This window comes from Lampetra fluviatilis, chromosome 56, assembly GCF_964198595.1.
Source record: "Lampetra fluviatilis chromosome 56, kcLamFluv1.1, whole genome shotgun sequence".
NCBI classification, from domain to species: Eukaryota; Metazoa; Chordata; class Hyperoartia; order Petromyzontiformes; family Petromyzontidae; genus Lampetra; species Lampetra fluviatilis.
The window spans coordinates 8,795,017-8,939,195 of record NC_136330.1 but is presented as its reverse complement, the minus strand read 5'-3'; the positions used below and the strand labels follow the sequence as shown (position 1 = coordinate 8,939,195).

Here is a 144,179-nt window from a genome sequence, read left to right as displayed (position 1 = left end):
CACTGGGACACGCGCTGCGACACGCTCTGGGACACGCACTGGGACACGCACTGGGACACGCTCTGGGACACGCACTGGGAGACGCGCTGCGACACGCGCTGCGACACGCGCTGGGACACGCACTGGGACACGCGCTGGGACACGCACTGGGACACGCGCTGGGACACGCACTGGGACACGCGCTGGGACACGCGCTGGGACACGCGCTGGGACACGCACTGGGACACGCACTGGGACACGCGCTGGGACACGCGCTGGGACACGCGCTGGGACACGCGCTGGGACACGCACTGGGACACGCGCTGGGACACGCGCTGGGACACGCGCTGGGACACGCGCTGGGACACGCGCTGGGACACGCGCTGGGACACGCGCTGGGACACGTGCTGGGACACGCGCTGGGACACGCACTGGGACACGCTCAGGGACACGCGCTGGGACACGTGCTGGGACACGCACTGGGACACGCGCTGGGACACGCGCTGGGACACGCACGGGGACACGCGCTGGGACACGCGCTGGGACACGCACGGGGACACGCACGGGGACACGCGCGGGGACACGCACGGGGACACGCGCGGGGACACGCTCAGGGACACGCGCTGCGACACGCACTGGGACACGCGCTGGGACACGCTCAGGGACACGCGCTGGGACACGCGCTGGGACACGCACTGGGACACGCGCTGGGACACGCGCTGGGACACGCACGGGGACACGCGCTGGGACACGCTCGGGGACACGCGCTGGGACACGCACTGGGACACGCGCTGGGACACGCGCTGGGACACGCACGGGGACACGCGCTGGGACACGCTCGGGGACACGCTCGGGGACACGCTCGGGGACACGCACGGGGACACGCACTGGGACACGCACGGGGACACGCGCTGGGACACGCACGGGGACACGCTCGGGGACACGCTCGGGGACACGCACGGGGACACGCACGGGGACACGCGCTGGGACACGCACGGGGACACGCTCGGGGACACGCACGGGGACACGCACGGGGACACGCGCTGGGACACGCACGGGGACACGCTCGGGGACACGCGCTGGGACACGCACGGGGACACGCTCGGGGACACGCGCTGGGACACGCACGGGGACACGCTCGGGGACACGCACGGGGACACGCACTGGGACACGCACGGGGACACGCGCTGGGACACGCACGGGGACACGCTCGGGGACACGCTCGGGGACACGCTCGGGGACACGCACGGGGACACGCACTGGGACACGCGCTGGGACACGCGCTGGGACACGCACGGGGACACGCGCTGGGACACGCTCGGGGACACGCGCTGGGACACGCTCGGGGACACGCGCGGGGACACGCGCTGGGACACGCGCTGGGACACGCGCTGGGACACGCGCTGGGACACGCGCTGGGACACGCGCTGGGACACGCACTGGGACACGCACGGGGACACGCGCGGGGACACGCGCGGGGACACGCTCGGGGACACGCGCGGGGACACGCACTGGGACACGCTCAGGGACACGCGCTGCGACACGCGCGGGGACACGCACGGGGACACGCGCTGGGACACTCGCTGGGACACGCGCTGGGACACGCGCTGGGACACGCACTGGGACACGCACGGGGACACGCGCTGGGACACGCACTGGGACACGCACGGGGACACGCTCAGGGACACGTGCTGGGACACGCGCTGGGACACGCGCTGGGACACGCTCTGGGACACGCGCTGGGACACGCACTGGGACACGCTCAGGGACACGCGCTGCGACACGCGCGGGGACACGCACGGGGACACTCGCTGGGACACGCGCTGGGACACGCACGGGGACACTCGCTGGGACACGCGCTGGGACACGCGCTGGGACACGCACGGGGACACTCGCTGGGACACGCGCTGGGACACGCGCTGGGACACTCGCTGGGACACGCGCTGGGACACGCACGGGGACACTCGCTGGGACACGCGCTGGGACACGCTCTGGGACACGCGCTGGGACACGCACGGGGACACGCGCGGGGACACGCGCTGGGACACGCGCTGGGACACGCGCTGGGACACGCACGGGGACACTCGCTGGGACACGCGCTGGGACACGCGCTGGGACACTCGCTGGGACACGCGCTGGGACACGCACGGGGACACTCGCTGGGACACGCGCTGGGACACGCTCTGGGACACGCTCAGGGACACGCGCTGGGACACGCACTGGGACACGCTCAGGGACACGCGCTGGGACACGCGCTGCGACACGCACTGGGACACGCGCTGGGACACGCGCTGGGACACTCGCTGGGACACGCGCTGGGACACGCACTGGGACACGCGCTGGGACACGCACTGGGACACGCGCTGGGACACGCGCTGGGACACGCTCTGGGACACGCGCTGCGACACGCGCTGGGACACGCGCTGGGACACGCACTGGGACACGCGCTGGGACACGCGCTGGGACACGCGCTGGGACACGCGCTGGGACACGCGCTGGGACACGCGCTGGGACTCGCTCAGGGACACGCACTGGGACACGCACTGGGACACGCGCTGGGACACGCACTGGGACACGCGCTGCGACACGCGCTGGGACACGCGCTGGGACACGCGCTGGGACACGCGCTGGGACACGCGCTGGGACTCGCTCAGGGACACGCACTGGGACACGCACTGGGACACGCGCTGGGACACGCACTGGGACACGCGCTGGGACTCGCTCAGGGACACGCACTGGGACACGCACTGGGACACGCGCTGGGACACGCACTGGGACACGCGCTGGGACTCGCTCAGGGACACGCGCTGGGACACGCGCTGGGACACGCGCTGGGACACGCGCTGGGACACGCGCTGGGACACGCGCTGGGACTCGCTCAGGGACACGCACTGGGACACGCGCTGGGACACGCGCTGGGACACGCGCTGGGACACGCGCTGGGACACGCTCAGGGACACGCGCTGGGACACGCGCTGGGACACGCGCTGCGTCACGCGCTGGGACACGCACTGGGACACGCGCTGGGACACGCGCTGGGACACGCGCTGCGACACGCGCTGGGACACGCACTGGGACACGCACTGGGACACGCACTGGGACACGCGCTGGGACACGCGCTGGGACACGCGCTGCGACACGCGCTGGGACACGCGCTGGGACACGCGCTGGGACACGCGCTGGGACACGCGCTGGGACACGCGCTGGGACACGCTCAGGGACACGCGCTGGGACACGCGCTGGGAGACGCGCTGGGACACGCTCAGGGACACGCGCTGGGACACGCACTGGGACACGCTCTGGGACACGCGCTGGGACACGCGCTGGGACACGCGCTGGGACACGCGCTGGGACACGCTCTGGGACACGCGCTGGGACACGCGCTGGGACACGCGCTGGGACACGCGCTGGGACACGCGCTGGGACACGCGCTGGGACACGCGCTGGGACACGCTCAGGGACACGCTCAGGGACACGCGCTGGGACACGCGCTGGGACACGCGCTGGGACACGCGCTGGGACACGCTCTGGGACACGCGCTGGGACACGCGCTGGGACACGCGCTGGGACACGCTCTGGGACACGCTCAGGGACACGCGCTGGGACACGCACTGGGACACGCTCTGGGACACGCGCTGGGACACGCGCTGGGACACGCGCTGGGACACGCGCTGGGACACGCTCAGGGACACGCGCTGGGACACGCGCTGGGACACGCGCTGGGACACGCGCTGGGACACGCACTGGGACACGCTCAGGGACACGCGCTGGGACACGCGCTGGGACACGCGCTGGGACACGCGCTGGGACACGCTCAGGGACACGCGCTGGGACACGCGCTGGGACACGCGCTGGGACACGCTCTGGGACACGCTCAGGGACACGCGCTGGGACACGCTCTGGGACACGCTCAGGGACACGCGCTGGGACACGCACTGGGACACGCTCTGGGACACGCGCTGGGACACGCGCTGGGACACGCGCTGGGACACGCGCTGGGACACGCGCTGGGACACGCGCTGGGACACGCTCTGGGACACGCGCTGGGACACGCGCTGGGACACGCGCTGGGACACGCGCTGGGACACGCGCTGGGACACGCGCTGGGACACGCGCTGGGACACGCTCAGGGACACGCGCTGGGACACGCGCTGGGACACGCTCAGGGACACGCGCTGGGACACGCGCTGGGACACGCGCTGGGACACGCTCTGGGACACGCGCTGGGACACGCGCTGGGACACGCGCTGGGACACGCTCAGGGACACGCGCTGGGACACGCGCTGGGACACGCTCAGGGACACGCGCTGGGACACGCGCTGGGACACGCGCTGGGACACGCTCTGGGACACGCGCTGGGACACGCGCTGGGACACGCGCTGGGACACGCGCTGGGACACGCGCTGGGACACGCGCTGGGACACGCGCTGGGACACGCGCTGGGACACGCGCTGGGACACGCGCTGGGACACGCGCTGGGACACGCGCTGGGACACGCTCAGGGACACGCGCTGGGACACGCGCTGGGACACGCGCTGGGACACACGCGCGGCGACACGCGCGCTGACAGCACTTGCCCCAACAGTCTGTTACAGGCTACACGTGGGGGGATCTTTGTCTGTGTGTGCGCAGTGACCACCGGCACGTGAGCTTGGCTCTGGATGCCATGCGCAACGTGGCTCGCCTCATCAACGAGCGCAAGCGGCGGCTGGAGAACGTCGAGAGGATCGCGCGCTGGCAGAGCGCCATCCAGGACTGGGAGGTGAGCGCCAGGGGGTGGCAGGAGGTGGCAGTGCAAGTGACGGTGCAGGGGGTGGTGCAGGGGGTGGTGCAGGGGGTGGCAGGAGGTTGCAGTGCAGGTGACGGTGCAGGGGGTGGTGCAGGGGGTGGTGCAGGGGGTGGCAGGAGGTGGCAGTGCAGGTGGCGGTGCAGGGGGTGGTGCAGGGGGTGGTGCAGGGGGTGGCAGGAGGTGGCAGTGCAGGTGGCGGTGCAGGGGGTGGTGCAGGGGGTGGTGCAGGGGGTGGCGCAGGGGGTGGCAGGAGGTGGCAGTGCAGGTGGCGGTGCAGGGGGTGGTGCAGGGGGTGGTGCAGGGGGTGGTGCAGGGGGTGGTGCAGGGGGTGGTGCAGGGGGTGGCAGGAGGTGGCAGTGCAGGTGGCGGTGCAGGGGGTGGTGCAGGGGGTGGTGCAGGGGGTGGTGCAGGGGGTGGCAGTGCAGGTGGCGGTGCAGGTGGCGGTGCAGGGGGTGGTGCAGGGGGTTGCAGGAGGTGGCAGTGCAGGTGGAGCCGCTGCAGCGGCCCCACTGCCACCCTGGTTCATACAGCGGTGGGCTTGTGACGGTGAACACACTACACGTGAACAGGAGACACACTACACGTGAACAGGAGACACACTACACGTGAACAGGAGACACACTACACGTGGACGGTTAACATTTTTCGTGTGATCATCGCCCACTCATACTGGCAGCACGCTGATGCCGCAGGTCACCACCAGTGCAAGTGAGCCCCGGTCTTTTGAGCGTTCACCTGATCGCACAAAGTGGAGTCGATCGATGTAACGTCACAGTCCTCCACGCTGCGAGGAGAACGCAGCCCCCAAACACTCGGGGAGACTGTGGGAACCAGAGTTGGGTCAGTGCGGGTCAACAAGCGGGAGCTAAGCAGGACGCGATGGTGGGGCTGTCCGCACGTGTCCCCACGTGTCCGCACGTGTCCCCACGTGTCCGCACGTGTTCCCACGTGTCCCCGCGTGTCCCCGCGAGTGCAGGGCGAGGACGTGCTGGCGCGCAGCTCGGAGCTGCTGCACTCGGGCGAGGTGAGCCTGACGGTGCACGGCGGTGCGGGGCGGCCCCAGCACAGGGTGGCCTTCCTCTTTGACCACCAGCTCGTGCTCTGCAAAAAGGTAACGCGCACCCACACACGCACACACGCGCACACACGCGCACACACACACGCGCACCCACACACGCGCACACACGCGTACACACACGCACGCACACATGCGCACACGCACACACGCGCACACACCCGTACACACACGCACGCACACACGCACACCCACACACGCACACGCACGCACGCGTACACACACACACGCACACACGCGCACACACGCGTAACCACACGCACGCACACACGCACACGCACGCGTACACACACGCACGCACGCGCACACACGCGCACACACACACGCGCACCCACACACGCGCACACACGCGTACACACACGCACGCACACACGCGCACACGCACACACGCGCACACACGCGTACACACACGCACGCACACACGCACACCCACACACGCACACATGCGCACACACGCGTACACACACGCACACACGCACACGCACGCACGCGTACGCACACACGCGCACACACGCGTAACCACACGCACGCACACGCACGCGTACACGCACGCACGCGTACACACGCACATGAACACACACACACGCGCATGAACACACACACACACACACACGCGCGCGAGACAAGGTCATGCCGTATCGACTGAACAGACTGCTGGGCCAAGTGGCGTGAGTGAACGGCGTGCGTGTGATCCAAGCGGGTTGTGTCAGCCGCATGTAAACTCCGTCTAGTCCGTGATCTCTCCCCCTCTGTACTCCCTCCCCACGCATTCACACCCTGCCCACTCTCTCTCCACGCACTCTCTCTCCACACACTCTCTCTCCACGCACTCTCTCTCCACACACTCTCTCTCCACGCACTCTCTCTCCACACACTCTCTCTCCACGCACTCTCTCTCCACGCACTCTCTCTCCACGCACTCTCTCTCCACACACTCTCTCTCCACACACTCTCTCTCCACACACTCTCTCTCCACGCACTCTCTCTCCACACACTCTCTCTCCACACACTCTCTCTCCACACACTCTCTCTCCACACACTCTCTCTCCACACACTCTCTCTCCACACACTCTCTCTCCACACACTCTCTCTCCACACACTCTCTCTCCACGCACTCTCTCTCCACGCACTCTCTCTCCACACACTCTCTCTCCACGCACTCTCTCTCCACGCACTCTCTCTCCACACACTCTCTCTCCACACACTCTCTCTCCACACACTCTCTCTCCACGCACTCTCTCTCCACACACTCTCTCTCCACACACTCTCTCTCCACACACTCTCTCTCCACGCACTCTCTCTCCACACACTCTCTCTCCACACACTCTCTCTCCACACACTCTCTCTCCACGCACTCTCTCTCCACACACTCTCTCTCCACACACTCTCTCTCCACGCACTCTCTCTCCACGCACTCTCTCTCCACACACTCTCTCTCCACGCACTCTCTCTCCACACACTCTCTCTCCACACACTCTCTCTCCACGCACTCTCTCTCCACACACTCTCTCTCCACGCACTCTCTCTCCACACACTCTCTCTCCACACACTCTCTCTCCACACACTCTCTCTCCACACACTCTCTCTCCACACACTCTCTCTCCACACACTCTCTCTCCACACACTCTCTCTCCACACACTCTCTCTCCACGCACTCTCTCTCCACACACTCTCTCTCCACGCACTCTCTCTCCACACACTCTCTCTCCACACACTCTCTCTCCACACACTCTCTCTCCACACACTCTCTCTCCACACACTCTCTCTCCACACACTCTCTCTCCACACACTCTCTCTCCACACACTCTCTCTCCACGCACTCTCTCTCCACACACTTTCTCTCCACACACTCTCTCTCCACACACTCTCTCTCCACGCACTCTCTCTCCACACACTCTCTCTCCACACACTCTCTCTCCACACACTCTCTCTCCACACACTCTCTCTCCACGCACTCTCTCTCCACGCACTCTTTCTCCCTGCACGCTCTACCTGTGCTCTCTCCCCGCGTGCTCTACCCCCGTGTGCACCCTCCCCGTGCAGGACCTGCTGCGGCGTGACGTGCTCTACTACAAGGGGCGGGTGGAGACGGGCGCGCTCTCCGTGGAGTGCGTGGAGGACGGGCGCGACGCGGAGACCGGCGTCGCCACGCGCAACGCCCTCAAGCTGCGCTGCGTCGCCACGCCGACCGTCACCGTAATGTGCGCGCGTCGCCACGGTGACCAACAGCGCTGGGAGAGCGCGTTCCGCGAGGAGCGCAGGCGCGTGCGGGAGGACCAGGAGACGGGTAGGGGTGGAGCGCTCGGGGGGGGAGTCACTCGCTCGCTTGCTCTCACACTCGCTCACTCGCTCGCACACTCGCTCGCACACTCGCTTATACACCCAATCACTCGATGGTACACTCACTCACACACTCGCTCACTCACTCGTACACTCACACACTGGCTCGCTCACACACACTCACTCACACTTGCACACTCACTCATTCACTCACACACTGGCCCATTCACACTCCCCCTCTCGCGCCCCCCCCCCACCTCGTGCCCCCCCCCCCCCCCCCCCCAGGGTTCGTGATCACTGAGGCCCAGAAGCAGGAAGCAGTGCAGAACGCGTGCAGGAGCCACCGGAGCAACCGCAAGCCCCGAGGTGAGCAACCCACTTCTCACCCATGCTCACCTACTTACTTACCTACTCACTCACCTACTCACTCACCTACTCACTCACCTACTCACTCATCCATCACCTACTCACTCACCTACTCACTCACCCACTCACCTACTCACTCACCTACTCACTCACCTACTCACTCACCTACTCACTCATCCACTCACCTACTCACTCACCCACTCACCTACTCACCTACTCACTCACCCACTCACTCATCCACTCACTCACACGCTCACTCACTCACTCACCTACTCATTCACCCACTCACACACTCACCCACTCACTCATCCACTCACTCACACGCTCACTCACTCACTCACCTACTCACTCACCCACTCACACACTCACTCACTCACCTACTCACTCATCCACTCACCTACTCACTCACCTACTCACTCACCTACTCACTCACCTACTCACTCATCCACTCACCTACTCACTCACCTACTCACTCACCCACTCACTCACCCACTCACCTACTCACTCACTTGCTCACCTACTCACTCACCCACTCACCTACTCACCTACTCACTCACCCACTCACTCATCCACTCACTCACACGCTCACTCACTCACTCACCTACTCATTCACCCACTCACACACTCACCTACTCACTCATCCACTCACTCACACGCTCACCTACTCACTCACCCACTCACCCACTCACCTACTCACTCACCCACTCACTCATCCACTCACTCACACGCTCACTCACTCACTCACCTACTCACTCACCCACTCACACACTCACTCACTCACCTACTCACTCATCCACTCACTCACACGCTCACCTACTCACTCACTCACTCACCTACTCACTCACCCACGCACCCACTCACCCACTCACCTACTCACTCACACGCTCACTCATCCACTCACTCACTCGCTCGTGGGAACACTCGCCCACGTGTGGGTGGCGAGTGCGTCAGTCGGTGGGCCTCTATCATTTACCTCATCCGTAGTGACGCTTTTCCTCACCGCGTGACACGTCTGTGGAGGAGCGATTGATCGTCACGATCCCGCGCACGCCCTTCAATTCCCCTGTGGCGCAACCACTCGCTGAGATGTGGACAAGGCAGCAAGTTGCGTCATTCTCTACTCGTGTTTCCGCGACTCTCCTACGTGCCCTGCTGTCTCCTGTGTCTCTCGCTGTCTCTCTGACTTGTCTCGCCCTCTGTCCCTCTGCCCCCCTCTCTCTCTGTCTCCGTGTGTCTCTCTCTGTCTCCGTGTGTCTCCGCTCCCGGGAGGGAAGGCCTCCACCTGGAGTCCTCCATGCGAGGCTCCGCACCCTCCCTGTCCTCCCTCCATGACGTCACTTCCTGTCTCCCGCTCCGCCGCTACCGCCCGGCCCCCCCCGCGTCTCCCCCGCCGTGTTTCCGCGCCCCCCCCCCCATGTCCCCCAAACTGGCGGTGGGGATCATCCGGCGGGCGGTGTCCTGGGTGACCGGACAGCCCAAGGAGTAATGGGACCCCCCCTGCCCCCCCCGGTAGGACCCCCCCCGACCGAATAGGTGACCGGTCGCATTGCCTGCACAGAAACACTACAAGCGGCAGGCGCATGTCTGCAGGCCCCCGGCGGTGGTGGGGGGAGCGGTGGGGGGGAGCGGTGGGGGGGAGCGGTGGGGGGGAGCGGTGGGGGGAGCGGTGGTGGGGAGCGGTGGGGGGGAGCGGTGGGGGGGAGCGGTGGAGGGGAGAGATGAATCCTTACTCGGCTACAGCTAAATTGGGGGCCGCGCACAGCATTGGCACCAGCGATCGCCCCTCGCTGTAACAATGCCGGTGCCCGCACAGAGCGTGCTCATTCTCGCCCGTCAACCCGTGCCCCCGCGAGACGCTGCACCGCCCGACGATCCGTCTTCTTGTCGCGCCGCGTCCGCAGCGCCAGTAGCTCCGTCTCCTCCCTCGGCCACCCCCCTCGCGAGGGCCTCGCGGAGCGGAGCCCGAGGGGACGCAGCGGGGCCACAGCTCCCCACGTGCTGAAGGGCTTCTCCACGTTAATACAAGACACTCGATCCATCTCCTCTCAATGCCAATCGCCTCCATAGCACCCCTCCAACCCCCCTGGGATCAGCCACTACCTCACCCCGCCTCACCCCGCCTCACCCCGCCTCACCCCGCCTCACCCCGCTTCACCCTGACTCACCCCGCTTCACCCTGACTCACCCTGCCTGGCTCTGCCTGAGGTTGAATTTGTTTTTGGGATCGGCTCAAACAAATTCTATGAAAGAGAAATGGCCGTGGACTACAATGGAATAATTCATTTTCTCTTAGTCCGTGGGCATTCCCTTTGCTGTCATTGGCTGTCGTCGGTCCATGTGAGTTTGAGCGGAGCGCGACGCGGCATGCGACACGGTGCCTCGCGAGGAGCGGCGAGCTCTGCGCGTTGGCCGTGCGAGCGTCGCCGAGCGACGCTCCGGTGTTTGCGTTCATGGGGATGAAGATTTAGAGGCGTGCAAACAAGGCCATGTTGGGGACTGGGCTTGCCGGCTGTTTAGTTTCATTCACGCTGTGTTCAAGCACACTGTCCCCTCTCATCCCTGTCCTCATGTCCCCATGTCCCCTTGTCTCCATGTCCTCGTGTCTCCATGTCCCCGTGTCCCCACGTCTTTACGTGCCCATGTCTCTGTCCCCCATCTCCCATCCCCCTCGTGCCCCGTCCCCCCGCGCCGTCTCCAGCGCCCGCCCCGCCTGCGCCAGCTCCGGCCGGGTCGGCGTTGCCGGGGGCGCCGCTGTCCTGGCAGCAGAAGCACGGCTCCGTGCCGCAGCATCTGCTGCAGCAGCCGGTCATCTCCCTCGCCGAGCCCCGGCGCAAGCGCCTGTGGCCGGGGCTCAGCCGCCTGGCTCCGTTCCGCAAGTGAAGCCTCCACCACCACCAACCACCAACCACCACCACAACCAACCACCACCTCCATCATCACTACGTCCACCACAACCAACCTCCACCGCCGCCATCTCCACCATCAACCACCACCACCAACCCCCTTTACAACCACAACCGATACCTCCACCACCACCTCCACAATCACCTTCACTACCAACACATCCACAACAACCAACGCCATTTTCACCAACTCCAACCTCCACCACTACCGTCATGCTCATCACCACCACCACTAAGCTGATCACCACAACCACCATCGCTCAATTTTTCGTCATCGACGTGGTGGTGAGAGGAGGGTTGGAGGAGGAAGCCGGGGACCATGAGGCCTGAAGGACTTCCTGCTTGGGGCCTCCGGACAGTGCGGCGCTGAGCGAGTGCCGGGACAGAGCGCCGGTCCCCAGTTGGACTGCGCCCTGGACACTCGAGGCGAGTGCGGCGCTGAGTGGACCCCACGGTGGACGCTTGACACTGCGGATCTTCATCTGCTCCAGCGGACGGACTGGCGAGTTGCGGCGCCGTGAGGACAGACCGGAGCGTTGTGGCGCCGTGTGAGTTCACAGTGGACAGGCTGGCGGAGTGCGGTGCCGAGTGGATCCCGTGATGGACACGAGCCGGCACTGTGGACGGTGCCGCGGTGCGGTCCCAGCGCCGTCGCTTTCTCTGCTGGGCGGCCATGCAACATGCGCGTACGCGGCGCGCGTGCGTGTCCGTGCGCGTACGTGCGTGTGCGTGCATGTACGTGCGTGTACGTGCGTGTACGTGCGAGTGTGCGTTCGTGTCGAGACGGGGGGAGCTTGCTCGTGCCACTGCTGGGCTGTGCCCCATCCGTGCTGTGTTAAGGGGTTCTGTGTATATACAGTACAGTATTGCGGAGTTTGTCTGGGGTCACTTTGGTGCAACACGTGACGTGGAACACCTGGAGCCAGATCACAGTCTCTGTGTGTGTTTGTCAGTCTGTGTGTGTCAGTCTGTGTGTTGGTGCGTGGTGCTGGCCACCCACCCCCTCGCGTGCCGTGCCGACCTTCATAGATGCTGCTACTCACTAACAGCACTTGACCCAGCAGTCTGTTAAGGCTTAACGGGGGATCTTTGTCTTTATAGTTACGGCTGCGTGAGAGTGCGGGGAGCGGGAGTGCAGCGGTTAGCGCGCTGCACAAAGAACCCGGCGGCCCGAGTTCAAGTCCCACTCACGACCCATAGCAGTGGCGAAAATTCCAAGCAGTCCTGTGCCTCGCCTAGATTGACTCGGCCTCAAATGACTCCCTCGTGTGGTGTGTAAACATCGTCACTAGGGAGACAAATGTGGCCAGGCGTGGTGCTGGCCACCCACCCACCCCCTTCGTCTACCGCATCGGCCTGCATCGGTGCTACTCGCTAACAGCACTTGCCCCGACAGCCTGTTAAAGCTACACGTTGGCACTCGCACACGCTCGCAAACATGTACACGTACAGACACATATACACACTGACAAATGCACAAACACGCTGACCAACGTATAAAGCACCACACACAAACACACTCTCACACACAAGACAAAGATCCCCCGTGTGGCGCAAGTGCTGTTAGTGAGCAGCGCCTATGAAGACCAGCACGGCACACGATAGGGTCGGTGGCCAGCACCACGCCCGGCCGCCTTTGTCTCCCCAGTGGTGATGTTTACACACCATGCCAGGGCCTCATTTGAGGCCGAGTCAACCTAGGGGACGCCCGAGACTGGTTCGGATAATCGTCACTGGTGTTGGCCGTGAGCAGAAATCGAACTCGGGTCGCCAGGTTCGTAGCGCGGCGCGCTAACCGCTGCACTTTCCGCTCCCCACCGCACACACACACAGACTGACACACACACGAGGGCTCGGCTACATTTGGATGTTTGGCCAATTACACTAATGGGAGTTTGGCTTCACTTGGGAGGGCAACCGGAGAAACCCCACCCACGCCTAGCTTTGTACAGATGGATTCAAGAATCCATATCTGCCTCTCCATCTCCTGGCCACCGCCAAACCCTCCCGCCTCCGTCTCCCATTCGAGTGCCAACCTCAGCTCCGCTGTCGCCATCCTGGAACCTCACCCGGAGCCGCAAGACCGCGGCAAACAGTGGAACAAGAACGGGGACATTCAGAGTAACTGCTCATCACGGGGGACCCAAACATCGCACCTCCTGGCTTGGACATCCCGCCGCCTCTAACACACCCCGCGGAACCATCATCCAATGGCACACACCTCCTTCACAAATGGGAACGCTTGACGATGGTCACAGTGGCGCGGTTGTGGCCATGCAACTCGAATGTTGGCGCATACAATAAACCCTGAGAGCGGTGGTCTTCACTCATTTCCAGAGGTGGGGTGGCACTTTCGCCTATCAGACATCATCGGGGTTTTGTGACAGCAGCACGATGATGATGATGATGTGGAGTATTTACTTTCGTGTATTGTCGGGGGGGGGGGGGCACACGTCAAGAGGCCCACCAGTGGCCCACGGGGCCTTCCAATGAGGAACAAAGACAAAGATCCCCCGTGTAGCCTGAACAGACTGTGGGGGCAAGCGCTGTTAGCGAGCACCTATGAAGATAATCATCACTAGTATTGGCCGTGAGCCGCTGGGTTCGTAGTGCAGCGCGCGAACCAGTACACTACCACTCCCCCAATGAAGAATACTGCCATAGAGACAGAAAATAGACTTGTAGAGACACATACCACTTCGGTTCTTTTCGGTAAAGTCACGTAGGTAGAAATAAAAGAAAACAAATCACGACGTTTCGATGGCAACACAAGCAATCTTCATCGGGTGGAACAACGTGATTTATTTTCTACCTACGTGACTTTACCGAAAGAACCAAAGAGTATGGATTCCTGCAAGTCACAAAAGCTCCAAATCAAGATAGAGACACATAGTTACATCGAGGTACACAGCTACATTGAAGAGATGCCACAGTGGGCCATGCAACCCAAGCGAATGTACCGCACAGTAAAGCCACTGTGTTCTACGCTCCTTCAACGGAGGAGGATGGAGGGACAGCGAAACTCCACGAACTCCTCTCCCTGTCGATGCCTCTCCTCGTCGTGGTGAGCAGCAGTAGCAGCAGAACCTCGAGCTCCTGGACACGCGGCGGCTGCTGCTTCTGCCATCACGAGAATAGAATCTAAAACTCTTAAACTATTATCAATTTTACCAGGTGAGGCCCACTAAACTTAGAGACTAGCTGTTTAGAAGCGACCTGACCATCGCAAATGATAGCTCAACTAAGTGGGCTCATTCACATGGAAATGTATAGCAGCAGGAGCCGCCAAACACTCGAAACGCGTGATTCTAAACGTGAAGGAAAAACCGGAGGACCCGGAGAAAAATCCACGTGAACACGGGGAGAGAGAGACATACAAACTACAAATGCACAGCAGGCGTCAGGGTTGGGATCAAACCACGGCCTGGATGCCCGGCGAGGGAGTTAACATCTCACGGAATGAAGTGGGCTTATCACGTGGAACTGTTATAGCACCACATACTCCAAACGACATGTCAAAGCCTGGCAACTGGCCGCTCGCATTGCTCGAGACGCGCAAGAAACGCGGTCCCGGGATGAGGAATGCAGATCCATGGGCAACCACCCCCCAGCAAGTTCAACATACACACACACACTGCCCACAGACTCACACTGCCCTAGACTCACACTGCCCATAGACTCACACTGCCCATAGACTCACACTGCCCTCATATACATAACACTGCCCATAGACTAACACTGCCATAGACTCACACTGCCCACAGACTCACACTGCCCATAGACTCACACTGCCCATAGACTCACACTGCCCATAGACTAACACTGCCCATAGACTAACACTGCCCATAGACTCACACTGCCCACAGACTAACACTGCCCATAGACTCACACTGCCCATAGACTAACACTGCCCATAGACTAACACTGCCCATAGACTCACACTGCCCATAGACTCACACTGCCCATAGACTCACACTGCCCACAGACTAACACTGCCCATAGACTCACACTGCCCATAGACTCACACTTCCCACAGACTAACACTGCCCATAGACTCACACTGCCCATAGACTCACACTGCCCATAGACTCACACTGCCCATAGACTCACACTGCCCATAGACTAACACTGCCCACAGACTAACACTGCCCATAGACTCACACTGCCCATAGACTCACACTGCCCACAGACTAACACTGCCCATAGACTGACACTGCCCATAGACTCACACTGCCCACAGACTAACACTGCCCATAGACTCTGTTGTATATGTTGGTTATCAAAATTTGTTATGTTGTATGCGTGCGTGGGTGAAATTATTATGTTGTATATGTGGGTTATGAATATTCAGTGAAAATAATAATAATCAAATGAAATTTGGCCAAATGTGTAATTATCCGGAAATATGTTAATTTATGTAATTATGCACATTTAATTATGCCAATTCGAGAGGTAATCGTAGTAATTATGCGAGTGGGTGTAATTATGATAATGCAAGTCGTTATGATAACCAGACCCCGCCTCGGTGACGAGGGTGGGTTATCGATCGGAATAAGGCAATTAATCGTATGCAGTTATGCAGGTGTGGTGTAAGTATGCAAGATTAACTTAGATTAACTCGGCATCGTTGTCTAGGTTCGTCTCATTCTCGCTTATATTTTAGGTCCCCGGTTCACCCCGTTATCGCTTTAACATTTACTGAGTATGTATTAGTGTGTTTATTAAGGTCACCAAGTTCAGATCTCAACGCAGAAGCAGATCTTATGCATAGATTTCAGGAAAGAATCACACAACCACTTCTGTATTAATCAATTTATTACTAATTCAACCTCAACTATGATATAGTATGCGAACTCTCAATCCCGGAACGTCAACACGGCATCAATACAGTATCATCAACGATTGTCTGATTTCACTTTGACAACGGCACATGGATCCCGCATAACGCGATGGTTGTTAGTGAGAGAGAGAGTCGTTAAAATATGCAAATACTATGCTAAGAAAAACCTTAACGTTAATGAATGATTATACTCAATATTGTTCACGCAGTACCGCACTCCTTATTGATCATACGCAACCCTTATCACGTTGTTAGCACCTTGGGTCACGGGACAGTTGAATATTCTGTAGAGGATGCGAGTACGTGCGGCGATTATGACTGAAAGATACTTGAAAGATTATACGGCGATAAAAAAACACAATCAAAAACAGTTATTATTCTTAAAGGCACCAATCTCAACAGATACATCGGCAGGTTATCTGACAACAGAATGGCTCGGAGTAAGGTCCTGCGACGGTGCTCCTTTTCCGAAGATCGTTATCTTATACCAAGTTTACTAATTGGGGGACCAGATCACCTGATAAGGATCTGGTGGGCCACCACTCCCCACGTGAGCGTGGCTTGGCGGAAGGAGGTGCCAAGAATCAATTCGTATTGATGGATCTGTTGGGAATTTATGCGATTAAGAGTACAGCCCACTAAATATTAAAGATAAAAATTACGAATACACTTATAAACGACGGATGGCCATCACTCGGTCTCGTTGTGATGCCTTCACAGCCACGGATGGCTTATGGGTTCGAGTGTGTTTGAGTGGTAAGAGTTGTCTTGAATAGTCAGTGTTCGGAGTCGGTTCTTTATGTCAAACAGACGCCTGGTGGTCGTGTGGTGAGGGGGCGGTGCGCGTCATACGTATCAGTCGCTCCCCTGTCACCGTGGTGAACTTGGTTCGGATGCCCGTTGATACGCTGTCGCAGTTCGGAACCCGGTCGGTAGGTGGCGCCCACAGCTCGCTCGCAGCGTGCAGTGTTGGGTCGTCGACCAGGGTGAGCACGGAGCCTCGTCGCCAAACCGCGACCACCACTCCGGCGGCAGCAGAGACCTCCGACTCGGCAGAGGTTGACCCACGCAGGCCGAGTTGAGCTGTCAAGCGGGTCTTGCCCGCCTGCAGAGGAGATGGGGAGCCGCTTGAGTCGAGCCCCGAGAGCCGGCTCCGGTGAGCCGATCGAACTCGGCTGAGTCCCAGACGAGCTGAAGAGTCGAGCCGACCCGCTGGTCGCAGCTCACTCCTGAGTCGACCCTCCCGGTCGAGCTGAAGATGAGTCGAGCCGACCCGCTGGTCGCGGCTCGCTCCTGAGTCGACCCTCCCGGTCGAGCTGAAGATGAGTCGAGCCGACCCGCTGGTCGCGGCTCGCTCCTGAGTCGACCCTCCCGGTCGAGCTGGTTTCCAATGCTCAGGGTCCTTTCTTTTATGCCGAAAAATCCCTTCGGATCCTGCCCACAAGGCGGGGTTTCTTTCGATTTTTGCTGTGTCAGGATCTGTCCGTAGGTAGGTGTGTCCATGTGTGTGTCCGTACGTCCGTATGTCCTTGTGTGCATCACCCACGGTATATTCCGTTGTCATACTCCCTCCATAAAATCCACGAGCAAACAATCAGATGTTACAAATTGCCTCGAAGTCGTCTCTCTGTCTGGGTGCGATATTATCTCTTGTCTGGCCTTCTTCATGAACCAAAACACAGACGTTACAAATCGTCTCATAGGCGTCTTTGTCCGTGTTGCACGACCTGGAGGGAGGGGCAACACTCCCTCCGACCCTCACCGACGCACAAAGAAATGGTTAAAAAGTTTTAACATTTGTCCCTTACCATTTCACAGTTATGATTCGGTATGTAACCTAAGGTCTGTCGTTTCCCATCGTGGTGCTTGACTCAGGTGGAGGTGTTTCCCCGAGCGTATACACACTCCTATCCCGCGCTGCGGGGATACAAAGACGGCCGGGATCTCCCTTTCTCTCCGACCCTGGGTTTAACATCGCTCTTTTATTATGTATTTTATATTCGACCTGGTGGTGATTCATCCCGTTATCCTGGCTTTTCCATAAGTTTTACTTTTGTCTTTTCATGCATATGCTTATTATTATTAATTTATTTCCGATATCTTAGGTTAAGGGGTAAGTTTCTTGATCCTAGGAATTCGTATTCCTTGGTGTCTGCATGGTTATATAAGCGGAATATAGTTTACGGTGAATAGCGTTAACATTGATGTTATGTATGATATTATGTATTGTGATGTCTTTAACTTAACTTGTTGGTCAGGGCTTTACTGACATGAAGTTGCATTTCATAGCCCCGCAGTCTTTGCCCCACCCGATCTCTGTTCGCCGTTGTTGTTGCTGTCCAGCTGACGCCGTTAACTCAAGGCCTCATTAATTTCCGTCACTCCTTGTAGGTGAGGGCGGTTGAACCTTGGAGTCAGTTCTGGTTTTTGTCTGCCTGCTTCTTCTTGTGTCCCCTGACCCCGGGAGTTATTATTTCTACTTTTATGGCCTGTCGAAGCCCGACTCGCTGTTGCTAGGCTGGTGGGTCGCTGGGTTGGTGTCGTTCCCGGCTTTTTGCTTACGTTTGCAGTTCGCCGTGCTCTTAATTTCCTTCCCTCTTCAACCTTATATCGACTATTCGCTCCTGTCTGGGTGCGATTCAATTTTGACTTAGGAAGGTTCTGATTGTCATATGCTTCGGGTCGAGTTGTATAGATGGAAATAACATTTCATATTGACTTAATGATGGTGATGGTTCAGTAGGCGTAACTTGTGGCCTGGTTTAATTGGAGTGGGTGTGAATATCAATAACTTTAGCCTACCCTGTTGTTAAATTCCGACTTTAACGTTACTTTAATAGCAATACAGAATAATTGAGCTTTTTGTCTTAACTAGGCGAACGCGAACTTCTGGTGACCCCCGCAGCCTTGTTGTTCAGCTGAGTCTGCATCCTTGAGAGATATACAACACTCTTATTCTCGTCTCACTGTGGCCCTCCAACCTTTTGCTCTGGGAGTGTTATTCTTAATTTCAGGTCAAAGGCCCCCTCACGTTCAGACGTGCAGGGTTGTTTAAATCAGCTCCCTCCCCTGTGCACACAGCCTTGAGCTGACCCACTTCGTTTGACGACTCACCCTGGATTTATCTTTGCTCCCTCAGCTGCAGGAGGACAAGGCGTATTTCTACCTCCTCCCTGTGTGCACGTGTTCCAACTAGCTCGGAATCCCTAAACACACAATCAGTGATGATTCCTGGCTTTCTGTGGTTGTGATTTAGACAAAGGCGCCTCTGCTTCCTTCCATTGCCTTCGAGTTGACACTGCCCTATTATTCGCCCATGTGCTGAGGTCATAGAATTCGTTTTGACTTCAGTAATATTAACATTCAGTATTGGATTAGCAAATGGGCAATGGTTCATTGATGTAGCTCGCAGCCTGGTCTCCAATTTGAGCGAGCGCGAGGATCGATAATTTAGCCTACTCTGTTGTTGAATTTCGAATTTTGACGTTACTTTAAAACCATGCAGGATGGTTGGGCTTTTTGCCTTAACTATGTCTGGCTGACTCTCCCACTGTCTCTGCCGCCTGCACGGGTGACATGTGCCTGTTCATCAGGCCTTATCTTTCCTTGAGGCAAGGTTGCAAATTCTGCCATCCTAGCCCTCCTCCAGTTCATTACTTAACAACCCCTGGTGTTTTGCAGTTTGCTGCGCTTTGGTGTGTTTTCATTCATTTAAAAAAAACAAGTAAAAAGATAATATATAAAAATATCATCAAATATTATTAATATCAATTTTGGAAGAAGGGGTTAGTATACAACAACTCACACTGCCCATAGAATCACACTGCCCATAGACTAACACTGCCCATAGACTAACACTGCCCATGGACTAACACTGCCCATAGACTCACACTGCCCATAGACTCGCACTGCCCATAGACTAACACTGCCCATAGACTCACACTGTCCATGGAATAACTGCACATAGACTAACACTGTCCATAGAATAACACTGCCCACAGATTAACACTGCCCATAGACTCACTGCCCATAGACTAACACTGCCCATAGACTCACACTGCCCATAGACTCGCACTGCCCATAGACTAACACTGCTCATAGACTCAACACTGCCCATAGACTCGCACTGCCCATAGACTAACACTGCCCATAGACTCAAACTGCCCATAGACTCGCACTGCCCATAGACTCGCACTGCCCATATACTAACACTGCCCATAGACTCGCACTGCCCATAGACTATGTGGGGGGTCGCTAGCCCCCGAGATCCCTCCCTCGATAATACTAACGGCCGGACTAACATCATCAATCGCCCCCCCGCTGCTAAGCGAACCGCCGCTAGGCTCCTCACCCATGGTGTGGGAGCCGTCACCCGAGGATTCCCCTCCACCGCGGGTCCGCGTAGCAGGCATGGTTAACCACGTACGCGCACACCCACACACAGCTCTGCACGGCACTCACCCAACACTGACCACTCACGTTAGGATCGCGCACCTGTGTTACACACGTCGTGAACGTGCGCGCACACACATACAGCTCCACACGCGATACCCACTCTTGCGCCGCTCTGCGCCGCGCTGGCCGTTCACGTTACGATCGCGCACCTGGGGTACGCCGATTACGCACGCCGAGAGCTTACGCAAGTAACGAGCACACGCAAGCGGGGCACACGCCGACACAACGACTCAAGCCGCCGCCGCCGTGCGCGCGAGACAAACCGTACAACAATGCGCAGCCGATTACGCGCTCGAGCCGCGGGGTCGGGGGTCAGGGGTCCACCACCGCGCCGCACTTTACGCAAGTAACGAGCACACGCAAGCGGGGCACACGCCGACACGACGACTCGTCCCCTCCCCCACTCGCGCGTGCACGTCAACACAAATATCGTACAAGGACGATTCTCCTCTCACACGGCTGCGTAGTCACGCCAACACACAAAAGTGCTCTCCCCGGGCGTTAACGCACACACCTCCGTACCCGCACAATCGTACAGAGACCACGGCCTTTATGCATACAACGACCACACACTCGCGAATGCAGTGCACGCTAATACCACGTTCCAAAAACACCCAACAACACGGTTTTGTTACTACGCTCGAGATTTTATTAGCCCTTGCTAACCAACCGAGCCACCCGTGTGTGTGTGCGGGCCAGCAAGGCGCTTCTAACCCACACTCTGGTGCCGTGTAGCCCTATTCTATGCTGCGCTCTCTGCTAAACCGCTTTCCTACTCGTCCTTACCCCGAACTAACCCTCTCCTACGGATCCTACTCTCCGCTCTGAGGTGTTGTAAGGCGCGCAACACGATACCGTCTGTAGTCCTTGGTGACCTTGCGGCGCTCAGATCGTCCTGCAGACAATCTAGCGGCTCGCCCGATGACTCCTTCGTCGCTGACCCCGTGTCCAAACTCCAGAAGAAGAGACTTCCCTACTGCCCCTGCGTTTTCTTTTAAACTATTCACATCAAAGGCTAGGCACCCCCGTCCCGACCGCCTTGGTCTCTCGACCAATCCTGAGCCTAGGATTTCCCGCTCTTTTGCGATCCCGCCGGCCTTTGAACTTTCGACCAATCAGTCGTCCCGGGTCCTGATCCCAGCTATCTGCCTTGCTGACCCGTGTTTGTGTTTGTATGCGTTTCTAACTGCGGGGCTCTCTGAGCTCGCCGTGGTCGTGCGATCTCAAATCCGCCCACGGCGCCGCAGTGTTACTTGGCCTGGGAAGGGTCCTGTCCAATTCCCTGGCCCTGAGAAACCGTGGGGTAACCCCCCTAGGGGGCCCTCGGGTGAAAACTCAGGGTAGGTGACCCGACCACGAGGCCCTACGTGGGTTCGGGTGCGTGTTTATGTGGGGGGGGTGATGGGGGGCAGTGCGGCGGTGGAAGCCGGGCGGCTCCCTGGCTCGGCCGAGCGGCCCCGTCGCTGTGGCACCACAACTAACACTGCCCATAGACTCACACTGCCCATAGACTCACACTGCCCATAGACTAACACTGCCCATAGACTCACACTGCCCATAGACTAACACTGCCCACAGACTAACACTGCCCATAGACTAACACTGCCCATAGACTAACACTGCCCACAGACTAACACCGCCCACAGACTAACACTATCCACAGACTAACACTGCCCACAGACTAACACTGCCCACAGACTAACACTGCCCATAGACTAACATTGCCATAGACTAACACTGCCCATAGACTCACATTGCCCATAGACTAACACTGCCTACAGACTAACACTGCCCACAGACTAACACTGCCCACAGACTAACACTGCCCACAGACTAACACTGCCCATAGACTAACATTGCCATAGACTAACACTGCCCATAGACTCACACTGCCCACAGACTAACACTGCCCACAGACTAACACTGCCCACAGACTAACACTGCCCACAGACTAACACTGCCCACAGACTAACACTGCCCATAGACTCACACTGCCCATAGACTCACAATGCCCATAGACTCACACTGCCCATAGACTAACACTGCCCATAGACTAACACTGCCCACAGACTAACACTGCCCATAGACTAACACTGCCCATAGACTAACACTGCTCATAGACTCAACACTGCCCATAGACTCACACTGCTCATAGACTCACACTGCCCATAGACTAAACACTGCCCATAGACTCACACTGCCCGTGGACTAACACTGCCCATAGACTCACACTGCCCATAGACTAAACACTGCCCATAGACTCACACTGCCCATAGACTAACACTGCCCATAGACTCACACTGCCCATAGACTCAACACTGCCCATAGACTCACACTGCCCATAGACTAACACTGCCCATAGACTCACACTGCCCATAGACTCAACACTGCCCATAGACTCAACACTGCCCATGGACTAACACTGCCCATAGACTCAACACTGCCCATAGACTCAACACTGCCCATAGACTAACACTGCCCATAGACTAACACTGCCCATAGACTAACACTGCCCATAGACTCACACTGCCCATGGACTAATACTGCCCATAGACTAACACTGCCCACATACTAACACTGCCCACAGACTAACACTGCCCATAGACTCACACTGCCCATAGACTCAACACTGCCCATAGACTAACACTGCCCATAGACTCAACACTGCCCATAGACTCACACTGCCCACAGACTAACACTGCCCATAGACTCACACTGCCCATAGACTCACACTGCCCATAGACTCACACTGCCCATAGACTAACACTGCCCACAGACTAACACTGCCCATAGACTCACACTGCCCATAGACTCACACTGCCCACAGACTAACACTGCCCATAGACTGACACTGCCCATAGACTCACACTGCCCACAGACTAACACTGCCCATAGACTCACACTGCCCATATAATCACACTGCCCATAGACTAACACTGCCCATAGACTAACACTGCCCATGGACTAACACTGCCCATAGACTCACACTGCCCATAGACTCGCACTGCCCATAGACTAACACTGCCCATAGACTCACACTGTCCATGGACTAACTGCACATAGACTAACACTGTCCATAGAATAACACTGCCCACAGATTAACACTGCCCATAGACTCACACTGCCCATAGACTAACACTGCCCATAGACTCACACTGCCCATAGACTCGCACTGCCCATAGACTAACACTGCCCATAGACTCAACACTGCCCATAGACTCGCACTGCCCATAGACTAACACTGCCCATAGACTCAAACTGCCCATAGACTCGCACTGCCCATAGACTCGCACTGCCCATAGACTAACACTGCCCATAGACTCGCACTGCCCATAGACTAACACTGCCCATAGACTCACACTGCCCATAGACTCACACTGCCCATAGACTAACACTGCCCATAGACTCACACTGCCCATAGACTAACACTGCCCAAAGACTAACACTGCCCATAGACTAACACTGCCCATAGACTAACACTGCCCACAGACTAACACTGCCCACAGACTAACACTATCCACAGACTAACACTGCCCACAGACTAACACTGCCCACAGACTAACACTGCCCATAGACTAACATTGCCATAGACTAACACTGCCCATAGACTCACATTGCCCCTTATTAGGGCACCAAGGTGCATTTAACAGTAGAGGTTGAAACGGCGTCCCCGCGCCTAACAACACTTAAAACAGTCACCCATGAAAAACCCGACATACATTAGGGCGCCCCTGCAGCGCAGTAACGACAGGGAAAATAGCCAAACGATCAAACGTTAACGAAACGGGAGAGATTTCGACCGCATACGCGACGCGGGACCCTCTCCGCTCCCAGCGCATGGTCGCTTCGCTTCCGGATGGACAGGAGGTAGTAGGCTCGAAGAAGAAGTAGGTTGTTGCTGCTTGGTCACGTCCAGGCCAGGCCCCGTTCGAGGGGGGGCAGCGGGGGCTTCCTCAGCCCTCAGAACCTGTTCATCTGTAGGAGGCACAACACAGTCCCCCTTGGGATCAACGGGTGTGGCAATCGGCGTAGTCGGCTCGGCAGAACCCGGCAGGTCAGCTAGTGGGGATGAAGGTCAACATAGGGTTTAAGTCGCGAGGAATGAACATACCACCGACGTTTTCCGTACTGAACGCGGATACTTTGCGAGTTCCGAACATCTACTAGCGTCACAGGCCCCCGCCACGGCCTGTGCAGTTGTTTGGGGGATGTGCCCGCCGGTACCTGGGGGCAGTAGAGCCACGCCAGGTCTCCCACTGACCAAGGCATGCGAGTATGCGATCGACGCGCATACCGTTCGTTCCTTGCCTGGGCACGGGCCATCGCACACCGGGCAGCCTCTCGCGCCTCCGTTACTCGTTCAAGCGAGTCACGCACGTGGTCAGGCAAGGAGCGGGACGGTCGTTTACTCGGCTTACCCAGTTGCACATCGATGGGTGGAACATTTTCACGGCCATACATCAAAACAAATGGTGAGTATCCCGTGGACGTGTGCGGAACCATGCGGTATGCCGCTAAGACGCCTGGTATGTGCAGGTCCCAATCGGTTTGCTTTTCACTGACAGTGTGACAAAGCATAGCCGAGAGGGTACATTTGAATCGTTCCACCATACCATCTGTTTGTGGATGGTATGGGGAAGTGCGAACTTTCTTCGTACCCAGCGCGTCACAAACTTCCCTAAGCAATTTAGAGGAGAAATTCCGCCCTTGATCTGTGAGCAGCCTCTCAGGTGCCCCCTTGTCCATGACATACCCGTTCAAGAAAGCGTCGGTGATGGATGCTGCCGTTTGGTCGGGTTGATACGGGACACTTCAATGGAACGTAACGGTGGTACATAGTGGTTCCGAGGCGGCTTCCTCTTCGCACAATCATGGCATGAGCGGACAAAGTCATTGACGTCTGCCGTCATACCGGCCCAGAAAAAATCCTTTTGCATCGCGGCCAAAATCTTTTGGACGCCGAGGTGCATCAACTTATCAGCGTGCAGAGCACTGAGCAGGTCGGAGCGAAGCGAAGTAGGCACTACCAAGCGTGGTCGGTCAGACAACCCATCGGTACACATTAACAATCCCGACTTACCTCGGAACATCTGCCACTTCCATCCCGCCAACTGAGATTTTTGTTTCCCTACCAATTTCCGTAGCGGAGACAGCGAGGCATCGGCCTCCTGCTCACGCAACCAGACCGCGTGCGGCAGCCGCAAGGTATCATCGGTGTCCACCGACACCTGCTGGTCGTCCTCCTTCGCTTTCGCCCCTGCGTCGTCCTCATTCGCTATCGCCCCCCATAACCGGGCAGGGCGAGGTGGGCGGTGCCGCACAGCGGTGTGTGCCCGTCAGGCAAGTGCACGGAGGAATGGGCGGCAGCCTTGAGAGCGCGTCAGCGTTCGCGTGACGGGCCCCCTTTCGGTATGTAATATCGAAGGAAAATTCCTGTAACGACTCCAACCACCGAGCCAGTTGGCCTGACGGCTGATCCAATTTCAAGGAGTATTGCAAAGCCGCATGATCAGTGCGAACAAGGAATTTCCGTCCATACAGATACGGCCGGTACAATCGAACAAAATGGACAATTGCCAAAAGTTCCCGCCTTGTCACGCAATATCGCGTTTCCGTAGGGGATAAAACCCTGCTGCCATACGCCACCACTCGCTCAACCCCGTCCTTACGTTGCGACAAAACGGCCCCAATGCCGATATCACTAGCATCCGTATCAAGGATGAACGGCTGTGAGAAGTCTGGCTAATCTAGCGTAGGCGCCTTGGCGAGGCGGTCCCGAAGTGCCCTAAAAGAATTTTCTTCCTCCGCTCCCCATTTAAATCTTAGATTTTTGCCAGTTAGAACGTGTAATGGTTTTGCCAACGTCGCAAAGTTCTTAACGAAGCGGCGATAATAGGAAGCGAATCCAATAAATCGCCGAACATCACCCACTGAAGTGGGTGTGGGCCACTCTCGTACACATTTGGTTTTCAGAGGGTCAGTAGACACGCCGTCTGAACTGACAATATGACCCAAGTAACGGACGGAGTGTTGCAGAAGGTGGCATTTCTTAGGTTTAAACTTAAGGTCAGCGTTGGAGGTGTTCCTCGAACGTGCGGCTGAAGACAATTATATCGTCTAGATATATGAGGCACGTTTCCCACTGTAGTCCAGCCAACACCAATTCCATGAGCCGCTGAAACGTCGCCGGAGCCGCATTCAAGCCCATAGGCAACCGATTAAATTCAAAAAGACCTTGCGGCGTGCGGAATGCCGTTTTGGCTTTCGACTCGTCATCAAGGGGAAGCTGCCAGAAGCCCGAGGACAGGTCAAGGGTGGAAAAGAATTTAGCACCCGATAAAGCATCCAACGAGTCATCCATCCTCGGTAAGGGGTACGCGTCCGCCACCGAAATTTTGTTCAACCGGTGGAAATCAACGCAAAACCGCGTACCACCATCTTTTTTCTTAACCAGAAGGACGGGCGTGCCCCAAGGGCTGTTGGACGGCGAAATAATAACCGCCACCAGCAATTCATCTACTGCTCCGCGCACGTGTTCCCTTTCCGCCGGGCTCATGCGATGAGGGTGCATACAGATGGGAGGTGCCGCACCAGTGTCAATATGGTGCGACAAAAGCGACGTGCGGCCGAGGTCCAAATCATTTCTGCTGAAAACATCAGCGTACCGTAGCAATAGTGAACGCAGGGCGTTCCTTTGTTCATTCGACAAGGAAGAATTCTCTCCGCATAATTCTGCGATCCAGCGTTCTTGTGAACGATCGTGCGGAGGCCCACCCACGGGCATCCGGGCGTGCGGCGTTTTGTCACAAGAGGCGAAATCGGTAGTGGCGTGAGCCAGCACCGATCCCTCCGAAACAACAACGCGGTCAGGTCCCCCATTCAACACCTGTATGAAAGGTGCCTGACCTGGTCGCATGATCGTTTGTGCCGCTGCTAAAGAAAAAGATTTAGATACCGAATTCGATGGGGATAATAGCACGCCCTTCGCATCCCTTCCCATTTGAAGGGGTTTTCGGTAACGCAGCGGAATGAGCATTTGCGCTCCCGACGGAACCTCCACCGTAGCAGCAACTACGGCAGTAACTGCGTTACCTGTAGGCGCATTGGCCAGCAGGGAAGGCAGGAACGCCATCCTACGACCCCCCAGCATTTCCAAACAGTCCTTGTTGACCCGTATTCTCAGCGGCATCCGGCGCAGGAAATCAGTACCAAGCAAGCATGGAACAGCTAGCGAGCGAGAGATTAACACAGGTCCTGCGGCGGTAATATTTCCGATAGCGATGCTCACATCTACCTGACCACAGATACCCATGCTTCCCCCATTTGCGGCAACACACGCATCATTAACCCTGCGTATCCACGACATAGGAATAGACAACAAATGAAAAATAACATCTGAAATGATGGTAGCAGATGCGCCCGTGTCTACCAAGATACGGACGTCAACGCCGTCGATGGTACCCCGTACCGTTGACGAGCCCGACGCCGCAGCCACAACCCTGCGAGACAATTTCTTCCACTGTGTAGCAGAGCGTGTAAATGGAGCAGGAGAAGTAAAATTATCCTTAGGAGTGTAAGAATGAGTGCGAGTGGATGAGTGATGTGACAAGACCTGCCGGGTGTCCGATTTGTGCCGACTCGCCCGAGGTTGTTGCAGCTCCGCAGCAGGTGGAGGAGATGGAGGTCCCCTTGGCGGAAGAGGCGACAGCAGAGGCCGGCAGCGGCAGTCACGGGCGAAATGGCCCCGTCTGCCGCACTTGAAACACGCGGCCGTCGTCGCCGGCGGTCGGACGACCCGGCCCTTGCACGTGGACGGGCCGTGTAGTCGCCACGCTGGTCGCGCAGCCGCCGTCCCGGAATCCTATGCGGAACAGCAGCAGCCAGCATGTCGTCGTCGCCCGAGTCGTCGGAGCAGTGGACAACCAGCCGCGGAGACCACCCCAAAGGCGGCCCGTCGATTTCGGGTTTCCCCGTCCACGCCGCCATTTGGTCCCAACGCTTGATATTAAACTTAGCGTCCAGGCAGCGCGTCACCCATCGCGATGTAAGCGGTTCGTGGCCGCACACTGGTAGAGAAATGTTGAGCTCCTGAGACAACTCCAGCATACGGGAAAGGATGAGAGGATCCAAATGATCGGCCGTCGCATCGGGGTAGGCAGCCATGGCCAGCGCCATCAACGCCCCCCGATAAGCCAACGGCGACTCCTCCGATGCTCGGCGACGCGACATAAATTTTCTGGTGGCTGACGTCGGTGGGTCATAAAATTCCGCCATCTCTGTGAACGCATCCCGCAGTGTCTTCTTCTTGGACGCCGGGATGGAGCGGAAGACCCCCAGAGAAACATCATCAAGCAGTGTAGGTAGCGCTCCCAGCGCTTCATCCTCCGTCCAGTTCACGGATCTTAAAGCTGACTCGAAGCGCCACGTAAAAGCACTCCAATCGACCCTGGCGATAAATTCTTTAATTTGTGGAAGGCGATGTCCGCGGTGGCAAACGCGCGCCGCGGGCGTCTCTGACTGCCGTTCCCGCTCTCCACCCGTTGCAGGCAAAATGGCGTCCGGCGGCCTCGTGGCGGTAGGTGCGCCCAAAATGGCGGCCGACGGCTCCGGCGCAGCCGCCCCACCCAAAACGACGGCGTCCTCCCGCGTGGCAGGAGCAATGGCAGACTCAGATTCCTTTGCAAGACCCCTTCCCGCGGCGTCCAGCTGATCGGCGATCTGGCGACCCACGGCTGGTGAGGACGCCACCGCGGTCACCAGGCTTAGCAGAATGGCGCGTAATGACTCTGCTCCGCCATCAGCCGCCATTCGTCTTTTGTTCCTGCGGTGGTCGCATCTTCCCCCGGTCGACGCTGAGAGGCGTCGAGGAGAGTGTCATCAGCAGGCGGCATAGGGGCTGTAGCTCCCAACAGCTCATCTTCATCCGTCTCGACCTCTTCCTCCGATGGAGGCACGGGCAGGTTCTTTTTTCTGGGGTGCTTGGACATCTTGACGATCGTCCAAACAGTCGCAGAAGCACTTCTGAAAGGTGCCTGACCTGGTCGCATGATCGTTTGTGCCGCTGCTAAAGAAAAAGATTTAGATACCGAATTTGATGGGGATAATAGCACGCCCTTCGCATCCCTTCCCATTTGAAGGGGTTTTCGGTAACGCAGCGGAATGAGCATTTGCGCTCCCGACGGAACCTCCACCGTAGCAGCAACTACGGCAGTAACTGCATTACCTGTAGGCGCATTGGCCAGCAGGGAAGGCAGGAACGCCATCCTACGACCCCCCAGCATTTCCAAACAGTCCTTGTCGACCCGTATTCTCAGCGGCATCCGGCGCAGGAAATCAGTACCAAGCAAGCATGGAACAGCTAGCGAGCGAGAGATTAACACAGGTCCTGCGGCGGTAATATTTCCGATAGCGATGCTCACATCTACCTGACCACAGATACCCATGCTTCCCCCATTTGCGGCAACACACGCATCATTAACCCTGCGTATCCACGACATAGGAATGGACAACAAATTAAAAATAACATCTGAAATGATGGTAGCAGATGCGCCCGTGTCTACCAAGATACGGACGTCAACGCCGTCGATGGTACCCCGTACCGTCGACGAGCCCGACGCCGCAGCCACAACCCTGCGAGCCAATTTCTTCCACTGTGTAGCAGAGCGTGTAAATGGAGCAGGAGAAGTAAAATTATCCTTAGGAGTGTAAGAATGAGTGCGAGTGGATGAGTGATGTGACAAGACCTGCCGGGTGTCCGATTTGTGCCGACTCGCCCGAGGTTGTTGCAGCTCCGCAGCAGGTGGAGGAGATGGAGGTCCCCTTGGCGGAAGAGGCGACAGCAGAGGCCGGCAGCGGCAGTCACGGGCGAAATGGCCCCTTCTGCCGCACTTGAAACACGCTGCCGTCGTCGCCGGCGGTCGGACGACCCGGCCCTTGCACGTGGACGGGCCGTGTAGTCGCCACGCTGGTCGCGCAGCCGCCATCCCGGAATCCTATGCGGAACAGCAGCAGCCAGCATGTCGTCGTCGCCCGAGTCGTCGGAGCAGTGGACAACCAGCCGCGGAGACCACCCCAAAGGCGGCCCGTCGATTTCGGGTTTCCCCGTCCACGCCGCCATTTGGTCCCAACGCTTGATATTAAACTTAGCGTCCAGGCAGCGCGCCACCCATCGCGATGTAAGCGGTTCGTGGCCGCACACTGGTAGAGAAATGTTGAGCTCCTGAGACAACTCCAGCATACGGGAAAGGATGAGAGGATCCAAATGATCGGCCGTCGCATCGGGGTAGGCAGCCATGGCCAGCGCCATCAACGCCCCCCGATAAGCCAACGGCGACTCCTCTGATGCTCGGCGACGCGACATAAATTTTCTGGTGGCTGACGTCGGTGGGTCATAAAATTCCGCCATCTCTGTGAACGCATCCCGCAGTGTCTTCTTCTTGGACGCCAGGATGGAGCGGAAGACCCCCAGAGAAACATCATCAAGCAGTGTAGGTAGCGCTCCCAGCGCTTCATCCTTCGTCCAGTTCACGGATCTTAAAGCTGACTCGAAGCGCCACGTAAAAGCACTCCAATCGCCCCTGGCGATAAATTCTTTAATTTGTGGAAGGCGATGTCCGCGGTGGCAAACGCGCGCCGCGGGCGTCTCCGACTGCCGTTCCCGCTCTCCACCCGTTGCAGGCAAAATGGTGTCCGGCGGCCTCGTGGCGGTAGGCGCGCCCAAAATGGCGGCCGACGGCTCCGGCGCAGCCGCCCCACCCAAAACGACGGCGTCCTCCCGCGTGGCAGGAGCAATGGCAGACTCAGATTCCTTTGCAGGGCCCCTTCCCGCGGCGTCCAGCTGATCGGCGATCTGGCGACCCACGGCTGGTGAGGACGCCACCGCGGTCACCAGGCTTAGCAGAATGGCGCGTAATGAATCTGCTCCGCCATCAGCCGCCATTCGTCTTTTGTTCCTGCGGTGGTCGCATCTTCCCCCGGTCGACGCTGAGAGGCGTCGAGGAGAGTGTCATTAGCAGGCGGCATAGGGGCTGTAGCTCCCAACAGCTCATCTTCATCCGTCTCGACCTCTTCCTCCGATGGAGGCACGGGCAGGTTCTTTTTTCTGGGGTGCTTGGACATCTTGACGATCGTCCAAACAGTCGCAGAAGCACTTCTGACACCAATGTAATAAACTTTCTTGAGACGGCTTCGGAATCAGTCCTTTTTATTTCCACTTCCACAATTACACTTTACTCACACACTCTCCGTTGCTGGCAGACAACGGAGAGAGGGCAGACTTCACACCAAGTCCCCACCGCGCACGTGGCACCCAGAGCCCCCGTACGCGCGTGACTCCTGCTCTTGTCGTTCCCAAGTCTGCTCTCGATCGTTCTCTCTCTCTCTCTCTCTTAATCCCTTCATCACGTGGTACCCCCCAGCCAATCCTCCATAGACAGCATTGACCGTTCTCGATGGTTCCCTGTCAATCCCGGGACCACGCCTCTGATCCGGCTCCCCATTAGCTGGGGCCCCGAATGGCCAGGTCAATCACCCCTGCTGACATGCCGAGATCACGCCGTGGCCATGCTCCCTGGCTCATCCCTTATTGGCTACAAAGCAGGACTGGCAAGCCAATCCCCACGTGAACCCTCTATGGCTGTTATTACATATATATAAGCTGGGCGCCTTGAAAAAGGAATTTGCATATCAAGAGGAATTTTGCATATTTATGGGAAATGCAGGAATGTGATTAGTACTACATATGCATGTGCATTATGCAGGATTCACAGCATCAAAGGGAGCTGCAGTTGCTGCTGCTGTTGCAGTTGCTGCTGCTGCAGTTGCTGCTGCTGCTGCAGTTGCTGCTGCTGCAGTTGCTGCTGCAGTTGCTGCTGCTGCTGCAGTTGCTGCTGCTGCAGTTGCTGCTGCTGCAGTTGCTGCTGCTGCAGTTGCTGCTGCTGCAGTTGCTGCCTTATCCATTTTAATATAACACTATGTATTATTCTACCCACCCTAATGTGTATCACACTGCTATATATTTACTATACAATTACGACACCATACATTACTCTGCACACTGCACCAAGCATACAAATGCCACACTATCTGCCACTATACACTGTACCATTGACCGTCGTGTCAATGGGTGAGTGTGGGAGGAAACTTGCAGCGGAGCAAAGAAACCATTCCCTTTGGAGAATACAATGCCAGTGAGTGGAACGCGGTCTGAAAGTCACCGTAAACGTGAACACAATCAGTTAAGATCCGAAATGGTTTATTACGTCCTTCCAATGATTGCTAAGCCAGAATCCATCTTCTCGGTTGAAATTGTCTCTGTGTTTGTATATGTGGATCGCCTCATGAACGAATCTCTCATGATAGCCAGATGGCTTGCAGAGAACCTCTGTCTTGGAAAAGTCAATGTCATATGAGCCCACTGAATTGTAACAGTGATCTGCCACGGCTGAGGTGTTTGTCCTACCGTGTTTCAGGTCTGCTTTATGTTCACGGATGCGGTCCGAGACATGTCGTTTGGTTTCTCCAATGTAACTGCTACCACAGAGGCAACTTAGTTTGTAGACGCCAGGGTACTGTATGTCTGGAACCACATCTTTTACAGACGGGACCAGATCACGGATTTTATGTACTGTGTTGAATTGGACCTGGATCTTGTGTTTAATCAGGATTTTGGAGATCTTTTTTGTGACCCCAGCAATGTAGGTTAAGGTGATGGTCTTGAAAGGCTCATCAACAGGATCCTTCTTGATGGTTGGAGTGATAGCCTTGCGGATTGTGTAGTCGGAGTAACCATTAGGCTTCAGAGCTTGGCGTACGTGTTTGAGTTCACTGCCAATGTGTTCCTGGTCGGAAATGCATTGGGCTCTATGGAGAGAGTCTTGATGAGGGAATTCTTCTGGGATGGATGGTGGTGGGAATCCGGTTTTAGGTAAGCATCCGTATGGGTGGCTTTCCTGTAGACAGAGTGGCTCATTGAACCATCAGGTCTCCTTTTAATTAGGACATCCAAAAAGGGTAGCTTGCCATATTTTTCGACTTCCATGGTGAATCTGATGGCTGGGTGTATGGAATTGATGTGGTCGAGAAATTGGTCTAGAGCAGGCCGGCCATGTGGCCAGATGACAAAAGTGTCATCTACGTACCTCTTCTATAAGGGCGGGCGTAGAGTGGCAGTCTTGATGGCGTCAGTCTCAAATTTCTCCATGAAGATGTTGGCTACAACCGGAGATAGGGGGGAGCCCATTGGGGTCCCCTCAGTTTGCTTGTAGAAAGTTCCATTCCAGGTGAAGTATGTATTGGTTAAGCATTGTCTCACCAGGGGGGGTACCCCAGCATTCAGTCCTTGATTAACCAAGTCTTCAATGATTGCGATGGTGTCAGGTACAGGAACTTTGGTGAATAAGGAAACCACATCAAAACTGACAAGCAGGTCGTCTGGGGACAGGGCAATCCCCTTGATTGTCGATACCAGGTCAGTAGAGTGTAGTACCGCAGAGGTGGTTTTTCCAGTGAAAGGCCGTAGGATTTCAGACAAAAAACGAGCCAGTTTATAGGTGGGGGAGTTGATAGTATAGACAATGGGACGAAGAGGTGTATCTTCTTTATGTATATTTGGCAAGCCGTAAAATATTGGTGGCCTGGCTGCAGAAGGTTTCAATGAGAACTGTTTGGTCTGATCAATTAATGCGGTTGAATCAGAAATGATTTGCTTGGTTTTAGAGACGAGGCTGTTGGTGGGGTCTCTTTTTATTTTTGTATAGCTGCCATCGTTGAGTAGTTCTTGGATTTTGTTGTTGTATTCTGTTTTGTCCATGAAGACAGTGGCATCGCCTTTGTCGGCTGAGAGGATGACAATGTCATCCCTCTTTTTTAATTGAGCTAATTCAAAACGCTCATCTTTGCTGATGTTGCTAACTGGCATCTTAGCGTTTTTGAGGGTTGCAGAGATTTCAGATCTTGCTACGTCTGCAGCGATGTGACTCAGGCCCTTGAGAGCTACATCTACTCTAGCAATTATATCATTAACTGGTATGTGTCTAGGTGTGACTGCAATGTTTAGTCCTTTAGCTAAAACGGATTTCAGGCCTTCAGAAATAGAACTGTTACTGCGATTAATTACGACTTTGTTAACATCTAGCTTTTCAATGTATGGGTCCGGTTTCTTGTTTGAGAGGCGATCGAATTTGGAAATCAAGTTGTCCTTACATTTGGTCGACATAGCGGCAGCTGAAGAGGCAGTCATTTTATCTACATGTTCCCAATCCGATGTGGACTTGTTGCACTCAAAGATAAGTGTGATTTGTAGAGTGTCTTGTCTAACTGATCTAGTTCGGTGCGCGTAAGTCTGATTTTCTCTGAGATAAGAGCTAAGCTAGTTCTAGACAGAATTCGTTTAGCATTAGAAGAAGTTACAGCAGCAGATGTTAGTGTAAATGCCCATAGACTCACACTGCCCATGGACTAACACTGCCCATAGACTCACACTACCCATAGACTAAACACTGCCCATAGACTCACACTGCCCATAGACTAACACTGCCCATAGACTCACACTGCCCATAGACTCAACACTGCCCATAGACTAACACTGCCCATAGACTGAACACTGCCTATAGACTCAACACTGCCCATAGACTCAACACTGCCCATAGACTAACACTGCCCATAGACTAACACTGCCCATAGACTCACACTGCCCATAGACTAACACTACGCATAGACTCACACTGCCCATAGACTAACATTGCCCATAGACTAACACTGCCCATGTGTAGTGGATTCAACTGAGTCGCAGATGTACTCTTTGGAGGCAACACATTTATTGACACCAACACAAAGGGGTAACTGCCCCTTTACCAGATAACAACCTCTGGTGGTGGACCACCAGGCTAGCTGCACTAATCACACTGGGAGTGGCTACAACGGGCAGGACCCCGGCTTGGGTCCAGGTCCACGTGTTGGTGACTCTTCTCGGACGTAGGACGGAGATCTTGAGGCTGACAACAGCAAGGCTGACCCCCGGTCCCTCTGGGGACCCGGTTCAGATCCTCACGGGTCATGACTGGCCCCACCCTTGGCCACGACCACCTTCTCGAATCCTCTAGCAGGATCTCGCCCGACACGTGACAAGCCCTAGCCCCCATTTTTTGGGGTCCCTGTGTAGATCTTACCGGTCACGTGCCTTCTATAGGGAACAGCACTGCACGCCAAGTGTGGTGCCACTCAGCTCTCTCTATCAGCGCTCGCCCAGCCCCTCTAGAGCTGCTACTATACCCACATGTACGGGGTGTCCGCGATGACAAAGCATTGCACGCCATGCCTCGCTAGAGCCGCATTACCCAGTGACATCCACAATGTCGCTACACACGTGATTTCGCACACCATGCCTCGCTAGGGTTGACACCACACAGTGACATCCACGATGTCACTACATCACCCCCCCCCCCGCCCCCCTTCGTAGCATTCAGCCGTTCCGGCTGTCAACTCCCCTTTAAAACAAATCAAGTGAATAAGGTGATAAAAAGTGAGTACAAGTGACGAAAACGCTATATGTGCCTCAACAATAACAATTGCCAATTAAATACCCAAGCCCACCTATACAATATATACACTACCTCCAAATGTACATTAACAATGGGGAAAGGGTGTAAGTGTAATGCGAGCGCAAGCGGGGTTCGCTGCTGGCCTTTGGGCCAATCATATGGGCAGGTGTATTGGGGGGCGGAGCCAGCAGGGCGTGATAAAGAGGCGAGATCTGGAAGGTTCGAAGGCACGTGGTGTGAGGGAGGAGACAGGGTCACGTGGTGAAGGGGATATAGGGGGGAGCCCGGAAGGGCTCCGGGTCAGTTGTTGGAGTGAAGAAGCGGGACCACGTTGGCTGGCCGCCGCGCCATCAGCCACGTGGCTGATGGGGCTCAGCACACCGTCGGCCAGCGGTGTGCGGAGCGGGAGAAGGAGCTGGAGAGACTGACGGAAGAGCGCGTGCGGGGCGCGTCGCGAGGAGCGGCTGGTCCGGTGTCGGGACCAGCGGGGTGCGGGTGTTAATCCGAATAAAGACTGACGGAGACCAAGCAGTGTGTGGCGAAGTCCTTTATTACATAAGTACAGAACAACAACACGAGAGAAAAAAATGCAGTAAACCGCGAACGCTCGGAATCCCCTCCATCGCCAACATCTCCCACCCTCACCGTGTGACAACACCCGCCAGCACAATAAAGGCGAGGTTCAGCCAATAGCCGATACGGCCGACCGAGTGCGACAACCAACTGACGGTGTGGGAGTATGTGTGCGTGGGGATCACGGAAACCGAAGAGGCCATCGTGAGAAATACTCAACTCCCACCAGAAAGTACTCATTTCCACGAGGGGTAGTGGGAAATAGACCAAGAATGTACAGAGCAACCAGTTAATTTTCGAAGGAAACCTGAATTGATTGCAACGGTGGACAACAGTTTCGCCGGCGGCTTCCGCCATGCGCACTGCACACCCCCTTCAACAAATTAGCGACATCCTCAGCCATTCCAGACAAGAAGAAGTCCAACGTCTTATGCACACCCAGGTGCAACAGGCGCTCGTGTACCGCCCAAATGACCTTACCCTGCAGGGCAGTGGGCACCACAATGTTATAACGGCGCAACCCTCCGTCCCAATGCACGAACAATCCGCCTCTGAGGATGACAGAGGCGACACCCCGTCGATCCCCGCCGCCATCAGCCTCCTTGACACGGCGTCGCAATTTAAGCAGAGAAGCGTCCTCAACCTGGAGGCGCCCCATTCCTCGTGCTCCAACCCAATGACGGCGTCACGCGCCACCTCAGATGTTACAACCTGGGCCACCTCAGATGTTACAACCTGGGCCGCCTCAGATGTTACAACCTGGGCCACCTCAGATGTTACAACCTCGGCCACCTCAGATGTTACAACCTGGGCCGCCTCAGATGTTACAACCTCGGCCGCCTCAGATGTTACAACCTCGGCCACCTCAGATGTTACAACCTGGGCCACCTCAGATGTTACAACCTCGGCCACCTCAGATGTTACAACCTGGGCCACCTCAGATGTTACAACCTCGGCCGCCTCAGATGTTACAACCTGGGCCACCTCAGATGTTACAACCTCGGCCACCTCAGATGTTACAACCTCGGCCACCTCAGATGTTACAACCTGGGCCACCTCAGATGTTACAACCTCGGCCACCTCAGATGTTACAACCTGGGCCACCTCAGATGTTACAACCTCGGCCACCTCAGATGTTACAACCTCGGCCACCTCAGATGTTACAACCTCGGCCACCTCAGATGTTACAACCTGGGCCACCTCAGATGTTACAACCTGGGCCACCTCAGATGTTACAACCTGGGCCACCTCAGATGTTACAACCTCGGCCACCTCAGATGTTACAACCTGGGCCACCTCAGATGTTACAACCTGGGCCGCCTCAGATGTTACAACCTCGGCCGCCTCAGATGTTACAACCTCGGCCGCCTCAGATGTTACAACCTGGGCCACCTCAGATGTTACAACCTCGGCCACCTCAGATGTTACAACCTGGGCCACCTCAGATGTTACAACCTCGGCCGCCTCAGATGTTACAACCTGGGCCACCTCAGATGTTACAACCTCGGCCACCTCAGATGTTACAACCTGGGCCACCTCAGATGTTACAACCTCGGCCGCCTCAGATGTTACAACCTGGGCCACCTCAGATGTTACAACCTCGGCCGCCTCAGATGTTACAACCTGGGCCGCCTCAGATGTTACAACCTCGGCCACCTCAGATGTTACAACCTCGGCCGCCTCAGATGTTACAACCTGGGCCACCTCAGATGTTACAACCTCGGCCACCTCAGATGTTACAACCTCGGCCACCTCAGATGTTACAACCTCGGCCGCCTCAGATGTTACAACCTCGGCCACCTCAGATGTTACAACCTCGGCCGCCTCAGATGTTACAACCTGGGCCACCTCAGATGTTACAACCTCGGCCACCTCAGATGTTACAACCTCGGCCACCTCAGATGTTACAACCTGGGCCACCTCAGATGTTACAACCTCGGCCACCTCAGATGTTACAACCTGGGCCACCTCAGATGTTACAACCTGGGCCACCTCAGATGTTACAACCTGGGCCACCTCAGATGTTACAACCTCGGCCACCTCAGATGTTACAACCTCGGCCACCTCAGATGTTACAACCTCGGCCACCTCAGATGTTACAACCTGGGCCACCTCAGATGTTACAACCTGGGCCACCTCAGATGTTACAACCTCGGCCACCTCAGATGTTACAACCTCGGCCCCCTCAGATGTTACAACCTCGGCCACCTCAGATGTTACAACCTCGGCCGCCTCAGATGTTACAACCTCGGCCACCTCAGATGTTACAACCTCGGCCACCTCAGATGTTACAACCTGGGCCACCTCAGATGTTACAACCTCGGCCACCTCAGATGTTACAACCTCGGCCACCTCAGATGTTACAACCTCGGCCACCTCAGATGTTACAACCTGGGCCACCTCAGATGTTACAACCTGGGCCACCTCAGATGTTACAACCTCGGCCACCTCAGATGTTACAACCTCGGCCACCTCAGATGTTACAACCTCGGCCACCTCAGATGTTACAACCTCGGCCACCTCAGATGTTACAACCTCGGCCGCCTCAGATGTTACAACCTCGGCCACCTCAGATGTTACAACCTCGGCCGCCTCAGATGTTACAACCTGGGCCACCTCAGATGTTACAACCTCGGCCACCTCAGATGTTACAACCTGGGCCACCTCAGATGTTACAACCTCGGCCACCTCAGATGTTACAACCTCGGCCACCTCAGATGTTACAACCTGGGCCACCTCAGATGTTACAACCTCGGCCGCCTCAGATGTTACAACCTGGGCCACCTCAGATGTTACAACCTCGGCCACCTCAGATGTTACAACCTGGGCCACCTCAGATGTTACAACCTGGGCCACCTCAGATGTTACAACCTGGGCCACCTCAGATGTTACAACCTGGGCCGCCTCAGATGTTACAACCTGGGCCACCTCAGATGTTACAACCTGGGCCGCCTCAGATGTTACAACCTCGGCCGCCGCCGCAAGGGGAGGGGGCGAGGGCTCGTTGGGCGGCTTACATCGCGACAGGGCGTCAGCGTCCGCGTGACGGGAGCCTTTGCGATAAGTAACCTTCAAGGGGAAGTCCTGGAGGACCTTCACCCGCGTGAACGTTGGCCAGAGAAGCACGACGCCATTGTCGATGTACAAAGATCTAAAGTTTCATGGAGGAATAATGAATGATGGAGGACGCGTTGGCTATTGTACCCCTGCCGAATGACGTCCATTTCGTAGCTACTCGATGATTCATCATCCCTCCATGCTCAACAATGGATGTTTGATATCGTTGTACCCAAAAACGTTTCTCTCTATATTATCATAAATGTTATCGTAACATAATAATCGTATAGAAATGCAATACAGATATTTTTTTATTTATTTAATAAACAAATGTGTGTGATTTAAAATTCTGTCGACTGATATGACAGGAATAATAGTACTTACGTTTTAAAAATTCTTATTCGAAACTATCAAGCGTTTTTAATATAACGACTGCATTCCAATTGTGTTTGCACTTCCTCTTCCTAGCGAAGTATTATTCTCTATAAAAGTGTGACGTAGTTTGACTTCCGGTTCTTAAGTTTAACATTATAATATAATCTCTACTAAAAATAAAAGGTGACCTTAATACATTAAAATAATCAAATAGTTATTAATGAAAATTAATCAAAATTAGTGTTGTTATAACAATTGTATTGAATTCAGTAGAATCTACGTGACTTTACCGAAAGAGTCAAAGAGTTCAGAACGTGTTGTCTATATTTATTTTAAGTTCCACATTTTGATGTGACGTCACATTTCTCAAACCCGCCCTCCGCACACATCGTCACAACTACTCTTAGTTCTTTCGGTAAAGTCACGTAGGTAAAAAATGAAATTAATAAAATAAAACAATATATTAATTTTAATTTCATTTTTTACCTACGTGACTTTACCGAAAGAACTAAGAGTATGAATCCTTGCAGTCACGAAAGCTTCAAATCTAGAATCGTCACAAATGCCTGACCCCCCTCCCCCCCTAGGTGCGTGACGTCATTTATGGACGGCCCCTGAGCTTCATCACAGCCCACGTGCCCGCCGCGTCACGTGTGCTGCGTCAATCGGCGCCCCGGGACACTCCCGAGACGAGACGCTGCATCTCGAGGGATTCTCCCGCTGGTCGATGTCAATGGAGGTTCTACACAACATGGGCAACAACACTTTGCAGACAGGCAGAAGCAACGTTGAAGACATCGGTGGAACCACCGAGGTCCAAAATCGGGTGACGTCATTTATGGACGGCCCCTAAACACAAACACCGTGACCCCCGTGCGGGAGGGGCCCCCATCCAGCAGTGGAGCGACCAGGAGCCGAGGAATCGATCCGAGACTTTTCACAGCGAGGATCGATTCCTTGTCGATGCCCACGGGGGCTGCGACCCCGCGACTGCGTCACGTGGGGGTGAGGGTGGCTTCGGGAATCGATGGGCGGGGCTCGCGACGCGTGGGGCGGGGCCACGCGGAATGAGGGTGGAGCTACAAGTGACGTAGGCGGAGCCTATTATGAGGGCGGGGCTAGGAGGGCTGTGGGCGGGGCTCCCGGTGGGGGCGGGGCTCCCGGTGGGGGCGGGGCTCCCGGTGGGGGCGGGGCTCCCGGTGGGGGCGGGGCTCCCGGTGGGGGCGGGGCTCCCGGTGGGGGCGGGGCTCCCGGTGGGGGCGGGGCTCCCGGTGGGGGCGGGGCTCCCGGTGGGGGCGGGGCTCCCGGTGGGGGCGGGGCTCCCGGTGGGGGCGGGGCTCCCGGTGGGGGCGGGGCTCCCGGTGGGGGCGGGGCTCCCGGTGGGGGCGGGGCTCCCGGTGGGGGCGGGGCTTGGCCTCAGCTGCGGCGCGTGGTTCCGGAAGCCGCGCGAAGCCCGAGGTGAGGAGTGCACGGACACGCGGCGCCATCACCATCATCACACCATCACTATCACCACCATCATCACACCATCACCACCACCACCATCATCACACCATCATCACACCATCACCACCATCATCACACCATCACCACCACCACCATCATCACACCATCACCACCACCACCATCATCACACCATCACCACCACCACCACCATCATCACACCATCACCACCACCACCATCATCACACCATCACCACCACCACCATCATCACACCATCACTACCACCACCATCATCACACCATCACTACCACCACCATCACTAACTACCATCACCATCATTCTAACCACAATCACCACCACGACGACCATCACCATCATCACTACCACCATTATCATTCTAACAACTATCATCACCATCACACACCACTATCACTACCACCATCATCACTCTAACTACTATCACCACCACTACGACCATCATGACACCACCATCACTCTAACCACAATCATCACCATCACTACGACCATCATCACTCTAACCACAATCATCACCATTACCACGACCACACCATTACCACCATCATCAATACCACAACAACAAATATCTCCCGTATAGCTTTAACATACTATTGGGGCAAGTGCTGTTAACGAGTAGCACCTATGAAGGCCGGCACGGCACACGAGGGGGTGGGTGGCCAGCACCACACCCAACCGCCTTTGTCTCCCCAGTGGCGATGTTTACACACCGCACCACTCATTTAAGACCGGTTTCAGATGTCACTGGTGTTGGCCGTGAGCGGGACTCTAACCCGGGACGCCGGGTTCGTAGCGCAGCGCGCTAACCACTACAACACGTGCCCCTCCACCTGTCAACTTGCCGTGTTGTGAGCGTCGCTCCTCTGCCCTTCGCTGTTGTTGGAGGGCGACTGCCTCCCAGCTGCCCAGCAGCAGCGTCCTTCACGAGCCTTCTCCAGAGGCCGATCTTGACACCGCTGATACCGGTCATATCAAGTCCACTCAGCTCCACATCCTCTCGTACCACATTCCATCGCTTCTCAAGCCCATGCCGCGCCCGTTTAGCCCCCTGTATCCTGCCAAACAAGCCGCTTGGCTATGCGGTGGCTGGGCATGCGGACTACGTGACCCAGCCAACGCAGCCTCGCCTGCCGGAGGAGCTCCCTCATGGGACCGTGTCCAGATCTTTCGATCTGAGCTCACACAATCCAGCCTGGTTAAATCTCGGATGGGTCGCAGGCGTGCCAGCCTGAATGTTTAAACCCGGCGCAGATGTTGCCAAACAGAGGGCTCTGCGTTTCGCAAGCACAGCAAGGAGCTTTAGCCTTCTATTGCATCTGAACCAGATTGGTATTCCACTGGTACATCCATGGAACGCTTCTCGAACTACGCCGTCAAATGTTAAATAATGTAGGGACCAGAGGACATCCCTGTCGCACCCCGAAGTGAATTAGGAATGGCTTCGACTTCCAGCCATGCGGCTTTAACCGGGCCTGCCCACCACCATGAAGGTCCCTAACGATTGTGAGCAGACCGTCTGGGACCCATAGCCCTGACCTATTGATAATATCACAGGTCTTGACCAGGTCAATAAAGCAGATATGGTCCTGTTGAAATTCCCCACACCTCTGGTGTAGCATACAAAGTATAGCGACTGTGCAGGACCGCCCTGGCCTTAAACCACGGGGACCAGCCATGGCATACAATCCTGTGGAGCCCATCCTCCTGTCGTTTATCACCATCAACACCACGGGGTCGATAAACTCATGCCACTTTGTGATCCTGGTCATATGAGCCAAGGATGACCACTGGCACTGGTAAGTTGGGTGGTGCACTGCTTGCTGCAAAAAGACGAAACTCGGCGTGGAAGAAGAGGCGAGGAGAAGTCGTCGTCGTTTCAGTTCCCATCTTGTTTTAATTATCAACCGCGGCACTTGAACCAAGGGGGAGGCGCGGGTGGTGGGCGACTGCCCCTGTGGACCCACGGACACGCGGACACGCAGACACGCGGACACGCAGACACGCGGACACGCAGACACGCAGACCCACGGACACGCAGACCCACGGACATATACTTTCCGTCGTTACTGGGATTGAGACGGCTCCGCTGAAGAAGCAGATCAGAGTTCAGACCACCCTCCATCCCTCCTGCAGACCCCTCTCTCCCCAGACCCTGGAGAGACGCCGCGTTACATAAAATCCCCCCCCCCCAGTCCACGTGGCCCCCACACGTCTTCCCATGTGACCTCCAGCCACTTGCCGACTAAACTTACAACAGCCTACAACACTCCTGGAGAAGGCTCCAATGCCTTACCGTGTAGCTTAAAGACTGCGCCGACTGTAATCGGCTCTCTGCTTCATGTAGAACAAAGACGTAGGGACACAATAGAGCCCTACCACAACACACTTTCCCTCTTCACAACAATGCCCTGCCACAACACACTCCCTCCCCTCTACACAACAACCTCATCCCCCCTCTACACAACAATCCCTGCCCATACCTTTACAAAACTAACCCCTTTTCTCCACACACGAATCTGGCCAGAGCCCCCCCCCCCCCGCCCCGCTGCTGAAACCCTGACCTGGCCACAATCACCCTCTACAGGGTGGGGTGTGGGCCACCGCGGGGTCACCACGGGGTCACCGCAAGGTCACGTGAGCGGACGCTCAGGAGCGCTCCTTGCGCTTGGTGCCACCGCGCTTGGTGGCGACGGCCCCGGCGGCACCGGCACCGCCGGCGTTGTTGGCGGCGTTGTTGGCGGCGTTGTTGGCGGCAGTGGTGGTGGCGCCGGTGGTGGCGATGGGGGGGGGCGAGCCGCCCCCCTTGTTGAGAAGCTTGAGCACGCGCTCCTTGTGGTCCAGCAGGTGCAGCATCGCGTCCTTGGCCTCCGTCATCTGGTCCATGAGCAGCTTACAGCGCTGCACGTTGTCCTGGCAACCGCACGGACATGAGCACGTCACACGACATCGCAGCTGCACTTGAGCCAAGCTAGGTTCACTTTAAGGCTGTCAAGTGAAGTGTGGAAGGCTCGCTGTTGTGCAGGTCACGGGTCAACTTCAACATTCATACTCATTCACTCAGTTCTTTAAAACTGCTTTTTGTATTGTTCTTACCCCGCACCTCCGATTAAGCACGGTTAGCTACATAAGGCGCGAAAGAAGTTCGACATACACATACGTAGAGACCCAGGTGTTATGGGATGACCGACTGAGGTGGCTTGCAACATTGAGGCTGGCCTGCCTACAATTCCTCCTGAATCCAACCAGAATGGATTCAAGTGTGAGGAGCCCACAGACCCTCGAGAGATCTGGACCACAGCTCCCATCGGTGAGTTGAGGCTGCGTTGGCCGGGCCACGCGTTGCCACATGCATCGTGAGCCATTCAAGTGACCGGGGCGAGCCGCGGCAGCAGGCGTCCAGGCACTGCGCACCATGCTGATGAGCACAATGTGAGCTTGTCACTGTAGCACTGCGAATAATAGTAATGGTAAATAAATTGTAGGCAACCTCGATCCACAGAGCATTGAAGGGCTGGAGGTGGCAGGGGGTCTCTGTGGGAGGGATCGAGCATGAATTCGACTCGGATCGGTTCTTCAGCAGAGCTCTTGCAGTCCCAGTAACGACAGGGAGTGCAGTGCGTGTGTCCGCGAGTGTCCGCGTGTGTCCGCGTGTGTCCGCGTGTGTCCGCGTGTGTCCGCGTGTGTCCGCGTGTCCATGTGTGGGCGTGTATCCGTACCGCCACGCGTTCCCACACGGGCAGCCACTCACCCCTCCACCCCTTCTGTCACCCCCAACTCACCCCACCCCCCCCCACCACGTCCAGGCCTCCGGTTCGTGGCTGCCATGGCCGAGCGTTAAACAGAGACCAGGCACTAACAACGGCGACTATCTCCTTGCGGAGGCCCCTGGTGCACAGCGCAGTGAGCAGTGCACCACCCCGTGCGAGCCCGCCCCACCTGGACGAGCTCGCTGATCTTGTGGAGGTCGTCGTCGCTGCCGCCGCCCCCCTTCTTCTTCTTCTGCGGAGACGTTGCCTCCTGGAGCACCAACATCCGCTCGTACGCGTCGTGCTCCAGCTTCACCTGCAACACCGCACACGCGCACACGCACGCACGTACACACACGCAAGCACACACATACGCAAGCACACACACACGCAAGCACACACACGCAAGCACACGCTCAGGAGCTTCATTCATCCTGGAGAATCCAATAAGCTCTGAAGCTCATCTCCACAGAAGCAGCTTCACAGGCGTCCAGTAGCACCGCAGAGCGAACGCCACACGGCAAGCAGCACACACACGCAGTATAGACGCAGTATTATTAATCATCGTCACTTGTGTCGGTGGCCCCGAGCGGGAATTTAACTTGGGTCACTGGGTTCGTGGCACAGCGCGCTGTTGCAATACTGCTCCCTACACACACAGCACAGTATACTATACATATGAAGGCCCTCAGAGCTCTAAAGCTCTTTTTCAGAAGCGACCTGGCCACAAATGATAGCTCAATAAAGTGGCTTATCATCATGTGGAAATTTATAGCAGCCAAATACTCTAAATGCATGATGTTAATTCTAAATGTGGAGGGAAAAACCGGAGGACCCGGAGAAAAATCCACATGACCACGGAGAGACACGCAAACTCCAAATATACAGCAGCAGGGGTCGGGGTCGGGATCGAAACCACGACCTCCTGCACACCAGGTGAGGGAGTTAGCATCTCCTAGCCACCGTGGCACTGCACACACAAGACACGTGCGCACTCAACACTCGCGCACACGCGTGTTGCTATTGCGTGTTGTTGCCGCGTGCCGCGTGCAGGGTATGACCGCCCCTCAGGCCAGGCCGCACGAGCGGAAGGTGGCGCCGTCCGCGGGCGACGACGAGGAGGAGGACCCGGTGGACGCGATGATCGCGCGCACCGGCTGCGCCGCGTCGCACTACGCCGTGCAGGAGTGCATGGCGGCCACGCGCGACTGGCGCCGCTGCCAGCCGCAGGTCGCCGCGCTGCGCGACTGCATGCGCGAGCACCAGCAGCGCCGTGCCGCGCCGGAGACCCCGCGGCCGTGAGCGGCGTGGCGGGGGGGGGGTCTCACCAGCTGGAGGATCTGCGTGGCGCAGAGGTGAACCTTCCAGCCCTGCGCCTTGTTGGTGACGCCCGCCTGGCTCGACAGCTCCTGCAGGCTCGGCTTCTTCTCCTCTGTGGCATGCGGGGGACACGCGCAGGGACACACGCGCAGGGACACACAGGCGGAGGAGACGCATGTGAACACGTGTACGTGGTGGTTGTGCCGGACGCCTGTGCCCAAGGGGTGAGTGCGTGGCGCCGTACAGAATAAACCCTGCACCGTGTGCATGCTTATTCGTAGGTGCGTGCCTGTGCCGAGTCGTCTTGGCGTGCTTGTACGTACGCGTGTGCGCGTGTGTGGGGAGCGGTATTGTCGCTTCGCTACGAACCCGGCGACCCGAGTTCGATTCCCGTTCGTGGCCAACACCGGTGACGATTATCTGAACCGGTCCTGGGACTCCCCTAGGTCGACTCAGGCTCAAATGAGTTCCTTGGTGCGGTGTGTAAACATCGCCACTGGGGAGACAAAGGCGGGCGTGGTGATGCTGGCCACCCCTCATGTGCCAGGCCGGCTGTCATAGGTGCTGCTACTCGCTGACAGCACTTGCCCCAAAAGTCTGTGGCAGGCGAAACGAGGGGGGGGGGGAGGGGGGGGTCTTTATCGTGGAGCAAGCGGTGGCTGCGTGCAGCCGTGTGGAGAAGAGACCGTGGAGCCGGCCGGCTCCACCGCTGCCGTGAATCGTCCCCAGCGCAGCGCCCGGGACCCCCCCGGCGCGGCCGTGCACCTGCGGCGATCTGGGGAGCCGCCTAACAAGAGGGGCCCCTTGCCAATACACATCTGGCAGTCCGGGGTGAGGGTGTATGGCCGAGTGGTGAGGCAAGGGTGCGGTGTGCAGGGCGAGGGTGTGGTGGTGCTTGTGGCGAGTGTATGGTGAAAGTGCAGAGCGTGTGGTGCGTGCAGGGTGTGGTGAGTGCGTGACGTGGTGAGTGTGGTGAGTGTAGTGAGGGTGTGGTGAGTGCGGTGCGTGGTGAGTGTGGTGTGGGTGGTGTGTGTGTAGTGAGGGCGTGGTGAGTGCTGGGTGTGGGACACCCACCCTTGACGCGCACGTCGGCGTGCCGCTGGAAGTGGTGGTACGCGGCCTTCCAGGGGTTGCGGTACTGCCCCAGCAGCGTGACCGGGGGACGCGGCCTCACAGGGACGTAGCGCACCCCCTCCTCATCTACACACAGACACACACACACTCCCTCCTCATCTACACAGACACACACACACACACTCCCTCATCTATACACACACCCACCCTCATCTACACACAGACACACACTCCCTCCTCATCTACACACACACTCCCTCCTCATCTACACACAGACACCCTCATCTACACACACACACACCCTCATCATCTACACACAGACACACACACCCCCTCCTCATCTACACACACACACCCTCCTCATCTACACACACACACCCTCATCTACACACACACACACACCCTCATCTACACACACACACACACTCTCATCTACACACAGACACACACCCTCCTCATCTACACACAGACACACACCCTCCTCATCTACACACACACACACCCCCTCCTCATCTACACACACACACACACACCCTCCTCATCTACACACAGACACACCCCCTCCTCATCTACACACACACACACACACCCCCTCCTCATCTACACACAGACACACACACTCCCTCCTCATCTACACACACACACTCCCTCATCTATACACACACACACCCTCATCTACACACAGACACACACACACACTCCCTCATCTACATACACCCACCCTCCTCATCTACACACAGACACACACACACAGCCTCCTCATCTACACACACACACTCCCTCCTCATCTACACACAGACACCCTCATCTACACACACACACACCCTCCTCATCTACACACAGACACACACACACCCCCTCCTCATCTACACACACACACCCTCCTCATCTACACACACACACACACACCCTCCTCATCTACACACACACACACTCCCTCCTCATCTACACACAGACACCCTCATCTACACACACACACACCCTCCTCATCTACACACAGACACAAACACACCCCCTCCTCATCTACACACACACACCCTCCTCATCTACACACACACACCCTCATCTACACATACACACACACCCTCATCTACACACACACACACACCCTCATCTACACACACACACACACCCTCCATCTACACACAGACACACACCCTCATCTACACACACACACACACCCTCCATCTACACACAGACACACACACACCCCCTCCTCATCTACACACAGACACAAACACACCCCCTCCTCATCTACACACACACACCCTCCTCATCTACACACACACACCCTCATCTACACACACACACACACCCTCATCTACACACACACACACACCCTCCATCTACACACAGACACACACACACACCCTCCTCATCTACACACACACACACACACCCTCCTCATCTACACACAGACACACCCCCTCCTCATCTACACACACACACACACTCTCCTCATCTACACACAGACACACCCCCTCCTCATCTACACACACACACACACACACCCTCCTCATCTACACACAGACACACCCCCTCCTCATCTACACACACACACACACACCCCCTCCTCATCTACACACACACACACACCCTCCTCATCTACACACACCCTCATCTACACACAGACACACACCCCCTCCTCATCTACACACACTCTCATCTACACACACACACACACCCCCTCCTCATCTACACACAGACACACCCCCTCCTCATCTACACACAGACACACACACACACACACTCCCTCCTCATCTACACACAGACACACACACACACACACTCCCTCATCTATACACACACACACCCTCCTCATCTACACACAGACACACACACACACCCTCCTCATCTACACACAGACACCCTCATCTACACACACCCTCCTCATCTACACACAGACACACACACACACCCCCTCCTCATCTACACACACACACCCTCCTCATCTACACACACACACACACCCTCGTCTACACACACACACACACACACCCTCCATCTACACACAGACACACACACACACATTCCTCATCTACACACACACACACACACCCTCCTCATCTACACACAGACACACCCCCTCCTCATCTACACACACACACACCCTCCTCATCTACACACAGACACACCCCCTCCTCATCTACACACACACACCCTCCTCATCTACACACAGACACACCCCCTCCTCATCTACACACACACACACCCCCTCCTCATCTACACACACACCCTCCTCATCTACACACACTCTCATCTACACACAGACACACACCCCCTCCTCATCTACACACACTCTCATCTACACACACACACACCCCCTCCTCATCTACACACACACACACCCCCTCCTCATCTACACACAGACACACACACACCCCCTCCTCATCTACACACACACACCCTCATCTACAACAACAACCACCATTCGCCACTAAGTGGCGGTGACGTCACCACGACGCTTGTGCCAAGCCATGTGCACCTTGAGGCCACGTGAAGTGTCGAACGCCCGCTGGCAGGAGGTCACGGGGCAGACCCAGGTGCCACGGGTCGACTGACCGAGATGACCGAGATGACTGGCTGATGCACCACCTGTGCCCCCTACTGTACCAACTTGCTGTGCTTTAGCCACCCGGCGCTCCACTCGTTGTTGTGAGCGTCGCTCCTCCGCCCTCCGTTGTTGTTGGAGGGCGACTGCCTCCAACTGCCCAGTAGGGTCCTTCACGAGCCTCCTCCACTGAGGCCGATCTTAACACCGCTGGTACCAGTCATCGGCAAGTCCACTCAGCTCCACTCAGCTCCACGTCCTCCTGTACCACATCACTCCATCTCTTCTCTAGCCCGTGCCGCGCCCGTTTAGCCCCCTCGATCCGGCCGAACAAAAGCTGTTTAGGCATGCGGTGGCTGGGCATGCGGGCTACATGACCCAGCCAACGCAGCCTTGCCTGCTGGAGGAGCTCACTGATGGGACTTTGCCCAGATCTTTCAAGGACTTGTGAGCTCCTCACACAATCCAGCCTGGTTAAACCCAGGATGGATCGTAGGCAGGCCAGCCTAAATGTTTCCAACCGGCGAAGATGCTCCATTAGGGGGGTCCACGTTTCGCAAGCGTAGAGAAGAGAGGGAATGACCGTGGCCGAGAAGACCTGAAGCTTCGTGCGGAGCGACAGACCAGGTAGCTTCCACACAGCGTTACGCAACCGATGAAAAGATATTGCCGCTCGACTGATTCGGAGTGAGACCTCTGCTGATAAACTGGAGCCGGTCATAAGCACACTGCCCAGGTATGGGAAACTCTCCACTCTCTCCACAACTGCCCCATCACCAATTGGGAGTTGTGGGGGTGGAGTGTCTGATGGTACAAAATACCCAGGCAGGTGCTTAGTTTTGGTGGGGCTGATGGTAAGGCCCCATCTCTTAGTGGCACGCTCCAGTCTCAGCAGCAGCGTCTCCAACTCCTCTTCTGAATGAGCAGCTATTACCAAATCATCGGCATACATAACGTGGTTGACCAATAGGGAGCCATCCCTTGATCGCACCCGGGCGTCGATCAGCCTCCCATTATATCTGTACCAAATGGAAATTCCCCCGGTACAGCTATTGAAGGCTTCACGAACTACGCAGTCAAAATAGATGTTAAATAATGTGGGAGCCAGAGGACATCCCTGTCGCACCCCAAGGTGTACAGGGAAAGGCTCCGACTCCCGGCCACGTAGTTTTACCCGGGCCCGCTCACCATCATGAAGGTCCTTAATGATCGTGAGCAGAGGGTCAGGGACTCCGAAAGCACGAGTCCTACTGATGGTATCATAGGCCTTGACCAGGTCAATAAAGCAGAGATGTAGGTCTTTTTGGAATTCCCTACACCTCTGCTGTAGCAGACGGACAGAAAATATGGCATCTGTGCAGGACCGCCCGTTCCTGAAACCGCATTGGGGCTCCGCAAGCCTCTCCTCAGCGTGCCTAGCAAGGCGATGTTGATTAATCCTTGCCAGGACCTTACCCGGCACACTGAGGAGTGAGATGCCCCTGTAGTTGTTACAGTCGGTACGGTCCCCCTTCTTAAAGAGGGGGACCACCAGGGCATCCTTCCAGTCCTGCGGAACCCTCATCTACACACACACACACACTCCTCATCTACACACACACACACCCTCATCTACACACACACACACCCTCATCTACACACACACACACCCTCATCTACACACACACACACCCTCATCTACACACACACACACACCCTCATCTACACACACACACACACCCTCATCTACACACACACACATACCCCCTCCTCATCTACACACAGACACACACACAACCCCTCCTCATCTACACACACCCTCATCTACACACACACACACACCCCCTCCTCATCTACACACAGACACACACACCCCCTCCTCATCTACACACACCCTCATCTACACACACACCCTCCTCATCTACACACACACACACACCCTCATCTACACACACACACACACACACTCCTCATATACACACACACACACCCTCATCTACACACACACACACCCCCTCCTCATCTACACACAGACACACACACAACCCCTCCTCATCTACACACACCCTCATCTACACACACACACACCCCCTCCTCATCTACACAGACACACACACACCCCCTCCTCATCTACACACACACACCCTCATCTACACACACACCCTCCTCATCTACACACACACACACACCCTCATCTACACACACACACTCCTCATATACACACACACACACCCTCATCTACACACACACACACACACACCCTCATCTACACACCGACACACACCCTCATCTACACACAGACACACCCCCTCCTCATCTACACACAGACACACACCCTCCTCATCTACACACATACACACCCTCATCTACACACACGCACCCTCCTCATCTACACACACACACACCCTCATCTACACACAGACACACCCCCTCCTCATCTACACACACACCCTCTCATCTACACACACACACACCCTCATCTACACAGACACACCCCCTCCTCATCTACACACAGACACACACACACCCTCATCTACACACACACCCTCTCATCTACACACACACACACCCTCATCTACACACACACACACCCCCTCCTCATCTACACACAGACACACACACAACCCCTCCTCATCTACACACACCCTCATCTACACACACACACCCCCTCCTCATCTACACAGACACACACACACCCCCTCCTCATCTACACACACACACCCTCATCTACACACACACCCTCCTCATCTACACACACACACACACCCTCATCTACACACACACACACACTCCTCATCTACACACACACACACACCCTCATCTACACACACGCACCCTCCTCATCCACACGGCGACATCGCGGCTCACGCGAGGCCAACGTACCCACGTACTCCTTGGGCTGGCTCTTCTTCTCACTCTTCACCGAGTGGGGGGCCGCCCCCCCCCCCACCGGAGGAAGGGCCCCCCCCACCGCCCCCCGCCCCGGAGCCCCGCGCCCCCGCGACCTCCTCGTCGGTGGAGTTGGCGTCGATGACCTCGCTCTCCTCCGTGGCCGACACCACATGCTGCTGCTTGCGCGGCTTCTTGCGCGGAGACGCTCCGGCCGGGAGCTCGGCAGCGGCGGCGCCGGGCGCCAGCGAGGGCGGCGGCGGAGGCGGCGGCGGCGGCAGCAGCAGCCGCGAGTCGGAGGCGCCGGGCGGCGCCTGCGAGCCCTGCCGCACCTGCACCAGCGCCTGCACGGCTGCGCGAGGCGGTGCCGGCGGCGGCAGCAGAGGCACGCGGGGAGAGCGGAGGAGCGAGTTGCGTGAGCGCGTCGTCGTCGGCCGTGGTCTCTACCCTGCGTGTGTTCTCTAATCCACGTGTTCATGTCCCTGTCTCTCAGTGCAATCGTCATCATCATGGTCTATCCACTGTTGCATGGAGATCAATCTGATGATGATGTCTCTGCCCTGCGTGTTCTCTATACCACGCTTCTCTCGCTGTTTCACTTATGACCTTGGTTATGAGCCACACGTCACGGCCCGGCACGTAATCACAGTGACTTCAGTGGAAGAAGACACTTTGAGAGACGTTTGGGACGAATTGAACTATCTTCTCGATGTTGTCCGTACAGCAGGTGGAGGGCACAGAGCATTTATAAAATGGTTAGTAAAAAATTATAACTCATTAAACCGTTTGTAACTTTTTGTGTAACGTGTTGCCATCGTGAAATATACTGCTTTGAAATTGGGTCCATCTTTTTGGAACACCCTGTATATTTCCCTCCACATTTATAATCTATATACATGTAAAAGGGAAATTTGTGAATACATGTGTATGTTCGAAATGTTTAGCATACTTCCCGACATGCAACAAACTTGAAGTGTGGCATGTGGGTAGCTTCCAGACTGTACACAATGCAAAAAGTATAAAAATAGACTTTCGTATTTTTTTGGGGGGGGCGCAATAATGGATATAATATTTTGCACGGCAAGTGAGCGGTGACGTCACATCTGTGATGTCACCCGCATGCGGCAGCGTGACGCAGTGTGCCTGCTGACGTCACGCACCCCCCCCCCCCCACGCTCCTTGTAGGCCGTGCGTTAATCCAAGACATGAAACCAAGTCTCGGGCAAAGCCGGCTCTCGTAAAGCGAGTCAACATACACATTTCCACACGATGATGACAAGCCACTTCTCGCTGAGCTATAGTTTGTAATCGCCAGGTCGCTTCTAAAAGAAGAGCCGCACGGCTCAGTGAGCCTTGCCTGGTTTCATATTTTTGTAAACAGATCCACATCATGGGGTGGGCGATGATGTTGCGATTGTTGCCGTGCGTAATGCCATTGTGGGCGATCATTTTTCCATACTCGTCAGAGTTTAAAGCGGCGCACGACGGCCAGCCTCCTTCTTACAAACGACGTCACGGGATACTTTAACAGGATCCTTGACGGGATCCTTGACGGGATCTTTAACGCACACCGCGAGCGAGGCGGCCGGGGGCCTACTCCGAGAGGCTTTTACGATCAACGGCGTGGCATTAACCAGGGCGGCCCCAGCCGGATTTCCAACCGCCAACCTCTGCAACAAAACAAAGGGGGGGCAGAATCACCCGTGATGGAGGACGCGTCCATGGGCTCCGGCTCCTGCTTGATCTTCACCTCGAGCGCCAGCGCCGCGGCCGCCCCCCCCGCCGGCCCCGTGGCCACGCCGGTGCCGCTGCGGCTCACCCCGGCCACGGCCGCCTGCACCACCGCCTGCTGCTGCTGCTGCTGAGAGGACGACGCCGCGGCAGCAGCCGCCAGCGCGCCGCTCGCCTGCTGCTGCTGCTGGTGCTGCTGCTGGTGGTGCTGCTGCTGGTGAAGGTTGGAGCCGCCGCAAGGCACCGCCAGCGTGGAGCCGGCCCCCACGAGCGCCGTCTGGGAGGTGCCGCCCGGCCCACCGCCGGCCGCGGAGCCCTGCGACGAGTGCAGGGCGTGCTGCTGCTGCTGGGAGAGCTGCAGGGCGTGCTGCTGGTGCTGCTGCTGGTGGTGCTGGGAGCTCTGGCGTAACTGCTGGGGAGGCTGGTGGGAGTCGTGGGCAGCGTGCGGCGCCGCGTGCTGGTGGTGTGGGTCCAGCGTGGGGCCACCATCGCCGGGCTTCACCTCCCTGCGACCACGGCGTTTGTGAGATGTTGACTACCTCGCCCGGTACGCGGAAAGTCGTGGGTTCGATCCCGACCCTGACGATGCCTGCTGCTGTGGTGGTTGCGTGGATTTTCCTCCGGGTCCTCCGGTTTTTTCCCGCCCCACATTTTGCATCAACGTCACACACTCAGAGTAGTTTGGCCGCTGCTGTAACTGTCCACGTGATGATGATAAGCCACTTATCATGTGCGATAGCCAGGTCACTTCTGACAACGAGCTACGTACGTACGGACATATATACATATAACTCAGTGGGCCGAGCCTGGCAAAATAGAAACTAGTTTATAGTTTGTATTTTATAGTTTGTATTTTAAAACCGCCGTGAGCTCGGAGATCGCTCCCCGAGACGCTAAACAGAGACGCTCTCATCCAGCAGTGGATTAAAGTTGACTCTCAAGAGGAGAGAGTTCATGGATTTTGGCCTGGTCCACATACAGCAGACTCCCGATTATCCGCGCGCGGTTTATCCGATTTGTGGATTAACAGCTCACCTGAGATTTTGACAAATTAGTAACTCTCGGATTTTCCCTGAAACCCAGGTTAATAATCTAAACGCAGCTGCACATTCTTGTAAATGTTCATTACAAGTCACACGGTGCTTCAACCAAACAAATATGTTGCGCCGCTTAATGTGAAATCTACGTGATCTCCTCTACAGTACAGTAGTTGCTTATCTTTACAACAGTGGGCGGAGTTTAATTGATGTTGATTGGCGTGGCTCTGCTGTCATCCACTTTGTGGGCCGAGTCTTCTGCGTGAGGGCAGGAAAATATTTTCACCGAACTCGCGCATCATAGATCGGTCAACCGCTAGTTTTTGGCATAGAGATCCCCAGAAAATGGTGACATTTGTTGGCTTATCCGCAATGTTGGATTATCCACGATGTTGGATTATCCGCAGCCGTCCTCACCATTATTAACGTGGGAGAGTTTTCTGTATTTAAAAACAAAATTTCAAATTGCGCCGCCTCAAACGACTTCCATTGTGACGACGCACAGCACGCTCACCGCCCCCCTCCCCCCTATTGGCAGGCGGCTCCTGCTGCTGCTGCTGCTGAGCCACCCGCTGCTGCACAGGGACAGCGTCACTGGGGAGATGGATCGCAAGGCGCTTTGAGTTCCAAAGGAGTGAAATGTCACACAAACAAGGGTCGAGATGTCAGCTTGGTGAGCGAGGTGAGCGAGGAATGAGGTGGACGAGGTGAGTGGGGAGCGAGGCGAGCGAGGCGAGCGGGGCGAGCGTGGCGAGCGAGGTGAGCGGGGTGAGCGGGGTGAGCGAGGTGAGCGGGGTGAGCGAGGTGAGCGGGGTGAGCGGGGTGAGCGAGGTGAGCGAGGTGAGCGAGGTGAGCGGGGTGAGCGGGGTGAGCGGGGTGAGCGAGGTGAGCGGGGTGAGCGTGGTGAGCGAGGTGAGCGGGGTGAGCGGGGTGAGCGGGGTGAGCGAGGTGAGCGAGGTGAGCGAGGTGAGCGGGGTGAGCGGGGTGAGCGGGGTGAGCGAGGTGAGCGGGGTGAGTGAGGTGAGCGAGGTGAGTGAGGTGAGTGAGGTGAGCGAGGTGAGCGAGGTGAGCGAGGTGAGCGTGGTGAGCGAGGTGAGCGGGGTGAGTGAGGTGAGCGAGGTGAGTGAGGTGAGCGAGGTGAGCGAGGTGAGCGAGGTGAGCGAGGTGAGTGAGGTGAGCGAGGTGAGTGAGGTGAGCGTGGTGAGCGAGGTGAGTGAGGTGAGCGAGGTGAGTGGGGAATGAGGTGGACGAGGTGAGCGGGGTGAGCGGGGAATGAGGTGGACGAGGTGAGTGGGGAGCGAGGTGAGCGTGGTGAGCGGGGTGAGCGAGGTGAGTGAGGTGAGCGAGGTGAGTGAGGTGAGCGAGGTGAGCGAGGTGAGCGAGGTGAGCGGGGTGAGCGTGGTGAGCGAGGTGAGCGGGGTGAGTGAGGTGAGCGAGGTGAGCGAGGTGAGTGAGGTGAGCGGGGTGAGCGAGGTGAGCGAGGTGAGCGGGGTGAGTGGGGAATGAGGTGGACGAGGTGAGCGGGGTGAGCGAGGTGAGCGGGGTGAGCGAGGTGAGCGGGGTGAGTGGGGAATGAGGTGGACGAGGTGAGTGGGGAGCGAGGTGAGCGTGGTGAGCGGGGTGAGCGAGGTGAGCGAGGTGAGTGAGGTGAGCGAGGTGAGCGGGGTGAGTGGGGAATGAGGTGGACGAGGTGAGCGAGGTGAGCGAGGTGAGTGGGGAATGAGGTGGACGAGGTGAGTGGGGAGCGAGGTGAGCGTGGTGAGCGGGGTGAGCGAGGTGAGCGAGGTGAGCGGGGTGAGTGGGGAATGAGGTGGACGAGGTGAGTGGGGAGCGAGGTGAGCGTGGTGAGCGGGGTGAGCGAGGTGAGCGGGGTGAGCGAGGTGAGCGGGGTGAGTGGGGAATGAGGTGGACGAGGTGAGTGGGGAGCGAGGTGAGTGGGGAGCGAGGTGAGCGGGGTGAGCGAGGTGAGCGGGGTGAGTGGGGAATGAGGTGGACGAGGTGAGCGAGGTGAGCGAGGTGAGTGGGGAATGAGGTGGACGAGGTGAGTGGGGAGCGAGGTGAGCGTGGTGAGCGGGGTGAGCGAGGTGAGCGGGGTGAGCGAGGTGAGCGGGGTGAGTGGGGAATGAGGTGGACGAGGTGAGCGAGGTGAGCGAGGTGAGTGGGGAATGAGGTGGACGAGGTGAGTGGGGAGCGAGGTGAGCGTGGTGAGCGGGGTGAGCGAGGTGAGCGGGGTGAGCGAGGTGAGCGGGGTGAGTGGGGAATGAGGTGGACGAGGTGAGTGGGGAGCGAGGTGAGTGGGGAGCGAGGTGAGCGGGGTGAGCGAGGTGAGCGGGGTGAGCGAGGTGAGCGGGGTGAGCGGGGTGAGCGAGGTGAGCGGGGTGAGTGGGGAATGAGGTGGACGAGGTGAGTGGGGAGCGAGGTGAGTGGGGAGCGTGGTGAGCGGGGTGAGCGAGGTGAGCGGGGTGAGCGAGGTGAGCGGGGTGAGCGGGGTGAGCGAGGTGAGCGGGGAATGAGGTGGACAAGGTGAGCGAGGTGAGCGAGGTGAGCGAGGTGAGCGGGGAATGAGGTGGACAAGGTGAGCGAGGTGAGCGAGGTGAGCGAGGTGAGCGGGGTGAGCGAGGTGAGTGAGGTGAGCGGGGTGAGCGAGGTGAGTGAGGTGAGCGAGGTGAGCGAGGTGAGCGGGGTGAGCGAGGTGAGCGAGGTGAGCGGGGTGAGCGAGGTGAGCGGGGTGAGCGAGGTGAGCGAGGTGAGCGAGGTGAGCGGGGTGAGCGAGGTGAGCGGGGTGAGCGAGGTGAGCGGGGTGAGCGAGGTGAGCGGGGTGAGCGAGGTGAGCGAGGTGAGCGAGGTGAGCGGGGTGAGCGAGGTGAGCGAGGTGAGCGAGGTGAGCGGGGTGAGCGAGGTGAGCGAGGTGAGCGAGGTGAGCGGGGTGAGCGAGGTGAGCGAGGTGAGCGAGGTGAGCGGGGTGAGCGAGGTGAGCGAGGTGAGCGAGGTGAGCGAGGTGAGCGAGGTGAGCGGGGTGAGCGAGGTGAGTGAGGTGAGCGGGGTGAGCGAGGTGAGCGAGGTGAGCGAGGTGAGCGGGGTGAGCGAGGTGAGCGAGGTGAGTGAGGTGAGCGGGGTGAGCGAGGTGAGCGAGGTGAGCGAGGTGAGCGAGGTGAGCGAGGTGAGTGAGGTGAGCGGGGTGAGCGAGGTGAGCGAGGTGAGCGAGGTGAGCGGGGTGAGCGGGGTGAGCGAGGTGAGCGAGGTGAGCGAGGTGAGCGGGGTGAGCGAGGTGAGCGAGGTGAGTGAGGTGAGCGGGGTGAGCGAGGTGAGCGAGGTGAGCGGGGTGAGCGAGGTGAGCGAGGTGAGTGAGGTGAGCGGGGTGAGCGAGGTGAGCGAGGTGAGCGAGGTGAGCGGGGTGAGCGGGGTGAGCGAGGTGAGCGGGGTGAGCGAGGTGAGCGGGGTGAGCGTGGTGAGCGAGGTGAGCGGGGTGAGTGAGGTGAGCGGGGTGAGTGAGGTGAGCGGGGTGAGTGAGGTGAGCGGGGTGAGTGAGGTGAGCGGGGTGAGTGAGGTGAGCGGGGTGAGTGAGGTGAGCGGGGTGAGTGAGGTGAGCGGGGTGAGTGAGGTGAGCGGGGTGAGCGAGGTGAGCGGGGTGAGTGAGGTGAGCGGGGTGAGCGAGGTGAGCGTGGTGAGCGAGGTGAGCGGGGTGAGTGAGGTGAGCGGGGTGAGTGAGGTGAGCGGGGTGAGTGAGGTGAGCGGGGTGAGTGAGGTGAGCGGGGTGAGCGAGGTGAGCGGGGTGAGTGAGGTGAGCGGGGTGAGTGAGGTGAGCGGGGTGAGCGAGGTGAGCGGGGTGAGTGAGGTGAGCGGGGTGAGTGAGGTGAGCGGGGTGAGCGAGGTGAGCGAGGTGAGAGGCCGTACCCGAGTGGGCGTGGTGAGCCGCTGCCGCGGGGGCTGTGCGCCGCCTCCACGGACGAGGGCAGCAACGCCTTGCGCACGCCGGAGCTGCATGCAGAGTGCACGCACAGTACACACACAGTACACGCAGAGTACACAGAGTACACGCAGAGTACACGCACAGTACACACAGAGTACACGCAGAGTACACAGAGTACACACAGAGTACACGCAGAGTACACAGAGTACACGCAGAGTACACGCAGAGTACACAGAGTACACGCAGAGTACACAGAGTACACGCACAGTACACACAGAGTACACAGAGTACACGCAGAGTACAGAGTACACGCACAGTACACGCACAGTACACGCAGAGTACACGCACAGTACACACAGAGTACACGCACAGTACACACAGAGTACACGCAGAGTACACGCAGAGTGCACGCACAGTACACACAGAGTACACGCAGAGTACACGCACAGTACACACAGAGTACACGCAGAGTGCACGCACAGTACACACAGAGTACACGCAGAGTACACGCACAGTACACACAGAGTACACGCAGAGTACACAGAGTACACTCAGAGTACACGCACAGTACACACAGAGTACACGCAGTACACGCACAGTAAACACAGAGTACACGCAGAGTACACGCAGAGTACACGCACAGTACACAGAGTACACGCAGAGTACACGCACAGTACACGCACAGTACACGCAGAGTACACAGAGTACACGCAGAGTACACGCACAGTACACACAGAGTACACGCAGAGTACACAGAGTACACGCACAGTACACGCACAGTACACACAGAGTACACGCAGAGTACACAGAGTACACGCAGAGTACACGCACAGTACACGCACAGTACACGCAGAGTACACGCAGAGTACACAGAGTACACGCAGAGTACACGCACAGTACACACAGAGTACACGCAGAGTACACAGAGTACACTCAGAGTACACGCACAGTACACGCACAGTACACGCACAGTACACACAGAGTACACGCACAGTACACACAGAGTACACGCAGAGTACGCAGAGTACACGCAGAGTACACGCACAGTACACACAGAGTACACGCAGTACACGCACAGTAAACACAGAGTACACGCAGAGTACACGCAGAGTACACGCAGAGTACACAGAGTACACTCAGAGTACACGCACAGTACACACAGAGTACACGCACAGTAAACACAGAGTACACGCAGAGTACACGCAGAGTACACGCACAGTACACAGAGTACACGCAGAGTACACGCACAGTACACGCACAGTACACGCAGAGTACACAGAGTACACGCAGAGTACACGCACAGTACACACAGAGTACACGCAGAGTACACAGAGTACACGCACAGTACACGCACAGTACACACAGAGTACACGCAGAGTACACAGAGTACACGCAGAGTACACGCACAGTACACACAGAGTACACGCAGAGTACACAGAGTACACGCAGAGTACACGCACAGTACACACAGAGTACACGCAGAGTACACAGAGTACACTCAGAGTACACGCACAGTACACGCACAGTACACGCACAGTACACACAGAGTACACGCACAGTACACACAGAGTACACGCAGAGTACGCAGAGTACACGCAGAGTACACGCACAGTACACGCACAGTACACACAGAGTACACGCAGAGTACACAGAGTACACTCAGAGTACACGCAGAGTACACGCAGAGTACACGCAGAGTACACAGAGTACACGCAGAGTACACAGAGTACACGCAGAGTACACGCAGAGTACACAGAGTACACGCAGAGTACACAGAGTACACGCAGAGTACACGCAGAGTACACAGAGTACACGCAGAGTACACGCAGAGTACACAGAGTACACGCAGAGTACACGCAGAGTACACGCAGAGTACACACAGTAGTACGCAGAGTACACGCAGAGTACACAGAGTACACGCAGAGTACACGCAGAGTACACAGAGTACACGCAGAGTACACGCAGAGTACACGCAGAGTACACGCAGAGTACACAGAGTACACGCAGAGTACACAGAGTACACGCAGAGTACACGCAGAGTACACGCAGAGTACACACAGAGTACACGCACAGTACACAGAGTACACGCAGAGTACATGCACAGTACACACAGAGTACATGCAGAGTACACAGAGTACACGCAGAGTACACGCACAGTACACACAGAGTACACGCAGAGTACACAGAGTACACGCAGAGTACACAGAGTACACAGAGTGCACGCACAGTACACGCAGAGTACACAGAGTACACGTACAGTACACACAGAGTACACGCAGAGTACACGCAGAGTACACGCACGGTACACGCAGAGTACACGCAGAGTACACGCAGAGTGCATGCAGAGTGCGCGCAGAGTACACGCAGAGTACACACGGCGCAGAGTACACACGGCGCAGCGCACACGCAGAGTACACATGACATAGTACACAGAGATTACACGCATAGTACACATGGCACGGAGAGAGAGCACACGCAACACATGCATACATACATCATTCGAGACAAACACAATGCACTTCAAACACACTGCTCACCCCCTCACCTGTCACCCACACTCACCGCTCACCCACACCGCTCACCCACACCGCTCACCCACACCGCTCACCCACACCGCTCACCCACTCCGCTCACCCTTCGTTGGGCGGCTTGCGCCGTAGGATGCTGGGCCGGGGGGACGAGGCCTGAGGCTGGGAGCCCCCGGGGCCCCCGGGGCCCGGAGTGGCGGCGCCACCGCTGGCCTGGGAGCTCGAGAACACGGAGCCCGAACCGTCGGCCACCACCACTCCTAGACACCACAACAACCACGCACAACCACACCACTAGAGAAACAACAACACACAACCACCACACACAACAACCATGCACAACCACCACACAACAACCACCACGCACAACAACCACACAAAACCACCACACAAAACCACCACACAAAACCACCACACAAAACCATCAAGCACAACCACCACGCACAACCACACCACTAGAGAAACAACAACACAACCACCACGCACAACAACCACGCACAACCACCACCACTCCTAGACACCACAAGAACCATGCACAAACACACCACTAGAGAAACAACAACACAACCACCACGCACAACAACCACGCACAACCACCACACAACAAACACCACGCACAACAACCACACAAAACCACCACACAAAACCACCACACAAAACCATCACGCACAACCACCACGCACAACCACACCACTAGAGAAACAACAACACAACCACCACACACAACAACCATGCACAACCACCACCACTCCTAGACACCACAACAACCACGCACCACACCACTAGAGAAACAACAACACAACCACCACGCACAACAACCACGCACAACCACCACACAACAACCACCACGCACAACAACCACACAAAACCACCACACAAAACCACCACACACAACCACACCACTAGAGACACAACCACGCACAACCACCACGCACAACAACCACGCACAATCACCACGCACAACCACCACGCACAACAACCACACAAAACCACCACGCACAACCACACCACTAGACACAACCACCACGCACAACCACCACGCACAACCACACCACTAGAGACACAACCACACACAACCACCACACACAACCACCACGCACAACCACCACGCACAACAACCACGCACAACAACCACGCACAACCACCACGCACAACCACCACACAACCACCTCGCACAACCACCACGCACAACAACCACGCACAACCACCACGCACAACCACCACGCACAACAACCACGCACAACCACCACGCACAACAACCACGCACAACCACAACGCACAACCACCACACACAACCACACCACTAGAGACACAACCACGCACAACCACCACACACAACCACCACGCACAACCACCACGCACAACCACCACGCACAACAACCACGCACAACAACCATGCACAACCACATCACTAGAGACACAACCACGCACAACCACCACGCACAACCACCACGCACAAGACACAACCGCACACATCCACATACAACCACCACACACCACATCACAAGACACAACCAGACACAAGTACACCACTAGAGACACAACTGCACACAACCACCACGCACAACCACAAGACACAACCACCACGCATGGCCACCACGCACAACCACACCACTACAGACACAACCGCACACAACCACCACGCACAACCACACCACAAGACACAACCGCACACATCCACACACAACCACCACACACAACCACCACACCACAAGACACAACCACGCACAACCACACACAGAGACACAACCACTACAGACACAACCGCACACAACCACGCACAACCACCACACCTTGACGTACAACTGTAGGGGTGTTAGAGAGAGAGCCGTTATGCATGGCAGCTTATGGGAAACAAACACAGTGGGCGGGGCTACGTGAGTGCACGGGGGGGGGGGTGCTCTCAACGACGTCCGCACCAGGCAGCCCGGGGCCCCACCCCTCAGCGGGGGGTTGAGTATAAAGGGGGATGTTTCAGAGGGCTCGGGGCAGAATGTTAAAGCTAAACCAGTGAAGACCGAAGATCGTCTAGCTAGAGCCCTGGACTCCCCTGGGACGCCGCCCTTGTCAGGGCCGCGCAGGACCGAGCCAGCGGCGTGGTCCCGAGAACCAGAGCTAGTGCTCTGGGACTCCGGGTACCGTAGCCCGACTTACCAGTGTCGGGCCAGACAGCCTCCCCTAGCCCGTTAGTGGAGGACTAGGAGGTAGGTCAGAGATAGCTAGCAGTGTATTCCCAGCTAGCCGGGTGAGGGGGCCGATACCCCCTCTAGTATTGTATGCCCACAGTTGTGACTACTTGTACGGAATAAATACGTGTGCCTCACCAACGGTGTCCAAGAGTCATCAACGGTACTTCACAACCACACACAACTATCAAACCAATAAACACACACAAACACACACAATACACACACCTGCACACAATCCGCACACCTGCACACACACACCTGCATCCACAGAACAACCCCCATTCGCCACCTAGTGGCAGTGACGTCACCACTGCACTTGTGCCAGACTAAGTGCGCACACACACACACAGCTGCACACACGCACACAGCTGCACACACACACGCACACAGCTGCACACATGCACACAGCTACACACACGCACGCGCGCACCTGTAGGCTTGCCGTCGGCACTGCTGGAGGGGGGCTGAGAGCCCCCCATTCCCGTCGGCGCAGGGGGGAGGGGCCCCCCAAAGTGGCGGGCAGACTCCATGGGCATGAGCAGGTGGGGGGGCAGGCGCACAGGGGGAGCCGAACCCATGCTGGCGATGGCAGCAGCCGCACTCTGAGCTGTACAGACAAAGATCCCCCGTGTAGTCTCAACAAACTGTTGGGGCAAGTGAGAAGCCCCTGTGAAGGTGCTTCACAGGGGCTTCTCCCCAGTGGCGATGTTTGTTACACACTGTGCCATTTGAGGCCAAGTCGAACTAGGGGAGGCCCAGGACCGGTTCAGATAATCGTCACTGGTGTTGGCCGTGAGCGGGAATAGAACCCGTGTCGCCAAGTTCATAGTGCAGTGTGTTAACCGCTACACTACCGCTCCCCACTCTGAACTGCACACACAGAGACGCGCACACAGAGACGCGCACACAGAGAGACGCGCGCACGCGCGCACGCACACACGCACACACGCGCACGCAAGCACGTGCATGCACGCACGCGAAGCCTTAACGGAATGTTTGGGCAAGTTCCGGCAGCGAGGTCCGTGTTGGCCAACCGCTCGCACGAGGGGACAACCCTCGCGCCCTCCACCCTCCTGCCCGCCCGCCTTTGTCTCCGTCCCCCCGACGCGTCGGCGCTCCTTACCGGTGAGCGGGCGTACGGTGGTGACGGCGGTGGTGATGGGCGTGTAGTGGTGTTGCTGGAGCTGGTAGCTGGGCGCCAGCGCCGGGTACGGAGAGGTGTAATAGTAGTACTGCTGGATGGGCACGGGGCTGTGCGCACATACACACACACGTACACACACACACACGCACACCCCACAACACACACGTAATAATCCCCATGTAATCATATGTTGTGATGGTTGCCATGGTGGCAGATGTGAAGGCGGTTGTGGTGGTGAAGGTGGTTGTGATAAAAGTGGTGGTGTTGATAGTAGTGCAAATGATGGTGATAGCGGTTGCCGTGTTGGTATAGTGATGGAGGCATTGATGGTGGTGGTTGCCGTGTTGGTACGGTGATAGCGTTAACGATGGCGGTAGCGGTTGCCGTGGTGGTAAGGTGACGGTGGTAACGATGGTGTTGGTTGCCATGGTTGCCGTGTTGGTCCTCCCTCTCACCGATTGTCGGGGGTGCGTGTCTCCATGGTGACGGTGGTTGCCGTGGCGGCGCCGGCATTGGGGTTCGGGGAGGCGCGGTGGGCGCCGGGGATGGCGAGGAACGAGGGCGGCCGCTCCGCCGAGTAGTCGTGCCGATTCGGGATCTGCTGCTGCGGAATCACCTTGGCTGGAGAGCACACAGCGACACACAGTGACACACAGCGACACACAGCGACACACAGCGACACACAGCGACACACAGCGACACACAGCGACATAGACACCCCACAGATCACCTTGGCTGGAGAGCACACAGAGACACACAGCGACACACAGCGACACACAGCGACACACAGCGACACACAGCGACACACAGTGACACAAAGCGACACACAGCGACACACAGCGACACACAGCAACATAGACACCCCACAGATCACCTTGGCTGGAGAGCACACAGCGACACACAGCGACACACAGCGACACACAGCGACACACAGCGACACACAGCGACACACAGCGACACACAGTGACACTCAGCGACACACAGTGACACACAGCGACACACAGTGACACACAGTGACACACAGCGACACACAGTGACACACAGCGACACACAGCGACACAGACACCCCACAGATCACCTTGGCTGGAGAGCACACAGCGACACACAGCGACACACAGCGACACACAGAGACACACTGCGACACACAGCGACACAGACACCCCACAGATCACCTTGGCTGGAGAGCACACAGCGACACACAGTGACACACAGCGACACCCAGCGACACACAGCGACACACAGCGACACACAGCGACACACAGCGACACACAGCGACATAGACACCCCACAGATCACCTTGGCTGGAGAGCACACAGAGACACACAGCGACACACAGCGACACACAGAGACACACAGTGACACACAGCGACACACAGTGACACACAGTGACACACAGCGACACACAGTGACACACAGCGACACACAGCGACACAGACACCCCACAGATCACCTTGGCTGGAGAGCACACAGAGACACACAGCGACACACAGCGACACACAGAGACACACAGTGACACACAGTGACACACAGCGACACACAGTGACACACAGCGACACACAGTGACACACAGCGACACACAGCGACACACAGCGACACAGACACCCCACAGATCACCTTGGCTGGAGAGCACACAGAGACACACAGCGACACACAGCGACACACAGAGACACACAGTGACACACAGCGACACACAGTGACACACAGTGACACACAGCGACACACAGTGACACACAGCGACACACAGTGACACAGACACCCCACAGATCACCTTGGCTGGAGAGCACACAGAGACACACAGCGACACACAGCGACACACAGAGACACACAGCGACACACAGCGACACAGACACCCCACAGATCACCTTGGCTGGAGTGCACACAGAGACACACAGCGACACACAGCGACACACAGTGACATAGACACCCCACAGATCACCTTGGCTGGAGAGCACACAGCGACACACAGTGACACACAGCGACACACAGTGACATACAGCGACACACAGCGACACACAGCGACACACAGCGACACACAGCGACACACAGCGACATAGACACCCCACAGATCACCTTGGCTGGAGAGCACACAGTGACACACAGCGACACACAGTGACACACAGCGACACACAGCGACACACAGCGACACACAGCGACACACAGCGACACACAGAGACACACAGCGACACACAGCGACACACAGCGACACACAGCGACACACAGCGACACACAGCGACATAGACACCCCACAGATCACCTTGGCTGGAGTGCACACAGCGACACACAGTGACACACAGCGACACACAGCGACACACAGCGACACACAGTGACACACAGCGACACACAGCGACACACAGCGACACAGACACCCCACAGATCACCTTGGCTGGAGTGCACACAGCGACACACAGCGACACACAGCGACACACAGCGACACACAGCGACATAGACACCCCACAGATCACCTTGGCTGGAGTGCACACAGCGACACAGCGACACACAGCGACACACAGCGACACACAGCGACACACAGCGACACACAGCGACACACAGCGACACACAGCGACATAGACACCCCACAGATCACCTTGGCTGGAGTGCACACAGAGACAAAGACCCCCCCCCCCACCACCGTGTAGTCTAAACGGACTGTGGGGACGAGCGCCGTCAGTACTCAATTTGGACCGAGATCACCTGGGGAAGGCCGAGGAACCAACTCAGAAATTCACCGCCGTTATTGGCTGTGAGCGGGAATCCAACTCGGATTGCCCCGTTGCTATTGCAGTGCGCTAACAACTCTACCGATCCCCACAACGCTTGTGCCAGGCTAGGTGCACTTATAGGCCACGCGAAGTGTTGAAGGCTCACTGGCGGGAGGTCACGGAACAGACCCAGGTGCCGCGCATTAAGTGACCGAGATGACTGGCAGATGCACCAACTGTGCTCACTACTGCCACCTCCCTGCGGTTCTGTTAGCTGCCTGGCGCCCCGCCTGTTGTGGTGAGCGTCGCTCCTCCGCCCTCCGCTGTTGCTGGAGGGCGACCGCTTCCAACTGCCCAGCAGCAGCAGCAGCAGCGTCCTTCACGAGCCACAAGCTCTCGCACGTGGAGGGGTGGAGGGGTGGAGGGGTGGAGGGGTGGACTCACCCACGGGGATGGACGGGGGTGGAGCCGCCTGCGGGTGGATGCCGTGTCCCGGCACGTTCGCCACCGCGTGCGTCGGCACGGCTACGAGGAGGAGGGGTGGGGGTGAGGGGGGCACGGGGGGCGGTGGGGGAGAGACGACAGCGACAACACGCGGCCGAGTTGGCCGTTGAAATTGATTTGTTATTGAAATGTGACGTCAGGTTTTTGCGAGGTGTCGACTGGCACGTGCATAGCAAACAACGGTGAATCTATAACCTGCACCGCGTGCATTTGTAGTGGTGGTATTGACGTGCGCCGACTGTGACAGTGATGGATCACGGGGCGGCGCGGGGTGCGGGGTTGGGCACGCGTTGTGGGCGTGGTGTGGACGCGCGCGCCGGGAGTGACAGATGACGAGGCGGCGCGGAGTGAGTGGTGAGGCACGATGAGATGTGGGAAAAGAGGATCGTAGCCAGCACCCGGCGATTGGTCGAATAAGTGGGTGCTCGCAGCGACGTCCGCAGGTGGGGTATAAAGGGGGACGCGCGAGAGCACTCGGGGAGAGTTACCCAGTTGAAGACCCGAAGACGGAGCTGAAGACCTAGTGAAGCCGAGTAGCTCAGTGGCGTTAGTCGCCGAGTAGCTAAGTGGATGTTGGTCATCCGAGTAGCTCAGTGGCGTTAGTCGCCGAGTAGCTAAGTGGATGTTGGTCATCCGAGTAGCTCAGTGGGCGTTAGTCGCCAAGTAGCTAAGTGGGTGTTTGTCACCCGAGTACTAAGTGGATGTTGGTCATCCGAGTAGCTCAGTGGCGTTAGTCGCCAAGTAGCTAAGAGGATGTTGGTCATCCGAGTAGCTCAGTGGGCGTTAGTCGCCAAGTAGCTAAGTGGGTGTTTGTCACCCGAGTACTAAGTGGATGTTGGTCATCCGAGTAACTCAGTGGGCGTTAGTCGCCAAGTAGCTAAGTGGGTGTTTGTCACCCGAGTACTAAGTGGATGTTGGTCATCCGAGTAACTCAGTGGGCGTTAGTCGCCAAGTAGCGAAGTGGGTGTTGGTCACCCGAGATACAAAGTAGGTGTTAGTCACCTGTAACCAAGTTTGATAAAATAAAGAGTGTGTTACCCGTGAAGTCGTCTCCCGTGGAGTTACTACATTACACATTCATACAGCGAGATCATCGCACTCGGCCACACAAGTACACACACTCGCGACGTTGAGGCGCACACCGTCGATTCGCAGAGAACGGCCGAACGTGGCGTGCGAGAATTTCACCGAGACTCGAATCGGTTGAGGGTGGGGGCAACGCCTGGGGGTGCGTGGGTGGGACACCTCTCTGTGCCGCAGCGACACAGCGTCTGGGAAAGCGGGCGCCGCGTGCGGCCTGTCGCTGCGGCCACGGCTACACAGGCACGACGCTGGGACCGCACAGCGGAGCGACCGCGCGAGCACGACAACGGCGAGGCCAAAGGCTACTGGGCAGATGAGCGCCATGGAAGGTCGTAATACACTCGCGGCCGCACCTTGCGCTGCGGTGGCTAGGAGATGTTAACTCCCTCGCCTGGTATGCCGGAGGTCGTTGGCTCAATCCTCACCCTGATGCCTGCTGCTGTATATTGGGAGTTTGCATGTTCTCCCCATGGTCACGTGGATTTCTCCCCGGGTCCTCCGGGTCTTTCCTCCAAATGTAGAATCTGCGTGCATTTAGAGCATTTGGCTGCTCTCCATGTCCACGTGATTGGCCACTTAATGAAGCTCTCACTTGTGGTCACTTCTGAGGAAGAGCTCTATCGCTCAGTGGGTCTTACCTGATAAGACAAAAATAGTTTTTTTTTTAAATACTTAAATAAAAATAAACTGCAGAGAATTGCTTATTTTATCTTCAACGATTTAATGGCGCTTTGGGTAGCAGATTTGTGCCAAAAGTGAATGCACTCGACTTGGCGTCACCGACACGGGCCCAAGTTCGCTGTCCCTTCAAATTGATGTTCTTGCTTGGACCGAGATAATGGGGGGTGGCAGGAAGGTGGGGGGGTGGTGGGCAGGGTGGGGGGGGGGTGTAACTGTGTGCGTGCGTAGGGGAGCGGACGCCCGAGTGAAGCCGACTGTGGGTGGAGCCTCGCCGGGGTCTCCAGCTGCACTTCTCCACCAAATCTTGGCGAACACCTGCCGTGCCGCCGGCTGACCCGCCCGTGCCGGACGACGTCTTAAAAGAGCTTCACAGCTCATCGGATTCCTCCCGCAGTCTAAATAAAGATTCTATCTTCTGACAACATCGGTGCTAGGAGCACTCGCCCCAACAACTCCGTAAAGGCTATAACAGGGACTCCTCTACTTACGAACATTCGACTTAAGAACTTTCAGAGATACGAACAAACCTGTCCGTATGTCCAGTTGCCTGTTCGGACCGAGAGCCGTAAGTTCAACCGCCGCACAATAGATGGCGGTGGTGGCATCTACATCTGCAGAACATTAAGAACCGGTGGCATCTACATCTACAGGAGATTTTAATCAAATTTTACAGCTATTCCCCGTGTTTAGTGTACACAACGTACAACATGTTTGGAATCGACCGGAGTAAAGCTGGACTTACAAATAAATCGACTTACAAACGGACAAAACTCTGGAACCTAACTCGTTCGTAAGTCCCCGTGTATATATGTGTAGTGACACAAATGTTGTCACCGTGGTGTTAGCGCCAGCCACTAAGCCAGGAGGGCTGCCGAGCGCCGGGAACCTCCCTGGGAGGCTTGAGGGACACGTGACCGGGGGCCGGGAGCCCCTCCCTTGACACAGTAGGGGGCGTGGCCTGGGGCCGGGAGCCCCTCCCTTGACACAGCAGGGGGCGTGGCCTGGGGCCGGGAGCCCCTCCCTTGACACAGCAGGGACACGTGACCGGGGGCCGGGAGCCCCTCCCTTGTCACAGCAGGGGGCGTGGCCTGGGGCCGGGAGCCCCTTCCTTGTCACAGCAGGGGGCGTGGCCTGGGGTCGGGAGCCCCTCCCTTGACACAGCAGGGACACGTGACCGGGGGCCGGGAGCCCCTCCCTTGTCACAGCAGGGGGCGTGGCCTGGGGCCGGGAGCCCCTCCCTTGACACAGCAGGGGGCGGGGCCTGGAGCCGGGAGCCCCTCCCTTGTCACAGCAGGGGGCGTGGCCTGGGGCGGAGCGGGACCGCGGCCTGGGGTATAAAGGGGGAGCCCCGACAGGGATCGGGGTTCGTTGTGGGGATGAGCCCGGGGTCCGGCGTCTCTTCGTCTCTTTGCTCCTCGTCCGTCGGAAGTTGTAGCTCAATATCGTGGGTCAGACAGCTTGTGCCGACTGGCCCGTTCGCGACAGGAACCCGCACGCACATAGTGAACAGTATAGCCACCCCTAGCGAGACAACCCCAAGTGGTTAGAGTTGTGTTAATAAACGAGTTGCCTCCATCTATAGTGTGTGCGGCGGCTCAGCGTCATACACACGACATATACACACAGGACATCACCGTCTTGTGTTATCCCTGTACCGGTGTGCCACTCACTCTGGGAGACGGAGGAAGTGGCGGTGGCCACGCTGCCCTGGATGGGAGCCACCGTGACGGGGATGGGAGTGCCCAGGATGGCTTTCTGCAACAAGAGGGCAGGTGAGTGGGGTGTGAGTGGGGTGTGTGTGGGGTGTGTGTGGGGTGCGAGTGGGGTGTGAGTGGAGTGCGTGTGGGGTGCGAGTGGGGTGCGAGTGGGGTGCGAGTGGGGTGCGTGTGGGGTTCGAGTAGGCTGCGAGTGGGGTGCGAGTGGGGTGCGTGTGGGGTGCGAGTGGGGTGCGAGTGGGGTGCAAGTGGGGTGCGAGTGAGGTGCAAGTGTGGTGCGAGTGTGGTGCGAGTGGGGTGTGACTGGGGTGCGAGTGGGGTGCGTGTGGGGTGCGTGTGGGGTGCGAGTGGGGTGCGTGTGGGGTGCGAGTGGGGTGTGTGTGGGGTGCGAGTGGGGTGCGAGTGGGGTGCGTGTGGGGTGCGAGTGGGGTGGGTGTGGGGTGTGATTGTGGCGAGTGGGGTGCGTGTGGGGTGCGAGTGGGGTGGGTGTGGGGTGTGAGTGTGGTGTGAGTGGGGTGTGAGTGGGGTGCGAGTGGGGTGCGAGTGGGGTGCGAGTGGGGTGGGTGTGGGGTGTGAGTGTGGTGTGAGTGGGGTGCGAGTGGGGTGCGAGTGTGGTGCGAGTGGGGTGCGAGTGTGGTGTGAGTGGGGTGCGAGTGGGGTGCGAGTGGGGTGCGAGTGGGGTGCGTGTGGGGTGCGAGTGGGGTGTGTGTGGGGTGCGAGTGGGGTGCGAGTGGGGTGCGTGTGGGGTGCGAGTGGGGTGGGTGTGGGGTGTGAGTGTGGCGAGTGGGGTGCGTGTGGGGTGCGAGTGGGGTGGGTGTGGGGTGTGAGTGTGGTGTGAGTGGGGTGTGAGTGGGGTGCATGTGGGGTGCGAGTAGGCTGCGAGTGGGGTGCGAGTGGGGTGCGTGTGGGGTGCGAGTGGGGTGCGAGTGGGGTGCGAGTGGGGTGCGAGTGAGGTGCAAGTGTGGTGCGAGTGTTGTGTGAGTGGGGTGTGATTGGGGTGCGAGTGGGGTGCGTGTGGGGTGCGAGTGGGGTGCGAGTGGGGTGCGTGTGGGGTGCGAGTGGGGTGCGTGTGGGGTGCGAGTGGGGTGCGAGTGGGGTGCGTGTGGGGTGCGAGTGGGGTGGGTGTGGGGTGTGAGTGGGGTGTGAGTGGGGTGCGAGTGGGGTGCGAGTGGGGTGCGAGTGTGGTGCGAGTGGGGTGCGAGTGGGGTGTGAGTGGAGTGCGAGTGGGGTGCGAGTGGGGTGCGTGTGGGGTGCGAGTGGGGTGCGAGTGGGGTGCGAGTGGGGTGCGAGTGGGGTGCGAGTGGGGTGCGTGTGGGGTGCGTGTGGGGTGTGAGTGGGATGTGAGTGGGGTGTGTGTGGGGTGTGAGTGGGGTGTGAGTGGGGTGTGTGTGGGGTGTGAGTGTGGTGTGTGTGGGGTGTCGGTGGGGTGTGAGTTTGGTGGGTGTGGGGTGCGAGTGGGGTGCGAGTGGGGTGCGTGTGGGGTGCGAGTGGGGTGGGTGTGGGGTGTGATTGTGGCGAGTGGGGTGCGTGTGGGGTGCGAGTGGGGTGGGTGTGGGGTGTGAGTGTGGTGTGAGTGGGGTGTGAGTGGGGTGCGAGTGGGGTGTGAGTGGGGTGCGAGTGGGGTGGGTGTGGGGTGTGAGTGTGGTGTGAGTGGGGTGCGAGTGGGGTGCGAGTGTGGTGTGAGTGGGGTGCGAGTGTGGTGTGAGTGGGGTGCGAGTGGGGTGCGAGTGGGGTGCGAGTGGGGTGCGTGTGGGGTGCGAGTGGGGTGTGTGTGGGGTGCGAGTGGGGTGCGAGTGGGGTGCGTGTGGGGTGCGAGTGGGGTGGGTGTGGGGTGTGAGTGTGGCGAGTGGGGTGCGTGTGGGGTGCGAGTGGGGTGGGTGTGGGGTGTGAGTGTGGTGTGAGTGGGGTGTGAGTGGGGTGCATGTGGGGTGCGAGTAGGCTGCGAGTGGGGTGCGAGTGGGGTGCGTGTGGGGTGCGAGTGGGGTGCGAGTGGGGTGCGAGTGGGGTGCGAGTGAGGTGCAAGTGTGGTGCGAGTGTTGTGTGAGTGGGGTGTGATTGGGGTGCGAGTGGGGTGCGTGTGGGGTGCGAGTGGGGTGCGAGTGGGGTGCGTGTGGGGTGCGAGTGGGGTGCGTGTGGGGTGCGAGTGGGGTGCGAGTGGGGTGCGTGTGGGGTGCGAGTGGGGTGGGTGTGGGGTGTGAGTGGGGTGCGAGTGGGGTGCGAGTGGGGTGCGAGTGGGGTGCGAGTGTGGTGCGAGTGGGGTGCGAGTGGGGTGCGTGTGGGGTGCGAGTGGGGTGCGAGTGGGGTGCGAGTGGGGTGCGAGTGGGGTGCGAGTGGGGTGCGTGTGGGGTGCGTGTGGGGTGTGAGTGGGATGTGAGTGGGGTGTGTGTGGGGTGTGAGTGGGGTGTGAGTGGGGTGTGTGTGGGGTGTGAGTGTGGTGTGTGTGGGGTGTCGGTGGGGTGTGAGTTTGGTGGGTGTGGGGTGTGGGTGAGGTGCGAGTGGGATGTGAGTGCGGTGCGAGTGGGGTGTGAGTGTGGTGTGAGTGGGGTGCGTGTGGGGTGCGTGTGGGGTGTGAGTGTGGTGTGAGTGGTGTGGGTGGGGTGCGAGTGGGGTGCGAGTGGGGTGCGTGTGGGGTGCGAGTGGGGTGCGAGCGGGGTGCGTGTGGGGTGCGTGTGGGGTGCAAGTGGGGTGCGAGTGGGGTGCGTGTGGGGTGCGAGTGGAGTGGGTGTGGGGTGTGAGTGTGGCGAGTGGGGTGCGAGTGGGGTGCGAGTGGGGTGGGTGTGGGGTGTGAGTGTGGTGTGAGTGGGGTGTGAGTGGGGTGCGAGTGGGGTGCGAGTGGGGTGCGAGTGGGGTGCGAGTGGGGTGCGAGTGGGGTGCGTGTGGGGTGCGTGTGGGGTGCGAGTGGGGTGCGAGTGGGGTGCGAGTGGGGTGCGAGTGGGGTGCATGTGGGGTGCGAGTGGGATGCGAGTGGGGTGCGTGTGGGGTGTTAGTGGGGTGTGTGGGGTGTGAGTGTGGTGTGTGTGGGGTGTCGGTGGGGTGTGAGTTTGGTGGGTGTGGGGTGTGAGTGTGGTGTGAGTGGGGTGTGTGTGGGGTGTCGGTGGGGTGTGAGTGGGGTGGGTGTGGGGTGGGTGTGGGGTGCGTGTGGGGTGCGAGTGGGGTGGGTGTGGGGTGTGAGTGTGGTGTGAGTGGGGTGCGAGTGGGGTGCGAGTGGGGTGTGAGTGGGGTGCGAGTGGGGTGGGTGTGGGGTGTGAGTGGGGTGTGAGTGGGGTGTGAGTGTGGTGTGAGTGGGGTGCGAGTGGGGTGCGAGTGGGGTGCGTGTGGGGTGCGAGTGGGGTGCGAGTGGGGTGCGAGTGGAGTGCGAGTGGGGTGCGAGTGGGGTACGAGTGGGGTGCGTGTGGGGTGCGAGTGGGATGTGAGTGGGGTGTGTGTGGGGTGTGAGTGGGGTGTGAGTGGGGTGTGTGTGGGGTGTGAGTGTGGTGTGTGTGGGGTGTCGGTGGGGTGTGAGATTGGCGTGGGTGAGGTGCGAGTGGGATGTGAGTGGGGTGCGAGTGGGGTGTGAGTGTGGTGTGAGTGGGGTGCGTATGGGGTGTGAGTGGGGTGTGAGTGTGGTATGAGTGGTGTGGGTGGGGTGCGAGTGGGGTGCGAGTGGGGTGCGAGTGGGGTGCGTGTGGGGTGCGAGTGGGGTGCGTGTGGGGTGCGAGTGGGGTGCGAGTGGGGTGCGAGTGGGGTGCGAGTGGGGTGCGAGTGGGGTACGAGTGGGGTGCGAGTGGGGTGCGAGTGGGGTGCGAGTGGGGTGCGTGTGGGGTGCGAGTGGGGTGCGAGTGGGGTACGAGTGGGGTGCGAGTGGGGTGCGAGTGGGGTGCGAGTGGGGTACGAGTGGGGTGCGAGTGGGGTGCGAGTGGGGTGCGAGTGGGGTGCGAGTGGGGTGCGAGTGGGGTGCGTGTGGGGTGCGAGTGGGGTGCGAGTGGGGTGCGTGTGGGGTGCGAGTGGGGTGCGAGTGGGGTGCGAGTGGGGTGCGAGTGGGGTGCGTGTGTGTGGCTGATTGTGGGGACCGGTGGTGAAGCGTTTAGCGCGCTGCGCTATGAACCCGGCAACCCGGGCTTGATTCCCGTTCACGGCCAACACCAGTGACGATTATCTGAACCGGTCCTGGGCCTCCCCTAGGTCGACTCAGCCTGAAATGCATACCTGGTGAGGGTGTGTAAACATCGCCACTGGGGAGACAAAGGCGGTCGGGCGTGGTCCTGGACACCCACCCCCTCGTGTGCCTTTCCGGCCTTCAAAGGTGCTCACTAACAGCACTTGCTCCAACGGTCTGTTAAGGCTATATTTGTCTTTGGCTGGTGGTGAAAATGGGGGTGAGTGGTGCTACTTGTTTGTGAGTGACAGTGCGAGTGAGGGGTGCGTGTTTGTGGGTGTGGTGAGTGGGGGTGATGGTGTGAGTGATGGTGTGGTGAGTGTGAGTGTGTGGTGTGTCGTGAGGGTGGGAGTGAGGGTGTGGTGGTGAGGCTGAGTGTGTGTGCAGTCGCACCTGCTGCAGCGTCTGCAGCTGGATCTTGTGCTGCACCGTGGGGTGGGAGTGGGGGCCATGGGGGAACCTCTGGGGGGGCTCCGCCGTGGGGGGCTGGTGCTGCCGAGCGGATGCCCCAACCCCTCCGAGAGGCGCGCCCGGAACCACACGCCTAGTCACGCACACCACCACCACCACCACCACGCCACGATCACTGCACCACCTCCACCACCATCACCAACACCGCACCACCATCACCACATCACCACGCCACTATCACTGCACCACCTCCACTAACACCGCACCACCATCACCTCACCACCACGCAACCATCACTGCACCACCGCCCACCATCACCGCACCACCTCCACCACCATCACTAACACCGCACCACCATCACCACACCACCGCGCAACCATCACTGCACCACCGCCACTACCATCCATCACTAATACCACACCACCACCATCGCCGCACGTCTGCGCGCGCACACCACACCACCGCCACTGCACAACCATCACCGCACCAATGCCACCTATCACTAAAACCGCACTACCACCATGGCGCCACACGCCTGCACACGCACGCCATACCCCCGTCATGGCACTACCATGGTGAGGGCGCTGCTGTTGGTGCGTATCTGTGTACGTGTGTGTGTGGGGGGGGGGAGCGATGTTGTAGCGGCTAGCGCGTTGGGCTGCAAAACTGGCGACCCGAGTTCGATTCCCGCTCACGGCCACCAACACCAGTGACGATGATCTGAACCGGTCCTGGGCCGCTCCTAGGTCGACTCAGCCTCAAATGAGGACCTGGTGTGGTGTGTAACAATATCGCCACCGAGGAGACAAAGGCGGCCTGGCGTGGTGCTGGCCACTTACCCCCTCGTGTGCCATGCTGGCCTTCATAGGTGCCCGCTAACAGCACTTGCCCCAACAGCCTGTCACAGGCTACACGGGGGACCTTTGTGTTTGCTGCTGTTGTTACCCGTGGGCGCTCGCCTCCACGCTGCCATGCGATGCGGTTGCCGTGGAGACAGAGGGAGAGTGAGCACGAGGAGCCGGGGCGATGGACGGGCCCGGACCGGAGGAGCCGCCTGACGATGGCATCGCCAAGCGGGACTGCGAGACGGAGATACAGACTTAGATAGACGCACACAGAGATAGGCACGCACAGATATACACACAGATATACGCACAGATATACACACAGATATACACACAGACACAATTATACACACACACACACAATTATACACACACACAGATATACGCACAGATATACACACACACAGATATACACACAGACACAATTATACACACACACACAATTATACACACACACAGATATACACACAGATATACACACAGACACAATTATACACACAGACACACAATTATACACACACACAGATATACGCACAGATATACACACACAGATATACACAGACACAATTATACACACACACACAATTATACACACACACAGATATACACACAGATATACACACAGACACAATTATACACACACACAGAGACACATACAGAGACACAGATACAAATATACACACGCACAGAAGCACACAGACACAAATATACACACACAGACGGAGAGACATACACAAACAAATAAAGAGAAACAGATAATCACACAGACACAGCATTGAGACACATATACACACAGACGCAGGAGACACAGACACAGGCATACACACAGACACGCACAGGGACACACATACACAAACAAATATACAGTGCACACACACAACAATATACATTGACACACCCACATGGAGAAACAGACAGATATATACATAAGATACAGACGCACACAGGGAGACAAAGAAAGATACACACATAAGATAGGCACACATACACGAATAAACACCAAGAACAATGGTAGGGGTAGTGTTAGTGTCAGATGTTGGCGATCGTGTCGGTAGTAACGTCGGCGGCAGCGTCGGTGGTAGTGTTGGTGGTGTTTGTGGTGGTGGTGTTGGTGGTGGTGTTGGTGGTGGTGTTGGTGGTGGTGGTGGTGTTGGTGGTGTTTGTGGTGGTGGTGTTGGTGGTGGTGGTGTTGGTGGTGGTGTTGGTGGTGGTGTTGGTGGTGTTTGTGGTGGTGTTTGTGGTGGTGGTGTTGGTGGTGGTGTTGGTGGTGGTGTTGGTGGTGGTGGTGTTGGTGGTGGTGTTGGTGGTGGTGGTGTTGGTGGTGGTGTTGGTGGTGTTGGTGGTGGTGGTGGTGGTGTTGGTGGTGTTGGTGGTGGTGTTGGTGGTGGTGTTGGTGGTGGTGTTGGTGTTGGTGGTGGTGTTGGTGTTGGTGGTGTTGGTGTTGGTGGTGGTGGTGTTGGTGGTGTTGGTGGTGGTGTTGGTGGTGGTGTTGGTGGTGGTGGTGTTGGTGGTGTTGGTGGTGGTGGTGTTGGTGGTGGTGTTGGTGGTGGTGGTGTTGGTGGTGTTGGTGGTGGTGGTGTTGGTGGTGTTGGTGGTGGTGTTGGTGGAGGGCCGGAACCTGTATGGGGTGGATGATGGGTGGCGTGGGGTTGCGCAGCACCGTTGTGGTCACCCCTTTGGGAGTGGAGATGGCAGCAGCCACCGCGGCCCCTGCCACCACCACAGCGCAGCGCGCCATCGCGGTTAACGAGCACAGCCGAGAGTTAACAAATCACCGCACACGTACAAACAACGACCAAGATCGCCCATGTAGCCTGAACAGACTGTTGGGGCAAGTGCTGTTAGCGAGCACCTATGGGGGTTGGCACGGCACGCGAAGGGGTGGGTGGGTAGCCATTACCACGCCCGGCCACCTTTGTCTCCTTAGTGGCGATGTTTACACACCGCACCAGATACTAATTTGAGGCCGAGTTGACTTAGGGGAGGCCTACAGCCAGTTCAGATAATCATCACTGGTGTTGGCAGTGAGCGGGAATCGAACCTGGGTCGCCAGGTTTGTTACGCTACACTTCTGCTCACACACGCACACACACACACACGCACGCACACACGCACGCACACACGCGCGCACACATGCACACACACACGCACGCACGCACACACGCACACACACGCACACAACACGCACACACACGCACACACACGCACGCACACGCACGCACGCGCACGCACGCACACATGCACGCACGCACGCACGCACGCGCACACATGCACGCACGCACACATACACGCACGCACGCGTGTGTATGTGTGTGTATATGCGCACCCCTGGGTAGATGGGAGAAGACGGAGGGCGCCCCCTGCACCGTGCTACGGATGATTGACATCTGCACGGCCTGGACCCCGGCTCCCACAATGGGGTGGTGCGGTACGCCACCCGGACCCTGGGCACACACACAAACACAAAGGCGAAGATCACCCGTACAGCCTCAACTAGACTGTTGGGGCAAGTGCTGTTAGCGAGCACCTATGAAGGCCGGCACGGCACACGAGGGAGTGGGTGGTCAGCACCATACGCCTTTGTTGTTTACACACCGCACCGGGTATTAATTTAAGGTCGAGTCGACCTTAGGGAGGTCCAGGACCGGTTCAGATAATCATCACTGGTGTTGGCCGTGAGCGGGAATCAAACTCGGATCGCTGGGTTCATTGCGCAGTGCGATAACCACTGCACTACCGCTCCCCAGCACGCAGACACACGGTCGTAAACACACACACACACACACGCTCTCAGCACCTCCGAGCGTAGGCTGCAGCAAGCCTCCTCATTCCAGCCGGAAACCTCCTCCATCAGCCAGGGTTTTCTGGGGAGGCCTGGACGGCGCTACCCAACGCAGCCATAGAAAGGTGCGCGAGCCACAGTAATAAACCTCAATAAGTTTCCTCTGCACAAACTGTCACACACATACACAAGCTCACGCATGGTACACTAGCTTGCATATGCATACACACTTACACAGGCATAGACATTGACACAAAGACAAAGATCCCTCTTGTAGCCTTGACAGACTGTTGGGGCAAGTGCTGTTAGCGAGCACCTATGAAGGCCGGCTCGACAACACCAGGGGTTGGGTGGCTAACACCACGCCTAGCCACCTTTGTCTCCCGAGAGGCGATGTTTTTACACTGCACCAGGCACTCATTTGAGGCCGATACGACCTAAGAGATGGCCGAGGACCAGTTCAGATAATCATCACTGACGGTGTTGGTGGCCGAGAGCGGGAATCCAACTCTGATGGCCGAGTTCGTAGCGCAGCGCGCTAACCGCTGCACTAACGCTCCCCCACATTGACACAAGCGCACACACACACAGGCGAGCGTACGCTTCAGTCTGTGTCCACGCGACACCGACGGTCCAAAGACAAAGATCCCCCCCGTGTAGCCTTGAACGGACTGAACGGGCAAGTGCTGTTCAGCGAGCACTCATGAAGGCCGCCGCCGCAACAACACGAGGGGGTTGCGTGGCCCCGACCCACGCCCGGAAACCTCGAGGGGTCACGTGCACGCACGGTGCCGCGTCGACCCCGACCGAGCAAGCGGCAGCGTCACCTGCTGCCCGCTGATGGTGGCGACGGGGATGGTGGTGGTGGGGGGCACCCCCCCGGTCTCAAGGCCGGCGCCAGCGTGCGGGGGGCCCTTGGCAGAGGGAGCCGAGTGCGCGGGGGGCCCTGGAGGAACGGCAGGAGCCGGAGCGATGGGGCGCGTTGGAAGGGGCAGCTTCCCCGACTGCGGGGGGGGGGGGGGAAAGCAGGTGGACATTTTGACAACGCGAGCAGATGCCAAGCACAGAGATACACGTACACACAGAGACATGTGCATACACACAAACAAAGACAAAGATCCCCCGTAAAGCCTGTAACAGACTGTTGGGGCAAATGCTGTTGGCGACTAGCACCTATGAAGGCAAGCACGGCACACGAGGGTGTGGGGTGGCCAGCACCACACCTGGCCACCTTTGTCTCCCCAGTGGCGATGTTTACACATCGCACCAGGTACTCATTTAAAGCTGACCCGACCTAGGGGAAGCCCGGGACCCATTAAGAAAATCATCACTGGCGGTGGCCATGAGCGGGAATCGAACTCGGGTCGCCAGTTTTGCAGCCCAACGCACTAACCGCTACAAAATCGCTCCCCACACACACACGTACACAGAGATACGCACGCACAAACACACACAAACACGCACAAACACACACAAACACACGCACAGGAGCCAAGCCTCTATCCTGAGCAACCGGTTGCGTAACCACTGGCAAGCGGTTGCTGGAGACGTCCACGCACAAGTGACGGGATCCAGGTGCACGCAACCAAGCCGGGCGACCGATCGCTCAGGCGCGGATCCCGGCTTTAGGAACCGCGCCCCGGGTCGGACGCGGGGGTCCACCGGCTGGGGTCCACTGCTGACGTCCATCGCCGGAGCCCACCGGTGGGGTTCACCACTGGGGTCCACTAGTGGACCCCCCCGGCTGGGGTGCACCGGATGGGGTGCACCGGAGGTGGCCCAGCCGGGATAGCAGCTTCCCCCCACCTTGGCGATGGCCTCGGGGAAGACGGCCTGGATGTGCCCTGGCAGGTGCGCCGCGAGCGCTGCCGAGGACGCCGCCACCGCCGCCGGTGACGACGACGAGGCGAGCACAGACGGGGCGGACGGGGGGGCCGCGTGAGCCGCCGCGTGGTGCTGGGACAGCTGCGACATCCCCGCGGCGCACAGCGAGGGCGAGTGGCCGCCGCCACCGAACGCCGGGAGGTGCACGCCGGGAGGCAGGCCAATGGCGGCGGCCAGGCCCGGCGACGCCGTGTGCTGCCGCTGCTGCTGCTGCTGCTGCTGCTGCTGCTGCGCCGCGTGCTGCTGCTGTGCCGCGTGCACGGCCGCGTGGCCGGCGGGAGCGCCGGTCGTGCCGCCGGCCAGCACGGTCGCCGACACCGGCGGCTGCTGCTGCTGCTGCAGAGCGCCGTGGGACGTGTGGGCGACGAGTGGTGGCGCGCCCTGCGGGAGGGCCGCCGCCGCCACGGCCGCCACCACGGCCGCCACCGCCCCGCCCTGCGAGCCCGGTGCGCTCTGGGAAGAGAGCGGTGCATGCTGGGACGGCTGGATCTGCGGATAGGGGCGCACGGCAACGGCCTCCATCTTGTCGTCGCGGTAAGGCCCCGAGGCGGCCATGACGGCGTGGGAAGAGCCCGTGGAGGGGTCGTCGCACTTTCCTACGCACACACAAACATCCGCCCAATCGCCTTCACGGAATGTCGGGGCGAGTGTTGCTGTCGCCCAGGTCCCTTGTAGGCCGACGCGGCATGCGAGGGGGAGCGGCGTGGCCAGCACCGTGCCACCTTCATCTTCCCAACGTCGGTGTTTTATAGGGGAGGGAGGAGGCCCGTGACCGGTTCAGATATTCGTCACCGTTGGCCCATGACCGTGAATCGATCCCACCGTGTTTTGTGTTTAGTGTTGTTGTCCTTCCCCGCAACCTCCGATGAGCACGGTTGGCTATGCAGGGTGTGAATACGTACATACGTGCCACAACTCGGTGACCACTGCACCACCGTTCGACATATGTACACCATACTGACAAGAGGGCGATATGACACTGGGAGGTTAGATGGCATGAGTATAAATGTGTCATTAACCCGCCACCACCCGACACAGCAAATTAGCGAGGTTTGTCACGTGAACAAAACGTGCCAATTAGTTTCTACTTCATCCACAACATTTGAGTACAACGTGTCGCTGATAATTACATCCAGATGTCATGGTTAGTAAGAAAAAAATCGCCCCATGATGCTTGGTGTAATTACCAGCGAAATGTCATATTACTCTAATTGTACATGTTGTCGATTTACCCTCCAACACACCGGTGGGCTGAACTAGGATATTGGTCGCAAAATCCTACGCATCAAACTGACACGGGGAGGTCGACATCCATCGCAGTAAATGGACCAAGGCCCGTGAGGAAGATGGCGACGAGAGTGTGTGTGTGCGTGTGCATGTGTGTACGGTGTGTGCAGTGTGTGTGTGTGTGTACGGTGAGTGTGTGTGTACAGTGTGTGTGTGTACGGTGTGTGTGTGTGTGTACGGTGTGTGTGTGTGTACGGTGTGTGTGTGTGTACGGTGTGTGTGTGTGTACGGTGTGTGTGTGTGTACGGTGTGTGTGTGTGTGTGTACGGTGTGTGTGTGTGTGTACGGTGTGTGTGTGTGTACGGTGTGTGTGTGTGTACGGTGTGTGTGTGTGTACGGTGTGTGTGTGTGTACGGTGTGTGTGTGTGTGTGTACGGTGTGTGTGTGTGTGTACGGTGTGTGTGTGTGTGTACGGTGTGTGTGTGTGTACGGTGTGTGTGTGTGTACGGTGTGTGTGTGTACGGTGTGTGTGTGTGTGTACGGTGTGTGTGTGTGTACGGTGTGTGTGTGTGTGTACGGTGTGTGTGTGTGTGTACGGTGTGTGTGTGTGTACGGTGTGTGTGTGTGTACGGTGTGTGTGTGTACGGTGTGTGTGTGTGTGTACGGTGTGTGTGTGTGTACGGTGTGTGTGTGTCGCGTGGGATCCCCCCGGCGAGCCCCGTGCGGGGGGGGGGGTAGGCCCCACCTGGAGGGATACCACCGGCCCCACTGGGGTTGGGCTGCCCGGAGCTCCCTCCACCCCCTGAGGAGCTGGCGAACTGGTGGCCGCTCATGGCTGGGGGAGCACTGTGGGCACGCGGGGACACGCACACATACACACACACACATACACACACATACACGCACACACATACACCCACACACACACGCACACATACACGCACACACATACACGCACGCACGGGTTAATGAGATGTAAATATCGCCCCGTACAGCCTTCAACAGACTGTTGGGACAAGTGCTGTTAGCGAGCACCTATGGAGGCTGGCACGGCACACGAGGGGGTGGGTGGGCAACAGCACACCCGCTAGGCCGCCTTTGTCTCCCCAGTGGTGATGTGTTTACAAACCGCAGCAGGTACTAATTTGAGGCTGAGTCGACCTCAAAAGGAGGCTCAGCACCGATTTTGGATACTCGTGACGTCATGTGTGCCGTCCAGTGCGATGATGTCACGGAACGTGGCGTCATGCGCGCTGGGCGGGGCAATGACGTCATGTCTCCCCGTAACGAAAGCGGGGTCACTGTGGGAACGCGTAAGAGTAAGAAGGGTGAAGAGGGAACCAGGGGTAGAGGGATCGAGGAGTGAGTCTGGAGAGAAGCCGGTGGTAGCCGTAGAGGTGCTTCTCTCTCCGGTCGGTGGAGTTGGCAGAGTCCCCGATCCGACACGAGAGAGAGAGAGACCGGAGCTAGCCGGGCAGGGACCAAGACTCAGTGTAGGACCCCTAACCCCTGGGAGTTGTTACACCCTTGTGTGTTATTTGAAATATATTAAATAAACCTTTGGCGAAAGCCCTTAACCTCCAAGCCGTCTCCGAGTCGTCGTCGACTAGTCCTCTACACAAATATAAATACACAGAGGTACACATAGATACACACACGACAATATAAATACACAGAGGTACACATAGATACACACACGACAATATAAATACACATATAAATACCGAGGTACACAGACAGATACACACACAGTTCCACACATCACACGGGCTTACCCCGGGGTACCGAATAATACAAAATGGCCGAGGCAATTAAATATTCTATTTCTGGGACACTATTTTTTCCAGGGGTGTACTTCACTCCGCGATGTCGAAACGCGGCGAGGACGATTGCGCTGAGACCCTGAACGCTCACGGTACGCACCGTGGTGGTGCATCGTGTACAGCTCGTCGAGATGAGTCGATTGCCGCATCGCTAGGCCTCGGCAAGGTAAGGTAATTTACCCTTTTTACCGGGTAAAAGGGTAAAGGTGTCGACATGCCAAGGGGTAAGGTAAAGGGTAGGGTAAAGGTATCTCGGAAGAATTACTCGGTAGGGTAAAGGTAGCGAGAAGTATTACCCGGTAAATACGGTGCCTTGTTTACTGCTAAAAGCTCCGACTAATTGGGAATGGGACGCAAGCGTAGGATTGATCACCCTGTCGCTGGCCGCCTTTGGGGAGGGTGTATAGTGTGAAAGGCCGAAACACCCTAGGAACCAAAGGTACACTACTGACGATGCGCTCCCCAAATTTCACCAGGCTCACTGTTCATGAACTCTTTGAAGTGCTTGCACAAAGGATAGTAACATCTCATCCTGTGTTCTTGGAATCTGAATATCTGGACTTGTCCAGTGAATGCTGAGAAAGATCAGCTGACAACAGGGGAAAGTCCTTGTGGCGGCACGGAGAGACGGCTGACAGAAGGGAATAGACCCCACTGGGACAGTCATCGGTTAGCTTCCCATTTCTGTAGTTTCCCATGCTTCGCAGTATGTTGGAAACACCCGCTTTAGCTACAGAAAGTCAACATACGAGAATACCCCTAGAGTCTGCGAGAGCAGGGGCGGAAGATGACTCATCGACTGACAACATGGTAACGACTGGACCGGAAACGACTACGAGTAATGAAAGCACAGCACAAGAGAACACCACAGCAACTGTCACAAGTTCCGCTGCAACAGCGGGCCACAAACAGATGCAGGTATGTGTCTGTGGTTGGAGGAAAGTTACATCACACCATGGGTTGAGGATCCACCAGGGGAAGAAGGGGTGTTTGGGTAAAGAGAGACAGAGGCCTCGCATTGATTACTTTCTGCGAAAGCGATCAAATCAGTCGAATGAAGCACAGCAACTGGACGCAAACCATAGTTTGCAGTGCATCAGTACCAATGTCATGGAGGATGTAAACTCAAGCACCGAAGTAACAACTGAGGTGGAACCAACAACAGGAGTGGAACTCACCCAGACTCCCAGTCCTGCAGTCGAGAGGAGACTACCAGGGCACAGACCGTATGTGAAGTGGCCTGGCGCCAGTGACAAGAAGTTGTGGGAAACAGTGAATACTGACCTTACCTTGACCCTCGAGAAACTTCGAGGCACAGTGGAGAAGAAGTTGGAGAGGATGGGGGACATCATCTATGAGTACGGGGCAGAAAGATTTGGAGTGCAAGAGGCAAAAGGCGGGAGAAAGGTTCCAAACCCACCAGTTTCCAGGCAGCAACAAGAAATCAAGCGCCTCGTTCAAGAAAGGAGACAGCTTAAAAAACAGTGGAAGAAGGCCTCGGAAGTGGAAAAGGAGGGCATAGAGGCACTTCAGGCTGACATCAAAACACGGTTGGCATCCCTCCGTAGAGCAGAGAACCTACGGAAACGCAGAAGGAAGAAAGAACAAACTAGAACTCGATTCTATAAAGATCCCTTCAAGTTCCTGAAAAGTCTCTTCACGAAGGAAAAAAGTGGAGCTCTAAAAACAACAAAGAAAGACCTAGAGGAGCTAGATTTGAAGCTTTCGTGACTGCAATGATTCATATTCTTAGGTTTTTTCGGTAAAGTCACGTAGGTAAAAACATTAAAAAGTAAAATAAAATAAATAAAATAAAAATCACGACGTTTCGGAGGCAACACAAGCTTCCGTCTTCAGGTGGTACCGTCACAGCCACGACAGCAGTCTATTCTTAGTCTCAAACCTCACCTTACCATATTAATAATAAGTATGCGGCCCTTGCCCCACCACCTTCTCCAACCATTATATAAACGCAGTGGTAACTCCTGCAATCTCTCATTACTTGATACAGCTGTCGTGGCTGTGACGGTACCACCTGAAGACGGAAGCTTGTGTTGCCTCCGAAACGTCGTGATTTTTTTTTTTTTTTTTTTTATTTTATTTTACTTTTTAATGTTTTTACCTACGTGACTTTACCGAAAAAACCTAAGAATATGAATACCTAGAGGAGCACCTGAGAACAACACACTTTGACTCAAAGCGACATGAACATCTGGCCATCCCATCAGATATCCCACCCATTGAACCCCCGAAACATCATATTGAGACCAGCAATCCGACATGGAAAGAGGTGGAAAACACAGTTCGACGGGCAAGAACAGCATCAGCCCCGGGGCCAAATGGAGTCCCGTACAAAGTGTATAAGAACGCACCAGACGTCCTGAGATTCCTCAGAAGGCTTATGAGAACAGCTTGGCAAAAGAAGATAATACCCAAAGTGTGGCGTAGGGCAGGCGGGGTCCTGATCCCTAAGGAGAAGGATGCAGTGAACATCAGCCAATTCCGCCCAATCTCCTTACTGAATGTCGAGGGTAAAATCTTCTTTAGGGTCATTGCCCAGAGGATGGCCAAGTACCTGCAAAGGAATGCGTACGTCGATACATCTGTACAGAAGGCAGGAATATCAGGGTTCTCTGGCTGCTTGGAACATTCCAGCATGATCTGGCACCAGATCCAAATGGCCAAGGTGGAGAAAAGGGACCTCCATGTAGTCTTCCTCGACCTCGCCAATGCATTTGGCTCTGTGCCCCATGAACTCCTGTGGTCTGCCTTCAGATTTCTCCACATACCGGACACCATCACAACCCTGGTGAAGTCGTACTTCCAGGATCTGCAGTTCTGCTTCACCACCACAGAGTTCACCACCTCAGAGTTCACCACCTCATGGCAGTGCCTGAATGTAGGAATAATGGCGGGATGTACCATTTCTCCGTTGGCATTCATAATGGCAATGGAGGTTATCATCAGATCCTCAAAATGGGTTGCTGGTGGACAGCGAGTCGACTCTGGTTTCCGCCTCCCTCCACTCAAAGCCTACATGGACGACATTACAACATTGACCACCACTGTCCCATGCACCAGGAGACTGCTCAGAAAACTCGAGGAGAACATCAGCTGGGCCCGTATGAAGATTTAACCATCCAAGTTACGCAGCATCTCGATTGTGAAGGGAGTACTCTCTGACCTGAAATTCTACATCGGAGATTACCAAATCCCAACAGTGTCTGAGCAGCCAGTAAAAAGCCTTGGAAGGTGGTATGATGCAAGCCTAAAGGACAAAGACCAGGTGCAACAGCTGTGCAAAGACATCAGTAGTAGCCTACAGTCCATCGACAACACCCAGCTACCTGGAAAGTTAAAGGCCTGGTGTCTGCAGTTTGGTCTCCTACCCCGGGTGTTGTGGCCCCTAGCAGTGTATGAGGTTCCAATCTCAACAGTGGAGAAGATGGAAAGAGGAGTCACAGGCTACTTAAAGAAGTGGCTCGGAGTTCCACGATGCCTTACCACCATAGGCCTCTATGGAGATGGTGTCCTCAAGCTGCCCCTCACCAGTCTAACAGACCTTGGCAACTGGGTGCAAATGGAGGCCAGGAAAAGCAGTCCAGGAGGCAACAGCAGCCCTCAGACATGCTGACATTGTGGGTCATGTTCAGCAAGGGAGAGGAGGCCTTGGGCTAACTAGCCGTGCTGCTTGGAGTAAGGCCACTGCACCAGAGCGGCGGAAGATGGTAGTGCAGGAAGTACGCCATCAGGAGGAGGCTGCAAGGTGGGCCAAGGCAGTCTCTCTTGCCAAACAGGGACAGTGGACTCGATGGGACAGTGTGGAGAAGAGGAAGATCAGCTGGAAGGATCTGTGGGCCATGGAAGCGAGGCGGTTGAGCTTTTCCATCAGAGTCCTTCCAACACCAGTTAATCTTCACCAATGGTATGGTGAAGATCCGGACTGTGCCCTCTGTTCCATGCCAGCCAACTTCAGGCACATTCTCACAAGGTGTAAAACAAGCCTCACCCAAGGACGCTACACTTGGCATCACAACCAAGTCCTTAAAAACCTTGCGTCCGCCCTGGAGGACAAGCGAGCTGCCACCAACTCCCTACCACCGCCAGGAGCATCACACCACTTACGGACGACCTTTGTCCGTGAAGGGGCTAAACCACTGAAGAGCGGCTCTACACCATTAGAGCGAGACCAGCTGCGCTTGGCCCGCGATTGGAAAATGCTAGCTGACATTGGCCGGCAACTTGTGTTTCCTCCGGAGATCGCAACCACCACCCTAAGACCTGACATGGTGCTCTGGTCCCGTTCGCTCAAGAAGGTCTTCATCATTGAGCTCCCAGTACCCTGGGAGGACTCAGTAGATGAGGCTTATGAGCGAAAACATCTGCGCTATGCCAATCTAGCTGCCGAAGCACGGCATCATGGCTGTGGAGGTGGGCTGCAGAGGTTTTGTGGCAACATCTACAACCAGACTCCTTAGAGACCTGGGAATTAAGGGCCAGAGCCAGCGTTCGGCAATCAGAGCTGTATCGGAGGCGGCAGAAGGCAGCAGTCAGTGGCTCTGGATGAAGAGGAAAGACCCCAGCTGGGCCCCGAAGTGAGAGGGCCAGGAGGTATGCGGTCAACAATGCTTGACTCAGGGAGGAGGACGCCCCTGCCATGCATAGTCCCATGGGATGTTGGCTATCAACAACAAGGCAACTCCTATGACTAATTGGGAATGGGACGCAAGCGTAGGATTGATCACCCTGTCGTTGGCCGCCTTTGGGGAGGGTGTATAGTGTGAAAGGCCGAAACACCAAAGGTACACTACTGACGATGCGCTCCCCAAATTTCACCAGGCTCACTGTTCATGAACTCTTGGAAGTGCTTGCACAAAGGATAGTAACATCTCATCCTGTGTTCTTGGAATCCGTGGCGCAGTCCGTGGCTTCCATTTAATAAGTAATATTAAAAAAAACTTTTTTTTAAACATGCTTTATGAAATGTACTCATAATGGCAGAACTCCACGACTCCAGGAAGTGGTCCCGATGTTTGCCATAACATAAGGGACCGTGGCCAATTACAGCCAACGTTAGTTGAGCGTGGACAATTAGACCCAAGCCGAAACATAACATATAAAAAAGAATGTTTAAAAACATATATTTTTTATGATAGAATATAGTGTTGTCCTCAGTATGACATAAGTATACCAAGTTTGCAGTCGATACCACATTGGGAAGTGGGTTAAAATTGAGTTACAATATTTGAGGATACGACAACAACAACAAAGTGAGTTCAAAGAAAGCGTGTAAAATTGGAATCGAGAGTATTCTATATGATTAAGCGCTCTACCTAGCATTTACCGTTATAAACCTTTTTTGCATGTGTAGTAGTACCCCAGTAATTACCCTGTAATCGGGTAATTTGTATGGGGTAAGGGTAAAAGGTAGGGTAAAGGGAGGTTCGTTGCTGTTTACCTTTTACCTTACCTGCTAAAGGGTAAAAGGTAGGGTAGAGCGATTGTATTGTGGTAAGGTAAAACGTAAGGTAAAGGTAGGCTTGTTTTTTTTTACATTTTAACTTTTACCTTACCTTCCCGAGGCCTACGCATCACCGACCATCAACAGACTAAACATGACTGCATCACGGACATTGTGCGAGAGCCGGGGTACTATGGTACCCGGGATACCGCCATAAGGTTCATTTGTATATAACAATTCTAATTACAAATACACAGATATTCACACCACACAGAGATGCACAGATGCAACAACAGCCATTCATCAATAAGTGACGGTGACATCACCACGGGGCTTGTGCCAGCCTAGGTGCTCTTTGAGGCTACGTGAAGTGACAGACTCACCGGGACAGACCCAGGTGCCATGGATTGACCGACTGCGATGACTGGTAGATGCACCGCTAGCTGCTGCCCACTGCGCTAACTCTCTGCGTTTTATCCGCGCGGCGCTCAGCTCGTTGTTGTGAGCATCGCCTCCCTGCCCTCACATTGTTGCTGGAGGGCGACTGCCTCTAGCTGCCCAGCAGCGTCCTTCACGAGCCTCCTTCATCGTGGCCGATCTTGACACCGCTGATATCTGCCATCGGCAAGTGCACTCAGCTCCACGTCCTCCTGTAGCACATCTCAGTCCATCTCTTCTCCAGCCCGTGCCACGCCTGTTAAGCTCCCCCCCCCCGATCCGGGCAAACCGAAGCTGCTTGGGCATGCTGTGGCTGGGCATGCGAGCTACATGACCCAGCCAAGGAAGCATCGCCTACCGGAGGAGCTCACGGATGATGGGACTGAGTTCAGATCTTTGAAGGATACTGGAGCTCCTCAACACAAGCCAGCCTGGTTAAACTCGGGATGGATCGCAGGCGGTCCAGTCTCAATGTTTTCAAACTCGTCGCAGGTGTTCCATTAGCAGGGTCCACGTTTCGCAAATAGAGAAGGAAGTGCATGACCGTGGCTGAGAAGACCCGGAGCTTTGTGTGGTATGGAGCGACAGGCCAGGGAAGCTGATGCAGCTGACGAAAAGACAAAGCCGCTCGACTGATTCGGAGTGAGACCTCTGCTGGCAAACTGGAGCTGGTCACGAGCACACTGCCATTTGGGAAACTACGCAATACACACACTATAGACATTTCAATGTGTACACACTATAGACACTACAATGTACACACTATAGACACTGCAATGTACACACTATAGACATTGCAATGTGTACACACTATAGACACTACAATGTACACACTATATACACTACAATGTACACACTATATACACTACAATGTACACACTATAGACACTACAATGTACACACTATAGACACTACAATGTATAAACTATAGACACTGCAATGTACACACTATAGATACTACAATGTACACACTATAGACACTGCAATGTACACACTATAGACACTACAATGTACACACTATAGAAACTACAATGTACACACTATAGACACTGCAATGTACACACTATAGACACTGCAATGTACACACTATAGACACTACAATGTATACACTATAGACATTGCAATGTGTACACACTATAGACACTGCAATGTATACACTATAGACACTGCAATGTACACACTATAGACACTACAATGTACACACTATAGACATTGCAATGTGTACACACTATAGACACTGCAATGTACACACTATAGACACTACAATGTACACACTATAGACACTACAATGTACACACTATAGACACTGCAATGGACACACTATAGACACTGCAATGTACACACTATAGACACTACAATGTACACACTATAGACATTGCAATGTGTACACACTATAGACACTGCAATGTATACACTATAGACACTGCAATGTACACACTATAGACACTACAATGTGTACACTATAGACACAGCAATGTACACACTATAGACACAGCAATGTATACACTATAGACACTACAATGTACACACTATAGACACTACAATGTACACACTATAGACGCTGCAATGTACAGACTATAGACACTGCAATGTACACACTATAGACACTGCAATGTACACACTATAGACACTACAATGTACACACTATAGACACTGCAATGTACACACTATAGACACTGCAATGTGTACACTATAGACACTGCAATGTACACACTATAGACACTACAATGTACAGACTATAGACACAACAATGTACACACTATAGACACTGCAATGTGTACATTATAGACACTACAATGTACACACTATAGACACTACAATGTACACACTATAGACACTGCAATGTGTACACTATAGACACTACAATGTACACACTATAGACACTGCAATGTACACACTATAGACACTACAATGTACACACTATAGACACTACAATGTACACACTATAGACACTGCAATGTACACACTATAGACACTGCAATGTGTACACTATAGACACTGCAATGTACACACTATAGACACTACAATGTACAGACTATAGACACTACAATGTACACACTATAGACACTGCAATGTGTACACTATAGACACTACAATGTGTACACTATAGACACTGCAATGTACACACTATAGACACTGCAATGTGTACACTATAGACACTGCAATGTGTACACTATAGACACTGCAATGTACACACTATAGACACTACAATGTACAGACTATAGACACTACAATGTACAGACTATAAACACTGCAATGTGTACATTATAGACACTACAATGTACACACTATAGACACTACAATGTACACACTATAGACACTGCAATGTGTACACTATAGACACGACAATGTACACACTATAGACACTACAATGTACACACTATAGACACTGCAATGTGTACATTATAGACACTACAATGTACACACTATAGACACTACAATGTACACACTATAGACACTGCAATGTGTACACTATAGACACTACAATGTACACACTATAGACACTGCAATGTACACACTATAGACACTACAATGTACACACTATAGACAATACAATGTACACACTATAGACACTGCAATGTACACACTATAGACACTGCAATGTGTACACTATAGACACTGCAATGTACACACTATAGACACTACAATGTACAGACTATAGACACTACAATGTACACACTATAGACACTGCAATGTGTACACTATAGACACTACAATGTACACACTATAGACACTACAATGTACACACTATAGACACTACAATGTACACACTATAGACACTGCAATGTGTACACTATAGACACCACAATGTACACACTATAGACACTGCAATGTACACACTATAGACACTACAATGTACACACTATAGACACTACAGTGTACACACTATAGACAATGCAATGTACACACTACAGACACTACAATGTGTACACTATAGACACTGCAATGTGTACACTATAGACACTACAATGTACACACTATATACACTACAATGTGTACACTATAGACACTGCAATGTGTACACTATAGACACTACAATGTACACACTATATACACTACAATGTACACACTATGGACACTACAATGTACACACTATAGACATTGCAATGTGTACACACTATAGACACTGCAATGTATACACTATAGACACTACAATGTACACATTATAGACACTGCAATGTACACACTATATACACTGCAGTGTACACACTATAGACACTACAGAGTACACACTATAGACACTACAGTGTACACACTATAGACACTGCAATGTACACACTATAGACACTACAATGTACACACTATAGAAACTACAATGTACACACTATAGACACTGCAATGTACACACTATAGACACTGCAATGTACACACTATAGACACTACAATGTATACACTATAGACACTACAATGTACACACTATAGACACTACAATGTACACACTATAGACATTGCAATGTGTACACACTATAGACACTGCAATGTATACACTATAGACACTGCAATGTACACACTATAGACACTACAATGTGTACACTATAGACACAGCAATGTACACACTATAGACACTGCAATGTATACACAATAGACACTACAATGTACACACTATAGACACTACAATGTACACACTATAGACGCTGCAATGTACAGACTATAGACACTGCAATGTACACACTATAGACACTGCAATGTACACACTATAGACACTACAATGTACACACAATAGACACTGCAATGTACACACTATAGACACTGCAATGTGTACACTATAGACACTGCAATGTACACACTATAGACACTACAATGTACAGACTATAGACACAACAATGTACACACTATAGACACTGCAATGTGTACATTATAGACACTAGAATGTACACACTATAGACACTACAATGTACACACTATAGACACTGCAATGTGTACACTATAGACACTACAATGTACACACTATAGACACTGCAATGTACACACTATAGACACTACAATGTACACACTATAGACACTACAATGTACACACTATAGACACTGCAATGTACACACTATAGACACTGCAATGTGTACACTATAGACACTGCAATGTGTACACTATAGACACTGCAATGTACACACTATAGACACTACAATGTACACACTATAGACGCTGCAATGTACAGACTATAGACACTGCAATGTACACACTATAGACACTGCAATGTACACACTATAGACACTACAATGTACACACTATAGACACTGCAATGTACACACTATAGACACTGCAATGTGTACACTATAGACACTGCAATGTACACACTGTAGACACTACAATGTATAGACTATAGACACAACAATGTACACACTATAGACACTGCAATGTGTACACTATAGACACTGCAATGTACACACTATAGACACTACAATGTACAGACTATAGACACAACAATGTACACACTATAGACACTGCAATGTGTACATTATAGACACTACAATGTACACACTATAGACACTACAATGTACACACTATAGACACTGCAATGTGTACACTATAGACACTACAATGTACACACTATAGACACTGCAATGTACACACTATAGACACTACAATGTACACACTATAGACACTACAATGTACACACTATAGACACTACAATGTACACACTATAGACACTGCAATGTACACACTATAGACACTGCAATGTGTACACTATAGACACTGCAATGTACACACTATAGACACTACAATGTACAGACTATAGACACTACAATGTACACACTATAGACACTGCAATGTGTACACTATAGACACTACAATGTGTACACTATAGACACTGCAATGTACACACTATAGACACTACAATGTACACACTATAGACACTGCAATGTGTACACTATAGACACCACAATGTACACACTATAGACACTGCAATGTACACACTATAGACACTACAATGTACACACTATAGACACTACAATGTACACACTATAGACACTACAATGTACACACTATAGACACTGCAATGTGTACACTATAGACACCACAATGTACACACTATAGACACTGCAATGTACACACTATAGACACTACAATGTACACACTATAGACACTACAGTGTACACACTATAGACAATGCAATGTACACACTACAGACACTACAATGTGTACACTATAGACACTGCAATGTGTACACTATAGACACTACAATGTACACACTATATACACTACAATGTGTACACTATAGACACTGCAATGTGTACACTATAGACACTACAATGTACACACTATATACACTACAATGTACACACTATGGACACTACAATGTACACACTATAGACACTACAATGTACACACTATAGACATTGCAATGTGTACACACTATAGACACTGCAATGTATACACTATAGACACTACAATGTACACATTATAGACACTGCAATGTACACACTATATACACTGCAGTGTACACACTATAGACACTACAGAGTACACACTATAGACACTACAGTGTACACACTATAGACAATGCAATGTACACACTACAGACACTACAATGTGTACACTATAGACACTGCAATGTGTACACTATAGACACTACAATGTACACACTATATACACTACAATGTGTACACTATAGACACTGCAATGTGTACACTATAGACACTACAATGTACACACTATATACACTACAATGTACACACTATGGACACTACAATGTACACACTATAGACACTACAATGTACACACTATAGACATTGCAATGTGTACACACTATAGACACTGCAATGTATACACTATAGACACTACAATGTACACATTATAGACACTGCAATGTACACACTATATACACTGCAGTGTACACACTATAGACACTACAGAGTACACACTATAGACACTACAGTGTACACACTATAGACACTGCAATGTACACACTATAGACACTACAATGTACACACTATAGAAACTACAATGTACACACTATAGACACTGCAATGTACACACTATAGACACTGCAATGTACACACTATAGACACTACAATGTATACACTATAGACACTACAATGTACACACTATAGACACTACAATGTACACACTATAGACATTGCAATGTGTACACACTATAGACACTGCAATGTATACACTATAGACACTGCAATGTACACACTATAGACACTACAATGTGTACACTATAGACACAGCAATGTACACACTATAGACACTGCAATGTATACACAATAGACACTACAATGTACACACTATAGACACTACAATGTACACACTATAGACGCTGCAATGTACAGACTATAGACACTGCAATGTACACACTATAGACACTGCAATGTACACACTATAGACACTACAATGTACACACTATAGACACTGCAATGTACACACTATAGACACTGCAATGTGTACACTATAGACACTGCAATGTACACACTATAGACACTACAATGTACAGACTATAGACACAACAATGTACACACTATAGACACTGCAATGTGTACATTATAGACACTAGAATGTACACACTATAGACACTACAATGTACACACTATAGACACTGCAATGTGTACACTATAGACACTACAATGTACACACTATAGACACTGCAATGTACACACTATAGACACTACAATGTACACACTATAGACACTACAATGTACACACTATAGACACTGCAATGTACACACTATAGACACTGCAATGTGTACACTATAGACACTGCAATGTGTACACTATAGACACTGCAATGTACACACTATAGACACTGCAATGTGTACATTATAGACACTACAATGTACACACTATAGACACTACAATGTACACACTATAGACACTGCAATGTGTACACTATAGACACTACAATGTACACACTATAGACACTGCAATGTACACACTATAGACACTACAATGTACAAACTATAGACACTACAATGTACACACTATAGACACTGCAATGTACACACTATAGACACTGCAATGTGTACACTATAGACACTGCAATGTACACACTATAGACACTACAATGTACAGACTATAGACACTACAATGTACACACTATAGACACTGCAATGTGTACACTATAGACACCACAATGTACACACTATAGACACTGCAATGTACACACTATAGACACTACAATGTACACACTATAGACGCTGCAATGTACAGACTATAGACACTGCAATGTACACACTATAGACACTGCAATGTACACACTATAGACACTACAATGTACACACTATAGACACTGCAATGTACACACTATAGACACTGCAATGTGTACACTATAGACACTGCAATGTACACACTGTAGACACTACAATGTATAGACTATAGACACAACAATGTACACACTATAGACACTGCAATGTGTACATTATAGACACTACAATGTACACACTATAGACACTACAATGTACACACTATAGACACTGCAATGTGTACACTATAGACACTACAATGTACACATTATAGACACTGCAATGTACACACTATAGACACTACAATGTACACACTATAGACACTACAATGTACACACTATAGACACTGCAATGTACACACTATAGACACTGCAATGTGTACACTATAGACACTGCAATGTACACACTATAGACACTACAATGTACAGACTATAGACACTACAATGTACACACTATAGACACTGCAATGTGTACATTATAGACACTACAATGTACACACTATAGACACTACAATGTACACACTATAGACACTGCAATGTGTACACTATAGACACTACAATGTACACACTATAGACACTACAATGTACACACTATAGACACTGCAATGTGTACATTATAGACACTACAATGTACACACTATAGACACTACAATGTACACACTATAGACACTGCAATGTGTACACTAAAGACACTACAATGTACACACTATAGACACTGCAATGTACACACTATAGACACTACAATGTACACACTATAGACACTACAATGTACACACTATAGACACTGCAATGTACACACTATAGACACTGCAATGTGTACACTATAGACACTGCAATGTACACACTATAGACACTACAATGTACAGACTATAGACACTACAATGTACACACTATAGACACTGCAATGTGTACACTATAGACACCACAATGTACACACTATAGACACTGCAATGTACACACTATAGACACTACAATGTACACACTATAGACACTACAATGTACACACTATAGACACTACAATGTACACACTATAGACACTGCAATGTGTACACTATAGACACCACAATGTACACACTATAGACACTGCAATGTACACACTATAGACACTACAATGTACACACTATAGACACTACAGTGTACACACTATAGACAATGCAATGTACACACTACAGACACTACAATGTGTACACTATAGACACTGCAATGTGTACACTATAGACACTACAATGTACACACTATATACACTACAATGTGTACACTATAGACACTGCAATGTGTACACTATAGACACTACAATGTACACACTATATACACTACAATGTACACACTATGGACACTACAATGTACACACTATAGACACTACAATGTACACACTATAGACATTGCAATGTGTACACACTATAGACACTGCAATGTATACACTATAGACACTACAATGTACACATTATAGACACTGCAATGTACACACTATATACACTGCAGTGTACACACTATAGACACTACAGAGTACACACTATAGACACTACAGTGTACACACTATAGACACTGCAATGTACACACTATAGACACTACAATGTACACACTATAGAAACTACAATGTACACACTATAGACACTGCAATGTACACACTATAGACACTGCAATGTACACACTATAGACACTACAATGTATACACTATAGACACTACAATGTACACACTATAGACACTACAATGTACACACTATAGACATTGCAATGTGTACACACTATAGACACTGCAATGTATACACTATAGACACTGCAATGTACACACTATAGACACTACAATGTGTACACTATAGACACAGCAATGTACACACTATAGACACTGCAATGTATACACAATAGACACTACAATGTACACACTATAGACACTACAATGTACACACTATAGACGCTGCAATGTACAGACTATAGACACTGCAATGTACACACTATAGACACTGCAATGTACACACTATAGACACTACAATGTACACACAATAGACACTGCAATGTACACACTAAAGACACTGCAATGTGTACACTATAGACACTGCAATGTACACACTATAGACACTACAATGTACAGACTATAGACACAACAATGTACACACTATAGACACTGCAATGTGTACATTATAGACACTAGAATGTACACACTATAGACACTACAATGTACACACTATAGACACTGCAATGTGTACACTATAGACACTACAATGTACACACTATAGACACTGCAATGTACACACTATAGACACTACAATGTACACACTATAGACACTACAATGTACACACTATAGACACTGCAATGTACACACTATAGACACTGCAATGTGTACACTATAGACACTGCAATGTGTACACTATAGACATTGCAATGTACACACTATAGACACTACAATGTACACACTATAGACGCTGCAATGTACAGACTATAGACACTGCAATGTACACACTATAGACACTGCAATGTACACACTATAGACACTACAATGTACACACTATAGACACTGCAATGTACACACTATAGACACTGCAATGTGTACACTATAGACACTGCAATGTACACACTGTAGACACTACAATGTATAGACTATAGACACAACAATGTACACACTATAGACACTGCAATGTGTACATTATAGACACTACAATGTACACACTATAGACACTACAATGTACACACTATAGACACTGCAATGTGTACACTATAGACACTACAATGTACACATTATAGACACTGCAATGTACACACTATAGACACTACAATGTACACACTATAGACACTACAATGTACACACTATAGACACTGCAATGTACACACTATAGACACTGCAATGTGTACACTATAGACACTGCAATGTACACACTATAGACACTACAATGTACAGACTATAGACACTACAATGTACACACTATAGACACTGCAATGTGTACATTATAGACACTACAATGTACACACTATAGACACTACAATGTACACACTATAGACACTGCAATGTGTACACTATAGACACTACAATGTACACACTATAGACACTACAATGTACACACTATAGACACTGCAATGTGTACATTATAGACACTACAATGTACACACTATAGACACTACAATGTACACACTATAGACACTGCAATGTGTACACTATAGACACTACAATGTACACACTATAGACACTGCAATGTACACACTATAGACACTACAATGTACACACTATAGACACTACAATGTACACACTATAGACACTGCAATGTACACACTATAGACACTGCAATGTGTACACTATAGACACTGCAATGTACACACTATAGACACTACAATGTACAGACTATAGACACTACAATGTACACACTATAGACACTGCAATGTGTACACTATAGACACTACAATGTACACACTATAGACACTACAATGTACACACTATAGACACTACAATGTACACACTATAGACACTGCAATGTGTACACTATAGACACCACAATGTACACACTATAGACACTGCAATGTACACACTATAGACACTACAATGTACACACTATAGACACTACAGTGTACACACTATAGACAATGCAATGTACACACTACAGACACTACAATGTGTACACTATAGACACTGCAATGTGTACACTATAGACACTACAATGTACACACTATATACACTACAATGTGTACACTATAGACACTGCAATGTGTACACTATAGACACTACAATGTACACACTATATACACTACAATGTACACACTATAGACACTACAATGTACACACTATAGACACTACAATGTACACACTATAGACATTGCAATGTGTACACACTATAGACACTGCAATGTATACACTATAGACACTACAATGTACACATTATAGACACTGCAATGTACACACTATATACACTGCAGTGTACACACTATAGACACTACAGAGTACACACTATAGACACTACAGTGTACACACTATAGACACTGCAATGTACACACTATAGACACTACAATGTACACACTATAGAAACTACAATGTACACACTATAGACACTGCAATGTACACACTATAGACACTGCAATGTACACACTATAGACACTACAATGTATACACTATAGACACTACAATGTACACACTATAGACACTACAATGTACACACTATAGACATTGCAATGTGTACACACTATAGACACTGCAATGTATACACTATAGACACTGCAATGTACACACTATAGACACTACAATGTGTACACTATAGACACAGCAATGTACACACTATAGACACTGCAATGTATACACAATAGACACTACAATGTACACACTATAGACACTACAATGTACACACTATAGACGCTGCAATGTACAGACTATAGACACTGCAATGTACACACTATAGACACTGCAATGTACACACTATAGACACTACAATGTACACACAATAGACACTGCAATGTACACACTATAGACACTGCAATGTGTACACTATAGACACTGCAATGTACACACTATAGACACTACAATGTACAGACTATAGACACAACAATGTACACACTATAGACACTGCAATGTGTACATTATAGACACTAGAATGTACACACTATAGACACTACAATGTACACACTATAGACACTGCAATGTGTACACTATAGACACTACAATGTACACACTATAGACACTGCAATGTACACACTATAGACACTACAATGTACACACTATAGACACTACAATGTACACACTATAGACACTGCAATGTACACACTATAGACACTGCAATGTGTACACTATAGACACTGCAATGTGTACACTATAGACACTGCAATGTACACACTATAGACACTACAATGTACACACTATAGACGCTGCAATGTACAGACTATAGACACTGCAATGTACACACTATAGACACTGCAATGTACACACTATAGACACTACAATGTACACACTATAGACACTGCAATGTACACACTATAGACACTGCAATGTGTACACTATAGACACTGCAATGTACACACTATAGACACTACAATGTACAGACTATAGACACAACAATGTACACACTATAGACACTGCAATGTGTACATTATAGACACTACAATGTACACACTATAGACACTACAATGTACACACTATAGACACTGCAATGTGTACACTATAGACACTACAATGTACACATTATAGACACTGCAATGTACACACTATAGACACTACAATGTACACACTATAGACACTACAATGTACACACTATAGACACTGCAATGTACACACTATAGACACTGCAATGTGTACACTATAGACACTGCAATGTACACACTATAGACACTACAATGTACAGACTATAGACACTACAATGTACACACTATAGACACTGCAATGTGTACACTATAGACACTACAATGTGTACACTATCGACACTGCAATGTACACACTATAGACACTGCAATGTGTACACTATAGACACTGCAATGTGTACACTATAGACACTGCAATGTACACACTATAGACACTACAATGTACAGACTATAGACACTACAATGTACAGACTATAGACACTGCAATGTGTACATTATAGACACTACAATGTACACACTATAGACACTACAATGTACACACTATAGACACTGCAATGTGTACACTATAGACACTACAATGTACACACTATAGACACTACAATGTACACACTATAGACACTGCAATGTGTACATTATAGACACTACAATGTACACACTATAGACACTACAATGTACACACTATAGACACTGCAATGTGTACACTATAGACACTACAATGTACACACTATAGACACTGCAATGTACACACTATAGACACTACAATGTACACACTATAGACACTACAATGTACACACTATAGACACTGCAATGTACACACTATAGACACTGCAATGTGTACACTATAGACACTGCAATGTACACACTATAGACACTACAATGTACAGACTATAGACACTACAATGTACACACTATAGACACTGCAATGTGTACACTATAGACACTACAATGTACACACTATAGACACTACAATGTACACACTATAGACACTACAATGTACACACTATAGACACTACAGTGTACACACTATAGACAATGCAATGTACACACTATAGACACTACAATGTGTACACTATAGACACTGCAATGTGTACACTATAGACACTACAATGTACACACTATATACACTACAATGTGTACACTTTAGACACTGTAATGTGTACACTATAGACACTACAATGTACACACTATATACACTACAATGTACACACTATGGACACTACAATGTACACACTATAGACACTACAATGTACACACTATAGACATTGCAATGTGTACACACTATAGACACTGCAATGTATACACTATAGACACTACAATGTACACATTATAGACACTGCAATGTACACACTATATACACTGCAGTGTACACACTATAGACACTACAGTGTACACACTAAAGACACTGCAATGTACACACTATAGACACTGCAGTGTACACACTATAGACACTAGTGTACACACTATATACACTACAATGTACACACTATAGACACTACAATGTACACACTATAGACACTGCAATGTGTACACACTATAGACATTGCAATGTGTACACACTATAGACACTGCAATGTACACACTATAGACACTACAATGTGTACACTATAGACACTGCAATGTACACACTATAGACACTGCAATGTAAACACTATAGACACTACAATGTGTACACTATAGACACTGCAATGTGTACACTATAGACACTACAATGTACACACTATATACACTACAATGTACACACTATAGACACTACAATGTACACACTATAGACACTACAATGTACACACTATAGACATTGCAATGTGTACATACTATAGACACTACAATGTACACACTATATACACTACAATGTACACACTATAGACACTACAATGTACACACTATAGACACTGCAATGTACACACTATAGACACTACAATGTACACACTATAGACACTGCAATGTACACACTATAGACATTGCAATGTGTACACACTATAGACACTGCAATGTACACACTATAGACACTACAATGTACACACTATAGACACTACAATGTATACACTATAGACACTGCAATGTACACACTATAGACACTACAATGTATACACTATAGACACTACAATGTACACACTATAGACACTGCAATGTACAGACTATAGACACTGCAATGTACACACTATAGACACTGCAATGTACACACTATAGACACTACAATGTACACACTATAGACACTGCAATGTACAGACTATAGACACTGCAATGTACACACTATAGACACTGCAATGTACACACTATAGACACTACAATGTACACACTATAGACACTGCAATGTACACACTATAGACACTGCAATGTAAACACTATAGACACTACAATGTGTACACTATAGACACTGCAATGTGTACACTATAGACACTGCAATGTACACACTATAGACACTACAATGTACAGACTATAGACACAACAATGTACACACTATAGACACTGCAATGTGTACATTATAGACACTACAATGTACACACTATAGACACTACAATGTACACACTATAGACACTGCAATGTGTACACTATAGACACTACAATGTACACACTATAGACACTGCAATGAACACACTATAGACACTACAATGTACACACTATAGACACTACAATGTACACACTATAGACACTGCAATGTACACACTATAGACACTGCAATGTGTACACTATAGACACTGCAATGTACACACTATAGACACTACAATGTACAGACTATAGACACTACAATGTACACACTATAGACACTGCAATGTGTACACTATAGACACTACAATGTGTACACTATAGACACTGCAATGTACACACTATAGACACTGCAATGTGTACACTATAGACACTGCAATGTGTACACTATAGACAGTGCAATGTACACACTATAGACACTACAATGTACAGACTATAGACACTACAATGTACAGACTATAGACACTGCAATGTGTACATTATAGACACTACAATGTACACACTATAGACACTACAATGTACACACTATAGACACTGCAATGTGTACACTATAGACACTACAATGTACACACTATAGACACTACAATGTACACACTATAGACACTGCAATGTGTACATTATAGACACTACAATGTACACACTATAGACACTACAATGTACACACTATAGACACTGCAATGTGTACACTATAGACACTACAATGTACACACTATAGACACTGCAATGTACACACTATAGACACTACAATGTACACACTATAGACACTACAATGTACACACTATAGACACTGCAATGTACACACTATAGACACTGCAATGTGTACACTATAGACACTGCAATGTACACACTATAGACACTACAATGTACAGACTATAGACACTACAATGTACACACTATAGACACTGCAATGTGTACACTATAGACACTACAATGTACACACTATAGACACTACAATGTACACACTATAGACACTACAATGTACACACTATAAACACTGCAATGTGTACACTATAGACACCACAATGTACACACTATAGACACTGCAATGTACACACTATAGACATTACAATGTACACACTATAGACACTACAGTGTACACACTATAGACAATGCAATGTACACACTATAGACACTACAATGTGTACACTATAGACACTGCAATGTGTACACTATAGACACTACAATGTAAACACTATATACACTACAATGTGTACACTATAGACACTGTAATGTGTACACTATAGACACTACAATGTACACACTATATACACTACAATGTACACACTATGGACACTACAATGTACACACTATAGACACTACAATGTACACACTATAGACATTGCAATGTGTACACACTATAGACACTGCAATGTATACACTATAGACACTACAATGTACACATTATAGACACTGCAATGTACACACTATATACACTGCAGTGTACACACTATAGACACTACAGTGTACACACTAAAGACACTGCAATGTACACACTATAGACACTGCAGTGTACACACTATAGACACTAGTGTACACACTATATACACTACAATGTACACACTATAGACACTACAATGTACACACTATAGACACTGCAATGTGTACACACTATAGACATTGCAATGTGTACACACTATAGACACTGCAATGTACACACTATAGACACTACAATGTGTACACTATAGACACTGCAATGTACACACTATAGACACTGCAATGTAAACACTATAGACACTACAATGTGTACACTACAGACACTGCAATGTGTACACTATAGACACTACAATGTACACACTATATACACTACAATGTACACACTATAGACACTACAATGTACACACTATAGACACTACAATGTACACACTATAGACATTGCAATGTGTACATACTATAGACACTACAATGTACACACTATATACACTACAATGTACACACTATAGACACTACAGTGTACACACTATAGACACTGCAATGTACACACTATAGACACTACAATGTACACACTATAGACACTGCAATGTACACACTATAGACATTGCAATGTGTACACACTATAGACACTGCAATGTACACACTATAGACACTACAATGTACACACTATAGACACTACAATGTATACACTATAGACACTGCAATGTATACACTATAGACACTACAATGTACACACTATAGACACTGCAATGTACAGACTATAGACACTGCAATGTACACACTATAGACACTGCAATGTACACACTATAGACACTACAATGTACACACTATAGACACTGCAATGTACAGACTATAGACACTGCAATGTACACACTATAGACACTGCAATGTACACACTATAGACACTACAATGTACACACTATAGACACTGCAATGTACACACTATAGACACTGCAATGTGTACACTATAGACACTGCAATGTACACACTATAGACACTACAATGTACAGACTATAGACACTACAATGTACACACTATAGACACTGCAATGTGTCCACTATAGACACTGCAATGTGTACACTATAGACACTACAATGTACACACTATAGACACTACAATGTACACACTATAGACACTACAATGTACACACTATAGACACTGCAATGTGTACACTATAGACACTACAATGTACACACTATAGACACTGCAATGTACACACTATAGACACTACAATGTACACACTATAGACACTACAATGTACACACTATAGACACTACAATGTACACACTATAGACACTACAATGTACACACTATAGACACTGCAATGTACACACTATAGACATTGCAATATACACACTATAGACACTGCAATGTACACACTATAGACACTACAATGTACACACTATAGACACTACAATGTACACACTATAGACACTACAATGTACACACTATAGACACTAAAATGTACACACTATATACACTACAATGTACACACTATAGACATTGCAATGTGTACACACTATAGACACTGCAATGTACACACTATAGACATTGCAATGTGTACACACTATAGACACTGCAATGTACACACTATAGACACTGCAATGTACACACTATAGACACTACAATGTACACACTATAGACACTACAATGTACACACTATAGACACTACAATGTACACACTATAGACACTACAATGTACACACTATAGACACTACAATGTACACACTATAGACACTACAATGTACACACTATAGACACTACAATGTACACACTATAGACACTACAATGTACACACTATAGAGACTACAATGTACACACTATAGACACTACAATGTACACACTATAGACATTGCAATGTGTACACACTATAGACACTGCAATGTGTACACTATAGACACTAATACACACAGTACACTACTGTACATTGACAACATATACACAATGCATACACTGTACACACTATGAACACTAACTACACTAACTAATATACACAACACATTAAACACACTGTACACATAACACACCCCTGTACATGACACATACACACTGCACAAGACACACTACCACACAATATACACGGAGCACTGCACGCACACGACTCTGAGCGATGCCACTGGATATGGGAACCCGAATGGTGAAGTATGGTCAAAGACACCCAGAGCCCCGAGCGCCCCCATCGGCGTTGGCTGCTGGGAAGGCGAAGCAGCAGGGAGGGGGCCGCATTCATCCAGCAGTGGGATAGGGCGTGGTAGATAGCAACACAAACAACACACAGATACACACACACACAGATACACACACAGATACACACACACAGATACACACACACAGATACACACACAACACACACACACACAGATACACACACACACACAGATACACACACAACACAGATACACACACAACACAGATACACACACAACACACACACACACAGATACACACACACAGATACACACAACACAGATACACACACAACACACACACACACAGATACACACACAACACACACACAACACAGATACACACACAACACAGATACACACACAACACACACACACACAGATACACACACACACAGATACACACACAACACAGATACACACACAACACAGATACACACACAACACAGATACACACACAACACAGATACACACACAACACACACACACACAGATACACACACAACACACACACACACAGATACACAAACAACACACACACACACAGATACACACACACAACACACACACAGATACACACACAACACAGATACACAAACAACACACAGATACACACACACAGATACACACACAACACAGATACACACACAACACAGATACACACACAGATACACACACACAGATACACACACACAGATACACACACACAGATACACACACAACACAGAGATACACACACACAGATACACACACAACACAGATACACACACAACACACACACACACAGATACACACACAACACAGATACACACACAACACAGATACACACACAACACACACACACACAGATACACACACAACACAGATACACACACAGATACACACACACACAGATACACACACAACACAGATACACACACACACAGATACACAAACAACACACACACACAGATACACACACAACACACACACAGATACACACACAACACAGATACACACACAACACAGATACACACACAACACAGATACACAAACACAGATACACAAACAACACACAGATACACACACACAGATACACAAACAACACACACACACAGATACACACACACAGATACACAAACAACACACACACACAGATACACACACACAGATACACAAACAACACACACACACACAGATACACACACACAGATACACACACAACACAGATACACAAACAACACACACACACACACAGATACACACACACAGATACACACACAACACAGATACACACACAACACAGATACACAAACAACACACACACACAGATACACACACACAGATACACACACAACACAGATACACAAACAACACACACACACAGATAAAGATCCCCCGTATAGCCTTAACAGACTGTAGGGGCAAGTGCTGTTAGCGAGCACCTATGAAGGCCGGAACGGTACACGAGGGGGTGGGTGGCCAGCACCACGCCCGCTACCGCCTTTGTCTCCCCAGTGGCGATGTTTACACACCGCACAAGGTACTCATTTAAGGCTGAGTCGACCTAGGGGAGGCCCAGGACCGGTTCAGATAATCGTCACTGGTGTTAGCCGTGAGCGGGAATCGAACCCGGGTCGCCAGGTTCATAGCGCAGCGCGCTAACCGCTACACTACCGCTCCCCACACACAGATACACACAGATACACACACACAGATACACAAACAACACACACACACAGATACAGATACACAAACAACACACACACACAGATACAGATACACAAACAACACACACACACAGATACAGACACACAGATACACACACACAGATACACACACAACACACACACACACAGATACACACACAGATACACACACAACACAGATACAACAACACAACAACAACCCCCATTCGCCACTAAGTGGCGGTGACGTCACCACGACGCTTGTGCCAGGCCAAGTGCACACACACACACAGCTCACCCCACCACACTCAACACGAAGCTCTCACTCACCTCTACCTCACCACGCACCCTCCCTCGCCATACTCCACCACCCTCGCATCTCCCCTCACCAACACTTTCACCACTCAACACGCGCACCTCTCCCATCAACACCTCGCATTACCACACATCACATTCTCCCTGCTCGCCCTCACCTCGATCGCCGCTCTCCCCTCCGTCCGCGCTCTGCTCGCTCTCCCCCACACTCTCCCCCACGCTCTCCCCCACACTCTCCCCTACGCTCTCTTCACTCTCCCCACGCTCTCACCTCGCACACTCGCGACGTAGTCCACCGTCGTCTTCTCCGCTGTTGCTTGCCACTGGCCTGGGCCCCGCCCCCATCGCGCTCTCCCATTGGCCGAGCCGAGCTCGCGCGCCACCAACACGCGTGCCAATTGGCCGCCATGGGGGGGGAGGCGTGGTTAGACAAAATTTTCGTTGATCGGTGTCACGCCGCGCGGTGACGTCAGCACGCACCGCACGTTTCCGTGGCGTGACGTCACGACGTTGGGTCGCGCGTGAGGTACGCCGTGACGCCACTTCCCCATCGGAGTAAACAGTCGTGACGTCACGAGCGTGGGGGCTCGTCGTGACGTCACGCGGTTGGGGGCTCGTCGTGACGTCACGCGCTATCCCACGGCCCCTCGTCAAGGTGTTGTGTTTGTTGTCACCGTCCCGTCAGCCACGGCCTCCATCTCGGAGCGCCATCATCACTTCAGCACGAGCCACGTTCAGTGCCTCAACAAGACCCTTTCTGAAGAGATGCCGCGACTCTAAGGTAATATGCACATTCCTTTGTCCAGGCGCCCCTTCCCCCCTCCAACCCAGCTTAAATATACGCTGCCAAGCTTGGTGGTGCCCATTCAGACGCTGTCTTTCCGACAGACCTGTTCTTCACCTGAGGACGGCTGCTTGCGTTGTGGCCGAAACGTCGTGAGAATTATTTTCCCTTCTACGTGACTTTACCGAAAGAACCAAGAAGAGGACCCAGGGGGCCGTCCATAAATGACGTCACGCGATTTTGGCTGATTTCTGATCCCCTCCCCCCTTCGTCACACGACGTCACAAAAAGTCAGACCCCCCCCCTTAATTGTGACGTCACAAAGCTCTGACCCCCCCACCCCCAAATAAAACATGCTTCAAATCGCTTTAAACTATTGTCATTGTAGTGCGTACTTAATGTGGCGCTGCACTCTGATGTTGTAGGAGAAAACATTTATTAAAAAGTCTATTTAATTAAGTAACAGGACCCTGCGGGGTGGGCTGGTAGGAACGAATAACCAAAGAATATAAACATAATGTATTATTACGCTTGTTTAGCCAGGAAAGCCCCACTGTAGGTTTTTGTAGGGTCCTGCCAAGTGTTTGCAGTAGGGGGCGATGTTGCTACACAGAATCGGACGATACGAAGGGAGAGTTTGAGGCCTAGTTCTAGGCTTTAGGCCTAGCTGTAGGCTTTAGGCCGCTGTGAGTTAATTTTAAATTTAAATGTTTTAATTATTTATGTAAAAGCTTTAAATGTAAATGTTTCTATTTAAAAACATCAGGGAATGTAACATTGTTAAACATTAACTCCCGTTCACACACGCGGGGGTACGATACGAAGGGAGAGTTTGAGGCCTAGTTCTAGGCTTTAGGCCTAGCTGTAGGTTTTAGGCCGCTGTGAGTTAATTTTTATTTGAATGTTTTTATAATTTATGTAAAAGCTTTACATTTAAATGTTTCTATTTAAAAAACCTCAGGGAATGTAACATTGTAAAACATTAACTCCCTTGCACACACGCGGGGGTACGATACGAAGGGAGAGTTTGAGGACTAGTTCTAGGCTTTAGGCCTAGCTGTAGGTTTTAGGCCGCTGTGAGTTAATTTTTAATTTGAATGTTTTTATGATTTATGTAAAAGCTTTACATTTAAATGTTTCTATTTAAAAGCCTCAGGGAATGTAACATTGTAAAACATTAACTCCCTTGCACACACGCGGGGGTACGATACGAAGGGAGAGTTTGAGGACTAGTTCTAGGCTTTAGGCCTAGCTGTAGGCTTTAGGCCGCTGTGAGTTTAATTTTAATTTAAAAGTTTTAATTAAAAGCTATCTCAGGGAATTATAAGGGAATGTTACACTTGTTTAGCCAGGAAAGCCTCATTAATTTAAATGTTTTAATTAAAAGCTATCTGAGGGAATTATAAGGGAATGTTATACTTGTTTGGCCAGGAAAGCCTCACTGAGTCTAAAGGTTTTTGTAGGGTCATGCCAAGTGTTTGCAGTAGGGGGCGATGTTGCTACACCTAATCGGACATCGGACGGACGGACGATATAATCTATTGTAGGCTGGTTCACTTCGTTCCTACCAGTATAACCAAAGAATATAAACAATGTATTATTACACTTGTTTAGCCAGGAAAGCCCCACTGAATCTAAAGGTTTTTGTAGGGTCCTGCCAAGTGTTTGCAGTAGGGGGCGATGTTGCTACATCTAATCGGACGATACGAAGGGAGAGTTTGAGGCCTAGTTCTAGGCTTTAGGCCTAGATGTAGGCTTTAGGCCGCTGTGAGTTAATTTTAAATTTAAATGTTTTAATTATTTATTTAAAAGCTTTAAATGTAAATGTTTCTATTTAAAAACATCAGGGAATGTAACATTGTTAAACATTAACTCCCTTTCACACACGCGGGGGTACGATACGAAGGGAGAGTTTGAGGCCTAGTTCTAGGCTTTAGGCCTAGCTGTAGGCTTTAGGCCGCTGTGAGTTAATTTTTAATTTGAATGTTTTTATGATTTATGTAAAAGCTTTACATTTAAATGTTTCTATTTAAAAACGTCAGGGAATGTAACATTGTTAAACATTAACTCCCTTGCACACACGCGGGGGTACGATACGAAGGGAGAGTTTGAGGCCTAGTTCTAGGCTTTAGGCCTAGCTGTAGGCTTTAGGCTGCTGTGAGTTTAATTTTAATTTAAAAGTTTTAATTAAAAGCTATCTCAGGGAATTATAAGGGAATGTTACACTTGGTTAGCCAGGAAAGCCTCATTAATTTAAATGTTTTAATTAAAAGCTATCTGAGGGAATTATAAGGGAATGTTACACTTTTTTAGCCAGGAAAGCCTCACTGAGTCTAAAGGTTTTTGTAGGGTCCTGCCAAGTGTTTGCAGTAGGGGGCGATGTTGCTACACCTAATCGGACATCGGACGGACGGACAATATAATCTATTGTAGGCTGGTTCACTTCGTTCCTACCAGTATAACGTGTTGTCTATATTTATTCAAAGTTGCGCATTTTGATGTGACGTCACATTTCTCAACCCCCCCCCCCATCACACATCGTCACAAATGTCTAACCCCCCCCCCCCCCTAGGTGCGTGACGTCATTTATGGGCGGCCCCCAGGGCTCAGGGAGAGAGGAAGGAGTCCCTCTGCCTATCAACTTGTCAGTGTCCCCATCGGCGACACGCGCCCTGCTCTGATGGAGATTGAGGCGTCCCAGAGTCTGAGACCCAGAACCCAGCAGCTGTTTGTTGGGATCATGCCTCGTGGCTTATGGGACGTGTACAAGGTGCTTTTTTTATTAGGGGCCGTCCATAAATGACGTCACGCACCTAGGGGGGGGGGGGGGGGTCAGGCATTTGTGACGATGTGACGAGACGATATGACGAGGGGGGGGGGTTTGAGAAATGTGATGTCACATCAAAATGCGCAACTTAAAATAAATCTAGAATTGTTATAACAACACTTCTTCAACAACAGTGCAGCGCCACATTAAATACGCACTAGTTTATAGTGCGTATTTGAAGGGGGGTCTGACTTATTGTGACGCCGTGTGACGAGGGGGGTGGGGTCAAAAATCGTCCAAAATCGCGTGACGTCATTTATGGACGGCCCCTTAGGGGTTTGCGTGTCTCTCCCACCGTGGTGGTCGTGGAGATTTTTCTCTGCGTCCTCCAGTTTTTGCCTCCACGTTTAGAATAACGCGTTCAGATGACTGTGCTGCTGCTGCTGCACATTTCCACACGAGCCACTTCGTTGAGCTGTCGTGGCCACGTCGAGTCTGGAGAACAACTCGAGACCTCAGTGGGCTCTCCTGCACCTTCCCTCTCGTGTGTCTGTGTAGCGCCTGTAGTTAATACAACGTTCTTAAACCAACGCTACTGGACATCTGTGGGGGAAAAAAGCGCTTCATAGCTCATCGGATTCCTGCTGCAGTATAAACAAATGTTGTGGCTCCCGATCCGAGAAGAGACGTGGCACGGAGGGCTAATTGCCTCGAGACGCGTCGAGGTCATTGCTCCGGACGCCAGGGGTGCGTCGTGCGGCGACCCGTGGCCCGGCCTTCACCGGGGCGGCGGGGGCCTCACGGGCGGCGGTGCCCGAGACGCCGACTGCAGCCACGCCAGAACTTCATCGACTGAGATGTTCTCGATTATGTTGCTGCTTTAAATGTTCAAGCGATGGGCCACTTTGTGATAGCCAGGTCGCTTCTGACAAATAAGAAGCTAATAGCTCCAGTGGGCTTCGCATGGTATGATGGGGATGGTTGAGTTGTATTTGAATGTGTTTGGATGTTTACCGTGCACTTTGCACCACTATCAGACTTCTGTACCGTTTGTTGTAAAGTTCAGATTCCTCCTGCGACAGTGAACAACACCCCCCCGTTTGAACTTGTGCGATATCCCTGCTGTACTCGCTCTCCGCGATGTTTTGTCTTTCTTCTGCTGCTGCTGCTCCTGTTGCTGCTGCTGCTCCTGTTGCTGCTGCGGCATTCACTGCATCGCGGATCTCCGGTGGAAAATCGACCTGGCGGCCGGCTAAACGGCACCATCGTCCGTGTAACAAATAAACTTGGTACCGACGCCGCTACCAACGTGGCGAGATGTTAACTACCTCGCCTGGTACACAAGAGGTTGCGAGTTCGATCCCAACCCTGATGCCTTCTGGAATTTTTGGAGTTTGCATGTTCACCTTGTGGTCACGTGGATTTTCCTCTCAAGTCCTCCAGTTTTTCCCTCCACATTTATAATCGACGTGCGTTCAGAGTATTTGGCCGCTGTTAAATTCCACACAAGCCACTTCGTTATCATTGGTAAAATAAAATAGTTTATAGTTCAGCCTCGCCCGCCCGCGGCAAAACACATCGAGCCAGCCTGAGAATTGCTCACGATTTATTCAGACCGTGAGTTCACAGACAGCGCACGGACAGCGCACGGACAGCGCACGGACAGCGCACGGACAGCGCACGGACAGCGCACGGACAGCGCACGGACAGCGCACGGACAGCGCACGGACAGCGCACGGACAGCGCCACGTGTGCCGACCGGTATGACGGATGATGGGGGGGGGGGGATGAGATGGGTAACGCGAGTCGCGGGCAAGGGATATGAGAATGAGACGGCAACAACGACAGCAAAACCATTTTTACATCGAATCGCGGCACGGAATCCGGGGGCGGGGGGCGTGGGGGACGTTTGAATGGATGGGGGGCGGGGTGGGGGAGGAGGGGGGGCGGGGTGGGGGAGGAGGGGGGTCGTGCCTAACCTCGTGGTGTAGGTGTGTATACGTGGTGTAGGTGTGTATACATGGTGTAGGTTCGGTGTGCATGGTATGGACTTGCCGTGTGTACACGTGTACATATGGTGTGTATGTGTGGTTTGTACGCGCTGTGTGCACGTGGTGTGTATGCGTGGTTTGTACGTGGTGTGTGCACGTGGTGTGTATGTGTGGTTTGTACGTGGTGTGTGCACGTGGTGTGTGCGCGTGGTGTGTATGTGTGGTTTGTACGTGGTGTGTGCACGTGGTGTGTATGTGTGGTTTGTACGTGGTGTGTGCACGTGGTGTGTGCACGTGGTGTGTATGTGTGGTTTGTACGTGGTGTGTGCACGTGGTGTGTGCGCGTGGTGTGTATGTGTGGTTTGTACGCGCTGTGTGCACGTGGTGTGTATGCGTGGTTTGTACGTGGTGTGTGCACGTGGTGTGTATGTGTGGTTTGTACGTGGTGTGTGCACGTGGTGTGTGCACGTGGTGTGTATGTGTGGTTTGTACGCGCTGTGTGCACGTGGTGTGTGCGCGTGGTGTGTATGTGTGGTTTGTACGTGGTGTGTGCGCGTGGTGTGTGCGCGTGGTTTGTACGTGGTGTGTGCGCGTGGTGTGTGCGCGTGGTGTGTATGTGTGGTTTGTACGCGCTGTGTGCGTGGCGCGAGCGCAAAGCAGGGGAGGTTCAGGCCGTCACGAGCGGCTGTGACCGGTTTGTGTGACGGCCGTCAAAGGTCTCTGCCTCGCGCCCTCACAGCTGTGCACACGCGCGTGTGTGTGTGCGCGCTTGCGTACAAGTGCGTGCGTGTGTGTGAGAGTGCGAGTGAGCGCGTGTGTGTCTAGGGAATGTGGGGGGCGGAGCCCCCGGCGGTCGCCATGTGGATGTGGTTGTCGAGCGCTTGCATGAGCTCGGGGAGCGACGGAGGACGCCCGGACTGCAGCTTGGACCACACGGGGACGTCTACAAAGACAAAGACCCCCCCCCCCCATTAATAGCCTGAACAGACTGTTGGGGCAAGTGCTGTTAGCGAGCACCTATGAAGGCCAGTAACGCACAAGAGGGGGTGGGTGGGTGGCCAACACCACGCCCGGCCGCCTTTGTCTCCCTCGTGGCGATGTTTATATGCCACGCCAGGTACTCATTTGAGGCTTAGTCGACGTCGGGGAGGCCCTGGACCGGTTCAAATAATCGTCACTGGTGTTGGCCAAGAGCAGGAATCAAACTCGGGTCACCGTGCTCGTAGCGCAGCACCAACCGCTGCACGACACACAAACGTACATGCACGCACACACGTGTACGCACACATGTACACTCCCACACATATACGCACACACATGTACACTCCCACACGTGTACGCACACACATGTACACTCCCACACGTGTACGCACACACATGTACACTCCCACACGCGAACGCACACACATGTACACTCCCACACGTGAACGCACACGTGTATCCACCCACGTGTATGTACAGACACCACACAGGCATTGGACGTGCGGTGGTGGCGCGTGTGCCGTCTCACCGCTGTAGAACACCTCGAAGGCGCCGGTGGACATGAGCTGCGACTCCACCAGGTTACTGAGGAAGAAGATCATGAGGCACGCGTACACCTGTACGGTGCACACACAGCACACACACACACAGCACGCCCTCACCACAATCCTCACCGCACGCCCTCACCACAATCCTCACCGCACGCCCTCACCACAATCCTCACCGCGCGCCCTCACCGCGCATCCTCACCGCGCGCCCTCACCGCGCATCCTCACCGCGCGCCCGTCACCCAGCGGCCGTCACAAGCACTCCCACATCCCAACGTTCTCCTCCGGTGACTCGGCGAGCACCATTATGGCGCAGCACGAGGGGGCGGTGTGGCCGGCACCAAGCCCAGCCGGGCCGCCTTCCTCTCCCCGGAAAGGGTGTTTACGCACCGCGTCATACCCGCACCGCACTACTGGATGCTAGTCAAGTGATGGGACGGTCACAGCGGGGTCGGTGCGAGTGTAAAGAGGGGGATCGGTGCGGGTGTGGTGAGTGTGGTGAGTGTGGTGCGGGTGATCGGTGCGGGTGTGGTGAGTGTGGTGAGTGTGGTGAGGGTGATCGGTGCGGGTGTGGTGAGTGTGGTGAGGGTGATCGGTGCGGGTGTGGTGAGTGTGGTGAGGGTGATCGGTGCGGGTGTGGAGAGTGTGGTGAGTGTGGTGAGGGTGATCGGTGCGGGTGTGGTGAGGGGGATCGGTGCGGGTGTGGTGAGTGTGGTGAGTGTGGTGAGGGGGATCGGTGCGGGTGTGGTGAGTGTGCAGTGTGTGGTGAGGGTGATCGGTGCGGGTGTGGTGAGTGTGCAGAGTGTGGTGAGTGCGGCGAGGTGGGTGGGCCGCACCTTGTTGCCGCGGGCCCAGTGCCACACGCCGGGTGTGGCGACGCCGAGGAAGGGGAAGGGGTCGGTTCCGCTCAGCACCGCGCCGATCGCCAGCAGCTTCAGCACGGAGAGCAGTGACGCAGAGTGCCTGGGACACGCACACAGACACACACAGACACGCACACAGACACGCACGCAGACACAAAGACACACACAGACACGCACACAGACACAAAGACACACAGACAAGACACACACACGCACATAGACACACACACAAAGGTCCCCCGTGTAGCCTTTTAATGGGACTGCCGGGGCATGTGTCGTTAGCGAGCGCCTATCAAGGCCGGCACGGCTCCGCGAGGGGGGGTGGGGTGGGTGGCCAGCGGCACGCCGCCTTTGTCAGCCCTGCGCAACCACAAGCGCCATGGTGGCGTCACCATGGCGCTTGTGCCAGGCTAGGTGCACTTTGAGGCCACGTGAAGTGTTGAAGGCTCGCTGGCAGGAGGCCATGGGACAGACTCGGGTGCCGTGGGTTGGCTGACTGGCCGATTCATGACCTGTGCTCCTCACTGTACCATCCAGTGGCCACACACACAACCAATGCCACTGATATCTGCCATCCAATGTCACCTCACCTGTATATTTGTGTGTTTCTGTGTGGGACCTCACCTCACCTGTGTGTGTGTATGTCACTGTGTGTCACTGTGTGTGTGTCACTGTGTGTGTGTGTCACCTCACCTGTGTGTGTGTCACTGTGTGTGTGTCACCTGTGTGTGTCAATGTGTATGTGTGTGTCACTGTGTGTGTGTCACTGTGTGTGTGTGTCACTGTGTGTGTGTGTGTCACTGTGTGTGTGTGTCACTGTGTGTGTGTCACCTCACCTGTGTGTGTGTCACTGTGTGTGTGTCACCTGTGTGTGTGTCACCTGTGTGTGTGTCAATGTGTATGTGTGTGTCACTGTGTGTGTGTGTCACTGTGTGTCACTGTGTGTGTGTGTCACTGTGTGTGTGTGTCACCTGTGTGTGTGTCACCTGTGTGTGTGTCACCTGTGTGTGTGTCACCTGTGTGTGTGTGTCACTGTGTGTGTGTCACTGTGTGTGTGTGTCACTGTGTGTGTGTGTGTCACTGTGTGTGTGTGTCACTGTGTGTGTGTGTGTCACTGTGTGTGTGTCACTGTGTGTGTCACTGTGTGTGTCACTGTGTGTCACCTGTGTCTCACCTGTGTGTGTGTGTGTCACCTCACCTGTACAGGGCAGGTGGTGGGAAGTTCTCTCCCTCCACCTGCACGCCCGGGTACCGCTCCTGCAGTGCCTGGGCGAACTCCTCGTACAGGCGGCGGTACCCTCACGAGATGCTGGAAACACGCGGGGAGACATGGGGAGACGCGGGGACACACAATTGGGAACACGGGGAGACACACAGAGACACGCGGGGAGACACACGGAGACACAAAGGGACACGTGGAGGAGACACGCGGGAAGACACGGGATACGGGGACACGCGGGGACACCCAGTTGGGAACACGGGGAGACACTCGGAGACACAGGGACACGTGGAGGAGACACGCGGGAAAACACGGGGACACGAGGGGAAACATGCGGGAGACGGAGACACGGACATCAGGAGAAAGCTTCTTGTGATCATAAATATGCTGCTGTTACAAATGGCAAGGATGCGAGTGATGATGTTGCTGTGTTAAGGTGTTGATGGTGATTACGGTGGTAGAGATGATGATTACGGTGGTGGTGATGATTACGGTGGTGGTGGTGATGATTATGGTGGTGATGATTACGGTGATGGTGATGATGATTACGGTGGTGGTGGTGATGATGATGATTACGGTGGTGGTGGTGGTGATGATGATTACTGTGGCAGTGATGATGATTACGCTGGTGGTGATGATGATTACGGTGGTGGTGGTGATGATTACGGTGGTAGTGATGATGATTACGGTGGTAGTGATGATTACGGTGGTAGTGATGATGATTACTGTGGTGGTGATGATTACGGTGGTGATGATGATTATGGTGGTGGTGATGATGATTACGGTGGTGATGATGATTATGGTGGTGGTGATGATGATTACTGTGGCGGTGATGATGATTACTGTGGCAGTGATGATGATTACGGTGGTGATGATGGTTACGGTGGTGGTGATGATGATTACTGTGGCAGTGATAATGATTACGGTGGTGGTGATGGTTACGGTGGTGGTGATGATGATTACGGTGGTGGTGATGATGATTACGGTGGTGGTGATGATGATTACGGTGGTGGTGATGATGATTACGGTGGTGGTGATGATGATTACGGTGGTGGTGATGATGATTACGGTGGTGGTGATGATGATTACGGTGGTGGTGATGATGATGATTACGGTGGTGGTGATGATGATTACGGTGGTGGTGATGATGATTACGGTGGTGGTGATGATGATTACGGTGGTGGTGGTGATGATTACGGTGGTGGTGATGATTACGGTGGTGATGATTACGGTGGTGATGATGATGATTACGGTGGTGATGATGGTTACGGTGGTAGTGATGATTACGGTGGTGGTGATGATTACGGTAGTGATAATGATTACGGTGGTAGTGATGATTACGGTGGTGGTGATGATTACGGTGGTGGTGACGATGATGATTACGGTGGTGGTGATGATTACGGTGGTGGTGGTGATGATTACGGTGGTGGTGATGATGATGATTACGGTGGTGGTGATGATTACGGTGGTGGTGACGATGATGATTACGGTGGTGGTGATGATTACGGTGGTGGTGGTGATGATTACGGTGGTGGTGATGATGATGATTACGGTGGTGGTGATGATTACGGTGGTGGTGGTGGTGATGATTACGGTGGTGGTGACGATGATGATTACGGTGGTAGTGATGATTACGGTGGTGGTGATGATTACAGTGGTGGTGGTGATGATTACGGTGGTAGTGATGATGATTACGGTGGTGGTGGTGATTACAGTGGTGGTGATGATTACGGTGGTGGTGATGATGATTACGGTGGTGGTGGTGATGATTACGGTGGTGGTGATGATTACGGTGGTGGTGATGATGATTACGGTGGTAGTGATGATGATTACGGTGGTGGTGGTGATTACAGTGGTGGTGATGATTACGGTGGTGGTGATGATTACGGTGGTGGTGGTGATGATTACGGTGGTGATGATGATTACGGTGGTGGTGGTGATTACGGTGGCAGTGATGATGATTACGGTGGTGATGATTACGGTGGTGGTGATGATTACGGTGGTGGTGGTGATGATTACGGTGGTGATGATGATTACGGTGGTGGTGATGATTACGGTGGCAGTGATGATGATTACGGTGGTGATGATGATTACGGTGGTGGTGGTGATGATTACGGTGGTAGTGATGATGATTACGGTGGTGGTGGTGATTACAGTGGTGGTGATGATTACGGTGGTGGTGATGATGATTACGGTGGTGGTGGTGATGATTACGGTGGTGGTGATGATGATTACGGTGGTGGTGATGATGATTACGGTGGTGATGATTACGGTGGTGGTGGTGATGATTACGGTGGTGGTGATGATGATTACGGTGGTGGTGATGATTACGGTGGTGATGATTACGGTGGTAGTGATGATGATTACGGTGGTAGTGATGATGATTACGGTGGTGGTGGTGGTGATGATTACGGTGGTAGTGATGATTACGGTGGTAGTGATGATTACGGTGGTAGTGATGATTACGGTGGTAGTGATGATTACGGTGGTAGTGATGGTGATTATGGTGGTAGTGATGGTGATTACGGTGGTAGTGGTGATGATTACGGTGATGGTGATTACGGTAGTGGTGATGGTCGTGGCGATGGTGGTGGTAGTGATGGTCGTGGTTGATGGTAGCGATGATGATGATTATGGTCGTGGTTGATGATGGTGGTAGTGATGGTGGTAGTGATGGTGGTGGTTGATGGTGGCGATGATGATGATTATGGTGATGGTCGTGGCGATGGTGGTGGTAGTGGTGATCGTGGTTGATGGTAGCGATGATGATGATTATGGTCGTGGTTGATGATGGTGGTAGTGATGGTGGTGGTTGATGGTGGCGATGATGATGATGATTATGGTGATGGTCGTGGCGATGGTGGTGGTAGTGGTGATCGTGGTTGATGGTGACGATGGTGGAGGCGACGATGCTGTTGTTGATGTTGTTGTTGACCACCGCCCTCACCAGTACTGGAAGGAGACCGTGGGGCCGCGTCCGTGCAGCGCGGGGCTGCGGGGCCTCGCGGTGGCGGCGGCGGCGTCTCCCGCGGCGTCTCCCGCGGGGCGCCCCGGGCCCTGCAGGTCCCGGTAGGTGACGATCGCGAAGACGACCGCGGCCGCCACGAGCCACAGCTCACCGCGCTCCGCCATCGCCTCCTTCCTCCTGCTCGAGGCCTGGTGCGCGGAGAGTCGATCTCCACGAGAATCGATTTCCTAAATCGCAAATTAGGGAATCGTTTTTAAAATAGATTCTCTAGTTTCTGGGTGCGAGTACGTAATGGAGTCGATTCCATAACACAGCGTCGATTCTCAAAAGATCGAATCGAAATGGCACCTCGCAAGGAATGACATTATTTATTTATCCTGCCGGAGAAAATCTGAAGATCTGTAAAGCTCTTCTTTGAGGGGGGTGGGGGTGCAAGATCCGACTGTGCCCCCCTTCTTTCTCCCGACTGAAACAGCTACGGACGGTTTTAACCCCTCAAACACAACAACACGTGGGCTATTCTATGCTGTAGATGTATGATTGTGTTTGCACCGTGCGATGGGGGTTAGAGGACCACAGTGATAATAGAACACAAGATGTTAAGGTTGCGACTCGCAATGAAGGTATCGTCTTGCTCTCATGCCGGCCCGTGGGGCGAGCACAGCGGCTCTTATTCAGCGGTTTTACTTCACTCCGACCCCTCTGTGTGTCTTGTAAGGGGCCGTCCATAAATGACGTCACGAGATTTTGGACGATTTCTGACCCTCCCTCCTTCGTCACAGGGCGTCACAAAAAGTCAGACCCCCCCTCAAATATGACGTCACAGAGCTCTGCCCCCCCCCCAAAATAAAACATGCTTCAAATCGCTTTAAACTATTGTCATTTTAGTGCGTATTTAATGTGGCGCTGCACGCTGATGTTGTAGGAGAAAACATTTATTAAAAAGTCTATTTAATTAAGTAGAACGAGTTGTCTGTATTTATTGAAAGTTGCGCATTTTGATGTGACGTCACATTTCTCAACCCCCCCCCTCGTCACAAATGTCTGACCCGCCCCCCCAGGTGCATGACGTCATTTATAGAACTGCCCCTACCATGTGAGTTGTTTGCTGTTGTAACTCGCTGACCCCGTGCGCCAAGCGGACATCTGTTTACAAATAAAGAGCTTCATAGCTCATTGGATTCCTGCTGGACTCTAAATACGGAAGATTCGCGTTTCTTTCCCAAGCAGAATCAACCCACTTGGAATCGACCATGAGGTCATTGGCACGCCGTGACGTCATGTCCACACACCTGTGCCGCCGTCGACTGATAGCAAACGTAATGTCTCCACCCCAGTGACGTCATAAAGCGACATTCGGAGTGTATCGTGAGGTCATGATATCCCGCTTGCTGTGGTGTGACGTCATATAACCACACTAGTTAATGTGACGCCTTTGTATGATGTATCTGTAATGTAGTAACTCGGCGGGAGACGACTTCACGGGTAGCACACTCTTTATTTCACCAACTTCGGTTCACAGGCGACTAACACCCACTGTAGTATCTCGGGTGACTAACACCCACTTGGTTACTCGGGTGACTAACACCCACTTGGTTACCCGGGTGACTAACACCCACTTAGCTACTCGGGTGACTAACACCCACTTGGTTACTCGGGTGACTAACACCCACTTAGCTACTCGGGTGACTAACACCCACTGAGCTACTCGGGTGACCAACACCCACTTAGCTACTCTGGCGACTAACGCCCACTGAGCTACTCTGGCGACTAACGCCCACTGAGCTACTCGGGTGACAAACACCCACTGAGCTACTCGGGACACACCCTGCCGGGGTGTCCGTCTCGACTGTGGGTCCCCCAGTCCCGACCCACGTGGGCGTCGAACCACGGGTCCCACAGTCTCGCCTCCGAGCCACACAGGGCCCCGGTCCCTACAAGGACAGCGGGACTAGGGGTCTCGGGGCACTATGTCTTCAACTCCGTCTTCGATCTTCAACTGGTTAACAACCCCGAGTGCTCTCGCGCGTCCCCCTTTATACCCCACCTGCGGACGTCGCTGATAGCACCCATCCTATTTGACCAATCACTGGGCGCTGGCTACGATCCTGTTTTCCCACATCTCAGCGTGCCTCGCCACCCACGCCGCGCCGCCCCGTCATCCGTCACTCCCGGCGCGCGCGTCCATACCACGCCCACAACGCGTGCCCAACCCCGCACCCTGTGATCCATCACTGTCACAGTCGGCGCGCGTCAACACCACCACTACATCACCCCCTACCACATAGCTCGCAGCCGACCCGGCTGCTATAAAAATATACAACACCCCCTCCCCCCAGTGTGCCCCGTAACACAACAACAAGAACAACAACCAACGTAACAACACAACACAACGCGAACACTGCCATCCGCAACCATCAACCAATGCCACTACACAACAACAGAACAATATATACAATCCGGCGAGCGACAATACCAAATGTGTATGCAGAAAAGAAAAAAAAAATTCTTCTCCCATTTTTTTTTTCTTCTCTTCCGACTCGTGCAGCGTCCCATTCTTTCCGAGCGTCCCTAGAACGGGACATTACCCCGGCAGAGGGGGAACACCGGGCGAGCTCGGTGTTGAAAAATGTCTTCATGAAAAGTGTTGTGCCCTAGCCCGAGTCCGCCTTGCCGGTCCGTCGTACGGCACCAGACGCGGTTGACCGTCCGGCGGTGCCGGCAGTTCAGGAAGGCACGGGCCAGGCATCGGGGACCCGCGCGTGCCGCGGGTTTCCGGTTCCCGACAGTCAGCAGCCGTCAGGCCCGAGACACCTGGGGGAGGGTCAGGTGGATACACGTGAGGAGCAGCCTGCGACACATCCCTCCCCGAGTCGACGGTCACATCACACGCCCGGTCGTTACGGCACAGAACGGGGTCACACGGTGCCGCATAGGGCTTCAGTCGGGAGGGGTGCACGTACCAACGGCGTTTTCCCCATTTAATCTGTATACTCTGGGGTCATGCAACCCGCACAATTTCCACCGGTCCCCTCCAAGGTCTCAACAATTTGGGGGACGTAGCCAACGGTGCATGTGGACAATGCAGCCAGGCCTTATCGCCTGGTTTCCAATCGTGCGTATGCACCCTCCGTCCATGCAATCTCTCGTTCGCAATTTGCCGAGACCGCGAATTCAATCTCGCCGCCTCCCGCGCTTCAGCCAATTTGGCGATATTAAATTTGATGTGGTCTGCCAATTTTGATTTTGCACGTGGCTGGGAAATCCCCAGTTGGACGTCCATGGCCGGATCGGCCTCCCGCCCATACATAAGAAAAAATGGGGAAAACCCCGTCGCCGCATGAGGGGCGATTCGATAGGCCGCGAGTACCCCCGGCACCTGTAAGTCCCAATCAACCTGATCGTCGCAGACCTGTTGGCACAGCATAGACGTAATCGTCCTGTTCAGACGCTCAACCATCCCGTCAGTCTGCGGGTGGTACGGGGAAGTCCGCACTTTCTTTGTACCCAACAGGTCGCACACCTCGCGCAACAAAACGCTCGAAAAATTCTTTCCTTGATCCGTCAGCAAGCGTTCGGGGGCGCCCTTGTCCAAAACATAACCCTGGACGAAGGCGTCCGCAACCGCTGCAGCCGACTGGTTGGCGAGTGGCCATGCCATGGGCCATCGGGTGAAGTACTCTACGCCAACCAGCAGGAACCTATTTCCCCTCGGCGTAGCAGGAAAGGGCCCCAAGATGTCTAACGCAACCAATTCGTTTGTGCGCGAAACTTGAATGGATTGCAGCGGTGGATTAGCCGCCAATGGTGGCGGTTTTCTTCGGGCGCACCCTACGCAGCCCTTAAGAATGTTCGCCACGTCGTTACCCATCCCCGGCCAATAATAGTCTCGCTGGATTAGGGCGAGCGTTTTGTGAAAACCCAGATGCATGAGTCGTTCATGAGCAGCCAGAACGACCCTACCCCGCATAGCAAAAGGCACAACAAGCACGTGACGCCGGGACATGTTGTCCCACTTCATCAAGAGGCCCTGTCTGCACACCCAGGAACCGACCCGCGCATCCCCTACCTCGGGAGCGTCAACTTTTCGACGTAGCGTAAGCAAGGAGCTGTCAGACATTTGGAGACGGCCCCACTCAATGAGGGGCAACGATAACAGCGAGTCCCTCCCCGTGGGAGCGTCGACACCCGGGGTGTCAGTGGCGGCGAGCGCAACTCCCGCGGTGTCGGCGACCGGGGGTTTACACCGCGCCGATCCCAGCAAACATGCGCAGTCCGTGCGCGGTGGCAACCGCGACAAGGCGTCCGCATTCGAGTGTCGTAATCCCTTGCGGTAAATCGTCGTGAATTGGTAGTCCTGAAGGACCTCCAACCATCGGGACAATTGGCCCGATGGCTGCGCCACCCGCATAGCGTATTGGAGAGCCGCATGGTCCGTACGAACCGTAAAATGACGGCCGTAAAGATACGGCCTGAATTGCTGTGTAAAAAACACAATCGCTAACAATTCACGGCGAGTCACGCAATAGCGTTGTTCGGCGGGGGAAAGAACTCTACTACCGTAGGCGACCACCCGTTCAACCCCCCCGACCACCTGTGAGAGCACTCCCCCGATACCCGTGTTGCTGGCATCCGTGTCAAGCAAAAACGGTTGTGTGAAATCGGGGTAACACAAGGGGGGAGCCTGCACCAAGGCGTCACGAAGGGAGCAGAACGCAGCCTCCTCTTCCGCCCCCCAGTGAAACCGCACACCCTTAGCCGTCAAAGCGTGCAGGGGCCTGGCTATGGTGGCAAACTGCTTGACAAACCGACGGTAATAGGAGGCGAATCCAATAAAGCTGCGAACCTCCGTGACCGAGGTTGGCGTTGGCCATGAGCTGATGCAGTGCGTCTTAGCAGGGTCTGTCGAGATCCCTGAACGACTCACGATATGGCCAAAATACCTGACCGATTCCCGAAGCAGAAAACATTTAGCCGGTTTAAATTTAAGCTTAGCGGAACGCATCCTGAGGAACACCGCTCTCAGTCGCTGGAGGTGCTCCTCAAAAGTCCGGCTGAAAACGATGATATCGTCGAGATAAATCAAACAGGTGTCCCATTGGAGGCCCGACAAAACCAATTCCATCAGCCTTTGGAACGTGGCGGGAGCGGAATGTAAGCCCATGGGCAAACGGTTGAATTCAAATAGGCCACCAGGTGTCCGGAAAGCGGTTTTAGGTTTAGATTCGTTATCGAGGGGCAATTGCCAAAATCCGGAAAGCAGATCGAGTGTGGAAAAAAACTGTGCTCCCGCCAAGGCATCCAGCGACTCATCCATTCTGGGGAGCGGATACGCATCCGCCATCGAGATTTTGTTTAAGCGGCGGAAATCGACACAGAACCGCAAAGACCCGTCCTGTTTTTTAACTAGGACAATAGGAGCACCCCACGGACTAGAAGAGGGCGAAATGATGTCGGCCGCCAACATATCATTAACCGCCGACTGCACATGCTCCTTCTCGGCTGGGCTGAGCCGGAAGGGATTCTGTCGAATAGGGGCCGCGTCCCCCGTAGCTATGTGGTGGCGCAACAGGTCTGTGCAGCCGATATCGTACTTATGTCTGCTGAACACGTCAGCAAACTCGAGTAGCAAACCCCGCAATGCTCCCAATTGCACCTTGGACAAGTTAGCAGACCCGGCACACAACGAGTCCAACCACTCTGTCCCCTTCTCACTTGGAGGATGCGACTCGACACTGAAATCGGCGTGAGCAACGAGCTGTTTCTCAACGAGTAGCGGCGCGGCGTGAGCCAGCACCGTTCCCTGCGTAATTATGGCCGGCCGCGACCCCGTATTCAGGACCATTACGAACGGCTCACTGTCCCCTCTCACCATGGTTTGAGCTACCGCCAAGTCGAGGCCCCTTTTGGCCCTGTTAGACGGCCCCAACAGTACTCCCTGTGCCCCCGCACCCACCCCGAGTGGTTTCCTCAACCGAAGGGGTACCAACATTTGCGATCCCGGGGGCACCCGTACAGTCTGAGTTGCCAGCGCCTGCACCGTCGCACAAACCGTGCGTATTTTGGTAGGGCTTGTCAAGAACGCAACCCGCCGTCCCGACGGAAGCTCAATGCAGGCCTGATCTATGAGAATTTTGATGGGCATTTTGGACAAAAAGTCCGTACCTAGCAAACAAGGAACGGCCAGCGATGATGATACAAAAATAGGGCCCGCCAATTTGATGTCACCAATGCAAATAGTCGCCCGAATCTGGCCGATGATCCCCAGGGATCCCCCATTCGCCGCATAAAATGGCACGTCCACAGGCAGAAGGGGTCGACTTTGGACGGGAAGAATGTTATAAATAAGGTCCGAAATGATAGTGGCCGACGCACCCGTGTCCACAAGCACCCGGACCTCAACCCCGTCAATAAACCCCGTTACCACGGACGACCCGGCCGACGCAGCCACTATCCTGTGGGCCAATTCGGACCATTCGACTGCTTGCGGGCCGTGTACGGACCCCCCCCGCCGAAGTGAACCCCCGGCACCCAGGCGCGGACCCCCCACCGCCAAGCGGCGACCCGAACGTGCCGCGTATGTGGACCGGGCGTGTGAGGTGCCGCGACTTGCCGGGTTTAGTTGGGATGACTTGTGGGCCTGGTCGTCGTCCCGACGTGGTCCCGTGGCGCTCTGACGCGGGGCCCGGCACCCGGCTGCGACGTGACCCCGAAGGCCGCAGTTGTAGCAGACGACGAGGGACGTCGTAGGTTTCGGTTGCTCCAGCTTGCGGGATGAACGTGTGGGTGAACGACCTCCCGTTCTCCACTCCCCCGGACGCGATACAGCGAAGGCCTGCTCCCGATCCGCAGCTGGCTGAGGCTCGGCGATCGTGGCGGCCAGTGCCGCGTTCTCCGCCAATTTGCAGACGACCGTCGGCTTGCGCTTGAGGACCTCGTACGCGTGAATACTCGTGGCAATCGCCAGGGAGCAGATATCCATTTCGTCCGCCACATTAATGGGGACTCCCAACTCGTGGGCCAACGCCAGCAGCTGCTCCGTCACCATGGCGTCCTTCCCCTCCTTGTCCATGCGGGGAAAAGCTGCGTCCGCCAAGGCGAGCAGCGCCGTGCGATAGGCGAGCGTTGTTTCCCCAACCACCTTCCGCCGATCATAGAATTGGTGGCGGCAGGTCGAGGGCGGGCCGAACACCCTAGCCATCAGGTGTAGCGCGGCCTGGAGCGTTGAGCGAGACGACCTTGGGGCCGATGTGAAGGCTGCAAGCGCGTCGTCGTCGAGCATCGCTGGCAGAGCGCGCAGGGCAGTGGTGTCGGACCACCCCGACATTTCTTGATGTGCGAGGAACCTTCGGTGGAAGGCTCCCCAGTCGCCTCCGTCTGCCTTGAACGCCGACAGCGCGGGCAATCGTTGCTGGAGGACTCGGTCGTCGTCGTCGTCGGAACGAATTTCCCCCGCGCCACTGTGGTTGTACAAAATGTCGGCTCTGTCAGCAGTCGAACCCTGGAGAGCTCCGGCGCGCGCCGATGACGCGGGCCGCGCTGAGTGGAGATCTCCGGCCACGTGGTGTCCCCGCTTCCCGCCAAACAATGGCGGTCCCTCAAAAACGGCGCCAACCTCAAAACTTTTGGCGCGAAGCGCCTTCTGGCGGGAACCCTCCAGCCGCGCCGCCTCCTCCAACCCCGCAGCCGTCCCTCCGCCCGCTGGAACGGAGATCTCCGCCAAAACTGCAGCGGCGGCGAGCAGCAACTCCGCCAGGTGGGAGTGCGCGTCCTGTAGGCTGGTGTCGGAGGCGAGCTGAGCGTCGGCCATCGCCGCGAAGTGCTGCATCGGCGGCAACTCCTCGTCCTCTCCTCCCGAGGTTGGTGTCTCCGGCACGCCGTCGTCTTCCCGATCTCGCTCGTGGGTACGGGTAGTCTTCCTAGTATCCATACTTTTTGAAGACAGGTTTACTTCTGACGCCAGTTGTAATGTAGTAACTCGGCGGGAGACGACTTCACGGGTAGCACACTCTTTATTTCACCAACTTCGGTTCACAGGCGACTAACACCCACTGTAGTATCTCGGGTGACTAACACCCACTTGGTTACTCGGGTGACTAACACCCACTTGGTTACCCGGGTGACTAACACCCACTTAGCTACTCGGGTGACTAACACCCACTTGGTTACTCGGGTGACTAACACCCACTTAGCTACTCGGGTGACTAACACCCACTGAGCTACTCGGGTGACCAACACCCACTTAGCTACTCTGGCGACTAACGCCCACTGAGCTACTCTGGCGACTAACGCCCACTGAGCTACTCGGGTGACAAACACCCACTGAGCTACTCGGGACACACCCTGCCGGGGTGTCCGTCTCGACTGTGGGTCCCCCAGTCCCGACCCACGTGGGCGTCGAACCACGGGTCCCACAGTCTCGCCTCCGAGCCACACAGGGCCCCGGTCCCTACAAGGACAGCGGGACTAGGGGTCTCGGGGCACTATGTCTTCAACTCCGTCTTCGATCTTCAACTGGTTAACAACCCCGAGTGCTCTCGCGCGTCCCCCTTTATACCCCACCTGCGGACGTCGCTGAGAGCACCCATCCTATTTGACCAATCACTGGGCGCTGGCTACGATCCTGTTTTCCCACATCTCAGCGTGCCTCGCCACCCACGCCGCGCCGCCCCGTCATCCGTCACTCCCGGCGCGCGCGTCCATACCACGCCCACAACGCGTGCCCAACCCCGCATCCCGTGATCCATCACTGTCACAGTCGGCGCGCGTCAACACCACCACTACATATCTACACGTCATCGTGTGACGCGAAGCACAGCGTGATGTCGCTGTATGTTTGTTTAGTGACTTTTTAATGATGTTTCACCCAGACCGTTTGCTCTTAAACTGGTCCTGAATACCTCCAGAACCAAGGTGCTATGCTTCTCACCAGGACTAAAGCAGGAAGTTATTTTTCCCCAATTATATTCCTTAAACAATAATCAAATAGAGCAAGTCAAGATCGATAAGTATCTTGGGATCATCTTTGATTCAAAACTGCATTTTCAAGATCACATTGATTATATTGGTAAAAAGACAAAATTTAAAATTGGGTTTCTGTATCGACACTAGCACAGCTACCATACTGCCTCTACTTGATTACTGTGACATCGTTTACAAATCAGCCCCCAGTACTTTACTGAAGAAGCTTGACTCAATGTATCACTCGGCTTTAAGATTTACATTGAACTGCCCATATAAGAATTACTCTTTGGTTCTTTCGGTAAAGTCACGTATAAAGAGAAAGTAATAAATTAAATACTAGCATACGACGTTTCGATTGCAACACAAGCAATCATCATCAGGTATAAATGAAATAGAAACACAAATCTAGTATACTTAGAAATGTAATGTAATACAACAGAGAGTCGGATAACATAACAGTCAACACCCTCTACCTGTTGATTACGTTCTTCCTGAGAATGCTAAATTTGAGAGAGAGATAGAACACAGAACCAGAGACATATAGACAGACATATAAGTAGAGACAGATATCGCAGAGATACATAGAGAGAGAGACGTACATAGGCACACAGAGAAACCACGTCTCTGTGTCGAGGCCTTAAATAGAGAGGGAGCGGGGGCGGAGAGAGAGGGAGGGGTTATAGAAATTAGCATGTCAATGAGTGGATTTCTGTTGTCTATCTCTGCTTGTGTATCGGTCTTCGTGTCTTACAAATTTCACACTTAACTTCTAATTTAGCAATCTTTGGAAGAACGTAATCAACCATGCTATGCGTTAATTGTGTGTTGACCGACCCTCTGTGTTGCATTGCATTATATTTCGAAATTTTGCTAGGTTTATTTGATTTAGTGTACTTTCTCTGTCTCCACTCGTTTTGTCGTTCTTATGTTCTGCTCTCTCTCTCTGTGTGTCTCGGCTGTTGTCCCTCTCCCTCTCTGCAGCGTGCCACTCATTGACATGCTAATTTCTCTAACCCCTCCCTCTTTCTCCGCCCCTGCCCCCTCTCTCTATTTAAGGCCTCGACACAGAGACGTGGTTTCTCTGTGTGCCTATGTACGTGTCTCTCTCTCTTTGTATCTCTGTGATATCTGTCTCTACTTCTATGTCTGTCTATATGTCTCTGGTTCTGTGTTCTATCTCTCTCTCAAATTTAGCATTCTCAGGAAGAACGTAATCAACCAGGTAGGGTGTTGACTGTTATGTTATCCGACTCTCTGTTGTATTACATTACATATCTAAGTATACTAGATTTGTGTTTCTATTTCATTTATAACTGATGATGATTGCTTGTGTTGCAATCGAAAAGTCGTATGCTAGTATTTAATTTATTATTTTCTCTTTATACGTGACTTTACCGAAAGAACCAAAGAGTAATTCCTGCAGTCACGAAAGCTCCAAATGAAGTATGCCCATATAGGACCCACCACTGTGATCTCTAAATTGGGTCAAACTTAACATCCCTTCATGATTGTGCATCAGATCGTATTTATTCACGATGTACTTACAAAAAAATCAGCAGACTACCTGCTGGATCTCCTCTCTGTTTCGAAGAACAAATGTGACCTCAGGTCTTCGCTCATTCACCAGCTTCACATTCCTCATTGCCGCACAAACACTGGAGGAAGGGCCTTTGCTGTTGATGCCCCCAGGGTCTGGAAAGCTATCGCCAATAAACTGCAACTTGGATCACTACCTGTGGGATCTTCACTCAAAACTGCTCTAGAGGAGTTGTACACCCCTAGCTGCCACTGCTATTCAGTGGCCTGAAATCAAATGTATCGCTCCGGATGATCGCTGCAAAGTATGATCTTGAGTTTTGATTATAGTGTGCGGATCTTTAAAGGTGTATTGAAATGTTTTTTTTTATACTGCTACTGATACGCCTGCTGTTATGGAGTGACTCATGCAGCCAGCTATGGCTGCAAAATTTGGTCGTACATGTTATGTATATCGTTTATTGTTAAATTTGAATCACAGTTCCTATGCTCACTGTTACGTTCTTTTTATAGCTTTATTTTGGTGATTTCGAAAATGTTTTGGATTAGCCATATTTGTTTGTTGTTGTACAGAGTTAGACTGATAACTTTAATCTAAATTGTCTTATGGTTGTTATTGTTTGACTTGCATCCCACTGGGATTTGTGCACGCAGCGTTGAAATACGGTGGCTTTTTCTGGAAGACTTTGCTGATGTTTTCCTGGTTTTTCTGTCGCGCGTCGTCACTTTAAGATGTTCCTTGTTCATGTTTTTGTTTGTTGCGGTTGCACCCGATTCAAGAGCCGAATGTCTCACAGGGCTATACCTAATAAATGAACTGATTTTAAAACTAAGCTACTTGGTATTTTACCAGGTTACGGCCCACTGAGTTATTGTAGCTATTTCAGAAGCGACCTTTGCTATCAAACATGAAAGCTCAGTGAAGTGGGTGCATCATCGTCACGTGCAAGTTACAGTAGCAGCCAGACACTCTAAACGCGCGGTGATGTTGATTCTAAACGTGGAGGGAAAAACCGGAGGACCCGGAGAAAAATCCACACGACCACGGGGACCGCAAACTCCAAATACACAGCAGGGGTCAGCGTCGGCATCGAACCCACGACCTCTTGCATACCAGGCGACGGAGATAACATCTCTTAGCCACAGTGGCGCCCAGTTACTGAGCACATGCCCGAAACGTTTGGCGGCCAGCGACAAACAGCACCAGCAAATATCCACGGGGACCGTGTTCGCCACTGCGATCATCTTGTCCCGCTCGCTCACGCGGTCAGAGGAGACGGGGCGACGCGTCGCTCGTCCAGCGTCCCTCTCGCGACGAGCTCGGAGGCGCTTCGGGCACCAAGCTGCCGCTGCTGCTGCTGCTGGGGCTGCTGCTGCTGCTCCTGCTGCTGCTGCTGCTGCTGGGGCTGCTGCTGCTGCTCCTGCTGCTGCTGCTGGGGCTGCTGCTGCTGCTGGGGCTGCTGCTGCTGCCGCTGCTGCTGCTGCCGCTGCTGCTGCTGCTCCTGCTGCTGCTCCTGCTGCTGGGGCTGCTGCTGCTGCTGCTGGGGCTGCTGCTGGTGCTGCTGCTCCTGCTGCTGGGGCTGCTGGGGCTCCTGCTGCTGCTGCTCCTGCTGCTGCTGCTGGGGCTGCTGCTGCTGCTGCTGCTCCTGCTGCTGCTGCTGGGGCTCCTGCTGCTGGGGCTGCTGCTGCTGCTGCTCCTGCTGCTGGTGCTGGGGCTGCTGCTGCTGGGGCTGCTGCTGCTGCTGCTCCTGCTGCTGCTGCTGGGGCTCCTGCTGCTGCTGCTGCTCCTGCTGCTGGTGCTGGGGCTCCTGCTGCTGGGGCTGCTACTGCTGCTGGGGCTCCTGCTGCTGCTACTGCTGCTGCGGCTGCGGCTACTGCTGGGGCTGCTGCTGCTGCTACTCCTGCTGCTACTGCTGCTGCGGCTGTAGCGTCGCGAGCGTGGAGTCCGCCGCGAGCGGCTTCGTTGTGGGACTTTTAGAAACCGGTTCGGCCAGGGCCACGGTCAGCTCGATCAATGGGGGGCTGTGCAAGATCCGACTGTGCCCCCCCTCCTTTCTCCCCAATCACCTTTACCGAAATAGCTACGGATGGGTTTTAAACCCGTAAAACAATAATATATTGGCTATAACTATATCGATTTGAAGCTTTTGTGACTGCAGGAATCCATTCTGTTTGGTTCTTTCGGTAAAGTCACGTGGGTAGAAAATAAAACAAATCACGTGAAAACAGTCTGCCTCGGCAGCAGCAGCAGGCCACGCTTTCCCACCTGATGATGATGGACGCTTGCGTTGCGCCCGAAACGTCGTGATTTATTTTACTTTATACCCACGTGACTTTACCGAAAGAACCAAAGAGTATAACTCTCTTGTCTTAGTTGCACGGTGTGTTGGGTTTAAAGGAAGACGGTCTTCACCAGTGGCAGGATGAATTAATATAAAGCACGTTAAAGGTACGATACTCACAGTGAAGCTAGACTGGTAGGAACCTCCTGGTTACACCAGCCCACAGGGGATTGTTGTGTCCGTCCGTCTGTCGTGCGTCCAAAAATGGGAGGGGTGGGGCTGGGTGGAAAGGGGAGGGTGGGGAGGGGCTGGGTGGGGAGGGGCTGGGTGAGGAGGGGCTGGGTGGGGGGTGGGAGGGGTGGGGCTGGGTGGGGAGGGGCTGGTCACCCCGTGGTGCCCTTATAAAACTCAACGTTTAACCTACTCACGCCGGCCTGTGCCCGCCCTCACAGTCGGCCTTATTTGCGGAATACACCACGCCGCCGTTGACCCTGCAGGCCATTGACCGAGCAACCCAACGTTCCTACCAGCTCCCTCCGCAGGAGGAATGTGTTTGTGCATCTTGCTTTCATGCGCATGTCAGTGAGCAAAGGAGCCTGATGGAGTTCAGTAACAAACACGACAAATAGCACCACGAGATTTTACGCTGTGCGCATTTGTTCGATTTTTTTTCATTTGTAACAATGCTTTTAGCATTCATGGTTAATTGTTGGAATATTTTTTGTTTATTTGAATAACACCGTGTAACACATTTTTTGTTTGTTCCTGGGTAGTGGCCGACCGGACCCCAATGAGTCACATAACACCGCCACACACAGCCCACCCGCCCCCCCCCCCCCATGGTTGCACCCTGGCAGGGTTCGGCCGTGAGCGGTCGGGTGGAAGTTTCTGTTTTGGGGGAGCGGTGCAATCGGCCGACGATTGGGTTCGTTAAAAATCGACTTTAATGGAATCAGCGGCAGTGATGGCGGCGACTGAAAGTGAAACGGAAACCGGAGACGAGCGGCCGCTACGGCACTTGCCTGCGGCGCCACGTGGTAAAAACACGCGTCGTGACGTCACGCACGTCACGATGTTACGTGACATAACACGCGTTGCGACGTCATGCGTGACGTCATACACGTTGTGACGTCGCGCCCATTGTGACGCCCACACGTGTCGTGATGTTGCACGCATTGACGTCACACGTGTCGTGACGTCACACACGCTGTGACGTCGCCTACATTGTGACGTCACACGCGTCGTGGCGTTGTGCCCGCCGCACGTGTCGCGACGTGTGTGACGCCGCACTTCACGAGTGTGACATCATACGCGTCGTGACGTCAGAACGCGTCGCGATGTCGCACACACTGTGATGTCACACACTGTGATGTCACACACTGTGATGTCACCCACTGTGATGTCACACACTGTGATGTCACACACTGTGATGTCACCCCCGTCGTGACTTCACACGGGAAACGGGGTTAGAGGGAAGCATCGGGGAGAACTTCCCTCCACCCAGCCCCCAACACTGACCCGAGACACACGGCACTACCACTACACCTCACTGCCCTAACCGCACCTCACCCCAAGCCCTGGACTGCCTGCGGGGCACGGCGCGGTTCCCACTGCCACTCTGGAGGCTCCACATTGTCTCTTCTGTGGGGAGACTGGTCCCTGTCAGAGTAACGTGTAGTTTGTGATGGGCTGAAGGGTACCGAAGGATGCTTTTGCCTGTTGGTGTTAGCGTGGCTGTAAGTGTGTGTCTGTCGTGCCTCAAACATGAGAAGAAGTAGCCATCCCATCCGAGTGGCTGGCTCAGGGTGTGTATGTTGAGGAAGTACAAGAGACCGGGATAAGCGTTGGAGAGAGATGATCTCCCAAGTGAACTGCTGAGGGAGGGTAGCGTTTGTGTGCAGACTGCCCTGTATGACATCATGATAACAGTCTGGAATACTGGACCGGTTAAGCAGGATTGGAAGGATGCCCTGATGGTCCCTCTCTTTAAGAAGGGCGACCACACAGACTGTAACAACTACAGGGGCATATTCCTCCTCAGCGTGCCAGGAAAGGTCCGAGCAAGGATTATTGAACATTGCCTTGCTGGGTGCGCTGAAAGGCCCAATTGCAGTTTCAGGTTTGGGCCATATTCTCTGTCCGTGTGCAGAGGTGGAGGGAATTTCGAGAGGACCTCCACCTCTGCTTTATTGACCTGGTCAAGGCCTATGGTACTAGGCCCTGTTCACCTTGAGGTGCGATGGGATGTCCTCTGGCTTCGACATTATAAATAATAACAATGCAAATGTGTCATGCGCATTCCATCTGAGGATCCCGATGCGCAATGCATGAAAAGCAGGCAAAATAAAAACCGAAACAGGTCAACTGACCAAACTAAAGAGGGAAGGCCACTTTAAAGAGATGGGTATTCAAAGCAGACTTACATCTATCTATCTATCGACTGTGATTGCCCTGATTTCAAGTGGCAAGGCGTTCCATAGCTTGGGTGCCACGATAACAAAAGCCCGTTCACCAAAAGAGCTCAACCTAGACCTGGAGGTGCTGAGCAGTTGAAGATCAGCAGATCTTTAGGACCTTGATGGAATATATAAATGTATTCGTTATTTAACATCATCTTCGACCACGTAGTTCGATCAAATTTTCATGGCTGTACAAAAGGAATTTCCATCGAGTACAAATACAATGGGAAGTTGATCGATGCACGGGTGTGGTCGACGGATGGCTCCCTATTGGCCAACCACATTATATATGCTGAAGATCTGGTGAGTGCTACTGAGGAGTTGGAGGCTTAGCTGCTGAACCTGGAGCGTGCTACTAAGAGATGGGGCCTTACCATGACATATTCCACCCCCTAAACTCCCTGTGTGTGATGGGGCAGTTGTGGAGAGAGTGGTGAGGTTTCTGTGCCTGGGAAGTGTGCTTGTGACTGGTTCCGGTTTTGCAGCAGAGGTCTCACTCTGCATCAGTCGAGCGGCATTATCTCTTCATCGGCTGCGAACGCTGTGTGGAAGCTACCTGGTCTGTCGCTCCACACGAAGGTTCGGGTCTTCTAGGCCACAATTATACTCTCCATTCTCTATGCTTGCAAAATGTGGACGCCTTTAAAGGAAACATCTATGCTCGTTTGAAATATTCAGGAAAGCCAGTACAAATAATCCTGGGTTTAACCAGGCTGAATTGTGTAAGTAGCTCACAGATCCTTGAAAGATCTGGACACAGTCCCATCGGTGAGCTCCTCCGGCAGGCGAGGCTGTGTTGACTGGGTCATGTACCCCACATACCCAGCCAACGCATGCCCAAACAGCTTCTGTTTGGTTGGACAGAGGGGGCTAAACGGGCACGGTATGGGCTAGAGAAGAGATGGACTGATGTGGTACAGGAGGATGTGGAGCTGAGTCGACTTGCCGATGACTGGTACCAGCGGCGTCAAGATCGGTCTCAAGATCGGCCTCTGTGGAGGAGGAGGCTCATGAAGGACGCTACTGGGCAGTTGGAGGCAGTCGCCCTCCAGCAACAGTGGAGGGTAGTGGAGTAACGCTCACAACAACGAGCGGAGCGCCGGGCGGCTAAACACAGCAAGTTGGCACAGTGGGGGCACAGTTGGTGCTTCGGCCAGTCATCTCAAGTCAGCCAACCCACGACACCTGCTGGGTCTGTTCCGTGACCTGCCAGTGAGCCTTCACCACTTTACGTGCCTCAAAGTGCACCAAGCTTGGCACAAGCGCCGTGGTAACATCAATGCCACTTTGTAGCGAATGTTGGCAGTTGTTGTGTGCACATACATGTACGTGCGCGTGCATGTGTGCGTGCATGCGCGTGCATGTATGTGTGTGCGCGCGTGTGTGCGTGTGCATGTGTGTGTGTGCGCGCGTGTGTGCGTGAATCTAGCGTGCGTTCTTGATCGCCTCCTTGGCGGCCACGATGAGCGGAGTGAGGCTGGACAGCGGCTTGGCCAGTTTCAGGAATGGATGCTGCATGCACACGCACAAAGACAAAGGTCCCCCGTGTAACCTACACAGCGGCTGTTGGGGCAAGTGCCGTAAACGAGTGGAAGGCCGCCAATGGCGCACGAGCCGGCCGGCGTGACCAGAGCTGTGCGCGCCACGTCTCGCACTCGGGCGACTTGCAGCAGCAGACTCTGTAGCAATGGGATGTGTGGCCGATACCACTTCCCTTGTGGAAACCCAGAGGAGACCCACGCAGCAGAGCGGGAGGGGAACAAACTCTACTCACTCTGCACCACAGGGGTAGAACACACTCACACTCACTCACTCTGCACCACAGGGGTAGAACACACTCACACTCACTCACTCTGCACCACAGGGGTAGAACACACTCACACTCACTCACAACACTCACTCTACACCACAGTGGTAGAACACACTCACTCACACTCACAACACTCACACTCTACACCACAGGGGTAGAACACACTCACAACACTCACTCTACACCACAGGGGTAGAACACACTCACACTCACTCACTCTGCACCACAGGGGTAGAACACACTCACACTCACTCACTCTGCACCACAGGGGTAGAACACACTCACACTCACTCACAACACTCACTCTACACCACAGTGGTAGAACACACTCACTCACACTCACAACACTCACACTCTACACCACAGGGGTAGAACACACTCACAACACTCACTCTACACCACAGGGGTAGAACACACTCACACTCACTCACTCTGCACCACAGGGGTAGAACACACTCACAACACTCACTCTACACCACAGGGGTAGAACACACTCACAACACTCACTCACTCTGCACCACAGGGGTAGAACACACTCACACTCACTCACAACACTCACTCACTCTGCACCACAGGGGTAGAACACACTCACACTCACTCACAACACTCACACTCTACACCACAGGGGTAGAACACACTCACTCACACTCACTCACTCTGCACCACAGGGGTAGAACACACTCACACTTACTCACAACACTCACACTCTACACCACAGGGGTAGAACACACTCACTCACAACACTCACTCACTCTGCACCACAGGGGTAGAACACACTCACACTCACTCACAACACTCACTCACTGTACAATACAGGGGTAGAACACACTCACACTCACTCACAACACTCACTCACTCTACACCACAGGGGTAGAACACACTCACACTCACTCACAACACTCACTCTACACCACAGGGGTAGAACACACTCACACTCACTCACTCACAACACTCACTCACTCTACACCACAGGGGTAGAACACACTCACACTCACTCACAACACTCACTCACTATACAATACAGGGGTAGAACACACTCACACTCACTCACAACACTCACTCACTCTACACCACAGGGGTAGAACACACTCACACTCACTCACAACATTCACTCACTCTGCACCACAGGGGTAGAACACACTCACACTCACTCACAAAACTCACTCACTCTGCACCACAGGGGTAGAACACACTCACTCACACTCACAACACTCACTCACTTTGCACCACAGGGGTAGAACACACTAACTCACTAACACTCACAACACTCATTCACTCTGCACCACAGGGGTAGAACACACAAACTCACACTCACAACATTCACTCTACACCACAGGGGTAGAAAACACAAACTCCACTCACTCACACTCACAACACTCACTGCAACACACGGGTAGAACACACACACTCACGCACAACACTCACTCTACAACACAAGGCTAGAACACACACACTCACAACACTCACTCACTCTGCAACACAGGGCTAGAACACACTCACTCACACTCACAACACTCACTCTACACCACAGGGGTAGAACACACACACGACACTCACTCACACTCACAACAATCACTGCAACACACGGGTAGAACACACACACTCACGCACAACACTCACTCTACACCACAGGGCTAGAACACACTCACTCACACTCACAACACTCACTCACTCTGCACCACAGGGGTAGAACACACTCACTCACACTCACAACACTCACTCACTTTGCACCACAGGGGTAGAACACACTAACTCACACTCACAACACTCACTCTACACCACAGGGGTAGAACACACACACGACACTCACTCACACTCACAACACTCACTGCAACACACGGGTAGAACACACACACTCACGCACAACACTCACTCTACAACACAAGGCTAGAACACACACACTCACAACACTCACTCACTCTGCAACACAGGGCTAGAACACACTCACTCACACTCACAACACTCACTCTACACCACAGGGGTAGAACACACACACGACACTCACTCACACTCACAACACTCACTGCAACACACGGGTAGAACACACACACTCACGCACAACACTCACTCTACAACACAAGGCTAGAATACACTCACTCACACTCACAACACTCACTCTACAACACAAGGCTAGAACACACTCACTCACACTCACAACACTCACTCTGCACCACAGGGGTAGAACACACTCACTCACACTCACAACACTCACTCTGCACCACAGGGGTAGAACACACTCAATCACACTCACAACACTCACTCTGCACCACAGGGGTAGAACACACTCACGACACTCACTCACAACACTCACTCACTCTGCACCACAGGGGTAGAACACACTCACTCACACTCACAACACTCACTCTGCACCACAGGGGTAGAACACACTCACGACACTCACTCACAACACTCACTCACTCTGCACCACAGGGGTAGAACACACTCACTCACACTCACAACACTCACTCTGCACCACAGGGGTAGAACACACTCACGACACTCACTCACAACACTCACTCACTCTGCACCACAGGGGTAGAACACACTCACTCACACTCACAACACTCACTCTGCACCACAGGGGTAGAACACACTCACTCACACTCACAACACTCACTCTGCACCACAGGGGTAGAACACACTCACGACACTCACTCACAACACTCACTCACTCTGCACCACAGGGGTAGAACACACTCACTCACACTCACAACACTCACTCTACACCACAGGGGTAGAACACACTCACTCACACTCACAACACTCACTCTACACCACAGGGGTAGAACACACTCACTCACTCACAACACTCACTCTGCACCACAGGGGTAGAACACACTCACTCACACTCACAACACTCACTCTGCACCACAGGGGTAGAACACACTCACTCACACTCACAACACTCACTCTACACCACAGGGGTAGAACACACTCACTCACACTCACAACACTCACTCTGCACCACAGGGGTAGAACACACTCACTCACACTCACAACACTCAGTCTGCACCACAGGGGTAGAACACACTCACACTCACTCACAACACTCACTCACTCTACACCACAGGGGTAGAACACACTCACTCACACTCACAACACTCAGTCTGCACCACAGGGGTAGAACACACTCACTCACACTCACAACACTCACTCTACACCACAGGGGTAGAACACACTCACTCACACTCACAAC

The 144,179-nt window shown here is 53.6% G+C and overlaps 4 protein-coding genes and 1 pseudogene across 6 annotated transcripts in view; 2 read left to right on the top strand and 3 right to left on the bottom strand.

The window, feature by feature from the left end:
* Positions 1-12,413, top strand: part of LOC144950181 (rho guanine nucleotide exchange factor 4-like) — an 18,625-nt gene extending 6,212 nt beyond the window's left edge. Inside the window, exons 4-9 of one of the 2 annotated variants that reach the window (XM_078880260.1) lie at positions 4,612-4,741; positions 5,745-5,879; positions 7,887-8,130; positions 8,409-8,489; positions 9,764-9,998; positions 11,188-11,274. In XM_078880260.1, the coding sequence (XP_078736386.1) occupies positions 4,612-4,741; positions 5,745-5,879; positions 7,887-8,130; positions 8,409-8,489; positions 9,764-9,975 (802 nt within the window). In that variant the 3' untranslated portion in view covers positions 9,976-9,998; positions 11,188-11,274. Of the gene's footprint in view, positions 1-4,611; positions 4,742-5,744; positions 5,880-7,886; positions 8,131-8,408; positions 8,490-9,763; positions 9,999-11,187 lie in introns of both variants that reach the window. The other variant, XM_078880261.1, reaches the window with a different exon arrangement.
* Positions 12,414-43,581: 31,168 nt separating this feature from the next.
* On the bottom strand, positions 43,582-112,161 carry SAP130 (Sin3A associated protein 130). Its single transcript, XM_078880249.1, is given in 22 exon segments — positions 43,582-44,621; positions 45,648-45,773; positions 46,786-46,889; positions 47,852-47,977; positions 53,265-53,328; positions 53,330-53,622; positions 54,972-55,507; positions 59,933-60,016; positions 62,583-62,736; positions 65,096-65,272; positions 65,789-65,916; positions 66,265-66,430; positions 68,953-69,033; positions 72,447-72,531; positions 77,020-77,170; positions 77,983-78,116; positions 79,501-79,592; positions 80,209-80,326; positions 81,492-81,668; positions 82,471-83,144; positions 84,521-84,621; positions 112,083-112,161. Coding segments are annotated over 22 exon segments (3,909 nt in total). The 5' UTR covers positions 112,157-112,161; the 3' UTR covers positions 43,582-44,357.
* On the top strand, positions 45,619-47,051 carry COA4 (cytochrome c oxidase assembly factor 4 homolog). The gene is made up of 2 exons (XM_078880250.1): positions 45,619-45,749; positions 46,511-47,051. The coding sequence occupies exon 2, from the start codon at positions 46,514-46,516 to the stop codon at positions 46,757-46,759; it is 246 nt and encodes an 81-aa protein (XP_078736376.1). The 5' UTR covers positions 45,619-45,749; positions 46,511-46,513; the 3' UTR covers positions 46,760-47,051.
* Positions 112,162-116,951: 4,790 nt separating the features above from the next.
* Positions 116,952-124,201, bottom strand: LOC144950175 (thioredoxin reductase-like selenoprotein T; annotated as a pseudogene). The gene is made up of 5 exons (XR_013640351.1): positions 123,912-124,201; positions 120,944-121,054; positions 119,719-119,845; positions 118,864-118,951; positions 116,952-118,296 (listed from the first exon to the last, which is right to left on the bottom strand). The product of XR_013640351.1 is annotated as a thioredoxin reductase-like selenoprotein T (transcript).
* Positions 124,202-137,564: 13,363 nt separating this feature from the next.
* Positions 137,565-144,179, bottom strand: part of LOC144950144 (serine/threonine-protein kinase PAK 3-like) — a 41,390-nt gene continuing 34,775 nt past the window's right edge. The window contains exon 15 of the mRNA XM_078880205.1: positions 137,565-140,685. Coding sequence (XP_078736331.1) covers positions 140,599-140,685 — 87 coding nt within the window. The 3' untranslated portion in view covers positions 137,565-140,598. The remainder of the gene's footprint in view (positions 140,686-144,179) is intronic.

Excerpts from the sequence above, each read along its gene's own strand:
- COA4 (XM_078880250.1), top strand. The coding sequence starts at position 46,514 with ATGACCGCCCCTCAGGCCAGGCCGCACGAGCGGAAGGTGGCGCCGTCC.